General features: G+C 37.6%; 4 protein-coding genes and 1 long non-coding RNA gene across 5 annotated transcripts; 1 reads left to right on the top strand and 4 right to left on the bottom strand.

The window, feature by feature from the left end:
- Positions 1 to 57,964: 57,964 nt before the first annotated feature.
- Positions 57,965 to 88,079, top strand: tmem121aa (transmembrane protein 121Aa). Its single transcript, XM_067454568.1, has 2 exons — positions 57,965 to 58,211; positions 85,785 to 88,079. The coding sequence occupies exon 2, from the start codon at positions 86,230 to 86,232 to the stop codon at positions 87,178 to 87,180; it is 951 nt and encodes a 316-aa protein (XP_067310669.1). The 5' UTR covers positions 57,965 to 58,211; positions 85,785 to 86,229; the 3' UTR covers positions 87,181 to 88,079.
- Positions 88,080 to 92,737: 4,658 nt separating this feature from the next.
- On the bottom strand, positions 92,738 to 95,019 carry pth2 (parathyroid hormone 2). The gene is made up of 3 exons (XM_067454567.1): positions 94,705 to 95,019; positions 94,034 to 94,143; positions 92,738 to 93,497 (listed from the first exon to the last, which is right to left on the bottom strand). The coding sequence occupies exons 1-3, from the start codon at positions 94,825 to 94,827 to the stop codon at positions 93,131 to 93,133; spliced, it is 600 nt and encodes a 199-aa protein (XP_067310668.1). The 5' UTR covers positions 94,828 to 95,019; the 3' UTR covers positions 92,738 to 93,130.
- Positions 95,020 to 102,180: 7,161 nt separating this feature from the next.
- On the bottom strand, positions 102,181 to 104,929 carry LOC137090612 (uncharacterized). The gene is made up of 2 exons (XR_010907918.1): positions 104,135 to 104,929; positions 102,181 to 102,318 (listed from the first exon to the last, which is right to left on the bottom strand). It is a non-coding gene; the product is annotated as an uncharacterized lncRNA (long non-coding RNA).
- A 1,085-nt stretch (positions 104,930 to 106,014) lies between these two features.
- Positions 106,015 to 125,479, bottom strand: rin3 (Ras and Rab interactor 3). Its single transcript, XM_067455322.1, has 10 exons — positions 125,098 to 125,479; positions 123,226 to 123,886; positions 119,745 to 119,859; positions 119,003 to 119,075; positions 118,805 to 118,896; positions 116,406 to 117,839; positions 115,207 to 115,515; positions 109,379 to 109,510; positions 107,308 to 107,471; positions 106,015 to 107,217 (listed from the first exon to the last, which is right to left on the bottom strand). The coding sequence occupies exons 2-10, from the start codon at positions 123,823 to 123,825 to the stop codon at positions 106,891 to 106,893; spliced, it is 3,246 nt and encodes a 1,081-aa protein (XP_067311423.1). The 5' UTR covers positions 123,826 to 123,886; positions 125,098 to 125,479; the 3' UTR covers positions 106,015 to 106,890.
- A 2,808-nt stretch (positions 125,480 to 128,287) lies between these two features.
- On the bottom strand, positions 128,288 to 139,243 carry LOC137090610 (synaptosomal-associated protein 23-like). Its single transcript, XM_067454566.1, has 7 exons — positions 139,124 to 139,243; positions 138,742 to 138,783; positions 135,663 to 135,711; positions 133,330 to 133,441; positions 132,433 to 132,585; positions 132,155 to 132,296; positions 128,288 to 129,236 (listed from the first exon to the last, which is right to left on the bottom strand). The coding sequence occupies exons 1-7, from the start codon at positions 139,178 to 139,180 to the stop codon at positions 129,165 to 129,167; spliced, it is 627 nt and encodes a 208-aa protein (XP_067310667.1). The 5' UTR covers positions 139,181 to 139,243; the 3' UTR covers positions 128,288 to 129,164.
- Between the last annotated feature and the right edge of the window lie 4,936 nt (positions 139,244 to 144,179).

Here is a 144,179-nt window from a genome sequence, read left to right as displayed (position 1 = left end):
TATTTCGGTTTTTCACCCGCAGTTCGTTCAATTTAATTACTCTGCTTCACATGAATTGTAATTAATAAGTAATCATGTAATTAATATGACTGCTTTTTAAAATCGATTGACACTTGAATTGAATGTAAAGGTCACAAGTTGCATGGTTAAAGGCAAGAAATATTATCCCAAATGTTTCCAACAATGTTTAAATCTAGAGAAATCAGCTGTTTTAAACATTGAAATGGCTAGACATCTTATCCGTGCTACCCTTGCTACCCTCATTTTACTTTTGTAGGAAGCATAGAAACACCAAATATGCTTTAATGTGTGTTTAATAGACCTAATTTGTCTTTGCAAACAGCGATAACTTGTTTTTTTGTGTGGGCGGGGCCTACTTGGTGGCAGAAAATTACAGTTTTGCTGTAGCAATCTAATAATAGATTAAAATAAAATAATTTTTAAAAGGTTAATTTCGAGTTTATATCTCACAATTATGCAAATACAAGTTTAAATCTCACAAGTCTTAGTACTCAGCTTATATCCCGCAATTCTGACTTTTCCCCCTCAGAATTTTGATATATAATTTAAAAAAAATGTATTTGATTTATATAGTGCTTTTCGAGGCACTCAAAGTGCTTTACATTCGCTCACATGCTCACAATCGCGAGTTAGAAAGCCTGAACTGGGAGATCAGTTCACAAAACTTTCACAGAAATTGTGGCCCAAAAAAAGAAATGCTTCATAGAATGTCATGAAATTGTACCGTGTTTTTATTTTTTCCTTAATGCATTTGTATGCAACATCCAAACATGTAATCTGCATTCTATTACTTCTTAGCCTGCAAGAACATATCTGACATTGCATGCTTACCTCACTCTAAAAAGTGCTGGGTTAAAAACAACCCATCTTCGGTTGTTTTTAACCCAGCAGTTTAAGAGTGCTTGACATTGATATGAAAGAGAGATATTAAGGGAGTTTTTGCTTAAAATAAGCAAAATAATCTGCCATTGGGGTAAGCAAAATAATCTTGTTTTAAGATTATTTTGCTTACCCTACTGGCAAATTATTTAGCTTATTTTAAGCAAAAACTCTTAATTTTTAGTTATTTTTTCCCAAAACAAGACAATTAGATTTTCTTGTCTAGTAAATACTTCTTGTTTAAGAATGTTTAGATGTTTGGACTAGTAACAAGGCATGATGGATCCATGTTCTCATTCTGTTTACGCCAAATTCTGACTCTACCATCTGAATGTCTCAACAGAAATCGAGACTCACCAGACCAGGCAACATTTCTGGTCTTCAACTATCCAATTTTAGTGAGCTTGTGCAAATTGTAGCCCCTTTTTCCTATTTGTAGTGGAGATGAGTGTTACCCGATGGGGTCTTCTGCTGTTGTAGCCCATCCGCCTCAAGGTTGTGCGTGTTCTGTCTTTACAAAGGCTTTGCTGTATACCTCGGTTGTAACGAGTGGTTATTTCAGTCAAAGTTGCTCTTCTATCAGCTTGAATCAGTCGGCCCATTCTCCTCTGACCTCTAGCATAAAAAGGCATTTTCGCCCACAGGACTGCCACATACTGGATGTTTTTCCCTTTTCACACCATTCTTTGTAAACCCTAGAAATGGTTGTGCGTGAAAATCCCAGTAACTGAGCAGATACGAAATACTCAGACCGGCCCGTCTGCCACCAACAACCATGCCACGCTCAAAATTGCTTAAATCACTTTTCTTTCCCATTCTGATATTCAGTTTGGAGTTCAGGAGATTGTCTTGACCAGAACCACACCCCTAAATGCATTGAAGCAACTGTCATGTGATTGGTTGATTAGATAATTGCATTAATGAGAAATTGAACAGGTGTTCCTAATAATCCTTAAGGTGAGCGTAATAATTCATTTTAATATCCATAGAAAATTCAAGCATTATCCTGGTATAATCTAAAACTTTTCATATTCTTCTTAGAATATAATATATCAGCAACTGACTATAACCCTTATTTTGTTCTAGGAAAAAAGATCTGAATTTGCCCTCCACCGCATATTTGCTTCAGAAACAAATACAACTCCAAAGCCCGCCAATCTGCCAAAAAGAGGACATGTTGAGACCCCGGGGGAAAGAAGAGTATTTTTTACTCAGAAATGGGGTAAATATTTACAGTTTAATAGGCTATCCACACTTCCCTCCCATTAGCCTAACACTCTCATAAGTGCTGACGTCCTGCATATTTATCAGAGCAGCAATCTGACATGCAACTCGCTGGGAACTCTGCTGATATTCAGCACTTTTTTGCTTCCTCTCAACCAGAGTGGAGGTTCCAGAGCTATTCATTTTCTTTCTTTTAAATACTTGTTATGATGAATGTTCAGTTACATGGTGCTTTCCACCTGAAAATGCAACGTAATGGTGGTCGGACACTAACCACTGATGTCAAACAGTATGGGACCTTTTCTGTAGGTCATCTTTTGTATTCCTATAATGCTGAAAGAGAGGGGCTCAGCTCTTGGGATTTATTTAACTTCTGGTACTGCTTGCGTTAAATCAAAGCTGTGTTCCAAAATTTGAGGTTGATATCTCAAAAGACGAGCATACTGGGAGATTTTGTTTAGGATTAAAATCGAATGCAGTAATTTTTGATTGTGAAAAGTTACACCTCGGCTATACTCCAGTTCGGATGCATACACAGACAGCTGTGGATGTGAACTACTTGTATTTATACTAGTAAATACGGGGCGTAGGCTACACTTTCACACTTCCTATTTCACTCCACGAATTATTGCATATTTGGTCTATAACGTCTTTATATTGTTTTAACAATGCATTGTAGAGGTGCGGGTAGCGACAGACTTCTTCACACAACCTCTCTTCGAAGTCCATGTTGGTTTTCCAACGCATGCGCAGATTGTGCTTTTGTAGCCCAGTGACCAAAATGTGAGGCACACGGATGTCCACAAAGCCTCCGCATACACCCTCCAATTATTATATTTATGTCACATAGACCCTTGCGCACTCACTCACACGGAAAGTTTAACAGATTAAGTGTGAAAACATATTTTGTTTCAGGATTTAAACTTTTCAAATCTATTTGTCCAAAAAATGTTGTCAAAAATGACCGAACAACACCAGACGGGTTAAATGAGCTCACAAACAGCCGATTTGAACCTTTCATTTCTATCCTTTCAAGTCACTAAGAGCAACCTATACAACCAGCTATGAAAATCCCCCCATACAGAATAATGTGGAAATATTGCATTACTGAAAAAGTAATCAGGGCTTGTGTTTACTGTGCCAGGTTCCTTCAACTAAAAACATCACCAGGGAAGTCTTCTTAAAGATATACATCAGTAGCCTGACAAGCCAGACCCACATCAAGATGTTTGGTCTGGAAACTCACCATTGACAGCTCAATCTGAGGGGCGGGATAAACGGTTGTCTTTCAAACTCCCTCTGCACGCGATAGGATAGCGCTACCACCAACCAGAGCAACGAAGGTGAAACAGAGCTTGTTGATAGATTAAACATTCACCGTATCCGGTCGGCTAAACTCCGAACACATCTTCCCTTTTTTAAGAATGACTTCAGTGCCGTTCTTTGTTCTTTTCTCAGAGAAAAGCTTAACTCCAAGTCTTCCAGAGTCGCGGTCAAAGCTGATTCGAAAGACCGCCGTTCGCCAGTTTCTGTGTTTACTAGAAGCATGCAAGCGCAACTCGGCCGTCGTCATTATGGCCCCGCCCACCGACTCTATACACGATGTGATTGGCCCGGCAAGAGTTAGACGAATACAGCTCAGAAGGGTATTGAGAGTTGCTAGACGACACTCGCAGGCAGATTAAATTTGCTGCCGCTAGGGTGCGTCTAGATTTCTAGGCTAATACATCAGCTCAGAGGCTCTGAATGATGTGTTAAATTAAACTGGTAAACCAAGTGGAATGGACCAATCTGTCTGGTTTTCAGTTAATCACACTTGGAGAATAGTTTAAATGCAGCTTTGTTTTTTGTTCAGCTTTGTTTCAGCTGAAAAAGAAAGGTATAGGAAAGGTAGCTCTGTGCTTCTTTTTTTTGTTGCTTTCCTTCACTTATAAACATATGCGGCGTGTCAGACGACGTCAGGAAATAAAGCATTGTGGAATCAAAGAGCTTGATTCAATTGATTTCACTGCAGGAAGCTCTAAAGAAAACACAACACCTTATCCATGAAATATGTCACCAGTTGCTGTGCCTGATTGAAATGAGGAATGCAAATTGAAACTTCATGCATGCAAGATGTGTAATTAGCATAACTAAATACCCAGAAACTGCCGTAAGAAGCCTGATTTTGAACAGAAATAAGTTCTCTTTAAATCTTCAAAAACCCTTCAGAAAAACAGGATTTTTTTTCTCAGAATCCTGTGTTCAGCCCTGTTTAGCCCATAGCATCAGTTGAATAAATGTGTATTCTAGATGAAGTTTAAAGCTGTAGCCTACTCCCACTATGAACAAACCCTTCATACCAGTAGCCTAAAGGAGGTCACACACTGAACTAAAAGTGCAGCACCGCTCCACACCGCATCTTTAAAATTCAACTCATTGTTTTCTATAAGTGTACGCACACCTGCGGCACCAATCCACATCTGTCCGTGGCTCCCAACTACTGTTCAAAATCCTCCCACGCCACAGAGTGCCACTCACATAGTTTTCCATTAACAATGGATTTGGGACAAATATAATGTACATAATGAATGCTCCCTAGGCTAGATTGTGTAATGTGCAATTTTCAGCAAAACTTCCTTGGGTTTGCTTTATAGAGAACTATAATAATGGAGATCACCTTTTCTCTTTCTGCTTGCACTGTCTTTTTTTTTTTTTTACTTCAGAGTCATTGATGCCTCTTTGTTCATTCATGAAATGAACTTTTTCCTGTTTGGTGATTAGATTCACTGTTTTAGACTGCCACCTTGAACTGAACATGACACATCTGGTCTCCGATACCTGAAGTCCTTCTCATCCAACTCACATTCATTTATAGTAGGGCTGTGCGATATTGAAGAAAAATGCGATATACAATATCTTGTTAAATAATGCGATACGATATTGCAATTACTGTTTAAAATCTATTTAAATGATATTACAAAAATTATACAAAAACTGAGAATGAAACCATTTGTGTTTCACATTCTTTCTGGGAAAAGAAAGCATCGCTACAACTTCTGAAAGTGACCAGCAGTGTTTTAAAGAAAGAAAATATATATGTCACAAATCGTACTCATTTCAGTGTGTGTGTGTGTGTTTCGCGAAACTGCAAGTAGTTTTCGCAAAATATTGCGTTTAATAACTATTTTTAACATCAAGCAAGTCCCATATGTAACAGTCATGAGCTCAGTCTATTCTCTGCTATGCGTTGACCTAAAATGTACACTTTTCACACTGCTGAAGTAGCCTATTAAAATCATTCAGATACTGCGTGGCATTGTGATATGCATATCGCAATATGTACATTTGCGATATTTCGATAATTTTGAGATATTGCACAGCCCTAATATCTCAATTAAATGTACTGAAAATAATGTATGTGTGACAAAAAAAGACAAGTAAAAAGACGGTAAAAAATATGCTTTGCTGGGGGATTTTTTCATCTACGAGTCCCTCTGGCAGTCGAGACCAAAAGTTAATTTTGGACCCTGCCAAATCATGTTGCCAATTGACCTAATAAGTTGCAAATTGGTCCTCCAGCTGTTCCTTAGTCTGCTATATGCCAACCTTAAACGGACATTTTTCACACGGCTGAAGTAGCCTATTAAAATCATTCAGATATTCCGTGCTGTTGCAATATGCATATTGCGATATGTACATTTGCGATACTTCGATATATTGCACAGCCCTAATTTATAGCACAATAAATATCGTTTTAAAGCAGCTTTACAGAAAAAGTATGCATCTACATAACAATTTAGAGTGGTGATGTGTGAAGAAATGCATTTCAGAAATGTACATATACAAATCACTCCTTTAGCTAACAATGTATTAAAGGTCCCATTCTTTGCGTGTTTTTGAAGCTTTGATTATGTTTACAGTGTGCAATATAACATGAGTTCATGTTTCGCGTGTAAAAAAACAATATTTTTCACACAATTTACTTATCTGTACAGCGCTGTTTTCTCTGTCCTAAAAACGGCCTGATGATTTCCTTGTTCTATGAAGTCCCTCCTTCAGAAACACGTGACGAGTTCTTATTGGGCCAGCGCTTCCCGTGTTGTGATTGGACAGCAGCTTAGCGCACTTTGCCCGGAAAGGTCCCGCCTCTTACCATAACGGGGAGATGCAAGCGCTGAATGCGCGCTCTTCTCCACGTGGGAGAGCAACAAGACCACAACCCCTATTTTGCGTGTAATTGTGGGCAGAGGGTTCGTCAACAAACGGTTCTAGTGACGTCATTCCTGCAGGAAGTGCAGGGGTGTAGTCCAAACCGGGGGTTTGCTGTAGGCTTTGAAAGGGAACTTCTGTTAAATAAAATATCTTGCTTGGCATTGAACTTTGAGCTTTATAATTTTACAGGTATTATTTATGCTCCAACAGCAACATTTCACACTAACTAAAGTTTGAAAGATGGAATCAAAGTCAAATATTAGTTGTGTTTGTATTTTTTGCAACATAATATTCAACGGAAAAAAAAATGAAGGAAGGGACTTTTTACATTGAATTGGATTTGATTGGATCATGTGGCATATCAAAATTGAGCCATACGATTAATAAAACTGTCTGTTATTTGGCTATGTGCAGAATAACATGCACCAATGAATCATTCACAGTAAGACCAGGAACGTGCTTTAGGAAAGTAAATAGGATCAATTGTGATTTCATGCTGACTTTGACGTCAAAGGTCTATAAGAGCGAGCCGCTAAAAAGAGTTTATTATAAATTAACTACAAAAGGTTTGTAATCCCCCCTTCCTCCTTCCACTTTATATAATATTTAAATCGGTATCATGAGGTCTGCTGGCCAGTGGATGTGTGGTGGTTGGGGGTGACAGAAATGTTAAGCACACACTTAAGATGCAGAGTCATGTTGCGAGAGCTTTTCGGAGTTCAGGTGTGAAGTGCATGTAAAAAAAAAAAAAAATGTAGGGCTTTCTGACTGACGGGTCCCTGGTGATCCCAGCTCTGTCGCAGCGTAGGTGAAATCGCCGCGAGTGTGACAGAAAGATCAAGGGTGATGGTGAAGGGGATTAAAAACAAATGATTCTCTCTACTCCTCTCTGTTTTAATGCGATTCAGCTGCGGCACTGCACATCACTAAACCAATGAAATGAGTCACCAAAGCAATGTCAATGTAATTTCACCTCCACGACTGCAATTGAACCGAGGAACTTTGAGTCTTGTTTGAAAAAAGTTCTCATTCTGGATTTAACAACATAGTTACAGAACAGACAGCCACGCATTATAAAGCATTTCTAGATCAACGTATTAATGACAAGTGTGGCTAATTGGAAAGTTGCCCTTTTAAATATCTTCTTTTGTGTTCAACAGAAGAAAGAAACTCGTACAGGTTTGGTTACAATTGATGACAGATTTCGTGTTGGGCGAACTATCCTTTTCAAAATGAATTGAAATTCAGAGAAATTGATATGTGCACCTTTTTTAAACGAAAGCAAAGTTTGTCAACACAGACTCTGAATGTTGGCTTGGCAAAGCTTTGTTTTGGAGATTTGAAGATTTTTTTAGATTTTTTTATTGCATTTCAATTACATCATTCCTACCCAATTGGTAATGTCATTCCAATTTGAATTCTAATACAACTTTCTGTGGTTCATTGTCAAGTTAATTTATGTTCAACTCATGAATAAAAAATCTTCGATTTGAATTTTTCACTAAATTAACATCTAAAATTGGCATCTCCATTTAAAACACTACCAAAATTACAGAAGATCGAAAAGGACACTCTTTTAAGACACCAAGACTGACTGACATATCAGAGAATAGTGACATTGGGCAGCACTGTCAAGATCTAAGCACTTCTCTGTCAGCCCAAAGGTCGCTTTTGTAGGTCTCTTGAACGGGGCCTGGCACCAAACCCAAAAGCCGCCTAGCCTCGGGCAGCCCCTGAACAGTGCGATGGGACATGTGCTGAATACATCATGAAGGTCCTAATGACTGTAGAGAAGGCTCCATTACCTGGGAGTCTGTGGGAGGTTGATAATTACCAGACACACTGGCTCCCATCATTACCCTTACTGCTTTAATATTTCACGCGTCTGTTATTTCCCATATTAGCATTCTCTTTGACTCCGATAGCCCTGACCATATGCATTAACCCTCTAAGGCAATGTCCGAGCCATTGGCGGTGCTCATTTAGAATGTTAGATTATGCTTCAAGCTCCTAATATGAGAATAGTTTTTAATGATTCGGGTGGAGGAAGTTGTTCTGCCTGTGCGTTGCTCCCTCTTTTACCAAACAAAAGCCCCACCCTCATTCTTAGCCTGCAGTTCTGCCCCCCTGGATAGTGGACTAATTGATGTTTGTTTTTTCCGTCTTTGGAACTGTGACAGAAGGACAAATGATCTTATTATTATGTAAATTGCCCTGCTATCTCATCCCAGTAAAAGCAATGGCCTGAGCTTAAAGCAAAGAGAGTGCCTGCAGTCACTGCTAGATCAAGCTGCTCCAACTCGGCCAAGTCACGCATGCAGAGAAACCCTCGCCGAGAGCTCACCGCGGGAGTCCGCCAGGCTCAGCAAACATGGTATGCACACACACACACACACACACACACACACAGTCTCGCAATCCATCTAATTCAGGAGCAACAGAGTAGAGTGAGTCAGAAAGAGTATGTGAAGTAAACAGGGGCATCTACTGCATATGTACCGTGACGGAAATGAACGAGCTACTTTGACACTCCAATTAGGCACGGGATGGTGCATGGGTGAGTCTGACTAGATGAGTAACAGGAGAAGTGTGACCGTAATCAATTCCCTTATTGAAGATAATGTGAATAATTCTCTGCTTAGAAAGCATCCAGAGCTCCCAGAGGATCCAAACATTGGAGCCTGACTACAACTGAGATGAAAACGAACATGCTTCTGGAAAAGCCACGCTAACAAAACTAATTACAGGCAGATTTCAAAGCCTAGTAACTAGCTAGCCGCTCTGCCACACTTAAAAAGTTCCCTCTGAAGCTTCTTTTGTCTTGCTGTGTTCTCAACAAGTGGTTCATAAGACTTAAAATGACCCCATCAGTGCATTCATTGGTTGGTTAAACGTGTCCAATTAGAGCTTGCTGACCCGGCTCCCTGTTTGATTGTGGCACTCAGGAAATTGCTAAATCATATGGCAAAATATCTAAGCAACTAAGGAATGTTTGGCTGCAATGTTTCTTCTTTTTCTTTTTTTTTTGAATGTCAGCTTTTTCTCCAAAATTCATTTACATTACTTTCACATTTCACGACACTTGGAAGTGGAACATTTTCAGTGTGTGGTGCTAAAAGCATTCAGTTTATCAGATACAAATCAACATTATCCTGGCAATGTTTTATCACGTTGGATGTTGTTCGTATTGTGGCATTCTGGGAATTAATGTCCGGTGAGTGGCTCTAAAAGGTTGGCGCTCTATTGTGTTTGAAAATAACATGCCACCTACAATAAACCTTCATCTAAACCTATCCAATAGTCAGGTACAAGCAAACGTGAGATAAAAAGACATTTGTGACTCGTAGCCGAGCAACAATGCAGTACCAAGTGAGCTATACAAAGCAAGTGTGATAAACATCAAAATGTATTAGTTTACAAATCACACACTCTATAAAAGTGAGAGTGTAGGCATGTCAGTGAGCCTGGGTTGCATATTGCCAAAAGTATTAGGAAATCCCTCCAAATCACTGAATTCATTTGTTTAGGTGTATAAAATCAAGCACCTAGGCATGCAGACTGCTGCTACAAACATTTGTGAAAGCATGAGTCGCTCTCAGGAGCTCAGTGAATTTAAGTGTGGTACCGTGATAGTTTGCCACCTGTACAAGTCCATTCATGAAATTTCCTCACTACTAAATATTCCACGCTCAACTGTTAGTGGTATTATAACAAAGTGGAAGGAATTTGGAACAACAGCAACTTAGCCACGAAATGGTAGGCCACGTAATACACAGATTTGGAAGGGGTGTTATGATGTGGGTTTGTTTTTCAGGGTTTGGGCTTGCCCCTTAGTTCCAGTGAAAGGAACATCAGCATACCAAGACATTTTAGACAATTTCATGCTCCCAATTTTGTGGAAACAGTTTGCAGATGGCCTCTCCTGTTCCAACATGACTGTGGATCAGTGCACAAAACAAAATAAAAGACATGGAGGAGTAAGTTTGGTGTGGAGTAACTTGACTGGCCTGCACAGAGTCCTGTCCTCAACCTGATAGAAAACCTTTGGGATGAATTAGAGCAGAGACTAAAAGCCAGGCCATCAGTCCCTGACCTAACAAATGAGCTTCTAGAAGAATGGTCAAAAATTCCCATAAACACACTCATATACCTTGTCAGACTGATCTCATGAAATTGCATATATGACACGCCAATTCGTATGCATAATAGTTTTTTAGCGTGTTTATCAACACTGTTTCATTCTATCCCCCCACACTGCCCCTACTCCTAAACCTACCCATTACGCACGCACGCACGCACACACACACACAAACATTCTGCATTTTGACATTTTCAAAAAAAACATAATTTTGTATGTTTAAAAATCCTTATTAAATTTAAACAAACACACATAGTTTCGGCATAGACATTCACGCGTAATCGCCATAGACTGTAAAAAAAATATGGACATAGTGTCCGTGACGTCACCCATAGGATTCCGAAAAGCCGTTCTGAAGCTTAAAGTAGGGTCGAGCTGGGCGTTGCCATCTTGTGAGCAAGTCATCGCGTGTCACTCCTGGATAACAGAAAATGGGCAAAAAGGCGGGATGTGCGCGGAGCTTAGGTGACGCAATAACTATGGACGGCAGATAAATGGCTATCCACTTGTAACCACGCCCTTAATTATGCAGAACCTTAAGGCTTTATATAACGTAAACGAATTAGTTATAAAAAAAAATTCACCCCCCTCACAGTTGTCATGAAGATCAAAATTGGCCTTATAAGCCAAAACCACAATTTGTTTTTGCTGTAAAGTTTAGAATTTTAACATGGGGCTCAATTAGATTCTGCTCCCTTCTGGAGCCTGCCTCTAGTGGCCAGTTAAGGAATTACAGTTTACATTCCTTCAGTATTGGCTTCAAGAGAGATCGCGGGAGGTTGCCGCTTGGTAATCACACAGCGTAGACATACACGCGGATAGCTCAAAATGCCACTTGGCTTTAGAAATTGCCGTGTATGTTTACGCAAAGTCATGATGTCATGTTCACCTTGGAAAGTCTTCCCAGAAGAGTTGAAGCCGTTATACTGTAGCTGCAAAGGGTGGGCCAACTCCATATTAAACCCTACGGATTAAGAATTGGATGTCATTACATTTGTGTGCATGTAAGGCAGGAGTCCCAAAACTTTTGGCAATATAGTGTATATAGCCATTATTTTATAGTAATAATAATAATAATAATAATAATAATAATAATAATAATAATAATAATAATAATAATAATAATAATAATACAAATCCGTTTATCCAAATTTTTACAGTACTTGCAGTTGCATTTCTGATTCTTGCCACACTGCTTTGCTAATGATGGTGTGAATTTTTTTTAGGTTAAGACATGTATGTTTTGTGTATGTGTACTGTGAAATAGGCCATAGATAAGTAGTCTTAACCCACTTTCAAAATGAACTCAAAATAAAGTAATTAAAGAGGCTAACTAGTACACAGTGCTCCAGGACACTTCAGACTGCTTCATTAGATTCCTTACAAATTATTATGCTTTCGCTGGGTTTAGAAAAAGCAGTGGAACTAGTCCTGAATAATATATTATTTAGCATACAAAACATACTTTTTTATACATATTTTTATGTATGTTTATTTATTACTTTATTTACCCTTTGTGAAAAACCAAAACTATTATAAAACTGCTATACTAAACACACTATATTCATTAGCTCTGAAGTAAGGACCAGATCAGACTATAGCTGTCCTAGACACATTCACAAGAGAAATAGTCTGTTTCATGAATGAATTGTATTTTTGAGTCAAATATTTTCAATGAATCATTTGATCCGGTTCATTAAACTGGTCTGAGTGATTGTAGTTCTCGAGTTCAACTCTCTGACTCAGTGATCTGGCAGCAATGGCTGAAAGCCCACTGGAGGAGAAGATTTTCAGTGAATGATGACTTAAATTAGACTATTTCTTACGCAAAGCTATTGTATGACTTCAGAAGACTGGAAATAAAGCACACACGTTTTATGGATTATGTTTGTAATACCTTCATGGTATTTTTGTATGACTTTCTTTTTTATGCTTAAATTGTATGAAAAGTTTGACCAACTACATCTCTTTTTTTTGGCGAAGAAAGTCTTTGAAATGAAATGAGGCTGAGTAAATGATGACAGAATTTTTCTCTTTAAATTGGGACTTTTTTTTCTTTTTTTACATTTGAGGCAGAACAAGTGCCTACAATTGCATGCAGTTACTCATGGGATGGTGGGCCTGGAAGCCATAATTACTTATTTATAAGCAAATGTAAACCACCAAGGAGTTTGTCAGTCATTACTGTGGTTTTCATCATTGTGTCTAAGGGTAATCTCATATTACAATTCCTCAGAAGGACACAATCTTTCTATGAGTTAAATTGCTAATTAAAAACTACCATCTGAAGTGAATTGCTCCATTACCAAGAAATCGTGTTGTTTTCAATAAAAGAGCCAGTAAGACTGTGGACAAGAAAAAAGGCTGGATCATTGTAGATTTTAAATGTGTCTTAAAACCAATTTTAATGTCGTACTGCAGGACATGTATCACCCTAAGGAAGAAGATTCATGTAATTTATTAAAATCTATATAAATATATAAAAACATGGGTTAAAAGAAGACTTTATTGGTCAATTTCCACATCAAAAAACTATAAAATTAGTTATGCATCCCAAATCCAGCACGTTGAGAGCGTCTCACAATCAGACTAATGTTTATGTAAGGAAAAGAAATCAACACCACCTCTTTTCATCTTCTTGGGAGATAATAACTCATTCATCTGGATGAATAAGGTATTGTATCTCCAGAGCTCTGAGCAAACTTTCATGAGAATACTGGTCCTTGCCTCCATTAATGAAGGGCTAACTTTGCATATATTCCTCTGTTGCAAGATGAAACATCACATGAATATTCAGTTGCTCTATTTTGCAGCGTACGGTAAATTTTTTTAGTGAGTCCATTCTGGCCTATTCGAATGTAGACGTATAGACTATCATGACTCAGTGATGTGTTGTTTAGGTTTTATTGTTATTCTGTTCTGTAAACCTGTTCTGTCTGATTGAAACTAGCTGTCTTGGCGAGGGCACTCATGTGAAAGTAACTCCTGGTGTGTGTGTGTGTGTGTGTGTGTGTGTGTGTGTGTGTGTGTGTGTGTGTGTGTGTGTGTGTGTGTGTGTGTGAGCCTGTTTATGTGGTTTATGAGGGCACAAATTTGTATAACTACATGGGTATTACACTGGTATTACACTATAAATGTGGTTTATGAGGACATATCAAATGTCCTCATAATTCAAATGGCCTTAAAAACATACTAAATTATGTTTTTTTGAGAAAGTAAAAATGCAGAATGTTTCCTTTGATGGGTAGGTTTAGGGGCAGGGGCAGTGTAGGGGGATAGAAAATACGGTTTGTACAGTATAAAAACCATTACGCCTATGGAGAGTCCCTGTAAACCACATAGACCAACGTGTGTGTGTGTGTGTGTGTGTGTGTGTGTGTGTGTGTGTGTGTGTGTGTGTGTGTGTGTGTGTTCTCATAACATAATATAATAGTTTCTTGAGCCCTATGTTAATCTGAAACATTTTCTTATTTTTAACATTTGCTTCTATTTTGCGCTATCTTCATTCTCCTTTAACAAGATGCTGATGAAAAGCATCTCTTTAGCATGATGCTACCGCCATCATGCATCACTGATAAATATCACTAATTTAATTTTAACTCATTTCAGCAAAACTTCGATGTGAGATGTATATTTCAGTAAAATGAGTTTGGTTCAGGGTCTGAATCCTCTTGCAAAGTACTGTATAAATCAGAGGCATTCCAAGAGCTCATTTAGAACAGGCACACTTATAACGAGAAGTCACAAATACAAATATTTATTTCACTATAACATACAAGTCGTTTCTTTAGTGCAATTACATGACATGTTTGTGCTCAGGGGTTGGACAGAGCTATCAGACTCCAGTAAATGAGGCTCATTTAATACCCGTTGGCATCTCCTCTGCATCCATATTAAATGGAATGTAAGTAGGCAGGCGAACAGCATGCATTCTGTGTGGCAGGACGGCAATACGGAAATCAATAGAGCTCATCTAGCATTAGCGGGGCTATAAAGGTCAGTTTTAAAGAGCATGGACGAAAGTGGGTTAATAGCATACGCAGCACTCAGGTACTGGGCGTGGCTAGCATAAAGGGGAGGAGCCATTTGAGTGAATAAATTATGATTGAATTAAGGAGGTATGAGATTTAGTGCAGAAAGCAGGGAACAGCATACACTTTTTATGTATAGTATGTACACTTTGTACAGTATGCAAATGTATGTGTAGAATATGTAAGCCGTTTGCAGTTACACTACTGCAAAAGTGTAAATTATATAAGGATTACATAGGATTTTCATTTTAGGGGGGCTCAGCCCCCAGTGAAGGTAGCCTAGGGAAAAAAAAATGTTTATAGTTAATAAATTGCCTTATTAACTAGTAGCTTACTAACATTCATACCCATAGGATATTGGCTGTTATTAATTACGTATAAAGCTAATATTAATACCTTATTGCATGGCCATATTGTAGCCTACATGCATTAATCTTACCCAATAATGTTGACTGGTTTAGAATCTATAATCCCAAATTTTAGGGGGGTTTGGGGAGCATGCTCCCCAAAAAAATTGTATTTCTATGATCTACATATGTGCATTTTAAGATGTTCTGAAAAAAATTAGATAACAGCTTGAAAACCACAACACTGGGCAGAAGATTATTTGTTTCTCTTATCTCCACATCTCTCTTTTTCTCTGTTTTATCTTGCCCTGTCTCTTCCTCTCATAACGCTAAGCTTAGACTGATATAGTTTTTCCATTTTCGTCAGTGAAGAAAACATATGGTTTACATATTGATATTTATATATCTTATGAATAATGTTCTTAGACACGTTAATTTACTGTTTATTAAAGTTTAAGTTTATTAAATTAATTCACTAGGCTATATAAACACATTCATAATCTTATGCCCAATAATAGCCTACATTAGTTTTCTTTTCTTTTTTTTTTTTATTTACTGAAGGTTACAAATTAAATTAAATTAATTTACAATATTTAAACATTCATTATCAATATGCCTAATATGATGAAAATGACTTGATTGTTAATTAGGCCTACAACTAAATGAATCACATATATTATCAACTCGAAATGATGAAATTAGACAAAAGTTTATTCATTTGCCTGAATATTTTTGTCTTTTGTTTAACTTTTTGTTTTCTGACTTAATGCAGCAGCAGCCAAACATGAATGTTTTGTTTAGTCACTTACATTTCTCTCACTTGACTCCTAAAATTTGCTCTCAGCCTCTGCAGTTTCTGTGTGAACATAAAGCCCGCCTACTCTGATTTGATTGGTTTTCTCAAATATTTTGATATTGAGGAGCGGTGACAGGGCAATGAGGCTCAGATTTACGCACACCCACACACCTCTGCTTCTGACGTGAGCTCTGTTCGGCGCCGCTGCGGATTGAAGAACTCAACACACAGACAGACTAAAAGACAGGACGAAGCCAAAGCCTCCAGCCACTTTCATATGTTTTAAAGGTTAATCACATATTTTTTAGGGGGGCTAAGGCATAAGTTGAAGCAGAAGCCCCCCTAAAAAGGGCCTTGCGACGGCCCAAGGTTCATATTGTGTTATTTATTAGAATTTTGTTTTTTTTTTGCCGACGGCCGGGCAACAGCCCTCGGTCGGACGGCCGTTCTGGACTTTTCCACAACGCACAGATTGCCAATCCATCCCTGCTCAGGATGGGGGAGGAGAATCAGAAACAGGGAGATTTGAATAAAGACTGTAGAAAGAGAGATGGCTGAGAGACATTACAAATTCATTACAGTCATTTTTGCTTTGTATAAAGACAGAAATTATTACTTTTATTATATGCATTACATTGATCATGTTACACTGCAGACTGGAGTAATGATGCTAAAAATACTGCTTTGCCATCACAGGAATAAAACATTTTAAAAGATACTAAAATAAAAAAAACTATTTTAGTTATTTTAAAGTATAATTTTATTCACACAACTCACACAATCACAATTTTGTGTATGTGTGTGAGTGCCCTTGTTTATTTTACATTGTGGGGACCAAATGTCAACATACAGATAAAACCTGAGATTACCTACATTGTGGGGTCCCCATTTTTCAAAAGGCTTATAAATCATACAGGAAGAGTTTTTTTGAGAAAGTAAAAATGCAGAATGTTTCCTGTGATGGGTAGGTTTAGGGTCAGGGGCAGTGTAAGGGGATATAAAATACGGTTTGTACAGTATAAAAACCATTACGTCTATGGATGTCCCCACAAAGAAAGTGAACCAGACGTGTGTGTGTGTGTGTGTGTGTTCCTTGTTTGGCAATACTTGTGAGGACACAAATGTCCTCACTTATATAGTAAAACATGAAAATGTCCCACTAGTGAGGACATTGGACTGGTCCTCACTAGTTATAAAGGCTTGTAAATCAGCCAAAACATGTTTTTATTTAAATCTGTTGTTCTGCACATGTTTCTGTGATGGGTAGGTTTAGGGATAGGGGTTGGGTTAGGGGATAGAAAGTATCATTGACCTGATATAAAATCAATGGAAGTCTATGTAATGTCCTCACTAATATAGTGAAACAAACCTGTGTGTGTGTGTGTGTGCGTGCGTGCGTGCGTGCGTGTGTGTTCAAATAAATGCAGTATTGGTGAGCATAAGAAACTTTGTACCGACTCCATACTTTTTCAATGGTAGTGTACACATAGAATTGAATGAAAAATAAAATGTGTATTGTAATGTGTATATCTTTAAAAAGATTATAACTATTGTGATGAGATCATGTGATGACAATGTAGCTGTTGTTTGAAATGTTTATTGTTGCAAATCCTTTTTCTATTTTTTTTTTTAAATACTAGTACCATTTAATAATCTGTATACAGTGTACTACGGTACATATTCTGTAAAGTTAAGATATAATTCCATCCCAAGCCTTTGATAGGAACAGTCTAACTTTATTTCATACCTAAAGAATCCCACGAGGACCTGCAATTAACCCACATTATATTTAAATTTACATATTTCTCATTATTTCAACACATTGATAAATAATCCATGCGAAAATGGTAACATCGCTAATATACACTGACCTAAAGGATTGTTAGGGACAACTGTTCAATTTCTCATTAATGCAATTATCTAATCAACCAATCACATGGCAGTTGCTTCAATGCATTTAGGGGTGTGGTCCTGATCAAGACAATCTCCTGAACTCCAAACTGAATATCAGAATGGGAAAGAAAGGTTATTTAAGGTCACCAGATCTCAACCCAATAGAGCATCTTTGGGATGCTGTGGAACGGGAGCTTTTTGCCCTGGATGTGCATCCCACAAATCTCCATCAACTGCAAGATGGTATCCTATCAATATGGGCCAACATTTCTAAAGAATGCTTTCAGCATCTTGTTGAATCAATGCCACGTATAATTAAGGCAGTTCTGAAGGTGAAAGGGTCAAACACAGTATTAGTATGGTGTTCCTAATAATCCTTTAGGTGAGTGTACATCAATTAAAGTAGGACTGAATAAATTGAATGCAAGTTGGAGCCAAAGCCATCTGCTATATATACAGTCATACTGTATCCCAGAATGCCAAGAAAAACCCCAAGGGACCTGTTCAGTGGCAATGACTTACATTAACATGATCCATTTCTGTGCTTTCCTGTGCTTAGGGGTCCTCCAGTACAATCCTGACCACCAGCAGACGCAATCTTGTGTGCATAATGCATTGGTCTAATATTTTATTTGAGCCTCCAAGAACTACGGATTCTCAAAAGAATTTACAACCATTAGATCCAGCCTTCTAATTTCACTGTAATATTTACTCTTGCTCAGGTGATTTTGCTTAAAGTTTAAATAAAATAGCAAACTCACAATTTACAGTAGATTTATTCGATCACAATATAATAGTTTAATATAATAGGGTCACAATTTTGCCCAAAGGCAGTTTTGGATTGAAATATTTGGTGCATTCAAATCACCTTGGTCATGGAAGTCTTTCTACTGTCTACTCTACTCTACTGAGTCTACAAAATGTTGAATAAAGAATATGTTCTATCATAATTGTACAGTACTATCTTACATGCAACTTAGCAGTTTTATTGTAAATTTTTAAAAAAAATAGTCATTTCATACCTTTCAACAAATTTAATGTCATTAAAAGTGGTTTACGACAAGTGTGCTCAACTCGAAAATGCAATCTTTCCATCAAGACAACAAAAGCATAATCCTGAATATTTTTTAACCACAAAAACATCACAGAAATGAATAAAATCCATTATTAATACTTAATGTTTGTGCTGTGAGGATGTCATTTAGGCGATGTTTTTGTGGTAATAGTTTCTTTGTCTGACTCTAAAATGTTCTATTCTGTTTGGTAAAATTATAGACAAAATAGTTAAAGGCTGACGCTGTCATATAAGCCTAACTCTCAATTGAGCAAGTTATCTATTTTATTTCCATTTCCTGTCAGGCATTCTTGAATTTCCTCTCTACTGTGTAAATAATCAATTTATAATTAACAAAGTACCTGAACTCAACCAGAGCATTTCTGGATGTCTCCCATTTCAAACTTTCAAACACTTTCACTTTTAAAAGTTACAGAGCTGCTATCACTGACTGCAACCCACAAGTCAATCACTGGAGCAAGAAAGCAGGATGGAGAGAACCGCCTTTTGCATTTAAACCACGGCAGCTTCAAGCGCTGATTAAAAAATGCTCAAACCTCGCATAATGAGTGTCTGGAGAAGACAAAGGCAAAGACGGCTAAAACAGTGCGGGCGACAGACAGAGATAGAGAGAGACAGAGAGAACGCGACAAAACGGCAACACATGCAACACTTCACAAGAACCCTAAGCATCAGTCATGTTTCATGATGTCACAGTACAGAGTACATAATGTGTATAATTATAATCAGGTCTGACAGGCCCACACACGAGCGAGTTTCAGGGGAGTTTTATTTAGCAGCCTCCGGTTCTTCTGCTGCTCTCTGATCTATCATTATTCATCTCCCAGGATTTACTGAACTGATAGAAATCTCGTCAGCTTTTATGAGTACGTTCACAATATCCCAACAAAGTGCTTACTTAAACTGCGTGGTTTATCTCAAATTAGCTGTGGTGAGCAGATTGAATCGACTGAGAATGTGCTTGAATTAGAGCAATTTGAAGACTGCATAATTCATTTATAATTGATTGCAGATTGATGGAAACTCCACAATACAGAAGAAATTTAATCAGCTCTTCTTTCTGTTTGGAGTAGATGGGGTGAGTATTGGCTATAGTCATATGTATTTGCTAATATTAATAATCCAACTTTTCTGTAGCTACTTTTTAAGGTAAATTGTGTCACCTATGGTTTGGTTCCCTCAGGATAGTTCCCAAAAATGACATTATTCACTTCCCCTTATGCCACTCCAAACCTGTATGACTTGCATACTTCTGTGGAAGTGGAACACAAAAAAAATGTATTTTTCTTCAGTGAAAGCCACTTGAGTCCACTGTTTTGGATCACATTGACAATCATTGTATGGGCAAAAACAATAAATCTTTATTTTTGAGTAAACTACATCTTTAAATACCGGTTCCTCAAAATCATGCTCCTCTTTACTTCAATGACATGACATGCATTATACGACATTCATTTCAGATAAGTCAAATAAGTCATATATGTTGTACGTTGTCTGCCCATGAACAACTTGACATTCCATAGGCGCAATAGTTTTTAGATTGTATAAACCATATTTTCTATACCCCACACTGCTCTTGCCCCTAAACCTACCCATCACAGGAAACATTCTGCATTTTTTTTTCTCTTTAAAAACCTCCTCCTGTATGATGTATAAGCATTTGGAAAAATGGGGATATGGCCAATGTCCTCATATTTCACCCTCTCCTTGTAATACCCATGTTATACCCATGTCATTATACACATTTGTGTCCTCATATTTCACAAAAACATTTCAACAATCTTGTTGGAACAGGAGTTCTTATAGCAATTTGACAGGTACTGTATGTTGGGCATTAAATACATTAAGAACAAATATAATAGAATTAACTCAAACAGAATGTATCTTAGCTAGTGCACTAGGTAATGTCTAACGGTGCCAATATGCCATTAATGAGTGGAAATGAAAACTTAATTTGTCCATGGTATGTCAGAAATCAATGTGTGAATGAATGAATGTGTCTAACAAACTTCTCATTGTATGTGGCTTCTGCACTGTCAATCACAGCACAATGACTGCCTCACTTATCTGTGCAGGCCATTCACATATTTAAGGTCTAATTTATTAGAATATGTAAACGTGTTTATACTGCCTGTGTCTGATAGGCAAGCATTAACCACAGCTGTGCTAAATGTTCTGCACTGTGGTTTCTTTTTGTATTATCTCCTGCAGGAGAGAAATGACAGCAAGCCCAACTTTGACTCTAGATAATCTAGCATGAATGCAGATTTGCAAAACACGAATGAAGTGATTTTTTTTAAAAATAGTTTACTATTACAAATAGAATGCAAAATGCTGTGAATCAACTCAATATATGTATACTTTCATGTAAATTTAGAACTTGTAGAATATTCCGCTATGTAAATTTCTTCAAAGTTTTTTTTTTGCCTGGCTTTTTAGTCTAACAAAAAGTGATTTTATTCATGGTTCATTTTATTAATGGAACAAATCATCTAAATAAAGCAATTTACAAAAAATTACTCTTTCTGTCGAGAGTGTGATTAGATGCTAAGTGTGCTTCAGATTGTCTCTCAAATGAATTACATTTTCCTGATGAAAAAGAAGTATAGCCTATAAGTTTATTTTTAAGCAATGTTCATGTATATTTTTATATATACTTATAGTAAGTATACTAATATCAATGTGTACTAGTAGTGAAGTGTACTATTTCAATACTGCTTGGGACTAAACTGGCCCACTTTTATAAAAGTATACGTTTAAGTGTACTATAAGGGTAAGAGTATTCAACTTTAATTGCACTATGGAAGTAAAATAATGTCAAATATAGCATATATAAATATATATAAGCAAAACGCATAAATATATATAAGCAAAACGATCTATAACAAAGCTATACTATTACATATAAAAACACATTTTACTCACATAAGTGTGTTGCACCATTCCTGTCGTATCCAAATTCAGCATCGACCTAAGATTGGTTTGCAAACAATTCCACAGTGAAATGAAGTGAGCATGTCTTCCCCACGTGAGCTGGAACGTCATTAAAAATAAAGTTCAACCACACATTCCTAATATGAGGATCCGAAGGACGCTTATGCAGCGACTGTGTTCTTCCACAACCAGGAATAGTGCAATATCTTAATCTTCCTCGGCATGTTTATTGTTGTTGGCTAGCTCGAGCCGATCAGCTCCATGACTGGGTGGGCGGGGCTACTGGATTAGACATGCTGTAGAGGTGTTTCGATGCGCACACGATCGTTTTCTGGGCCTGATGAATATAAAAGCTTTTCTTTGACTAACAAGGACGTTTTCAGCTCTGAAACATACAGGATATTCTTATATTACCATGACCTTTTATATATCAAAAGCTCAAGAGGAAGTTGATTTCTCAATTCATCACCCCTTTAAGATGTGATTTAAATTCAAAACATTTCAATCACATTTTCATTATTTCAAATTCAATAATCCATATTAACTGCTTAGATTTCACAATATTAATTCTGCTTAAAAATCAACCTATAATATTCGACAGGCAATTTCCAGGCCATTTTATTTCGCTTTACAAATTAGCTTCCACAAATTCAGTGGTTCAAATTCGACAGAAAATTCAACAGTTCACATCCAGGAACTGCAGGAATAGCAGTGGATTACCAAGCATAACTTCCATTTGCTTTTAGTCGACCTCACCATCAGATGGTGCAAACAGCTGTTGACAAAGACCAGAGCAACGGGTCATTCTTAAAAAAGGGAGATGTGTTCAGAGGTTTGCTGACCGGATGCAGCAAAAGTTTAATATATCATCTAGCTCATGAACAGAAAACTCATGAGACTTGTGATTGTTGTCTCACCCCTGATAGCACTCTGGTTGGTTGTAGTGATATCCTATTGCGTGCAGAGGGACTCTGAAAGACAATCGTTTATCCCGCTCCTCGGATAGAGCCCTGCCAATGGTGTGTTCCCAGACCCAACATCTTGATGTGTCTGGTTTGTCATACTACTGTTTATTTCTTTCAATGCCTACATTTGATCAGTTCATGCACTCCTCAGTAATCCCATGGATTTAGTGCCGCTTGCGCCATACATAGCGGAACAACCAGTGATCCACCAAATGCATGCATGTTAATGTATAATATTTAAGATGATTTTGCTAAATAATTTAGAGCTAATTCTATTTGTATACGTATTTAATCTCATATCTGAAATCACTTGCAAATACTTGATTTTCTGGTCAGGGTCAGTAATTAAGAAGATCACATTAGCTGAATGTTAAGTGTTAAATAAGTGCAGCCAAGACATGCTATTCCTAATCCACATCACTACAGCCAAATAAGTATATTTACTTTTTATTTAAAAAGAATTGTGCATACTTAAATCAACCCATAAGTTTTCACATTGAATGTTCAGTAAAGCCAACAGAGCATCATGACCAGAGCATAAAAATTACTGAGGAAGTATAGTGAGGGTAAAGGCTCGTCTAGTGTGTTTGTGTGTGTGTGTGTGTGTGTGTGTGTATCTACGTGTCATACACACTCTACCCCTCAGGATATATGACTGCTGCAGAGTCATGTGATGAGAATTATACACCAGCACAAAAGGCTGCAAACGCTCACCTGGGAGCACACAATAAATAACCTCTAACGGATATGGACAACATGCCAGAGAATTTACTGCGTTTATAGTCTCATTTGTCGAGACCGGACTCTCGGCAGGCGACATTAACAAGATTTTGGTAACAGTTAGGGCCTGGACCTCTGCACTTCCCTTGGGGGAGAGAGTTTAGTGTCCCGTTTATTTAACAGCTCATGAGTCTGACTTCTTTCTGCACTACTCTACTAGGATATATATAGTATACTGTAGCCTATGTGTGCTTGTGTAGATGTGATCTCATAAACACAAGCCTGTGCAATGTGTAGATACTGTCTTGTTCTGTTGGCAGAATTAAGATGATTTAGATGAAGTCTGGATCGGTTGCAAGCTGTGAAACAATGTCACCGCGGCAACTTGCACAGTGAGTGCAAGGACCTTCACGCTGTTCTTTTGAAATTACACAGATGTTTTCCCAGTCAAAAAAAACAAAACATAAAAACAAGATTATGATTCATTGCATGAAAGCTGATTAACTAACCAGTGCTGCCCATGCTATTTTAATCTCCCCTATTTCACATTGGTAGGCTGGAGAGAATTACCATTATTGACAATCAGAGTGTTGTAGAACCGTCACTGATAAGGGACAGTAACATACGGTTATGTTTACACTGACAGTTGTTCATTAAACCCACATCAGACTTATTTAAAAAAACGTTTCACTCCAAAGTCCTAACATAGAACATAAAGAAGCCAAATAATGGTTTTCTTCAACCAAAAATCATGTAGAATCATTTAATATGGTTGTTCAGAAGTGGTTTAATTTATGTGATGTAATTGTAGTGGTCCTATCTACATTTGTGCTATAGAAATGTCATTCTGTTGTGTAAGAATATTTCTGCTTGTTTGAAAAAGAAAAAGGTAAATATATTGCGATTATGTTTTACACACAAAGTTGACCTTACAACTGCACTTATATTACAACTTGAATGTTACTCTAAGTTCAACGATATCTAGTTCTGAAGATGATTCAGTAAAGGAGTCAGTTATGAGTGATGAATCCTTGACTGAGAGAGTCTGATACAAATGGCTAACTCAAGAATTAATTTAAGTCTGTTTTATGAATCCTTTTGCCTTGCACGTTAAATAAGGCCAGTTCATATGAGTCATATTCAGTAATTGGAAATCACGTGCATACATTTTCATATCTGATGAAGCAGCAAACTGACTTACCCAAGGTTCTTATCCACACTCCAGTCCAGTAGGGGGCAGTAATGCACCTATAGACTGATTTGCTAACCACCAATAAACCCAAGGAGACCTACTCAATATTAGCCCAGTTACTGCAACAGGTTCAACTCGGCGCTCTGGTGGAGTTAAATAGTCTGTAATCGGTGCTCTTTGGAAAGGGAAAAGTCCAATGACAATAAAGGCAGGTCCAAGGCACTCAGTATGATGTAAAGGATAAGGAAATAATTAAATAGCCTTTATTGGGTATGGCTTAATTTGTTTTAAAATACAACAGCCAACATGTTTCGACCCACATGGTCTTCATCAGGGCAAAGCAACACAATGAATGAGAATGATAACAACTTATATGTTAAACCCCACCCATAACCAAACAACATTCAATTAGCCTAATAAGGCCTAATACAATCAACTAACCCAATGAGGCAATCGGGTCTACAGGATTGGGGATACCAACATAATGGAGAAAAACAAAAACAAAAAGCAAAAAAAAAAAAAACTCCCCTTTATCGTAGGCTACCGAGAGAGAAAAACAGCAAGTATCACAAATTAGAAAGAACCTAAACCCAAAGACGGAAAAAGCAAAAGCAAGAAATACAAAGCAAGACAATCATAAAGCCCATGTTAGCCCAGCGACATTTTAAATTATTGTCCAATGCTTTATATGTACCTTATGCATGTTGCTTGTATGGGCCCTTGTTTCCTTAAAGGTGCACTATGTATGATTTTTTGCAGTAAAATATCAAAAACCCACTGGGCCAGTGTTATATTTTGTTCAGGTGAGTTATTACAATAACCCAAATGTTTCCAACTATTTGTTAATTGTGAGAAAATTGCTATTTTAACCAGCCGGGACGTCTGAGGAAGTCGCCTGTCAACTGCGTCATATCTGCGTTACCCTCGGTTTCCACTTTTATGTGGAAGAAACACTTTACTCTTAGCAGTATGAACAAATGTCACAGCAGACGCCGAGCGAAATGCACAGAGTAACATCATAACATCATCTTCAACACACTTAAATGTATCTAATATGATAAACAGAGCTGCGTAACATCATACTCATGACCAGAAAAGCAAAAATGGCACCGGTGCCGGTGTCCCGTCATAATAAAAGTCCTGTTGCTCGCGAACCGTGTATTGCATAACAATCACTCCAGTGGCCTTGCTCAGCTCCTCAACACTCTGTCCTGCTCTGCTTCATACTACAGTAACATTAATAACCGCATCCATGAAAATAATTTCTGCCAGTCCTATCACATGTCCACATGTCCCAATTCTGAGTTCAAACTTGGCGCCATCAAGCTACGCCCTTGTTTTGAATAGGCGCCCTCTAGCTGCCGGAAAAGTTTCATAGTGCAGCTTTTCCTGAAAAAAAAAAGGATCTTGCAATTATGACTTTACAACACCCAATTGCGAGTTTATATCACAATTCTGAGAAAAGATGTCAGAATTGTAAAATATAAACTCCCAAATGCTAGAAACGCTCAGAATTCAGAGTTTATGTATTTTTTCCCCACAATTCTGAATTTTCTTTCTCAGAACTGCGTGATATAAACTCCCAATTGTGTGTTATAGTTAAAATTCAGAGATATAATCTCACAGTTCTGTGAAAAAAATCTCTGGCAAATTTGACTTTGTAACATTGTGAGTTTATATCAAGCATTTCTGAGAAAAAAGTCAGAGTTGCGAAACGTAAACTTTCAACTGCGATACATTTTTTTAGATAAAAAGTTGCAATTACCTTTGTAATTTTTTTGTTTTGTTTGTAATTTTATTTTACCAAAGAAAATTGGTAAGTAACAGGCAAAATATATATTTATTTGTGAAAAGTACGGCGTGGATTGACATCTGTCTTTTGTGGTATAAATCCAGAATTTAAATGTATGTGACCTACTACATTTCTTTGCTCAATAACTGTGGTGTCTCCCAGCTGCTCCCCTCTGATAAAGGCTTTTGAATGATGAATGGTGGGCCATTTGTGTATATGGGCTGGGTTTGCTTCTTTCATTGTTGATGGTAGGTGACAGAATGATTGAATAATAAATATGCTTTCTTCACCACCCATCAATGTGGGCATGACAACCGTGTTTTATGTTGCTAAGACGTCTTAAAGAAAAAGAACATTTGAAAGAAAATTTCACGTCTTCCATATATTTCACGTGTGACTTTAACATGTTTTCGGACTTTCAATTTCACATGTATACGTGGTCAAATGTGTATGTAGTATATGTTTTTTGTAAGGGACCACACCAGTGGTTCTGAATCTCTTTAAGAACTTTATATTGGTATAATAAACCTATAATATTTAAAAAATAATGTATAAATGTTTTTAAAAAAGTCAGATTTTCTTCACTGCATTGCTCGACTGTTTATGTTCCTCAGAGATATGATGAGGAGAGCAAGCCGCCCTGATTCAGATGAAAAACTAGGACAGGTGTCTGGGCCCTGTCCCAAATGGCACACTTGATGTGGACTTTATTTGCATATGTCTGTGAAGTCTACAAATCGGTACAGTGTCCTATTTTACCAGCATCCGTCAATAATTACAGATGAGAGTAAAAAGAGTAAAAAACAATGTTATCGCTGAAATATAGATAGACCTCAGCCAGCAGTGCCAGATGATTCTAATAGAGTTTGAGAGCTGAGAGGATGTTGTTTTGTTTTGCTTTGTTTTCCAGACCTTTGGGGTTGACAGATCAGCATTGAGGTGATAAGTGAGGTTGAAGGAGTGTTTTGTTTGAATCAAGTTGTGGTGTACCAGGAAAAAAGCTATTTCACCCAACCACTGTAGCCAAAGTAAGTTAATTGGGTCTGATGGGGCAAGGGAATCGGATGAAAATGTAAAATCAGGTTTTGTTTCTCTATAGAATCTCAATGACTGGAGTAAAACTGAAATGATGTAAATGGTGCTGTAGTCGAATGCCACGGTGCTCCTCCTATCAGTTTATGATATTTTCATCTCAAGCTCTTTACTGACTAAATAAGTACACTTCCTTTTTAAATTGTTGTATTAGAAAAACATTACACCACCATTGGTGTTGGACTGTCATTTGTTGAAAAAAAGTATTTGTAAAAATAGCCAGGGCCGGCCCTGACCAATTTGCTGCCCTAGGCAAGATTTTACTTGCCCCTTGTATCAAGGTTTTTATATGTTGGTTGTGTTTTTATAATAATAAAAACAAATTAAAAAATGCACACACACACACACACACACACACACACACACACACACACACACACACACGCGTCTGGTTCACTATCTTTGTGGGGACTCTCCATAGGCGTAATGGTTTCATACTGTACAAACCGTATTTTCTATCCCCTTACACTGCCCCTACCCCTAAACCCACCCATCACAAGAAACATTCTGCATTTTTACTTTCTAAAAAAGAATTCATCCTGTATGATTTATAAGCCTTTTGAAAAGTGGGGACAGCTGGATGGTTCCCACAATGTAGGGTTTTACTATCCTTTTGGGTCCCCACAATGTAATATAAACAAGGACACACACACACACACACACACACACACACACACACACACACACACACACACACACACACACACACATATATATATATATATATATATAAATTTGTATATTTAGTGTGCATTTTATTTTATTTTTTAGCTATTTTAGATAAACCTGTATATAAATATCATTACTAATTTCAGAAAATAAATTTTAAAAACGCCATAATATCCCCTTACAATTGCACAACTGAGTAAAAACATTAGGCTATTAATATATATATATATATATATATGTTTATAAACAATTGACATGATTTTTTACAGATTCTAATCACCCAGAACAGTTGCTTACATAAAGTTTAAGATAAAAATAACTGGAATTAATTAGCAAACATTCATATTTAGATAATGCATTTAGACCACTTTACCTCTGTCTTTATCCCCTTATTCCTTATCTTTCCTGTATCAGAGGACTTCGGTCTTTTTGACCGAAGTCCTCTGATACAGATGGACTCATGGATACCTCATTGGCCATCCGTCATAAATAATTAGGCATCTTTCACTGAGCGAGCGAACATAATTAGGCGAATAATTAGGCATCTTTCACTGCGCGAGCGAACAAGCTGATTAAAAACGAAAGCATTCCTTTCTGTTAAATGCGCGAGAGGCGACTCGACAACAAATTCCCAACGTTAAACTGATCGCGCGTTCAATATCGGACACACTAAAGCACTCGCTGGGAAGGGGGAGATTGATGCAGCGGTCTGGGAAGAGTCTGGGGATTTGTTTAAGGGTTTTTTGGTAATATTTCGAATTAATATTAATTAAAAATAGCAGTAATAAAACCGGAAAAATCACTCATTTTGGCGCCCCTATGGACGAGTGGCACCCCTAGCATTTGCCTATTTCGCCTATGCCACGGGCCGGCCCTGAAAATAGCTGCAAATTAAATATCCTTTTTTCTCATGCTTTTTTTCCTCTACACTGTAAAAAAATATTGTTGGTTTAACTTAAAAAAAGTAAGTAAGCTGGCTGCCTTAAAATTTTGAGTTTATTGAAATTAAAAGTTTGAGTTGATACAATGAAGCAAATTGGATTAATAAATAGAAACTCAAAATATTATGTGAACCACATAAAAAATTTGATAAATCATTAAAATAGCACAATTTGGCATGTTTCACTGCGTCATCACAAATATAACACACACATTTACCCAATATGCTTCTTTTAAAAATTAAAATCGTTTAATAATATTTGAATAAAGGTTGTCAATTCTCAAAAATGTTCATTGTATTAACTCAAATTTTTAATTAAAAATTTTTTTTTTTAAGACAACCAGGTAACTTTTAAAAGATATATTTTTTACAGTGTTTGTATTTAGATTATCACATTTTCATGATGAATTTAAATATTTTAAGATTAAAGTCTAGGTCAGGGACCAGGGTAAACCCATAAAAATGTTCAAATGCATTTGAAAAGTTTCCAAGACAATTTCAACATGACCTTAGACAAGGGCCTTTAAGCCAATAGTGTATGTATGAATGTCCTCTTAAATTAAGAGCTCACCTCCATCCATAATGGAATTTTAATAGAAATATCCAGCAAGGTTGTCTGATTCACAGCTCAGTTAATAGTATAGGAGGGCTGCCATGCATCACATTCAGTGTCCCCCAGCACAGCTGCTGATCATGTGACCACAGTGTGGCAAGTGATGGGCAGCGCAGCACGGTATATTTGTTTGTTTGCTGTGAATTCCAATTTCCTGCATGAAATCACACCCAGGTTGCCCTTTAGTAAAACAGCAGCTAATCGATCACATGAAATGCAGACAAGGGCCCACCCTTAGAACACATTTCACTTACACTGGCACACACACGCGCACGCGCGCACTCATACCGGTACACTCGCATTATGACCACTACAACATTCACCTTTTGTGGTGCTGAGGCAAGCCAGACACACTAGAGGCTCATTACATTAATTACCCGGCATGCCTCATTAATCCACTGCACCAGATCAAGGGAATTCCCGTACCATACGCTTGCACTAAAAGAGAGGGCACAAGACATACAGACAGATGCTGGTCATGATTAGTCTAACTACATATTTTGTCAACAAGTGTCTTTTAATCAAAGGTATCTTATAAATGATTAAATCCTTGGTAGAGCTCATATTTGCACCTATATTAGCAACACATTTCAAATAATAATTCGCTATTGCTACATGGATTCTGAAGATTTGTATAGAATGGACTAAATGTTGCACGGATCATATCCATATAATTGTGTTAATAAGATGTTTTCAGTCTGGGATGTAGAAATCATTATAACTGGGAAGCATGCGTTTTGCAGAAGAACATAGTTATGGTTGTGCTTCGGCTCCGTGTGACCGTGCGGATGAATATAGTTTTTTTCTCATTTAAGTAGAAACAGGAACAAAACATGCACATCACCGGCAAAAGTATGTTCAACTTAAATTTAATAGTGGACACACACGGGTTTTGTTTTGAGTCTGACGAAGAGCTCAAAACGTAACTCCTGTGTGAGCTTACTGTAAAAAACATTTATTTGCATACTTTGATGCTTTGGTGTGATTCGTTTTTTCTCTTTCTCATAACTAAAAATAGAAAGAGTATATCCTTCTGCTCGGAAAAACACTCACTACTAGGCTTAAGAGATATACCTGGTTTAGATTAAAAAAATCTTAGGCTGGCTAGCTGAAGACATTTCTGTAGCTACATCCATTAATAGACATGATAATTCATTGTAAATACATTCCAGCACAGCGCTAAAACAACCATAATGAAATGACCTTTCGCAATAGATAATGCTTTAACTCTGTTAGAAAGCTACAATTGATCTATTCAGTAAAATACATTCCACACTTGTGGGGCAACTGCCATCTTTGCATCCTTTTTACAACATTTCAAATCCCCCAGATCTCACCATCACCAAAAGCTAAGGCAATGTTGATTCTCATCTTGTCGCATTCTCTTTTTGCCAGCAGACTCGACGCTTCTCCTGTTCCTGTTTTTTTTTTTTAAACGGGTGATTTCTCATAGGTTCCAGATGTAGCTGCTCCATATCAAAATTTCTCGCTCATTGTGACAACTAACCAATGCTACTCCCACACCATGCATGCGCCAAAGTATCCGGATAAACTTTTCTCTATTTACGGATATGACGAGTTCGGCGAATGACGTTGGCGTATGCAATGTACCAATGACATATAGTTAGGTTTAAAATATAAACTCTTATAATAGGCTTACCATATAGAGTAAGAACACAAACACATTTTGAATGAATGATTGATTGTATAATGACTCATTTGATTTTTGTTCATTTTGAACAAAAACAAAGTTCCATAGTACCTTTAAGAATAAACTGAAGCTTCTGCCATGCTATGTGCACTCCTGAGATAGTATTTTTGAGCGTTCCTATTCAAGCCAAAAAAAAGGGGAAAAAAAGAAGAAAATCATGTAAACTGCCCTGAAAATAACCAAGCGTCACCCAGAGGCTGACAGGAACTATAAGCGAGTGGTACATATTTGATGCAAACAGCACCCACATCATTTTAGCTGCACTCATACACTCTCCGTTCACACACCACTGGATTTGACAGAAACAGCAAAGACTGCTGATGCTGCATGGCGTTTTGTCATTTACATAAAGTTAACACTGACCTGCTGACTAGTATGCAACTTTTCTGGATGACAAAATGACTAGTAAAAAAATTTGTGGTTGTGCATTCTCTGGTGGATTTTTTTTTATTATGCTTTTTGCACAGTGAAAATCATTTTCTTAAAGGGTTAGTCCACCCAAAAACGAAATTTATGTCATTAATGACTCACCTTAGGTCGTTCCACACCCGTAAGACCTTCGTTCATCTTTGGAACACAGTTTGTTTAAGATATTTTATATTAAGTCTTGAGAGTGTATACACACTTTACTGTCCATGTCCAGAAAGGTAATAAAAACATCATCAAATAGTCCATATGTGAAACCAGTTGGTTAATTAGAATCTCTTGAAGCATCAAAAATACATTTTGGTCCAAAAATCACAAAATACTACACTCTAAAAAGTGCTGGGTTAAAAACAACCCAAGTTGGGTTGAAAATGCACCGACCCAACAATTGAGTTGTTTTAACCCAATGGTTGAGTTGTTTTAACCCAGTGGTTGAGTTGTTTTAACCCAGTGGTTGGGTTAAATGTTGCTTAAGACAACCCAATTGCTGGGTAAGAACAACTCAACCATTGGGTTAAAACAACCCAATTGTTGGGTCGGTGCATTTTCAACCCAACTTGGGTTGTTTTTAAGGTTTAGAGTGTACGACTTTATTCAGCCTTGTCTTCTCTTCCGGGTTTTTTTTTCAATCCTCAAATAAAGATTCAAACGGCGTATTGATTTATGATTCGGAAATCAAACTGCTGAAATCGTGTGACATTGGCGATCCGAATCATGAATCAATCCGCTGATTCATAACTGTTTGAATCTTTATTTGAGGATTGAAAACAAACCTGGAAGAGAAGACAAGGCTGAATAAAGTTGTAGTATTTTGTGATTTTTGGACCAAAATGTATTTTTGATGCTTCAAGTAATTTTAATTAACCAACTGATGTCACATATGGACTATTTGATGATGTTTTTATTACCTTTCTGGACATGGACAGTATAGTGTGCATACACTTGCATATGCTCTCAGACTAAATATAAAATAGCTTAAACTGTGTTCGAAGATGAACGGTATTACGGGTGTGGAATGACATTAGGGTGAGTCATTAATGACATAAATTTCATTTTTGGGTGAACTAACCCTTTAAGTATATATAAATAAATAAAAAGTTCTAAAAATATATATATAAAGTCAATTTATTTTGAGGATTTTTTAAACATTTTTCATAGAAAACATTATATATATATATATATAATTTATTTAACCTATTTATTTATAGTTATTTACTTTTACCATTTACTTTACTTATTTGGAAAAGATCAGCCAAGACAATCTGCTAATTCAATTCAAATAATTCAGGGTGAAAATCGATTATGGACTGACATCAGTCTGAGTGAATTATGACAAATTTCCATATATTGTGTACTATTATCCCTTGTGCACTATATTCTTATAGTTATGATAAGTAATAAAAAAACAATGTTTGTATTAAATAAACGTGGAAGAGTAAAATTGCTTCACAAAATTATCATTAATACGCTTAAATATGTTGTGCACCTCTTTCTTACAGAGGCAAATCACTGAATTGTGCCATGAAAAATGCTGTTTTGTAAGTGTTTTGGCAGCTGGTCCCTTCACGGCTGTAGTGATCAGCCTGAGCAAATGACCTAACCTCAATGGGCCGGGGCGATGACAGAGCAGTTTGTAGGGCAACCAGTGACAGCTGGATGCGCCCCAGCAAGGCAAACACACCTCTGAGCTCGTACGTCTTTCTCAGGGCCAGAGCGCTGACGGAAACAGCATTGCAGTACAAGCTCAACTGTTTCACCTGCCATTTCCAGCTCACAGCGAGACACGACAGGAGGATGTCACAGACAGTGCTGCTGGAGAAAGGAACTGAGTTTAGACAGGAAATTAATGAAAGCACTGTTTAAAGTCGGCATTAAATGAAAATTTACCAAATGTATTTTTTAAATGGGATCTTATTATGCTGCTTTTTACAAGATGTAATATACACTACATTGCCAAAAGTATTGGGACACTCCTCCAAATCATTGAATTCAGGAGTTCCAATCACTTCCATGGCCACAGATGTATAAAATCAAGCACTTAGACATGCAGACTGCTTCTCCAAACATTTGTGAAAGATTGGATCTCTCTCAGGAGCTTACTGAATTAAGCCATTTCTTCAATTCTAAATATTCCACGGGCAACTGTTAGTGGTATTATAACAAAGTGGAAGCAATTGGAAACAACAGCAACTCAGCCACAAAGTGGTAGGCCATGTAAAATTGTAAATGTACAAAGTGGGGGCAGCACATGCTGAGGCACACAGTGCACAGAAGTCGGCAAGTCAATAGCTACAGACTTTCAAACTTTGTGTGGACTTCAGATTAGCTCAAGAACAGTGCATAGAGAGCTCCATGAAAAGGGCTTCCAAGTGCAGAGCAAAGCCTGGGATGCAGTGGTATAAAGCACGCCGTCACTGGACTCACTGGACTCGTCACTGGACTCAAGAGCAGAGACATGTTCTCTGGAGTGACAAGTCATGCTTCTCTGTCTGGCAATCCGATGGACAGGTCTGGGTTTGGCAGTTGCCAGGAGAACGGTACTTGCCTGACTGCATGGTGCCAAGTGTAATGTTTGGTGGAGAGGGGATTAAGGTGCAGGGTTTTTTTTCTGGGGTTGGGTTTGGCCCCATAAATCCAGTAAAAGGAACTTAATACTTCAGCATGTCAAGACATTTTGGACAGTTTCATGATCCCAATTTTGTGGGAACAGTTTTGAGATGGCTCCTTCCTGGCTTAGGGAAGTTTGCAAGTGAGTGATTAAAAGTGGAATGCAGCACAGAGTCAAATACCACCTTGCTTTTGTAGAAACCTCTTAGCAAACTTTTAGTCATAATGATGTCAACATGTATTGTTCCCGGGTGTAAGAATTCATTCAAAGAGTTAACATTCAGCATTAAGTAAGTTACTTGCAGTAAAGGTGTTGATGCAAAACATATATTTGTAAATATGGAGAGAACACCACAACGAAAAATGTTATAGTTTGTAGTCAACATTTTTAAACTGGATGACCATGAACACTGCTTTAAACAGAGAGAATACAACTGAAAGAAACTGGCGATCTGTCAGCAAAACACATCGTCCATTTTTACCGTAATGCTGTTAAAGAGTAGACATCGGCCGATACAATTTTCAGCGATAAACCTAAAAACTTACTCTGGTAACACTTTAGAATAATGGTCCGTTATTAATAGATAACTATGCAGGAAGTAATGCAGGACTAATAAAGCCCCTTTCACACTGCACATCAGACCCGCAATATTCCCGGAACATTCAATAATACAACCCTGCAGTGCCAGAAGAGCTAGTCTGTGTTTTAAACGCAGAGAGTGTTCGTATACAAAAGAAACTAAAATTAAACAAGCAGAAATGTGCGCAATCTGGACACAAGTCGAAAATAATTAAATGCGTCTGTTTATGACGCCAAAGGTTTATCATTGTAATGAATGGAGCACCCAGCGCGTCGCAAAATGACGCCCAGGGGCACCTTTAGCGTCTTAATTGTGACGCGGAAGGCACTTGACTATGCTTCGGGTTGGAGCTCCTTACTCTCCGGGCTGAAGCTGAGATCACTCGCCATTATACATCACATCAGGATGTCACGTGTCAACTCGATCCGGGACCGTTACGGGTTGTGTGTGAAAGCGCACATATTACGGTATTTCGCTGGCAGTGAGAATGGACCAAATCTAGCGGCCTGGGAACAAATGCCGGGTCGCATTATCCGTGTATTTGCTGGAAACGCAGTGTGAAAGGGGCTTAAGTAGCACTTCATTAACACTTCAGCCACTACTACTAACTTACTACACCTAGCTGAACTACATCCAATTTAAGAGATAGTTCCTTGTTAAGTAATCAGTATTTAATGACTGAGATTAGCCTCATTAATAACTATTGACAATTATTACATTATTGTGTGTCTGAGATATAATTTATCATATTCTTTACTCTGAATAAAGTCATAAAATGCATCACTAATTACTTAAGTGTTACCTAGTCATTATGCAGGAGCCACTAGTGATCTGGACCATTATTTTAAAGTGGAAAATATGTTTGTTTGTTTTTTCACTATATAATAATGGTCCAAATCACCAGTAGTCCTGAATAGTTATTGGGTACTTGAGTAATTAGTGATGCATTTTATTACTTTATTCAGAGTAACAAATGACAATTTTTAAGAACTACTAGTGATCTAACAATGTTTTCCACTTTAAAATAATAGTTCAGATCACTAGAAGTTCCTGCATAATGACTAGGTAACACTTAAGTAATTAGTGATGCATTTTATTACTTTATTCAGAGTAACAAATGACAATTTTTAAGAACTACTAGTGATCTAACAATGTTTTCCACTTTAAAATAATAGTTCAGATCACTAGAAGTTCCTGCATAATGACTAGGTAACACTTAAGTAATTAGTGATGCATTTTATGACCACATTGAGATTAAAAAAAAGATAATTTCTCACAATTCTCACAATTAGTAATTATTTATAATATTTCCTTGTTACCTATTAGTTATTTAGTGACGCCAGTCTCATTCAGTAATTATTAATTCCCTAATAAGGAACTATCTTAGTCCTGAATTCAATATTACTTACCGATTAGTTCAGCTTGTTTCTATATTAGTTAGTGGCTGAAGTGTTAATGTAGTGCTACTTATTAGTCCTGCATTACTTCCTGCATAGTTATCTATTAATAACGGACCATTATTCTAAAGTGTTTACCGTTACGCTTTAAGCTTTGCAGTTTTTAATGGAGATTTGATGAATGGTTTGTGGTTCAATCTGAAGATTATAAAATAAAAATAAAACATAATTTTTATAAAGATATATTCTATAAACCTTTCAAATAAATATAAATTTGTCTTAATTAGTTTTATTGAGAAACAACCAAAAATATTGACTTTTTTGGAAAAATCGCATTTGTGTCATTTTTATATATAAATAGCACTGTCTCCATTTACTTTTATTAAATACTGGCTTAGAATGATCAGGGTAGGTAAGTGTACCTACACCTGCATCTGCATTATTACCTGATTTGCATAATTAATTTATTGAACTAGAGGAAAAACTTTGCAGAAAGCATGTGCAAATAGCCAGCACTATCAGTTCTTGGTGAATTACCATTTTTAGCATATCCATTTAATAGCTCGGGAATATAGAGTATCACAAACAAAAATGCAGCAAGGGAGAATTAAGACTACCAATAAAAAAATAAAAAAATCATAATTAAGCAAATTTAGGAAATCAAATGTTGAATTTCTAAAATGATGCTACATAGTGAAACTAATTTTGTTTGCCTCTCATAATATCCAATGAGCACCGGTGGTTATGTGTTTATACCCCTGTAGCATTGGAATACATGCATAGTGCTTCAAATGTATTTATCCCACCCACCTTTAAAAAATAACAAAAAAAGCATCACAATCAGGAAAGGTTTCCATGGAGAAGCAGTGTTCTCTTTGTTAACTATAGCTTTTGCTCTCATGATGAATAAGACATGACCCTGCTTACTTGCAGCCTTGCTGTAATTGGATATCAGCTGTCTAATTGGTGAATGCTTAGGCTTCAGTCTCACTAATTACAAATACTAATAGGCTCTCCAGCACTGCCCAATCCTTTTGTCCATGTCACTGACAAACCGCACACCGAACAGAAAATATGTTTGCATCATCTCACCTAGTCTTTTCTTTACCACAGCTGCCTCTTTCAGGCTCATGATGAACTCGGTTTTCCACAAGAAATGGCACTGAAATACATTTTGTTGCAGAGGAAGAAACAGGGTAGCAGTTTAGAAAAAATATACAGCAGGTTTTATTCAGCGCTCAAAGATTCTAGCAAAGATACACCTTTAGAAATTGTTCTGGGTGGTTTTTAGGTTGTTACTTTATTATATTTTGGTTCCTAGATATGTCTCAGGTCACTAGTGTAAGTCTGCATGATGAAAATTGATCACTTAAAAAAAAGGTTCTAGTTAAGAAAAGTCTCCTCAACAAGTTACACAATTTGAGTTATTAAACACACAAGTTTAATGAGGGCAGGCATTTATTTTAAGTATGAGCAATATGTGCCTTAGCAAATACTGCACAAAATGATGTAGCTGAATGCTGATATCCATATATACCCTTAGATATGAATATCAAAAAGGACTGCAATTTCAGTCTGAGCTGAGCTGAAGCCTTTCAGAGAAAAATACAGACGCAAGTATTCACCAATTCAGTCCATTCGGTAAGTATCCATATGATGCTGCAACTCTTCAAGGGCATGCTCATGATTTCTGCACTTAAATCGGCTCACACACAGACTTGTCCAGGGGTTTGGCGACAGAGTCTTATGAGTAAGAAAATGGAAACGTAATTGGAGCTGCAGAGATCCCTGTTAAATGTGGCTTAGATGATGCAATTAATAAGCTGCATAGGTTCCACTTCAGCCCCAGGAAGAAGAAAAAAGCAGATAATAACAACCCATCTGTTTTCTAATAGCCAGCACATTGTGAAGATTTCAGATCAGTGCCACACTTTAAGAGACTTTCTTTCTGCGCACACGCGCTCTATCCAGAGGGAAGACTATAGATGCTGGCCACATCTGCATCCAGTGGCTCCATATTATAAGGAGTTGCCATGGTAACTTATGATCTTTTCCCTTAGACTCATATATGAGAGGGCCATTTGTGACTCCAAACCACATGTGTTTGTGCTGACTCTCCGGGACAAGTAAAACAAACCACATAACATCAGCCCCCAATACCTTTATGAATGAGTAAGAGGTGTAAACCACGGAAGGCAAAATGCCATCAGCTCAAACTCCTCTCGCGCACAATCCATCACCTCTCAGAAAAGCCAGGGAGCAACCTTTTCCTCCCAAATGAAAATGTCAGAAAGGCTATGTGCAGAATGGAATAATAGCTCCGTATTTCCCAGTACTGCACAGTATGCATGCACTATAAACTGCCTTTTTAAAAATAGTAACAGTAGGCATTATTTCATTGCTAAACATTTCAGATGGTAATACTTAATGATTTACTTAAAGGGGTACTTCAGCACTGGGAATATTAATCTGTATTAATTCTAGACTGAGAAAAGACAGAAAATTGTCTCATGGGGATGAAAGACTACAATTCCCAAAATGCTTTCTCATTCCCATTCCCAAAGCCACTTACTGGATTACTGTGACTGAGTTGGAGAAGACACTACAATTAAAAACTGAAAGTGTCTGTTCAATATAACATGAGTCACCGCGCGAGTATGACAGCACTGAGAACTAACTGTAGGAATCAGATAAATGAGCTGAGCTCTCGTGATGACAACTGAGGTAATCACGACTACACTCGCGCATACATTCACAACGCGAGTTCAGTCTGGCTCGTTTCAGTTCATGCCTTTGCAAGCTTAACTTTCATAGAAATTAATTTAAGAAGTTAAAAGACTTACATTGCTCACCATAGCTCCGTTTAAATGAGTGCCTGACTGTAGCTGCCAGCTGAGCTCTGAGTGTAATCTCCCATCCCCCATGCGCGGGTTCAGAACAGGGGGACACGGCTCCCTCTGCTGGCTGTAGTCTTTAGCCTTTGTAGCACGATGACGTAGCAGGATAAGATCCAATACGTACTGGATGGTGAATCGTTATGGCGACGTCATTCATACCGATCTCTGGGTTAACTTACAATGCGTATGCGTTAGTCTTAAGTGACACGTATTATCAATATTGTATATAGATGATGTATTCTAAACTGTGTAGTTCTGATAAACAGTAATAAGTAATTATTGATGAATAAATCATCTTTTCATAAATGTGATGCCTAAATTACCTAGTTTCGCTGTACATGCATGCAAAACAGTTACAATTTTATATTCTGATCATACTTGCTGTTGAGGGGAAGGAAAAATGAGTGAAGTAATTGTCTCTGTAATTTTAATCCTCAAGGTACAATGCAACACGATCTGTAAAGAACTTAAAATACCAGTAGCCTATATTCAAGGGAAAATGCAAAACGTGTCCTGATGGCGTGAGCATGTTATTAATCATTATTTTTGCGCGAGCGGTTTGAGTATTTATCTATCCAGCAAAACTCTCCTGTGCATTCAATGATGTCCCCAAAACTCTACTGCGTATATGACGTCATCGAATTGTAAATGAAACCACTGCACATGCGCGTCCTCTATCCAGTACGTCATCGTGCTACAGGCTGCAGCGAGGACTTCTTGGAGAATTCCTCCCTAAGATGCAAATATCGTCAATTTGCATCATAGGAGGATTTTTTTCCAGAAATAAAATGCATAAATCTCTCGTCTCAGGGGGATATGAGGGGGGAAGCACAATCATGTGAATATACTCCAGGGTTTCTACTGATACAAAGCCACATGCTAATCGCTGAAGTAACCCTTTAAAATGTTTTAGAAGAAATACATATTTAACAAAAAAACAATGCTGTAATTCCAGGCCATCCATCCATCCATCCATCCATCCATCCATCCATCCATCCATCCATCCATCCATCCATCCATCCATCCAACACTATGTTTATGCATTAAAACAAATGTAAACTGTTTGTGTTTCTTGAAAATCAATGCTTCAATTCATGTTTTCCAAGATAGAACCTCATAATTCCGTAAAGTGTTTTTTTGTTTTGTTTTTTAATTAGAAGGTTATTTGGCCTGTTCCAAAATTGCCCATTTACAAATTTGATAGGATTTTCATATTGTCATTTGCATGTAGGCTATGAAAGATACTTGTTCCCAATATCATTTTTTGCAATATGGAATGCAAAAACTTTGAAGCTCAACATTTCAAAACTGCTCAGAACCTTATAATTCAAAGGTGATGAATTATGGACAACATACAGCAGATCTTGTTCTTTCATCTTGGCATGTGGCTGTTTGTCACAAGAAGAAGACGCTTTAATATGAGCCAAGAAAGATAGAAGAAAAAAACATGCACAAGTGACAATTCTCGGTCAACCAATCTACGGTCTGCATTAAGTCTAGCTCCACCCTTTAGTAATGGACTACTGTGCTAGTACCCCAATGGAAGGGTGCCAAAAAAGTGGTACGGTACAGTTCCGAATTAGGGTACCAATCAGAACTTCTGACATTGGAAAAATGCAAAAAATGTGTACTGAACTGAACTGAACCGTACCGCTCAGTGCAAGCCATTTTTCCCCGTTGCTTTGGTACATTTGTTGAATCATCCTCGACATTTGCAAAACGGTAAGTGTATTTCTCAAAACAATTCATGCAAATAGCAAAATACCATGGATTTCAACAAAAGCCAGTCTCTTGCTCAAAATATCTCAAAAGTAAATATCTGTGTCAATGAACATGCCAGTGCCATCAGAATGATACGTCCTTGTGTCATTGTGTACGGATAACACAGTCAAATTGCTTAGTCATGTTGTCAACATAACAGTATACTCTGGAGAGATGTTCTGATAAACAATGGCTGAAGTTTTTATGACAATTATTGTAAGTTGTAGGTTGTAGAGAGTTCTATTGCAAGAGACTGGACAAGATTTACATTTACGCTTTTACTGTTTGTACTGTAATTTGTTGACAGACAATGTCATTGCAATACAGAAAGGAAAACACAGCACTGCATAGCACAAAGAAAAAAAAACAGTAGAAATGTGAACGTCTAATGGAAAGTATAAAAAAACGCCTGACATATGACAATTTGTTCAACCATTTTGCATGTAAAGACTTATGCTATTAACTAATGCTTAAATACTGTGTGTGGGGGGGGGGTGAGACTATTCAACAGAGACACATTATAATACATTTTAAACAACATGACATAAGCAACTGATAATAGGAAACAGCAGAGAACTGTACATAATCATTTGCATGGATGTACAAAAGCATTTGCAACTTGTTCAAAGAAATGAGAAACTGCTTTTTTGATGTGCACTAGTGACACGATGTGAAGATTGAACTGGTAGTTTTAAGAATTTCAATTCTGATCTGAGAAATGTACCAAAGCGACTGAGAAAAACTGTCAGAAGCTATTTGCACCTCAGTGTGTTGTAATAAACAGTATGCAATACTCTTGGAGAGTTGTTGGAGAGTAACTATTTACATGTAATTAAAAAATAAATGTAAATCTAATCGTTTACAGTTACAGAGAACATTTTTACATAGCTAATTAAATTACGAGTATGATAAAATTATTATAAGGGGGTTGCATCTGAATATTTCTGTAAAGAGCTAGGTTTAATAATATTAATTTGTTGCTTTGCCTGATGGGCAAAATGCCTCCTGCTATTTAAAGGCTATTCAGTAAAACAATGCTATTCTGATGCTTTGTGTAACGCAACAGAGTGGGGATCCAAATGCAATTTTATTAAGACAGCATTTCAAAATCAAGGTCCAGAGTTCAGGCAAGATCGCAATCCATGTAGGCAGTCCAAACAAACACAACAAGGCAGGGAACGTAGGCAAAAGAACAATCCAGAAACAGGCGGTGATCGAAAACCAAGAGACATTAAAACCATGACAAAACGCTCAGAATTGTAGGGATTACCACTTTACAAGACTTCGCGGTGACTGGCAGAGTGAACATGGTTTATATAGACTGAGGCTAATGGCACACAGGTGTAAACAATGATTGCTGATGAGTCAGGGCAAAGGATTATGGGGAATGAAGTCCGGAATGGGGATAACTATTGAGGTAAGGGAGCCCTCTGGTGGCGACCAGAGGGAGCCCCAGAGGCCTGATTTGTGACACTTTGGCTTTGATTGGCTCTTCTTGTTTAAATTTGCAGTGCACCACATCTGCCAATGACATAAATCCACATTGTCGCTGAAAGCTTGCTACAACCCGAGAGCAGCCATGAGTAATAAAAATGCATTCCAGTGCTGTAAATAAAAAAATATATATTTTTACCTAAAACGCAAAGTAAAAATAGGCGCTAAAGATGGATTTTCTGATGGCTGTGCTTTAAAATTTAATTCCTATAATGTTAAATCAAGTGATGAGTACAACTGTTTTGTGAGTAAATGAGTAAAGAAAATGAAAAATGTTTGATATACTTGGATAAAGTAATTGCAATAGTACACTAGTTATTACATTTTAACAACACGATCAAATGGTAATGCGTATACATACGAGTGTGCAATCTCGTGAAATGTATAAAATAAAAAATAATAATTTTGGCGTGTCTATGGCATGCAGTTTTTCACATATGATACGCAATTTTAAGGCGTATTTGCCACACTCTTGGGTTGGTTGTGGGTGGTGGGGTGGGTGGTTTGTGTGTATAATATGCCATAAAGTGCGTATCACACGAAAAACTGCGTACCATATAACTCATTTTGGCGTATACATTCCACGAGATTGTACACTCATACTATTTATACTCATTTCCGTGAGATCGGGCTCCATTTTAAATAGGGTAACTTGTAATCTGTAACCCATTACATTTCCAAAGTAACCTTCCCAACACTGGAAGAATAATAACATATTTATTGTATTTGTTAAAATTATAAATGTATTTTGCTTTACTGGGACATTACTTGTACTTGACATTAACTTCTAACCCTGTTAAACACTTCATTCTCACTATTAAATACCTATTAGGCAGTTTTCAAATATTCTCTTAATTTTTAGTTAAAATAAATGCTGCTCCTAGCTGATATGGGTTGCTGGAAAAGGGAGAAGAATGAGTTTGGTAAAAGGCGGAATAGAACCCAGGTCGGTCACATCAAAAACTATCACCATCCGCTTTACTCTCCATACCACTGATTCTGTTGTCAACAGTAGTTATTTTGTAATCTTGTATGACTCAAATCAGATAATGGTGGGCGTAGTTCGTGTAAATAGACACTCCAGTATGGGGCAATGTTTATGGTTGATGTGAGGAAAACTCAGTTGGAAGGCATTCAAACCACACTGTTCTGCTATTGTAGTCGTTTTTTGCAGATTCTGTGCCAAGAAGCCATTGTCTCTTGCCAGGTCATTAGCACATTTAATTAACAGAGAGAGTAGAAGAGAAAAAGAGCTGGTACTGTGGACAAAGATAATTCTTCAACAGCTATTTGCTTTATTCCATATGCTGCACATGGTAATAAGATTAAAAGGGGCTGGGTTCCAAAAATATGGCCTAATTTAATGAGCCTATAGCTAGCACAGCGGCGGATTGAATCTCTTCGTTTCCCTCATTTAACCGACTTTACCAGGAGCATAGTGACTATTATAACTTACATAAATTTCACCTCCCTTTTCTGGGTGATAATCCTTATATTTGAAGTTTTGTTTTACATGTCTCCGGCAGGAAGAAAAGATAATGTTGACAGTAAAGCACAAAGTGTTTTTTTTTAAGATACCATGTTAATTTCATGCATTCTGGCTTATTTAGCCTACACCGTTAATGAATTGGATTCTCATGCTAAACATGGCCAAAATGTAAAACTTGGATGTATGACGGAGTAGCCTAGAAATCTAGACGCACCCTAGCAGTAGCCAATCTAATAGCAGCGAGTGTTGTTTAGCAACTCTCCATAGACTTGCGAGCTGGAAAAACAAACTCTGGTCAGGCCAATCACATCGTGTATAGAGTCGGTGGGCGGGCTTAACATAATGACGGCAGAGTTGCGGAGGTTATGCGTGCTACTTGTAAACAAAGAAGCTGGTGAACGGCGGTCTTTCGCCTCGAAGCTGCTTTGGCTGCGACTCTGAAAGACTTGGAGTTAAAGGAACTGTATGTAAGAAAAGTATTTCAATTAATCATAAAATGGCCCTAATATGTCACTAGACATTAAGAAATCATGTTCATTTCAAATACTACGGACAACAGTAGTCCGTCCAGGATTTTGTCATGTAAAAGTTGTTGCAGCCCTCAACTGATGTTGATGTTGACATGTTGTGTTTTGGCCTGAAGCTCCGCCCTTGAGTCAGGGGGAGGGGGAGATGGGATAGTGATTGCAGTACCAGTTTTAGCCACAATCTTACATACACTTCCTTTAAGCTTTTCTCTGAGAAAAGAACAAAGAACGGCACTGAAATCATTCTTAAGAAGAAAGGTTGTGTTCTGAGTTTTGCCGACTGGATACGCAGGAAGTTTAATCTTTCAACTAGCTCAGCTTAACATTGCTCTGGTTGATTGTAACACTGTCCAATTGCGCGCAGAGGGAATTTGAAAGACAACCGTTTATCTCACCCCTCAGATTGAGCCCTGTCTATGGTCAGGGAGTTCCCAGACCAAACATCTTAATTGTGGGTCTGGCTTGTCAGGCTAATGTAGAAATACGCCAAAAACACTCCTTCAGAATTCAAACAAGTTTCTGAGAGTTTTTTTTTTTTGTACAGTATGGACCTGTATGAAGTAACAAAGGGCAGAATAGGGCTTGGGCGTCATGACGTCATTACTTGGCGTGGCGGCCATGTTGATGGCATCCTTTACTACTACTCGGACTACTGTGCACTGTTTATAGACGTACTCCCCTCTCAGTCGTGTGTCTTAATTTGATTATTTTGGCGTTATTTCAACTATGGTAAACCGTTGCTGCATTTTGGGGTGTAACAGCGCAACACATAATCACCATGGGAAATGTCGAAAATGGATTAACTTTCCACCGCTTTCATGCTTGGAGGCGCAACCACGGACAAGAAGTAATAACAGTACGATGTGCAAAAAGCAAGAATTGTCTCACAATCAGATGTTTTTTTAGTGTTTATTTGCAAGTAGTGCAACCTGAGAACACAGAAATGTGGAATGCTTCAAGGTAAAAGGTTACAAATAAAAAATGAACACAGAAAACGGAGTGCAAGTTGTTGCACTTTATATAACGGAGTGCAATTTATATAACAATTATAAATACACTTTTAAAAAAAAAAATTATTTCAATAATATATAAGCAAATCAGTATCTATAAAATAACAACAAAAGATACAGAAATGGAGGAAGTGCAAATTATAAATATAGTAAACAATAACATTGCAATAACAAATAAAAACGGAGGCAGAGCAATTTCTTATATAATAAAAATAATAATAATAATATATACGTTTCGGTTAGACTTTATTTCGATTGTCCACTTTAAACATTCTACTACCTATGTACGTTTTCAACAGCATGTCAACTAACACTAATTAGAGTATTAGTAGACTGTAGGTTATGGTTATGTGTTGGGGTTCGGGTTAGTAGAATAAGTTGAATTGTAGTTGCAAAGTTACTTATAGTCAGTAGAATGTCTGTTGGGGACCAACAAAATAAAGTTTTCGTCGTCGTCGGTGCTCCGCTCTTTCTTTGGAAATTCATGTGGATCCAAAACTTTAATAGTTCCGATTTTGTCTCTATAGCGGTCCCTGCCTTCCCTATTTAACGTATCCCGGTAAATTCCACATCCCTTTCAGGATTTTAACATGTTTTTCACTTCTCCCAACTCTGCTTCTCCTCATTCGACTTGCTGCATGTTTACATTCGCGAGGCCATCAACATGGCCGCGACGTCCCAGAATGCAACGCTTTCGCTTTAGGTCCGCCCACTGCATGCCTCCACTGTTTTCGGAAAGAATCGGTACAGCGTATCTGTCTTTTATAAATATGATAAAACTAAAGACTCTTCTGAGATATGAAGGATGCAATATTACTCAAGGGTTATCATGAGATTGGCAGAAACAGTGTATGTGTTAAATGAAAAATTTTTTTAATATGACTTCAAGACACCCTTTTTTTCTATTGCACTGTATCATGCACGGGTATGAACCACTCTTATTATGGCTAGCACCTACTTACATGCTTTTCAGCAAATCATTTTGGACTATTTAGTGCGTTACATAACCAAATTATTATTCATAAGCAGATCAAGCTTATGATGTGTCACCACCCCCATAACCCGCACACTTTTCCCATGAATTTTAGGACTGCATTCGAGAATCTGCCATTCAATCTCCTCATCATTTTGATTGGTTAGATCTAAAATCATTTCATTGCTTTGTTCTGTTTGATTTTGGGATGTTCACCCAAAAATGAACATTCTGTCATCCTTATGTCTCCAAACCTGTATGACTTATTTTATTCTGTGGAACCTAAAAGGAGAAATACTGTGGGGAAATATGGTGGTCTTCCCCATGCGATTATAATGCATTATAATAACTGTCTTTCAACCGCTTAAGATCAGGTACCATTTTGGAGATTTCTGCCTGGATTTGGCCTATACCAAAATAAAAAGCTTCCCATACACAGTGGTCTATGTTCAAAATGTTGGTGTCATTTTACAGGAAGCCCTTTGAAGTTACATAAAACACTGCTAAAAGTGATAAACATGTCTTTATCATGTTTATCACACACACACACACACACACACACACACACACACACACACACACACACACACACACACACACACACACACACACACACACACACACACACACACACACACAAAATTAGGCCCTTTTTGATATATTTTGAACCCTTTTTGAACCTTCAGACAGTCCAGAAAATAGTGGAAAAAAGAAGTTTGTCTGCATCATGTTGTATGCAAGATTTACTCAAATGGATCTGAAAGGAGGACCCCCCCTTTTAATCCCTCCTCTTACCCTTCTACCCACCTCCACCTCCACCTCCACCCCACCATATACAGTGGTATTAATGCAATATCCCAGTGTCATTAAATTAATTTAATATGCTGGAAACAGCCCAAACTGTCTGCAGGGTTCTAGAGCACACAGGGCCTGAGTTACACACTTTCAAAAAATGAATTTATAACCCCCAAAAATCTATAAACGTCTATTTTTGGGGGTTATTACAGCTTAGAAAACCTATACTTACATATTGATCACTTTTAGCAGTGTTTTATGTAACTTAAAAGGGTTTCCTTTAAATTGACAGCCACATTTTGAACTTAGACCACTGCATGTATGGGAAGCTTTTCAATTTGGGTAGGCCAAATCCAGGCAGAAATGGTACCAGAGTAATTTAGTGCAATACATAACTTTGTCTAAAACAAATGCCAAAGTGATGCATAACTCCAGAAAGTAGAGACTCTAAGCTTTCAAATGGTACAACGTATGAGGTCAGAGCTCCTCCACAGACATTTAAAACTGAAAGTATGATGTCATTCTGGACCCTGTTCAGGGTCCGTGGATTTAAAAAGGGCACAAATACACCACAAGGGGCTAGAATATGTTTTTGTCTTAAAAAATGAGAGACGCAGGGCAGTGGAATGAAAGCATGCAAGGTCTTGTGACACAGTTAACAGAAGTTGAACTGTGTTCTGGGTGAGTTAAACTAGATCAGCCCAACCTTTCGTGTTCCACGGAATAAAGAAAGCCATACAGGTCTGAAACAACATAAGGTTGAGTAAATGATGACAGAATTTAATTTCATGGGTGAGCTGTTCCTTTAAGACCAAATGTCTGATCCTAAATGAGCACCAATGGAAATATTTATCTTGGGCTAATGATCGTGGCCCCTCCAATGTTCTTACAATATACATTCACATTAATTTATACTGCACACATCTGTCAACTCGAGAAGCTTGGTTACATTGAAAGAGGGAGGAAGCTTGCAGAGATGCTGAGTGTTGAATGCAGATGACTACTGCAGCCGGACAAACCCACCAAAGAGGCATTAGCCCCTGCAACGCTCCCTCATTACAGCTGGGAGTGACAGGTCCTCAAGAGTAAGCATGCTCAGCATTTCTGTCCAATTAGATCAGCCTCCATTTAATATGACCCATTCACCATTACATCCATCAGATTCTCATTTATCAATTAGCTCTCTTTAGGGGCACATCCTTGACTATGACTGCAGGGGTAATCAGCCTGACTGATTCTCAGTGAAGGAGCCTGTGCAGATCGGACAGATAGTGTTTTGCAGTGTGTGCATATCGCTTCAGAAACATCTGTCTGGTCTGTCAGGGACTCGCCGGAGCTCTCTTCTCTCCCTTTCTGCATCTCCATCGTGCTGCCTTTGCTTTAATCTCCCTCATCTCAAATTATATCTGTGTGTTTCAGGCAAAGGCGGTGAGAGCGTAACGAGCGACAGCACAAAGGCATCGCTCTCGCCGCTTCTGCAAGCCAGGCGCCCTGGCAAACTGATCCCCAAACCTCACATTTTGTGCCTACAGCGGAGAACACACACAGCTGAATAACAACGAGGATCAGTGATGGAGTGATGACCTCAAGCCAGCAGGAGAGACAAACAAACAAACTCTTAGCAGATGCTGAAAACTCCCACCACCCACCTCCTGCATACTGCCAAATAACTGTGTGGCATGTCCTTTCAAAATACATTCATATGTACATTTTGATGCATGGTACAATAACGACTTGACCTGATCGTGCTACGGAGGTCACGATGGTGCGGCGCGGCCGTGATGGCGGTGACTCTGTGCGGCCGGCCGTGCCGAACTGTAAGGTCAGCACTTTTGCAGGTCCATAAATCCGTCATGCTCTCCCCTTCCTCAGGGCTGTGGAAGCTCTTCCAGCGAGAGGTGTTCTCCAGAGCAGACAGCATCTCGGTAGTGACGAAATCCCATTTATCACCCGAAGCCCTCGTCCCATCCCCCCACTAGTGAGGAAGAGGACAGAGGGAAGGATTGTGATGTATTTTATTATGTGCACCATCTTTGTATGTGGTATGCTAGAGTGTTTTTGTGTATGACAGCATTTGACTGTTCACAAACTGAGACATTAGTGCTTCTGTGATAGCTTTTTTCTTCACCAGCCTTAGTTTGACCTTTATACCACCCACTTACTCGCACCTACACACAGAAGTAAAGCAGAGGCATCACTCTGATTGCATTGTAGAACACTGATATTTGTGTACCTTAAATTTGTTATTTCAAAAACAAATGACTCAATTGACCAAAGCTATTGGTGCCCTTTAAAGGGCTAGTGGATGTTGGAAGTAGTTCAATGGAACACACCAAAAAAAGTTATAATGTCCACGTTGCGCCACAGAATAAAACTAAGATAATTGCAACTTTTTATCTCACAATTGTGAGTTTACACCTTGGAAGATATAAAGACAAAAAAGCCAATCTGACTTCATAATTAGCATTTCTGACTTTTTTCTCACAATTTTTTGTGAGTTTATATCTGTTAAGTCAGAATTGTAAGTTATAGTCAGAATTGTGAAATATATAAAAAAAACTCACAGTTGTGAGGAAAAAAAAGTCAGAATTGCATGTTTATATCTCGCAATTCTGACTTTATAGCACACAAATTGGAAATTTATACCATGCAATTCTGTCATTACATCTCACAATTCTGTCTCAATTGCGAGTTTATATATATTTATTATTTTTTGGCGGAAACAAACTTCCATACTTCTGCATACAACAAATTATATTGAGGTGAAAAAAAATGAAAAAAGTAACATAAAAGTGATGTTAAATGACAAATTCCATTGGTTCTTCATTCTGTGTTATTTGAACGCATCACTTTTATGGTACTTTTATAGTGCTTTTTTGTTACTCTTTGGAGCTTGAATGGCCCAGTTATGATCCACCTTCACTGTATAAAACATGCTAGACATTTTCATAGACATATTGTGTGTTCAATGAAAGAAAGCCAAAATTTGCAGGTTTGGAATGACATAAAGGTGATTAAAAAAATAATCTTTCAGTTAACTATCCCTTTAAGTCCTGCCTTTAAACGACAACTTAAATAATTGTTTTAATAAATGATTAATCAAAAAGTTTTTTTAAATTATTATTATAATTCCCTCTCACCCTCTATGTCCATTGTTAGTTCTGCATGAAATATAAATTAACATATTTTGAAATATAAATTAACATAAATGAAATATAATGAAATATAAATTAACATAAATTAACAAATGCAACCATTTAGATAACTTGTATCAAAAACATCCCACATTACTTTCTGCCAGTATCACTATTGTCAAAGATGATTGACGATTTGCATAAAGTTTGGATTGCTGGTATGATTCTGTTCTGGGCAAGAACTCCCTGCATATCCATGCAGCCTAGCATGGATATGAGCAGGGAGAGCAGTGATAACAGAACAGAAACAACATAATGTAGCCTATTGCAGATATCATTAATGTTCTTAATGTTTCATGTAACAGCATAATTCAAGAAAAATGTGTCTGATTCGAAAAGAATATCAGGGGGCCAAGTCCTGATTGGACAACAGGAGGAGCTGGGGAAGGAGGAAGTTAATTAGCTTCTGAGAAATGTGATAAATCTGCTCATATGGACCTTATATGTAGGGATGCTGTGATCGGCATCATATCCCTATACTGCATGTATATGTGGATCAGCTGACAGTCTGCCTACCAGGACTTTAATCTATGCTTGTTAGTCCTGGTTATGGTTGTTAGTCCACTATCTCTTCTCACGGTCTCTCTAAAGTTTTATTTACAGCTGCTGTCCGTTAGCCTGGAATTAGACGCACCCTAGCGGCAGCAAATCTAATCTGCCGCGAGAATCGTCTAGCAACTCTCAATACAGTTCTGAGCTGTAAAAAACAAACTCTGGTCAGGCCAATCACATAGTGTATATAGTCGGTAGGTGGGGTTTAATGGCAGAGTTGCGCTTGCGTGCTACTAGACTAGTAAACACAGAAGCTGTCGAACGGCGGTCTTTCGAATCATCTTTGACCACGACTCTGCTGGAAGACTCTGAGAAAAGAACAACACTGAAGTCATTCTTAAAAAGGGAAGATGTGTTCGTAGTTTTGCCGACCGGATACGGCGAATGTTTAATCTATCAACGAGCTCCGCTTCACGCTGCTCTGGTTGGTTGTAGCACTATCCTCGCATGCAGAGGGAGTTTGAAAGACAACCATTTATCCCGCCCCTCGGATTGAGCCCTGTCAATGGTGAGTTCCCAGACCAAACATCTTGATGTGGGTCTGGCTTGTCAGGCTAGCTGTCCGTAACTTTTTTTGTGTTCAAGATTTACAAAAATTATATGAGAATGTACAACATGAATACATTTTAGAAACCGTGTTTTTGTCTTACCCTGAATCATTATGGTACACTTACAATAAGTGTTTATACTGGGACTATTTCAGACCGGTCTGGGAACCGCTGTGGAGGAACACAGTCCCTTTGTGACTCACCGTAGACATAAACAGAGAGAAGTAGCTCCGGCTGCTATGCTCCGCAGGACGCATGGAGTTCTGTTTATTAACCGATAGAGCACAAAAAGTTATGGACTGCTGCTTTAAAGGACGTCCTTTCCAAAAAAAGAACTGCCTCAGCCTTGTGTTTACAGCTTGAGCTGATGAATCACTATGATAGCTGCTGTCAATACCAGTAAAATCTGCATCAGTCTTAAGTAGGCTGCTATCAACAGTGCATCTTGATTTTTCTGAAACTGTGTCCTTATCTGGGGACTACAGTCCTATAATACAGACTATAGTGATTAAAAGGGATGTGTGTAATTTGTCAATGTTAAAGTACTCTCTCTTATCCCAGTTTAACATGCAAAAGCAACTTAAAGGGATAGTTCACCCAAAAATGAAAATGCAGCATTAATTACTCGCCCTCATGTCGTTCCAAACCCGTAAGACCTTTGTTCATCTTTGGAACACAAATGAAGATATTTTTGATGACATCCGAGAGCTCTCTGTCCCCTCCATAGACAGTGATTTTACCACTGTTAAGGGCAAGAAAGACATTGATAAAAATAGTCCATGTTACAATCTAGTAAGGTAAATAAAATGTAACATTTAAAAAAAAAAAAAAATGCATTAAACATAGAACATTTTTGGTCCTTTCTGGACCAAAAAAGGTACCATTTTTGGGCCTCGGGTCATTCTGACCTGCGGGGGAAGGATTTGTTACAAAGTGCGAGGGAGGGAAGAGGGCTAACTTGACTTAAGCTACTCTGTTTAGCAGAACAATGGCGATAATGTTTTTCTGCAGTCTATTTTTTTAGGTGACTCCAGCACTGGACTGTATCTGCAGTCTCTTTGCAAACAGGCTTGATCCTTAACCATCAAGCTACCTCAACATCAGGCTGTGTGAGGGGATGTTTTTATCCTCCCTTTCATCACTAACAAGCCAGTCACTTCCACATTAAATGTGTGTGTTTGTTTTTGCTTCTGCCTGTGTAAGAGTGAGACAGTGAGAGAGATGGGATTTGAACACTCATAGATTGTTTATTTTTTTCCGTTAAGTAATAATGACAGTTCTTTGAGGGAGTGAAATTTGCATTATATGAACTATCTGTATTCATTCTGGTTAATACATACAGTTTGTGTTGATCTGAAAACCAAAAGCATTATACTGTATCTACTGACTCTAATGGACTCTTTTTCGAAGAAGGATACTGCTGAGTGGCCTCTTCAAATCAGCATTGCAAAACAGCCCTCTGTACACAGAATACAGGCCGATGAGAGACAATTACTGCATTCCAGCAGAGTGGCTGAGTGAAACCAGAACTTATCACACGATGATAGCAGAGCCAATATCAGGAGTGATGAGCGCATCCATGAGAAAAGAGAAAGGCAATTAGATCATTTAATTTTTTTTTTCTGCTACTGTTTTTCCTTTGTGCACAGTCCAAGAATAAGGGTCCCTAATGCGATATACCACATTGGTCTGGACATCAGTTTTGAGAGAATGATTACTTGCACAGTGAAAATATTTGGAGAACCATGTGTGAGCCATGAGGGTCAATCAGTGCACATAAAATGCTCTACGCAATTGTAAATTCCATTATTCAGGCAGGGAAGTCTCATATAACGCAAAAGTCACTTTTGCAACATTTAGAGCATTCAAACCCCTGTTGATATGTGATTGAATGATGCAAAACATTCAAGTTTAACCATAATGTCATTTGCTAACTTATGTTTAGGTTAATCTACCAGCAACACAGTATACTAGTGTTTTTTCTTCTTTCTTATAGAATCTGTTGAGTGAATGATCCAATGACTCACTAATAATAACCACATAATAACATTGGCTGCTTTTCCATGTCGGTCTGAACAGTTCTCATTTCGTAACCTTTCTATTCCGTGCCGATACAGGCCAGCTGGTACGGTTCTGGTTTCATTTTCCACTGCAGGGCTGATAACGGCCACTCTTTGGAATGTCATACAAAAGTATCAGTCGTTTCCTTGGCAACAAAACGGTTTACTGATGATATGAGACAAATAACGACCGCATTATAGAGGATGATCAGATATTTATTTACATTTTATCTAAAATTTGTTTTTCTGTCACTCAAATTTTGTGCTTAGCCAGCTACAGAGAAACTGGTAGCCAGGCAACAGACAAATAAGCAATTCTAGCGAGGTCATTTCATGGAAACAAACAGCACAGTTCAGAACGATTAGACAACCGTGCCAAAAATAACAAATTAGACAACCGTGCCAACCGTGCCATTGTGGGGCCAAGAACGGTTTATAATCGTAGTGGAAACAGAACTTGAAACGTTCCTTACCATTCTAAGACCTTTTCGGCCCCACAATGGAAACGGCTATACTGTAATTCCTGGGATAAGAAAAAAAATTAAAATACAATTTAACAGTAAAAGACTGTAAAAATGCTACGGTTCAAAACAATTAACTGGTTAACAGAAAGTTTTCGTACTGTGTGGTGAATAACTGTAATAGATCTAACCTTACATTTAATGTATTTTACAGTAAAATACAGTTAAATTTACAGTTTTTGAAAGTGAAAAAGAACAAGTCATTTTGTAATTTACAGTGAAAAACTACAGTGAAAAACTATAAATTGACATTCCCAGAATTCCCAGCATAACACTTCACATTTGATGTATTTTCATATAAATGTTTCTTCTTATTTTTTTCTAATCAGTTATGTACATTATGTACATTATGTTTAATGTTTAATTTAATGTTGATGAACTTAATGTTTAATGTTAAAATAATTGTGTGTGTGTGTGTGTGTGTGTGTGTGTGTGTGTGTGTGTGTGTGTGTGTGTGTGTGTGTGTGTGTGTGCATTTTATATATATGTTAGTATTATCCACCTAAAAGCTTTGAGTCATCATGTGACTCATCTCCACTGTGATTGGTGATTGTCAGTATATGTAGTAAAGGTACACAAGAACACAACAGATATTATTAGTATTTCAATAGTTTGGTAATTGAACATTATTTCAGTTAACAAAATACAGTTATTCATTGTAAATTTTTATGGAATAATTCAGTCAATTGTATCAATATACCCCCCCCCCCCCCCCATTTGACAGACTTTAAAAAAAATAAAAACAGAACAAAAAATCAAAAGTAACCGATGACAGAGTTAATCATTTCATTCTAGCACTTATAGAAAGCAAACAAATAAACATTTTACAGCGAAGCCAAAAGAATAGGCTAAGATTATACAATACTTTTGTCTATTTGTGAACCTAGTCAGAGATGCAGAGAGGGCCTGAGCTAGTCTTTGATATGGTAAAGAGTGTTGCTTGTCCCTCAGCAGCTCAATGCATGAAAGCGAGCAAGAGGAGAGGCATCAGAAGGGACCTGAAGGGTGGAGAAATCATTAACTTTTATGTTTTTTTAATTTGCTGGACATACGCACACAGCCCAGCACTAGCATACCAACTCGCCCTTCCTTCACTAACAATCTCCTTGTCATATTTTGATTCACACACACACAGACAGAACAGAAAAGGCAGAACAACATCAAAAGCTATCAGAGATGTGATCTATCTGAGAATTCACAGGCTTCCTACAAAGCCTTTTTGCAGTCTGTGAGCGAGGGCGAAAGAATCGCTCTCAGAACAACATCTTAAGCGTTGTAACTTGTTCAACAGACAAAGAATAAACAAGAAGTCCGCTATCTATATATTAAAAAAGAAAGATGTTCTAGGAAGTAAATCTGCATTTGGAAGTAAATCTCTATTGGATCTCCTAGCAGGTTTTCTGAAAGAACTGTTTTCCTTCATTGCTTTTCAAATGCCTTTCGGCCTTGAGTTTCCCGCAAGGTATAAGAATATATCACTCTTCACAGCAAGAATGCACGAGAGGGCATACAAGTTTACACACCTCTGAAATGAATCATTCAGATTCATTCCCCTGAGCCGGGGAAAAAAAACTGATTAAGAATGCGACAGAGTGAATCCAAATGATTTACTCTAACTTAAGTGCGATATACACACGTTCATATACGAAGAATTTGATCAATAAGCAACAGTGGGCCATTTAAATTCCTATATTAATAGAGCCATTGTTTCACCCTGCAGCAACCCGAACTAACAAGGCCACCGATTTTAGTAGCAAATGAAGATGTTAACGCCCACGTGAACTTCTCAACACACTGCTAATTAGTTTGGCCGAGCTGTAGAGGACTAATGAGAGGTGTTGCGCGAACCACACGGTGTCAGACTGCTACAGGGATAGCAAGCGAAGGGGAAGCCGAGCGTGTGAAATTGGAGTGATGTTTAATTAAAACTACATGTCCTAAATGCTGCCAGCCCAACAACAGTCCAACAGTCTCCCAATAAACGGCTCTCCATCTGAAGACCGCCTAATGAGGGAGTATGTCGTTAGATGGTTCGATATTGAATTGAACTTGGGTTAGAAAGACAACACTTTCTTTTGTTCTTGATTTTTCTTTCTCTTCTCTCTTTTTCTTGGTTGTTAAGCCTTTTGGACTCTCAGAAGAAAAGGTACAAAAGCTGTCACTGGGGTGGTCCCTTTTCAAAAAGGTACAACTTTGAACCTAAATAGTGCATATTAGTCTCTCAAAGGTAAATATTGGTACCATAAATGTAGATATTAGTACCTAAATGGTACATATTAGAACCTTTTTGAAGGGTACCATCCCAGTGACCACTTTTGCACCTTTTTTCTGAGGGTGTGCGCTCTTCTCTTCAGCAGAATCTCAAAACAAATGAATTTTTTTCTATTATATGAGGAAGCCTTCAAGTCACAGTGTTGAGTGCTATTATGGATTTATGGATGCTTGTATGAGCTACCCTGGATGCATCGCGTTAACATTCATTTTGTTGGAGAGAAGGTTCATTATCATGGGCTTTGTTGCAAATGTGCTAGTGTCATGATTCTTCACTATGTGGAGATTCTAGGAAAACCTTGGAGTGGAATTTCTTTGTCTCTTGGGTTACTTCATTTCCAAGTCTTTCTTTCTGTCCATGCATGCCAAAACATGATACATTATTCATTTATTTCTTAACACAGATCCAATTAGTTGTGTTTGAAAAATTCATAAGGCAAAGAGATTTTGTGTGCAATGATACTCTAAGAAAGGAACTTTCCGAGTATTTTATCTTTAGCGAATGTCTTGGGGGAAATGCTATATTGAAGAGGCAGGCAGAATCTGAAAGTTGCCAGGTATCTGTATTGTCATGGCTGACTCACAAATGCTGTATATAAAACAATAATCTCACAAGATGTTTAAACGCATAAAATCGTATTTTGGTTTTATGATTATGATGTCCTGCAGCTGTGCCTAAATTCCAGAGAAACTCAGCCAAAATACTAGAACTAATAATCATGAAATAGTTTTGTTTAAGGCACACACTGTAAAACAAAAATGCTTCTGAAAATCTCTTAAAAATTACATTTAGCAGTTAAATTTAATTATTTTGACCATAATTTTAAAAGGTTTAGATTCAAATCTTGTGAAGAGTATAATCATTCAATTGAATTATTGAGTAAATCCACTAACACGAATGAGCTGATATTAATTAAAGCATTTCTGTTATGTCTTAACACGCATTTCGCTTCCAATCAAGGTTATTAATCCCATTTCCCTTCTTCCCAGCATGCTCTGGGCCATTTATAATTGCAGTTGCATTGTTTGACCTTTTGCCAGTTTACTTTATGCCGTTGGTGTTGCTGATTGTGTCACATTTAGTAGTTTGTTGTTTTTTAATGTTAGAATGCATTTGTTCTTCTTAAAATGATCAGTTATTTATATTGTTTGTTGTGTATTGTATCTATTCTTGTGGCATGCTATTTCATGAGTGTTTATAGCCTCATATGATGACTATCCATGTGACATAACACAACACTGTCATCCATGCATACCAAACAAGTTGGCAGTCTCTCCTTGTGTCGTATTAAAACCATGTATATTAAAGGAATGGTTTCAATATAACAAATTGAGGCATCTTTTTGGAGTTAATCCAAATGTATTTTAGTATTTACGTTTTATTTATTACTTTTGAGTATGTATGCTGTATGATTTTCAAAGGGCATGTTGCGCGCGCACACAATATTGGTGGGGGTTTCATTTAGCTGTTGCACTGTCCACTAAAGGGGGGGGGGGGCAGTAGGCTGACGGTCTCCCAACATAAGCAAATTGCCAATAAATTATGTTCTCTGCTGGGAGGGTGAGGGAAGAGACGGAATCACTGATTCGAGAGAGAGAGAGAGAGAGAGAGAGAGAGAGAGAGAGAGAGAGAGAGAGAGAGAGAGAGAGAGAGAGAGTAACGTGGATCGGACTGAGGAGCACCGGCCCGCACGCGCGTGTCTATTTCCTCTCACAGTGGTGTGGTGCACACGCGTTTCACTAGTTTTGACAAGGGATTGCTTTCTTTTGGAGGCGACATCTCTTGTTTTCCATCAACGCGAGCTTGATGCGGATTAAATCACTCTAGAAACATCAATCTCGCCTCAGAGTGGATCAGCACCTTGGACAGCGGATGCCAGAGGTACAGTCTGCTGAACGGTCTGTTCGGATGAGGGAGGGTTTCCTGTCAAAATCATGAATTACCCGTTGTGCAATGAGCTGTGGCGAGCACATAAGGCGCGTTGTGCTTCCTAAATTAATATCAACTTAATTGAACTGACTGCATGAAGGACAATTAGTTAATGGCTGGCTGAGTACATGTGTGGATAAAAAGTATTGTGATTTATGTCGGCGCTTCTAATGGGTTCGAGTTTTAGAGCAGTTTCTATGGCTAAAGTACCCGTTCACGAATTCACGAGACAGCTAGCACTTTTAGCTAACTAATGGGATTGTGAGATTGCAAAACTATCGGCTAACGATTGTTAAATGAAAGAAGAAAGCAGATACCGGGCTTTGACTGATTCGTCATTGTCTAATAACGAAAAAGGTGTTGTTGTTTTTAATCTAGTGTAGATTATTTGAGTAGTTTTGGGTGTGAATATCGTTAAAACGCGGTGTAAGCGTTTAAAAAGTAGCCTAACGATTCGAACTGTTTCTCATCTATGATGGTGTTTGTGATTCATCTAAGTGACACGAAGCTTTTGAATCCAATTCACCAAAAGGATTTGTTCATTCATTGACTCTTTTTGGAGGTTAAGTCGTTACACACATTATAGGCTTCTGTGAAATGAGCGAAGAATTGAATCGTTCACTCGAATCGTTTAAAAACAGAATTACTTTTTATTAGGTTTTATTTCCTGCATGTTATTCAAATTTGCGTGTCTACAAAGCTACACCGTAGTTGAATGAGATCTAGACTACCTGATCTTATGTAGTTTTGTTGGAGTAACTAATATCTGTGTTGATAATGTTAAATAAAAATTGTATTTCATGTTAAACATTAAGTACATTTTTAGGTTACCATTTTTAGCCTACAGTGAAACTTGAGAAAGAATTTATAAGCACCATACACTCTATGATGATGAGTGTCTCAACCCATGGGTCAAAAATGGACAAACCCAACTGTTGGGTTTAAAAGGTAGTGTCCATAGTTGTTTGTTTGTCCATATTGACCCACACATGAAACAACCCAGTATTTTTAAGATTGTGGCCTTTGCTATAAGCCACAAATTATAACACAATATTTTATAATTAGTCCTTTTAAACCTGCTGGGCAGATAATCAATCTAGCTATAAGTCTAACAAAAATAAGTAGCCTACTTCTATCATGGCATTTTTAAATATGTTTATCCGTCATTTTTAGACTAACACATTATCCTTATAGTAACTAAACAATTTAGGACGAACTGAATGACATGTTCACAAATGCAATGGCTCGAACGAGTCCCAACTGTCAATGCCGTTGCGAGTCAGTTTTTGGATGGAAAAAAAAAACGTCCACAAGAAATATTCGTTCACTTAAAAGATTTGTTCGTAAACGTTCCATGAGAGAAACCCATTCACTGGCTCCAAATACCAGTCACACTATTTCAATAAAAAGTCTCTCAAACAATGATCTTGACGTTTTCTTCGGATTTCATTGACTGAATATCATTCTAGCACCTCGAATGGTTTAAAGGGGGTTTACAAACGACTCATCCATCCGTTTCCACTTACAGTGCTGGCAGTGGCACGCTACAGTGTGTTCTGTGGTAAGCCAAGAGCCTCACGTGACAGATAAACAACCTGAGAGATCCTCAAACCCTTTCACCTCTTGACCATGCATGCACTTTTATCGACAGCCTTGCTTACAAGGTTTTTTTATGTTTTTTTTTTTTTTTTAAGTCAGTTTATTTATAGGCACATAGCCTACCTTATACATTAGTATATGCTATAGGCTATAAAACGTTATTCGAATACAGCCTACTGGTCAGTAAACACACAGGTAACATACAATCACACTGTTGGTTTGGTCAACAAATATGCCTATTTTTAAATGTTTTGAACAATAAAACAGCATTAACACATTTGTGTAATTGGAATTTTAATTCAAAATCTTATAGTTACTGCAATATTATGACAGTTTCCCTGTCCAATAACTATTCTCATATGAATGTTTGAATTTTAAGGGCTCCTTTCTCTTCACGTCTGGTTGGTTGATGTTTGTTGATTATACTACTTTGTCACTTAATAATTTTCTTTTTAATTTAATTATTCAGTGTTGAAATCTTTGAGAGTAAGAATAGAAATATGTCATCTTAGTAATATTTTATTGTGCTTGAGTATCTGTGCCTGCACAGCGGACAGTTTATGTCAGGAAGCCCATACAAATTAGTCAACTGCTTAAGGGCTTCCGAGACATTTATATGGGACAGAAACCAAAACAGTTACATTATTTCCAGCACAGTCAATGTAAAATTGCATTCACAACAAATTTTATTTCTGTAATATTTTGGAGATTAAGCTGAAAATTCAGCAAGAAAAAAAGTATCGTGGGATGGGATGTTTTTTCCCCTCCACATCAAAAATTGATTGGATTTTGAAAATTGGTCATTATATACTGGAACAGAGCCAGGTGATTGGACGGACAAGGCATGGGGATTAAAATGTGCAAAGATGAATTGTTCGCAAATAGACCAGAAAAGAAAGGCTCAGTTTTTATGATGACTTTAAGGGACCTCTCCCATTGATCTGATTATGGCACACAAAATTGCCAAGGCTTTGCTGCAGGCAAATCAGTACTTTATCTCACTTCCTGTGCATAAAAACGGAATTGGTTCTTTAGAGTGTGACACCCCCTCCACTACACTTGTCCATTATCAGGACATCAGTATGACCGGTACATTCTTACCCCGGCCACGGAAGTTCAACCTGCATGTTTCCGATCTCCCTCGGGGGTTTCATAAGTGTGACATGACCGCCTCCATTTGCAGGCAGACAGGCTTAACTGCCTCCCTGCCAGTCCAAACCCCCCGCTGGCTAATTACTGACACAATGTCAGCATGGACAGCTGGCAATGCCATTTTGTGAAGTGAAGCATTTGACTGGGGTTAGCTGGATGGAGGCCTTTGCACTGAGTTTTGCATCAGTAGGAGGCCTGGATGCCTACATCAAACAATGCAGCAGTGCCCATGAGGCAACATGCTGAATGCACATGCACAGCCTTTCAGAACTGTGGATGGTGGTTAAAATGGACTGGTTGTGCTTATTAGAGAAAGTTGGTTTACTCTATACTAGAGTGTGTGTTGTGTTATCCTGGAAGGATTTCAAGGTGTAGCTGTCATCCTAGATTGTTAGTCATCACCATACATGATCACACATAGCTCCAGTGCACTGTTAACTATAATCAGAAATCAGAATTGAGTTAATCTGCCACGTAATCAACTTCTTAGAAGGAAGGTGACTTGGTGAGTTGCTCCCAAGGTAACAGTAAACCTACACAATTCCAATAAACAGTTTATGCAGTGCTGAAGTACAAGAGGGGAATGTATAATATTCAGCAGTTATGTTCAAAATTTATAACGTATAAGCACATAAACGGTTTAAGCAACATAAATTGGCAAATAGATAATGTGAAAGTATGTGGAACTTTATATATCATCACCTTTGATATGACTGGTGGATATCTGTTTAAACCTTTTGTTACTTACAGACATTAGGGATGTTGCAATGGCATTATTAAGCAGTAGTTGAAATGATGTGGTGTATTGGTCTGACCATTTTTCAAATCAAAAATCATTTTAATTGTTACAAAGTGGGATACAATAAAATGTGCATTTCCTTCTCCTTTTTTCTTTTAATTAAAATACAATTTTCATCACCTAATTCTATTAAACACAATACATGACTTTGCATATTTAGGATACACAGGCCCAGTTTCACAGACAAAGCATAGACTAAGCCAGGATTAGGCATTAGTTCAATATTTAAGTAGCTTTTATAAATGTGCCTTAGAAAAGTGTGCATCTTTAGACAAATGAATGGCATTGACATATTTTAAGATATGTCATGGTAAGTGTTTTTCAGTTAAACCAGCTCAAACATGTATATTAGTCTGGACTAGCTTCGGTCTAGTCTGTGAAATTGGCGGTAAGAATGCTAGTAATAAAATAAACCTTAAAGGAATAGTTAACCCAAAAATTTAATTCCAAGCCCCTATGATTTGGATAACCTTCGAAACACAAATTAAAATATTTTCACTTCTGTCCCTCCATTGAAAGTACTTAAAATATCCTAAAAGGCCAAAAGGCATTATAAAATTTTATATGTAAATAAAAGCCTAAATTAAATCTGTTTATCATATGAAGTGACCGACAAGTCTTAAAGGGGTGGTTGCATGTGATTTCACTTTTTTAACTTTAGTTAGTGTGTAATGTTGCTGCTTGAGCATAAACAGTATCTGCTAAGTTACAGCGCTGAAAATTCAATGCAAACTGAGATATTGTCTTTTAAAGTTACTGCAGTTTATTGCCTACAAAAACGTCCGGTTTGGACTACAACAAGCTTCTTCCCGGGTTGGTGACATCATAAACCTTTGCTAGTCACCGCAGATGTGACTTCTGCCCGTAATGGTAACGGGCGTGGTGTTTCCGGACAACCTATGCTTGGCACTTCAGCCAATAAAAATACATGAAACTACATTTGGCCATCTAACCAATCTAAGACCATTGCGTTTGTCGGAGGGATGGGCTTCATTGAAGCAGGAAGCAAACGAACCGTTCAAAGGACAGTGGAGACAGCGGTGTGGAATAAAGGTCAAATATAAAAAAAATATGGCGTTAAAAAAGAAAGGAAAAAAAGGAAGTATTAAGACATGTTATACTGAACCCCATAAACACAACCAAGCCTAAAAAAAAAAAAAACACAGAACCACCCCTTTAAGAGTGCTCAAAAATAAATGTTCCCCTAAGTACACTGTAAAAAATTAGTTAAAAAATAAGTTTCCTGGTTGCCTAATAATTTTGAGTTCATTGAAATAATTTTTTTAGTTAATACAATGAACATTTTTGAGAATTGACAAGCATTATTCAAATATTATTAAAAGATTTTGTAAGCATATTTGGTAATTGTATGTGTTTTATTTGTGATGTTGCAGTGAAACATGCCAAATTGTGCGATTTTCATGATTTATCACATTTTTGTATGGTTCAGATACAATAATATTTTGAGTTTCTATGTAATAAACCAATTTCCTTCATTGTTTAAACTCAATTTTTTTTATTTAAATAAACTCAAAATTACGGCAACCAGGTTAATTACTTTTTTAAGTTAAACCAACAATAATTTTTTACAGTGTGTATTCACCAAACACATCCATCCGCACTCAATGGCAATAGAGTATACTTTGAAGGGCTTGTGCACTAGACGTAGTAGAATGCAGACAATAATGTATACTGGTGCAAAGATGAAATTAGATGTTTCTAAACTATAGAAAGACAAAGATTTTATTCCAAACATTTTTAAAATGTCATTTCAATCACAGAATGATTTTGAATGCAATGCATAATTTGAGATGTGGGGAAATAACGGTTGCCCATTATTTTACAGTACTGTTTATAGCTACACTGTGTGATATTTCCCCCCATCTAGCGGTGTAAAGGTACATGACCATCCAGTGAATATTAGTTTCTATTCCTCTCAATACTGATTGCGTTTTAACTCCTACGGTGACCAATTAGGTCCAAGATTAATATGGCAATCCCCCTCTTCACATTCAACACGGTGCCATCGAGTGTTAAAACGCGAAAGGCGAAGCTTGAATTTACGGGTATGTCCCTCTTTGGCTAATGTACTTTCAAGATGGAGGGGCAACATGGCGACCAGCATTCGAACCCCTCACCCGTATGTATTTTCAATGGCATATTATAAACTTACGAGAATACTTTATTACTTGAAAAAAGTAAATATACATGAATGAGCACATATATCTTTGAACGAACTAAGTGTTTTTAGCTAAGAATAAACTAAAAAAGTTACACAGTGTAGCTTTAATATAACTCTAAAAATAACATAGTATGTACATAAGGAAAAGGACAGCAAAATAAAGTGCTAGCGAAATAATTTTCATAAAAACAGACAAAATGTGTGAGAATGTGAAAAAGGCCACAGAGCCAAAAGCAGCCATGCATGGGGGGGGGGGGGGGGGTCTATATGTAAAGTGGTTTAGGCTGAATTAATTGCAGAAGTGTAATACTCAGGCTTAGGGGTTTAGAAAAATCCCAAAACAAAATGTATAAGAATATCAATACAGTGCTGCTTTGCAAACACCGTAATCAATAGCATTAGTCTAACCGGAAAAAATGTACTGTGCCCAATTTTAGCAGAGTAATTCATTGTCCCAACTGAACATTAGTTCCCATGACAACCTAGTCATCTATTAGTTCTCTGGCATCATGACAATGGTACAGTAGCCAACATACTTTCACATGACAAATGTTCTAAAGCAAATGGAGTTCTTTTCAGTGTGTGAGATGTCATTTTAGAGCTGAGAAGCTCATAGCGCACTTGCCTTTGTGTGTCGTGTGCTGTGTGAATGAACGTATTCTGCTGTGACGGATATATTAGCGAGGTTTGGTCCTCTTCCCTGATGCTGGATGACAGCTCATAACACGTTCTTCCTTAGAAATATCTCACAATGATATCAACTTGGGAATCAACATGGCCTCAAAGACTTTTTTTTAACTATAAAAATTCACCATGACATCATATCATGCCTTACTGCGCAATATGGTTCTGCCTTTACGAGACACCTTAAATATAGCTATTATAGTGTTACACTTGAATGGAGCGTGACTGTGTGGTGTTTCTGTTGATCTACCTGGACAGGAGAGTGCAGACTTTCTATAACAGCAGCATAAGGGTAGAGACTGCGGAGCCTCAGAGCAGCAAACGCTTAAGAGCGCGTGGGGCCTGAATTGAATCACCTTTCAAAGAGGGAGAGGGAAAGATAAAGTGAGTCAGAGACAGAGACAGAGGCTGCAAAGATAACATCTATGTGCCACAATGTGTGATTGCGCTGGTTACTGCCTCTTTTTGTGGCTAAGTCGTTCCATTTGTTGCTTTACAGTGGAGCAAGAATGAAAATGGCGAGGCTTGTTTAGTTATGAGCTTGTTTCTAAGCTTACTGAGATGCATTTAATTAATTGCAAATAGCTTGTTAAAATTATGGTTCTAATATATTTATTTACTCTACATATTTTTTTGTGTGAAACTAACAAGTGTATCGGAGACCAACCTAATGAACATTGGAGGAGAACAAATGCAAGACTGTATGATTTTATGTTGAATTTTATGTTATGTTATGATCAATTATCCGCTAATCAGAATATGAAGGAATATTGTGGATATGTTCCTGTATCCAGGTCCAAATGATGATGCTTAAAGGGGCAGGTTACCCAATGATAAATTATTTATTTACTAACTTTGTAAGTTTTACTTTCTTTTTTTTCTGTGGACCACACTCAGAGTGTTTACATAAGGATATCCAATACAGTGAATATAAATTATAAAGAGCTTGACATCCCCTGGTCCTCTTACACTTTCATTGTGTGGAAACGAGCAGCATGAACAGTCTCCTAAATATCTCATTTTGTGTTCTACTTAAAAAAAAAAAGGAAAGAAAGTCCTGTCTCTTGAAAGTCAAAAAAAAAATAATAGAATGTCTTGAGGTTGAGAAAATGTTATATTATATTTTTGGGTGAACTATCACTTTAAATATTTGGTTATATTCATCAGGCTTCTGATAATTAATCTGTATTGCGGTGTCATTCCATACACATAACTTCCCCCAATGTGGTTTAATAAAATATGATGCTCCTAAAGCATTCATTCTGTATCCTTAGCCATCTGCTTAGGTAAATATCATGAACATAATTAAAACACTTTTTATTAGACCCTTTGGCAAGAAATGTAAATGTGAACCATAATGCAGTCGAAACCTAAGTTGTGCTTGAGGTGAAGTAAATTGCAGGATAATTCTGGATTTTAAAGTTACTGTGTAACTTTCGGCCCTCTCGCGGTTAAAAAACAAAACTGCATGCATTTTACTAAAGCACATTATTTTGGTTGGGTTTCGGCTCTGGATGAATATGGTTTTCCTACGGCTTATAAAACGTTCACTACTACGATTAAGAGATATAATCAGTATAGATGGAAATGATCTTAGGCTGAATGAACAGGTTACTGTATCTAAACCCATTAATAAACACAATACTTCCTTGAAAATAAATTCTAGCACAGCACTACAACAACCCATAATGAAATGACCCTTCACAATAGATAATGCTTTACAATTAGGAGCTATATATGGCCATTTATATGTTCAAAAAACCTTAATCAAACCTGTTGAGTAATAAAAAACGCCATCGCCACGTCACTTTTACAACAGGTCAAATCCCTCAATTCTCACCATCTCCAAAAAGCAGAGCGAATTTCGTTGTATTACGAGCTGTCGCTGTCACGTCGGGTACAAGTGAAAAAGAGGATTGCTGGATGAGGATGTTGAATTTATTAACAAAACAACTAAAAACACACACACACACAAACATGAGGGGGGAAATCAAATACAACATACCAGCACATAACTGAAAACGGAAGGAGATTAAATAGGAGACAAACAAGCAGACCGAGAGATAACAGTTGGGAGTTCTCGCAGCTTGTTCTCGACACATCGTCTGAGCAGAACTTTTTTCTTGCTTTTTATTCATTGTATAGTATTAGTTTCTATTTGTTTCTCTATTTGTTTCTTTCATTTTCTTTTGCTTTGATATAATTCTGCAACTGTCAGTTGTTGTTATTTGACAAACATTTGTGTCTTGTACATGTAAACATAATAATAATGATGAATGAACTTTGGCACGATATGATGGGGGTTGGAGAATTAATGCTTGCGTCACGTTTAGTCGTTAAAACACTTCCGCAAAGGATCCACGTGTATATCCTCGCTCACGACTCCTCAGGAAGCCTCCTCACGCCTCAATCCTCGTGGTGCAATTAGAGAATTGAGATCTCCTACAAGATGGCTGAGCTCCATCCGTTTCCGGGTCATCGGATGGGATAACGAGGAGGGATATTGAGAAGCACCCAATTCCTCCGTCCTCGCGTCTTTTACTCGCGTCCTTCCCTCCCATCCTAAAGGGACGGAGCTAATGCGCGAGGAGATGAAGCTAGGAAAGGAAACGAGGATGCATGAATTGGGAAGCACCCAGAGACAGCCCAACCCAAAACACCACATGTGCTAAACAGGACAAGACAGACATATGACAGTCTCTCTCTTTGGCCGCATTTACACTTCAGGTCTTGATTCACAATTCTGATTTGGTGACTAATATAATTTTTTGACTACCCGCTTAAATCATCTTTTAAAATCGACCCGTATCCGATATTTGCATTTACACTGGCGAAACAGCCCTGGACGTTCTGACCCGGAAAAGGAAGCAAACCAGTGCGATATGTAATGGACGCAATGGATGCAGACAAGATGCCTATTAAATGTTTTGCTTTCCGCACTATATGCTGATGATACACAGGGCAACTTTTTGAGCAATGTTGCCGGGCAATGTTGCTGAAAGTTGTTGCTTAGGCACTTTCCCATTGAGAATGGGCATTAAATTTCTATCTGGATATCCAAAAAGAAATGTTACACATTCTCAATAGGAAAATGCCTTCATCAGCTAAAAGGTCATTGCTCTCGTCTGAGAAAAAAGAAAGCCCTTGATCGCAATTCATGTTCACCTAAATTTACATAATTCATCCGACCCTTTTTCAATGACATACAACTCGCATTAACTGGGGAATATCCGATTTGACCGCTTACATGGCAGAAACAAATGCACAAATCTGAATCAGTCGGATTTATTACCACATAGCCTAAATCCGATCTGAGGATATCGGAATTCATGCGTTTTTTTCTTGCTTACATGTTCACGTCATATCCGATCTGTGACACATGAGTAGGAAAAATCAGAATTGTGTAACTTGAAACCATGTGGCGTAAAAGGGGCCTTTTTGCAAGCAGAAGCTCCTTTGTTCGCAGTGTTTTTTTTGTTTGTGTTTTTTTTTATGGGTGCTTAAAGATTCAACCTTTCTCACTCATTGTGACAACTAACCTGTCTCTTACACATATGCGTCAAAGTATAAACTTTTCTCTAGTTACAGATATGTATTTTTCAAATAGTTTTCAATGGAAGCGCCACAACGGCAGGAGTAAAGAGGCGCTGAGCGTCTATTTCACACTCAAGCGCTGAGAATTTAGCATTTTTTACCGGTTGCCGAGAGTTAAAGAATGTTCAACGTTGAATAAAACACAGCACTCATCACTGTCACTTTTTACCCAGGCGACCAATCACAGTGGAGGACAACGACCAACCGCAACATTCTTCTTGTATACAAACAGAGGACAAGAAGAAGCAAAATAACGGAAGAAAATTATTTAAAACAAGAGCCAGAGCAAATACTTTATATTGTATCAACATGTTTATATAGAAACAATACAGAAACAATCTGTGAAATGAGATGCTATTAACACTTTGTATCATAACAAGCGAGGCGTCTCAACTAAAAAAAAAACACTGCTCTGTCAGCGCCCAGCGTTTTTCAGCTGACTTAAAACACTATGGTAGACAAGTACTCAATTTTGCATGAAAAGCATCCTGCTCAGCCTAAAATATAAACAGGCTTACTGTAGTGAATCATGATAAGACTAAACACATTTGGAAGCAGGACTGATGGTATACTGATATTTATATTTAGAACAAAAAAGTTACATAGTGCACCTTTAACTAGACACTGTGGGCCGTATCGGTTTCTAGTCTTTCAGCTTTACACAATCCTAGTCCTCCGTCTCTCTTTAACGCGTCTAAGCTGTTGTGCTGCAAACACCTTGACTTGCTCAAAGCTCCAGCTCTTATGTGAACAGAGTAGAGGAGGCACAAGAGTGGAGGAGAAGAGATACTCTCTTCTCCTTCTTAGCACAGCACTGGGGACAGTTGTGTCACGCTGAGATAAAGAATCTCGTGGACGTGAGAAGACTCCCAATGCCCGGATGCCAAAGTTCTGCAGTTTAAAGCCTCCCTGTCATCTCCAACCAGAAAGACATAAATAGTAAGCGCTAGAGCTTTCTGGGTCTCGCCTCGTGCCTTTGCCTGATTCTGTGGCTGAGATTCCCACGGGAATGACTGAGACAGTGGAACAATGCAGCTGAGAAATTAAAAGATAAATCCTGCCAGTGAGGCCGGGTCTGCATTCTAATATCTAATATCTATTCTAATATCTCAGAATGAAGTTGTAAGGAAGATTCTCCTATCACTATTCTAGACAAGATAAAGATATTAAAAGAATAGGTCATGCTAATATGAAAATCCTGTTGTTTGTATGACTTTCTTCCTTTTGAGAAAGATGTGTAGAATGTCCACACATCCAGGCTTGTTTTTTTTTGTTTTTTAATTTTGAAATGAATGTCAAGCTCCAACATATGACAAAACGCTGTATATTTCAAGTCTTCTGAAGTGTAATATATTGTCTTAGCTTTTGTACATGCAAATGTAAAGCTCTCTTTTCATTTGATCATATTTGGTGGTTGTTGGCATCAAAAGGTTTGAAACCCCTGGTTTAGGAGACTGTAAAAAGAGAGAGATACAGATTAGATAAGGACTGACCTGAGAATACTTTGTAACAAGGAAGTGATGTTAGGATTAATTGACTGGAGTGTCGAGAAGAACAATTTGCAAAGGAAAGATGTTAAAGGAAATATATCAGCGAGAGGAGTGAGATAAGAACAAAGTAGCACAGCTGTAGTTCTTAAAAAGGGAGTGCTCTGAAAATCTGAGTATTAAATAAAGTTTTACATCTTTCACTGTGAAAGTGGTCTGATCTTTATGTGTCATCAGAACACCTTAGAATAAGAATCTGAACCAAAGTCTTAACACCAAAGAGAGCCCGGCACCTATATGTTATATGCTTTCTTTGAAATCTCGTTTTCTTTTTTCACAGAGTAGCGCACAGCTTATTAGGAGAGGTGCTTGTGATTGGTGTTTCCACTTCCAGTGAAATGAAATGGCAGCATTTGAAAAGACAAATCAATAGGTTAAGGGGTAAATGCTGAAAAACAGCAGTTTTTGACAAAAGCTTTCCATGGACTCGAAAACTCCCACTGGAAGCCGTTATTTTGCAGGGCTGCATTCAGACTTGAAAGATTTCCATGTAGAAAGTGTCAAGTACAAGTGTCAAGGGACATTTTTGAATTTTCAGTTTTGTCTAAAAACATTACTGTCAAAGTCTTTGTTTTGGTTAAATGGTGTAAAATGTATTCGTCTGAAATTGCTTTTATAAAGTGCCATTGGGATTTAGTTAATTAACCCTGTCTTGTGATTTTAATGCTCTGATTGTACAGCTTCAGTGCAATTTAAAATGTAGTGCTGCACCATCATGATGCTAAATGCATTTTGTGCTAAATGTGGCTGCTAAAGTCAAAAAAGCCCACCCTTAAATCTCTATTATATTCTGCTTCCTAGATATGACTCAAGTATAGGGCCGGGTGTTGCTATTTAGGCTTAAAATTAGCATTATTGTTGAAAAAAAAACACAATGTAAATTGGACGGAGTTTGTGAGATTTCGTTAACTTGTAGAGCTTTTTCTGCATTGTATCCACAAAGAATAAAATGCATTTTATTAACAAAAAGATAAATACTACTAAAAATACTACAAGTGATTAAGATGTTTTTCTGAAATGAATAAGCTGAAGAACCTTATAATGTTTCAAACAGATAACAGAAAGATTATTAATTATTAACTAGCATCAGCTATATTACCTCTAATGTAGATTAGAAAACCCTTTATTGGGTTTTTGTAGAGCTTTTTCTGCATTGTATCCACAAGGAATAAAATGCATTTTATTAACAAAAAGATAAATACTACTAAAAATACTACAAGTGATTAAGTTGTTTTTCTGAAATGAATAAGCTGAAGAACCTTATAATGCATCAAACAGATAACAGAAAGATTATTAATTATTAACTAGCATCAGCTATATTACCTCTAATGTAAATTAGAAAACCCTTTATTGATCATACACAACAATGCCATGGTCTCTGAAAAGAGGTTTGACTAAGTGGAATCTGAAAAGGGTCCCGAAATCTGAGGCCCTGAAGTAGGTACAGAAGGTTCTTTACGATCTAAAACACGCAGACGTAGGGACTTTGGAGTGAAGGTTTGCTCTCCTGAGCGTAACCTTGTTGCAATGTGTCTTTATGTCTGGGCCAGACACTCAGAACTTTGTTGATCCACTTTTGTCTTTCTGGCATGGAGACTCGGGACATGCTGTAATTGTCACTGTCTCACCTTTGCAGGTTGGAGAGCCAGGACGGTGTATCTGCTACAGTCTCTCTAGATGGGAGACTCAGAACAGTGTATCTTTTGTCTCCCCAGATGAATAGCTGTCACTGAGAATACTTATTTCCCTGAATAATTATGAAATGGATGTGTAGTTTAAAGTTTCCAAACATAGTCATGAATGGATTGGATGGATCATTGTTTCAGCCGCTGCTCTTGCATCCAAAAAGTCTTGAATTTTTATGGTGGTTGGCTTATAGGGATTAAGCTTGAAACATACTCCCCAAGAACAAAGAAATGTGTTTGTTTTCTCAAGGTGTCAAGAACAAGAACAAAGTTAGGACATTTACTTCACGAGAAAAGCAGGTGCCGAGCTTCTGGGAGCCCTGCATTAACCCCGCCCAACTTTAAATTTCTGACCAATCACACAATAGCTCTTAGACATCCACAAGAAAAAAGCTCTGCTCAGATGATGTGTCGAGAACAAGCTGCGAGAACTCCCAAATCAGGGCTGCGAGAACAAAAGGAGAAGAAATGGAACGCCATTTGGTTCTCGCAGCCCTGAGAGCGAGAACTTTTTTCTCTCTTCTTGTGGAGTGTAATGGCCTTTAGTCTCATGATGGGTGCAGGGCAGAAACTGCCTGTGGACCAATGAGAGGTCCTGTCCTTCCCGAGCTTGAGGAGTCTGTAAGTTGTCCTGGCATCCTTCTCTGATGATGTTTTTTGTGCTAGTCCACCAGGCTCCAATCGAAACTAGCAAACCTTTCTCCAATGTTGCAGTAGGAGAGGGGCCCAGCCAAAAAACTGTGCCCTGGAAAGTGCCTCTCCCTACATGGGTATCGATTAAATACAATTCATTTCAATTTGATTATGATTCATTATAGCTGCTTACAAATTATGACACATTAAAAATCTCCACTAAATTACGCTGTTAATTACATAGGCCAGTGTATTCTGATTCAAACGGATAACTTGTCTTTTTGGAGAGTTTGGAGAGAAATAAAAATTTTAATTCAGCAAGGATGTGTTAAACTAATCCACAGTAACAGTATAGATGTTTATAATGTAACAAAAGATTTCTGTTTCAAATAAATCCTGTTCATCTGAACTTTCCGACTTCTGAGAATTACGGAATCTACAAAACAAATTGTACAATGCAACTATTTTTATCTGTTCTTGAGCACCAAATCAGCATTAGAGTCATTTCTGAACGATCATGTGACAATGAATCTTTACTATCACAGGAATAATTTAGGTAACATTTTATTTGAAAGTGACATAGTTACACACTTCTACACTTTACTCCCTATAACAGTAAATTATACACAATTACAAGCAACTAACCCTAAAGCAAACCCTAACCGTACCTCTACACTCTAAAAAATCTTGGGTTGTTTTTTTCTACCCAAATCCTGGGAGCTGTTTACTTTTGTTTATGGACAGGTTATGGAGTTAGTCACAGTTTTCCCGCTGAACATGATACAAGCTCTGGCACAGGATCCAGAGCCGTTTAGGGTTGTTTTAACCCAATGTTTTTTAGAGTGTATAATATTAAATGTAGTTAATTAATATTACTCCATACTTATTTAAGTAGGTACAATGTAACAATGTAACCTTAAAATAAAGCGCAAGCATATATTACATTTTAAAATGTATTTTGGTCAAATATATGCAGCCCTGGTACACTCCAATTGAAAAAAAAATTAGTGACTGATCACATCTAAATTTTCAGTTGGCCAAAATGTAATTTCTGTGAATTAAATTGCATCAATTCACAGAAATTACATTTGGCCAACTGAAAAATTTAGATGTGATCAGTCACTAGAAAATGTTCAATTGGAAACCTGATTTTTTTTTAACAGTGTAAGCAAAAGACACTTCTTTTACAAACCCAAAAAGAACCCAAAATTTAAAACAGTAGCCTACTGTAAGTGTGAAGTATTTTTGATCACTTTGAAATATAATTTAGTAACAAAAATATTAAGGGGGGGGGGGTGAAACACTCAGTCAATCTCATGTCAATCTTGAGTACCTATAGAGTAGTATTGCATCCTTCATATCTCCGAAAAGTCTTTAGTTTTATTATATTTATAAAAGAAATATAGGCTGTACCGAGTCTTTCCGGAAAAAACCGAGCGCCTGGAGGCGTATCGTGTGGGCGGAGCTAAAGAATGACGATCGCGAACAAAGCGGTGACGTCCTCAAGCGTGGAGAAACCCATTGCTATCTCAGCTAATACAGATAATGATCCAGAATCAAATCTGAGGCAGAAATAAATTGAACAGGAGAAACAGCAAGACAGGACGTCCGTCTCTGTGGTATGTACTGTATTTAGTGGCCTGTCAACAATTGTGTGTCTTTACTCGCAGTTTATGAGGACATGAATCGGTTTATGGACTATTGTATGTGACTAAAACTTAGCAGTAGCAAGCAAAACGGTTTTGCACGTCAGACTAGTGTAACGTTATACATAGAACAACAATAGAGTCCGTTAGAGCATTTGAATGACGAAGCACGCGATCGTGTCGTTTACTGATGTTTACTCATGCGACGAGCCAACAGCATAGACATTTGAAGCAGTTTTACTCACCGGCTGCTTCCAAAGCAGGACCGAACCTTTATCGCTGGGACCGCTCCGTCAAAAACACTCTTCTTTGGTATGATTTGGTAAAGTCCTGACAGCAGTGAACGGTGGAGATCCACTTTTGCGACACGACTGAAACGATGTTGTGAAGCTTCCCGTCATTTCTGCGTTCAAATCGGTTCAAATGCAGCGCTGCCTTCCCGGAATGCTGTGCTGAAGCGTTGAAGTCACCCATAGGAATAAAGTGGAGCGCGGCGCCTGGATCGACTGGATCTGCATCTGGGCTAGTGTTTACGGGCGTGCATTTCCTCTCTCGCTCTAGTCACGCACGCGCGCACCCTACCGGGAGAAGAGCCCGTACGGCCCATACAAGGACCTTCCGATCTATAAACGTCAAGCCGACCCATACTCGAAAAAAACTCTCCGAAACTTGTGAGAAACTGTAAGGAGTATTTTTGACACAGAAATACTCCATCAAACGTCCAACATTCGTTTTTGAAACTTTGTCTATGTTTAGGATGGGAATCCAAGTCTTTAACAGTGTAAAAAGCTCAGTAAACAGCATTTCACCCCCCCTTTAATGTTTGCATGCGAGTATAGTGTCATCAAGTATCTATGTGCTGGTTGTTGCCGCTACACAAGGTTGTAGAGTCAGGTTTCTTTGCGCACTGCACAATCGCTCCGGCCCTGCTGAGAGTGTATGCTGATGCAGACTTTATATATGTCTTTTCATATCTCCATGGTATACCATCCCATTCTTCCTCGCTCCAGCAGATGCCGCAAGGTCAACCATCTTCAGGAGCCCAAGAGACTTTCAGACAGTTTTGGTTGGCACCCGGGGAGGTCTTACTTTGATTATTTAGGCAGATGACAAGCAGCATTTGGTGTTTAAACCGTGGAAAGGGATTCAACATGGCATCAAGTCTGCTGTTTCTAGGCTGTTGAGAGAGCTTTGAACATGCAACAGTAGTAAGCAGCACCCCTAAGGGTCCCCCACGCAGAACCAGTCATCACAGATCCTGTTATTGCACACTTCATAGGGATAAAGCTGCTTTGAGTGCAGCCACATAGACAAGAGGAAGTGAGACAAGTGGAAGTGAGGCAATTAAAGGACAGAATGAACGAGGTCACGGCAGAAAGAGGGAGGCAGAAGTAGTGCTTGGGGCACATTCCCGACAGACATAAAGCACTCTCTTTAACACTCTTCTGTGTTCCAATGTGCAAAATATTGAAAGCTCAAGGCACGCTGTGCCAAGTCGGAAACTCGTGCCACAGTTCTAAGAACAGCTGCGTTCTTTTTTAAAATATTGTATGTCGCAGGCTTTCGTGGCAGTTGGCTTTCCTTTGCTTTCATTCTCTCATAGAAGTCGTTCTTTTGATTTTTCTCTGGCCATGTGCACTGATACTGTACATGTATGCTTGATTTTGTTCTTTACATGCACAGTAATTTAGCTGATTCATTTAAACTTTGCGGTTTCTACATGCCAGAGGTGTTTTATCTGATAATGCAGAATGCCTTCTCAAACGATATGAGAAAATAATCACCAGTATATTACATGATGAGGTCTTTTGAGCTCTGTTAAACTAAAGTTGCAATTTTCTGCCATTATCTGCCTGTGGTGTTGGCTGAGGATTGTTGACTAATGGTCCAAAAAGAAGGTGACTATAAATGATGACAGCCCAGTTTTAAGAATAAAAGGTTACACTTTACAGTAGGGTTTCATTAGTTAGTATTAGTTTACTAAAAATGAACAATACTTCTTGTTAATTTCAAAATTTACTGCATTATTGAAATCAAAAGTTGTATTTGTTAACATTATTAATGCACTGTGAACTAACATGAACAAACAATCAACAAATGCATTTGTATTAACTAACATTAACAAAGATGAATAAATGCTGTAACAAATGTATTGCTCATTGTTAGTTCGTGTTAGTGCATTAGCTTATGTTACCAAATAAGACCTTATTACTGAATAAAAACTTAATATGTTTTTGTATTTTTGAGGCAAAGTATAAAATGTTTAGGTATATTGCACTTTAAAACAACATGACCAGTGCTGCACATAAAATGTAGATATTGTGAGGGAAAAGGGTAAAGCATTACAAAGCCTTAGTGCCGGTACTAAAAAGGCTTTATGGTTTTTAATTGTGGCTGTGGAACAGTTAATAACATCTGAGAGGAGGATCTAAAAGTTCTTAATTTAAAAAAGGGCAGGTACATACGAGCTTTAAATAAAATCTTACAATTATTCCTGTATTTTACTGGTAACCAATGAAGCAAGGCTAAGACAGCAAACTGCAGTTTTTGTACCAGTTGTAAGAGCAAGACTGATTTATAAATATACATATAAAGACATAAAAGCCCTGTTTTTGTCGGATCATTGTACCCCTGTCTGCGTTGGAGCTTAGTTTTGTAGATTCAACATGGAATGATTGGAATGTCTTAGAAGTGATGTACTGGAATCTGGTGATTGTCTGTGTTGTGTGAAATGGCCTTGAAGTAGCCTGACGTGGTCATACTCAATTCTAGTCAGAATATGAGTCTGAAACCGCTCCATTGGGCTGTGATTATGGGGCGTGTTTCAACCGAACCAGGAAAGACCTCAATTGGATAGACCTACAACCAATCAGAGCAACGAAGGGACGCATTGTCAAATGTCAACAGAGCTCAACTGCACTGTGTTGCCAAGTCCGTGTTTTTTCCACGGGTTGAAGCGACTATTATGTGATATATAGACCCATGAGTGCGAATTTTAGGAGGCAACCTTGCCAAAATAACACACATTTTACCCCCATACGCCATTTTTTCCCCGAAGAAACCCCCGAGAAGCTATTGTTTAGGGCTAGTAGTTGGCGCGTTTTGTTGTAAAAACTTGGCAACCCTGTCTGCACGCGCGCTGAAATCAGGCTGGAATACACGATCTTTGCCAGTGTTGTAAAATAATTTAATGATACACAGAGTACTTACCCAACATGATCATCATTTCTGAGAGAAATTGTGATGGTGAATGCATATACAAACAAGCTCTCCGTTTAGGATTCAAACAAATATAATCCAAGCCCCTTTGATGATGTGCATGATTCATTACTGTTTATCATCTGTCCGTCATCGTCTAAAGCCCGCCCTGATGATTTCAACAGTTTCTGTTCGGGGATAATTACTCCTCTATGGAGCAATGCCAGACCGAATTGCCCGACCTAAAAAAATTGTGGGCGGGGCTACGTTCGGCTGGCATCCAGGCGAGCCTTGAAGTGTTTAAAAAAAAAAAAAAAAAAAAAAAATATCAAGCCTATAACTAAATGTAAGTATAACAAGTGATGTTGTGGCCTGGTCATTTTGATCTGAAGAGGTATCCTGAAATTGATAACTAATTGTTATTGCTTTGGACTTAAGGTACGTTTATAGGTCAACGATGTAGTGAAAATTGAAAACAAATTTCCACATTTTTGCATTTTTTGTGTACAGACATAGCCTGTAGTACGGAACACCAAAAGCTGCGTTTCCACTGCAGGAACTTTCCCCATGAACAAGGGACTTTGGTGTGGTACTGTATTTCCACCACAGGGACCAGGGTCCAAATGTCCCCTTCAGAAAGTCGTGCTTAAATGACGATTAAATGTTAACAAAATTTGTAGACATGGTTTGTAATTTCACTACTGCAATTTCACTACTGTATAAAATTACTGTCGAAACCACCACGGCTCTTCCCCGAATGTGCAAAACCTGAAGATGTAATTACAATAATTCGGGAAAACTGTGCTAAGGCGGGCCTGAGTGGAAATAGAGGGGGAAGCAGAATCCATAGCAAAAAACGTTTGCCTCTATTGGTAACACACAAAAAAAAGAGCTAATCACCATTGAGTACTGGATTTTCAGCAGTTAGTGCATTCCTTGCAGAGGAGGCTTGCCCCCTTTGGTATATCAACCAATCATCAAATGTTAATCCCGTGATATTAGTTTGAACTGCTACTGTTGATAATGTACCAGCTACCTTAATTATGGAGAGTAGAGCAACCATTCAACAAGTGAGGAACAACCATTCAAACAGCAGCTGCACATTAAAAATGAAGGAAGACCCTACACGGAAATTGGACATACAGCAATCAGCTTCAATAAACAGCCAAAATGTTCTTTTAACATGGATATTTAAAAGGACAGAAGTGCTGTTCCATTTGGCTTCAACCAAGAAACCGAAACATCAAATGGGAGATGAACTGACGTTTCACTAAAATATCCCAAAACCACAGAGGGACTCCTCCTCTTTGTCTTAAAGCATGGGTCTTGGCCTGTCTCTGAGCAGAGACAAGATAGCGTTATGAGTCTGTGTTGCTGAGCTCAGACTGCTCTTGCTGATATAGCTCCACGGGGAGTTCTTGCTCATCGCGGCTGCCAGGCTGGATGAACATGTTGATATGATTACTGGAGAGGCCTTCGGGCTGTCAAGCTCTCTATCTGATTCTGCTGAGCTCTGTTTCCTCCCCTCTGGTCCTGTCTGTTCTTGACTGACCTACTCACAAAGTCCATTCACAGTCCCAATGATACATACACAGTCACATGGGAAAAAATTACAGAGGAAACCAATGTCAAGAATGTGCCTGGGACATATTTCATCTTCAAAATCAGAAGAAAGAAAAGAAGAAATGTTATTTTACTTGGGGGGAAAAAAGTTTTTTATTTTTCATAACATTAAAGGATGGGTTTCTATTGGAAGTTTGTTTCCAGCATGGAATAAAGAATAAAACATAAAAAAGGTAATGACTGCGAGTTTTTACCTCACAATTCTGACTTTTTTTCTCAGAATTGCATGAAATAAACTTCCAATTCTGACTTTATAACATCAACTGTGAGTTAATATCAAGAAATTCTGACTTTAGCATTCAATCCTGAGAGAAAAGTTAGATTTGCAAGATATAAACGTGAGAATGTAATTCTGACTTTATAACCGTTAAAACAAGTGTGAGTTTGTATCTTGCAATTCTGGAAACAAAGTCAGAATTGTGAGATAAAAAAAACATTTTTATCTTTTTAATTGTCATTGAAAATGTTGTATTCTGTGGCGGAAACAAGCTTCCATAACCTAGTTTTCCTTCAAATTGCAATAATAATAATAATAATAATAATAATAATAACAGTAATATTTTTTTCTTTTTTAAATAATGGGCCAGGGACCATCTAGGAGGTGCTATTATTATTATTATTATTATTATTATTATTATTATTATTATTATTATTAATGTTGAGTTCAATATACAGTTATATAAAGTTCAACGACTAAACAAAATTAAAATAAAATACAAAAACAGAAATATATACAAATACACAATAGGGAGGAGATAAATTGGGGAGGGAAATTCTCATAATTGTCTCAACAAAACAATGTTAGACCATTTAAATAAAAGGCCAACATAATAAAAGCCCCTTTTTCAAGTGCAAAAATAATATCTGTTTTGATGTGAAATCTGACCTGGATTCATTTTTTGTAAGATTTTCCCAACTAGAGCAGAATGCATGTTCATTCATTACCTTACAAAGGCCCTCTCAGATTTTCAGACACTCGCCGTTTTAATTAAGTGAATGAGGGGGAGGAATGCAGTGGAAAGAGGGAGAGAGGTCAATCAATGAGTAGGAGAGTTGAAAGAGAGTATGAAGCAGCCCGGGAGAGGACTCCAAAGAGATGGAGGAGGATGAGAGACCTGGCTCATGAGGGTTGAGGGATGACAGGCCAGATGAAGGTGGGCAGAGAGGCGAGGAGATACAAGGACAACCTCAGTTTGGGTATGACAGAAGTCACATTCTCATGAAATCTATAATAATTAACGGTTGATTCACTTTCTGTAAGAGTGTTAAATCAATTTCTATAAGAATAACTGACTGTTGAATTGATTCATATAATGATTAGTTGAATCTCGTTTTATACTTGCAGTGAAGATGAGCCGTATTCACAGAATACACAGATGCGCTGAGAATGTTCAAACAGCAGTCTGTGTTTATGTTTCGCAATACCAGGCCATATATCTATTCTGTGTTTTCACAGAAAGGGCTTTAAAACTGGGGTCTGTGTGATCTCAGGGTATTTTGCTGTAATAACATCAAGATGAAAAGAGGGAAAGAGCATGAAATCCTCCACTTCAAGTTGAAGCACAGAGGGTCTTTTTTATTTTTCATTACTGAGCAGAAATAAGAGTCACACTCATTATTGTTTTCTTTTATTGGGGGTCTGGTGTATCGGTCTGATTGATCCCTGTTAACACAGCAACCTATAAACTTGACTTTTTATATATATATAAATTCGTACATACATTACTGTATATTCAGCCCTTAACTAATTGCTGAGCTGTCAGCGAATGTGCGACAGAGCCACAGGATTATGGCTTTTAAATCAACTACTTTGTTTTTCTATTTGTTAAGTATGCGTGAGAAATTAAACATTAAATATCCTTTATAAACTTTCTCTCGAAGATATCTTTCGGGAAAGTTTGCTGTGCTCATTGAAAATTAATAAAGTGTCTCCGGCACCATGCAGAATGCAAATGACTCTGTAGAGTGGGTGGGCGGGGCCATATTGACGACTACCGAGTTGCGTTTGCGTGCTTCTTGTAAAGACAGAAACTGGCGAACGGCGGCGGTCTTTCGAATCAGCTTTGACCGCGACTCTGAAAGACTTGGAGTTAAGCTTTTCTCTGAGAAAAGAACAAAGAACGGCATTGAAGTCATTCTTAAGAAGGGAAGAAGTGTTCGGAGTTTTGCTGACCATATACGGCGAATGTTTAATCTATCAACAAGCTCCGTTTTACCTTCGTTGCTCTGGTTGGTTGTAGCGCTATCCTATCGCGTGCAGAGGGAGTTTGAAAGACAACCGTTTATCCCGCCCCTCAGATTAAGCCCTGTCTATGGTGAGTTTCCAGACCAAACATCTTGATGTGGGTCTGGCTTGTCAGGCTAGAGAACTACCGTATTTGAATTCATATTGACATTTCTGCAGACGTATTTCGATGTATTTTGTAAAGGTGGTGAAACTAATGGAGATGGGTGCGGGGTCATCACTGGGGTCTTTTTCTCAGAAGAAACATCTGAGAAGGAGGATTGTTGTGCATCCTTTATTCCCATTGCTGTCTGGGAGAAACGACAGATATTATAGAGGTCTCATTTGTTATTTATATGGGTTGCAGCTTTAATGCAGCAGCCATTGCTAAGCCATTAGCAAGCATAGAGCACTGCCTGTAATGCTTTGCCTTATTGGCTCCTGTGAGTGTCTAGGGTTTGTCTGCTTCACAGGAGGGGAATATTCCTCATGTGCGTATTGATTGGCTTGATGAGCTCGCTCTCTACTACTCCAGACACTTATTTGCTCCCCTGTGTTTTGCCACTTTAATTAAACTCTTGATTTAATGCTCTCACTCCATTGCTCTCTTCACTTACAGTACAGTACATTGGGAGAGGAAATGTGTGTGTGCGCTTGTGTGTCTGTAGAACTATTCCAGAACCAGCTATGGAAAAGCCAGATCTTCTACCAAAAGTCCTGACCATAAGACGACTTTAAGTAGTTGTTGTTATATGTGACCCTGGAACACAAAACCAGTCATTAGGGTCAATTTTAGATGTATACATTATATTTTATTTATTTATCTAAATAATTAAGAATTTCGTTGATGTATGGTTTGTTAGGATAGGGCAATATTTGGCAAATATACAACTATTTAAAAATCTGGAATTTGAGGGTGCAAAAAATCTAAATATTGAGAAAATTAGCTTTAGCCCATAGCATTGCATATTACTACTAATAAGATTTTTTTATATATGAATTTTTAACAAAAAGCTGAAAAAAATCATGTTTTTGTCAAATATTACATCCAGATCAGATTCAGAACAATGATCAAACACAGATAGAGTAGACCAATTCCTCAACACCCCTAATGCTTACACAGTCCTGTAGCTCATCCTGGGTCGACATTTAATTCAATAACATTAGGCAGTTTTTGTTTATATGCTGTTTAATGTTGATGATCAGGTTATTTTATACATCTGCTTACATACGATGATTTGTTGATTTGTTTTTTTTGCATCTTTTTCGCCTGTGTTTTGATTAGGAGAGTCTGTACTCATTCAGAAGATGTGTAACAGCGCCCTCTAGCATGAAAACACGGAAACAAAAAATATTGTGTTTGGCGGGGAACGAGTTAATTTATGACTCATGAAGTACTAAACCATTAATTAATGATTACTGCATCAGCAACTAATAAAGAGCCTATATTAATAATAGATTTAGTAATACATGAATGGCTATTAATTAAATATATCATCATGTATTCATTCCATAATAATAATTAATTGCTTAATAAATTAATGCTTTAATTACAACAACTTGTTCAAGATGTGTACTTGAATTTTCAGTTGTCTGTTTTAAGTAATCATTTGCTAATGATTTGCAAATGTATAATTATACTATGACTTTACATGTTGAGGCACATGACTATTTTCTAATTGAAAAGTAAGATGTCTTCATGGTTATGGGTTTTGACATCCCCACTAAAGGTCTGTGGGGAGTTGCACATGCAGTGAATATAATGTCAGAGAATGTGTTTGAAGGTTGGATAAGTTTAATATCAGCACACCAGAATCTGAACTACTGACCTGTTACACTGTGTTTAAAACGGACACTACCATAATCATGCCATACAGCTGTCTACACTAGACATGACAGACCGTTGCAAGTTCATGTGTCCTTTGTAACAGAAGTAGCAGAGCTTGGCGTGTGTCAGAAACAGAATGTGGCATCAGTACACTCTTCAATGGCAGGGTTTTGTTGTGTTGTGTAGCGCCACGCAGCATCAAGTGTAGTATCACTGATTATAATGGCTTCTGTTGTCTTTGTCAGGTCTACACACCGATTTAACAAAACAGCAGTGCCCACTCGCATGTCCTCAGTGTTCCGCCTCTGAATTTCTGAATTTCATCTGGCACAGTGAAATTTTGGTTCTAGGGCTGGAAATTGAAATCCATGGCTTGTGTGGACGGCAAAACCAAAAAGGAAATATTACTTAACAATTAGTTAAAAGTCATGTGCCTCAACAAGTCATTATATAATGATACTTTTGCAAATCATTAGCTAATGATTAACTAAAGCTGACGATTAGAAGTTGAAATACATGGTTTCGAGCTCTTGTGGTTTTTAATGAATTAATACATTATAACAAATTTAATTAATAACAAACCATATATTACTTAATTAATTACATTGAATCTTTATTTGTTGCTGATGCAGTGATCATTAATTAATGGCTTAGTTCTTCATGAGTCATACATTAACTCACATTATTATTATTAAGCATGATTTAACGCATATTAGTGCACCCATATTGTAAAGTGTTAGTAAAAAAACGTTATATCCAAAACTTCACTTAATTATTGCGATTTTTCTTTTTTCCTCTTGTAACTGCAAATGTATAGTTCCCAATTTGACTTATATTTCCACAGCTTTACTTATCTCAAAATGACATTTTTTACTCTTAGGCAGGCAAAAACAGACTTTAGTATAAACCAAATCTTATGGAGCTCTAGGATAGAAACTTAATTAAATGAAACCAAATAAAAAAGTATTTAAAACATTGGCTCATATGACAGCAAAATGGAGCAAATTGGAATATTATCTGACCCTAAATTTACAATTAAAGTCACACGATACTTAACACTAATGGGGGGGGGGGGGCTATTCTTTTCATATGTATATGTGTTAGTACATATTGTTTAAGCTATCCATCTTTATTATTTACGATTCATTTGAGGCAAGGCTGTAAATAATTGGGTGGCCAGGGTGGAATTATTCTCACCAGTCCAGGATGGTCGCAACAATTATACCATAGTGGGATTGATGTAGCATCTGGCAATTAATTAAATGTATTTCATGTCAAACATCCTTTACACATTAATCCACAAATCATGCTTTGTGGGACGTATTCAAAGTCTCAATCTGTGGTTCTCTCCACGCTCTCCAAAATAAATAGTTCAATCTTCTGCTCAGCTGCACATTCTGAAACTGAACAGATGAGAGAAGTTCACGAGGTCAAGGAGTCATGTTGTCAGAAACAAAACTCTGTGCACTAGAATAGAAAAGACAGGAAAGGGAAGGAGGCCGGAAGCAGAGTGGAGGCATAATGCATAACCAATTTCTCTTCTGAGGATTTTAAAAGAGCAATCACATTAAAAGAACAGACCCATTAAGTTACTGCACGTCAGGAACAAAATTATTCTATTTTGTAATATTTTAATATTGGTGGGATCAGAAAATAAAATAAAACTCGGATTTAACTCGATTATGTGTAACAAGGCAATTTATCTGTCCGGATCAAGTCGCATCTCTGCTTTACATAATGTTGCAGAAGAGGTTATTGATCCATAGCACGATTTACACTCCGTGGATCCAGAATACCTAAAGCTAAATGCTTTCAAGATGCAAAATTACGATTGCGGAAACAGCAGAATACACAATACAAGATATACTGCCACTCTATATATTTCTTTGACGTCCATTAGTTTCCTATAGATCCATGTATTTCTGTCAGTGTACTGATGTATTGTGTATGATTTCTATCGCATTGAGATCTCTTTGAGATAGAAATCAATCACTTGAGAAGACGTGTGAGCAAATAGTCTCAGTGTTTGCTTCCATATATATATCAAACGCGAGCGGCATTGACGTGAACTAACTAGCAACAGAAGATTGTGAAGGACCGGCTGTGCGAGTGGTGTGCAATATAATGTTGCTGTGATTGGAATTTCATACAAAAGACACTAGATCAAAGCTAATCTCTTGAACAAATCTGTGTGTTGTTCCTTAATATTCCATCTGAAGAAGAAATATTGTCCCGGTAACATCCGGATTGTGACCGTGACTTGAGTCCTATAATAGAGAAGGAGTTGCTTTATCTTAAAACAGTTGCTTCCAGGAAGTTGCCGGCATTTAAATGTGATGCAGTTTATTTTTAACACTTTGTGTCTATACCGTGCATACTGAAACTTGCAAAGAATCAGTTGAAAATCCGTTTTTGATTATTGTCATTCACATCAGATCACCTCACGCCTAGATATCAGAGTGAGTGCACACCCTCTGCTTGTCGCACATCCAATAATATCTTGCTTTCCAGAAATCTGAGGGTTCCCCGCTGTGTTAGACTCATCATCACTTATTATCACTCTCTCAATAGAAACCGTTGCTATGGAAGCTGGTGACTCAGAGCTCATAGGAATATTAGGGAATGATATTCTAGTAGCTGACACTGTCATACCTATATATGAAGCAATAATTCAGCATAGCAAGCAAGCTTTTAGAACTCACGAGGAAAGGAGGAATTATCATTTTAAAGTATTCAATCAGTAAAAACTGTATAACAGAAGAATATATATAACAATAATAACTGTAAAAAAAGTAATGAGGTCAGATGTTAGGGGGAAAAAAGACCTTGAAATCATTCAGGCTATATTGTGTCCCCTACTATAAGTGACTGAATGCTTACTGTTACACACAGAAACATATTCCTTTTTGGATATTTAAACATGAAAAATTCAGAACAGCTAAATCCTATTCAATGTAAAAGGCTTTAGAGAAACGTGAAACAAACCCAAGGACTTGTGGGATGGTTAGTTACACCTGATTGTGCTAAGTAACCACAGTGACCCCTAGTGTTTTGTTTTAAAGTTTCATCAGTTGGAACAAGGTCAAAAACATTCTCTGAGCAGAACAACTTTTTCTTTCTTTACTTAACAGATGCTCCAAGGCGGCAGAGCAGAAAGAGAGCCGTGACCTCCCCTTCCGTCTTCACGACTGACGATACTCCTGTGCACGCTTGGCTCCGATGCAGGAGTAAGTGACGACAAGAGACCGGCCATGCTGTTTATATGGGTCAGCTGACACAGAAAAGCAGGCCCATGTCGGTAGGAAATCGACACAATCTGCCTCAGCAGTGGATACACATACAGAGATATCACGGTCACAGTGAATCAAAGAGATATTGACATACTAAATTAGTGTGGAGGCCATGTAAGGCTCAAAATGCGGTAAAGAGTGGTACTTGGACTGTGTGGGGCTTTGCAAAACGGGCTCCTCAGTCACCAGCCTCGATGGACAGCAGTTTGCACACCATGAACTAACCTTGCTACTTTTTGAAGGATACGTTTTGTCCGTTTTTTTACTTAGATAAACAGACAGCACCATGGTTCTGCCACCACCCGACAAGCGGCATGTGTGTTTAACCACCATTGTGATCATGACCAGCATGGCCTTCATGGATGCCTACCTTGTGGAGCAGAACCAAGGCCCACGCAAAATCGGCGTCTGCATCATCGTCCTGGTCGGAGATATTTGCTTTCTTATAGTGCTGCGTTATGTGGCAGTGTGGGTGGGTGCTGAGGTAAGGACTGCGAAGCGCGGCTATGCTATGATCCTCTGGTTCCTCTACATCTTCGTTCTGGAGATCAAGCTTTACTTCGTCTTCCAGAACTACAAAGCCGACCGTAAAAGTCTGGAGACGGTAGCTCGGAAAGCATTGACTTTGTTGCTATCGGTTTGTGTACCCGGGCTCTACCTCGTCCTGGTCGCACTCGACAGCATGGAGTACGTAAGAACCTTCCGGAAGAAGGAGGACATGCGGGGTCGACTATTCTGGGTGGCTCTTGACCTTCTGGATGTTCTAGACATCCAGGCGAACCTTTGGGAGCCACAGCGGACAGGTCTGCCCATCTGGGCCGAGGGTCTGATGTTCTTCTACTGCTACATCCTGTTGCTCATCCTACCTTGCGTGTCTCTGAGCGAGATCAGCGTGCAGGGCGAGCACGTGTCCCCTCAGAAGATGATGCTCTACCCGGTCCTCAGCTTGGTGACCATCAACATTGTCACCATCCTCATCCGAGGTGTCAACATGGTGTTGTTCCAAGACAGCCGAGTCTCAACCATCTTCATCGGGAAGAACGTCGTTGCCATCGCCACTAAGGCCTGCACCTTCCTGGAGTACCGACGTCAAGTTAAGGAGTTTCCCCCGCAAGATCCTGCTGGGATTGCAATGGAGATACAGCAGAACTCTGTGCCACACAATCAAACTCTACCGAACGCCACGACCACCCTCCCAGAAGAGCCCTCACCGGCCCGTGATGTCATTGACACGTGACCAGAGCTGACAAAAATGTCAAGACTTTAGTGTTAGGAGGAAAGAAGAAAACCTTAATTAGTTCAGACCAGGAAAAGATGAAGTATCTTTCTTCTGGTCCCTTTACTACTGAACAAGAAGTTCAACTCTAAGTTTACTATTTTGAAGAATATTTATAATGTGCTACTACTCATCTAGGCTGAGTGTTCAAAGGCCATTGATGCTCAGATGCACAAATGGCAGCTCACAAGATCTTGATTTTAAACAGATTTTGTAATTTCAAGCAGCTGTTTTGTGATGTTAGATATATGGGGTGTTTTTAAAGAGATTTATGTGATGGTGGCTCACCTCGATCCCCATATGGAATCTGCACAGATGTCTGTAGAATCGGAATGCTTGTCGTTTTCAAAGTTCTTGTCCTGCGCCTTGTGTGTTCATTTATAAACTATGTTTTGGCTAGTTTGAATAAGTTTTCAACTATCAATCAAAATCCAACACTCTCGGCTCACCATGTTCAAATACATTTTTCCTTCGAAATCTGTGCATAAATTGAGCTGATGATGAGTGAAAAATGAGAAACGAAGCAAAGAGTTCAGTAGTTAAGTCCACTCCTCCTTTCCACAATCGGTAAGCAGATCTGAAGCAAGAAGTGAACATTAAGTGAACTTCAAATTATGTTTTCAAGATTTGTGTGATTTGAAAGTGAACGTTATTTTTTGTGTGTTAAGATGCGAGCATGTTTTAAAGCAAGAGAACTCTCACAGGATTCTTTTCCTGGGGATTCTTTTGCATAATTTGCCAAAACTATTTTCAGTCTTAAGCTTTTTTTATGCGTGTATGTGTGGGTGGATAGAGAGGACAGAAGAGTTCATTAGAAAAAAACAGATAATAACGGATGATAATACATGAGTTTATATACAATCCAGTCATGTTTTAAAGAGGATTATTGTATTATTATTATTATTATTATTATTATTATTATTATTATTTGGTTTCTCTTTTCTTTTACATGTGACATTTTAAATGTTGCAAAATGTAATAAAACCTCCATAATCTTGAAACTGTGATGTGTTTGACATTGACAGCTGAAATATGGAAACAGAAAAGCAGATCTATCTCACATTGAACTTAAAGGGTTAGTTCACCCAATAATGAAAAATTAGCCCATGATTTACTCACCCTCAAGTCATCGGGTGTATATAACATTCTTCTTTCAGAGGAATAAAATTAGTTACATTAAAAAGTCCTGGCTAATCCAAGCTTTATATTTTTTGTAAATGCCTTATGAAGTGAATTGATGCGTTTGTGTTAGAAAAATGTCCATATTTAAAACTTTTTTGGCCGATCGTCTTCCATATTCAGTTTATAGAGAAAGTGTTGAAAGTGCCTCTGCAATTCAAAGGTTTACGCGAGCAGTTAAGCTCGTCGGACGTCGCGTACGCATCTTGAACTCCGAGAAGGCACTTTTCCACGTAAGGCTTTCGTCCAGAACTTTAATTAAAAAGTTTTAAATATGGATATTTTTCTTATTATAAAGCTTGGATTAGCCAGGACTTTTTTAATATAACTCTGACTGTATTTGTCTAAAAGAAGAATGTCATATAGACCTAGGATGACTTGAGGGGGAGTAAACATAGGCTAATTTTAATTTTTGGGTGAACTATTCCTTTAAGCACAAACATAAAGTAAAAACACAGTATTTTCTGCACGCCCAGCCAACACTTTTGCCAGAACCGCAGAGAAACAGCAAGACTAGGTGATTCTACATGAGCTTTGAGACGCAGTTCCACTTGGTGAGAAAGGGGTGCAGAAAGCAATTTGGCTACTGCTGATTGGCTTTGGCTGCCATGTAGGCCAGCTGTAAGGAGTGATAAATTACAGTTCCTGTGATCCTCAGCCCTCTCATCCATCTCACCGCTATAGTGTCTATAGGCTTCCTCACCATGAGGCCTTAGCAGCAGGAAGACTATACCACAATTCTCGGTCCTAATAGAGATGCCACTTCTAGGTGCTTTCCAAAAGAGCAATAAATTGTTTCTCTGCACTTCTGAACTGACACCTAGATATTTTTGACAACAACAACCCCTCCTACTTGCGAGGCTTGACCTTTGTAAAGCCATTTTGAAAGGTAAAGGAAATAAACATTATGAAATTCGAACAAATAACCTGAAGCAGCGATTCAGCTGTCGCAGTCTGCCGTCAGAGATTTCCTCATACTTAAAGCCTCTCCAATCAGTTGATTAATCGTCTGCTAGCTTGAGGCTAATGAGGTCATGAGGGTGTATTTAACCATGGCCCTATTTAATTTTCTGCTGTCAGAACATTAAAAATTCCATTTTAAGCACATCATAATTCGGCTTGGCGATAAATTACTAATATCATCATGGGAGGTCCTATCTCCTCTGACACACAGCTCAATTTACCAGCTTGGTTCACTTCATGGTACCAAGAAACCATTTCTATTTATCAAGAAAATGTAATTTTCTGTCAAACACATAGGCAACCTGTTATCAGTGTGTTTTCTAATACACTTTTCCTATTTCAACTTTAAAATTTGGTCAATACATTGATATTGCTCTGTAACTGTAGCAGGACTCTAGACAGGGACTAAAATGGTCAAGAAATATGATGTGTGACAATAATTTAAAATCTAGTCTTAATTGGAAAGCTTTATGTTTAAGCATGTGGCATTAGAGTGACCAAACGTCCTGTTTTCAGGACATAGACATTTTGATTATAGATTTTGTAATATAACAATTGTCTATCCATACAGAGGGGGCATACTTTCAATGTATTGAAATGAATAAGGCATCTTTGAGTAAACTTTGAGTATCATCTCATTGCCAGGCCGAGCATCCTGGTTTTTGGTAATCAAAATATGGTCACCCCAAGCAAGTGTCTTTCATCACATAACATTTCATTCATAAAAACAACTAACATATACTCAAAAAAAAAAAAATTATATATATATATATATTTGTTGAATTTACTTAAGGGGGGGGGGGTGAAACACTCAGTTTCAGTCAATCTCACGTCAATCTTGAGTACCTATACAGTAGTATTGCATCCATTATATCTCCGAAAAGTCTTTAGTTTTATAATATTTATAAAAGAAAGATAGGCTGTACAGAGTCTTTCCGGAAAAAAACGAGAGCCTGGAGGCGTATCGTGTGGGCGGAGCTAAAGAATGACGAGCGCGCAGCTACTGCACGAGAGCTTCTGAAAGCTGTCATCCTCAAGTGTGGAAAAGAAAACGTTATTCTAATAAACCATGGCTATCAATCAGATTCAACTAATACAGATATGATCCAGAATCAGATCCGGAGGATGAAATAAATTGAACAGGAGAAGCAACAACAGCAGGACGTCCGTCTCTGTGGTATGTACTGTATTTAGTGGCCTGTCAACATTTGTGTGTGTTTACTCGCAGTTTATGAGGACATGATTTGGTTTATGGACTATTGTCTGCGACTAAACCTTAGCAATAGCAAGCAAAATGGTTTTGCACGTCAGATAGTGTATAAAAAACAATGGAGTAACGTTAGTGCATTTGAATGAAGAAGCACACTTTGTGAGAACGTCCCCTAGCCTAGCTTTATGTTTGGGTGGTTTTACAATAAACAAACTGACATATTAGTGAGCTAAACAAATGTACTTAAACACACACCATACAGTGGAGCGCAGCGCGACAGAAGTGTTGCACGGACGAGTGGATCTGCACCTGAGAGAGTGTTTATGGGCGTGCATTTGCTCTTTCGCCTCAGGCTCGCGCGCGCACCCTACCGGGAGAAGAGCCCGTACGGTCCATACAAGGACCTTCCGCTCTGTCGACGTCAAGCCGACCCATACTCGAAAAAAACTCTCCGAAACTTGTGAGAAACCGGAAGGAGTATTTTTTACATAGAAATACTCCATCAAACGTCCAACTTAGTGTTTGAAACTTTGTCTATGTTTAGGATGGGAATCCAAGTCTTTAACAGTGTAAAAAGCTCAATATGCATGAAACAGCATTTCACCACCCCCCCCCCCCTTAAAAAAGCAGTGTCAAGTGGTTTCACAAACCTATATTGAGTAAGTTTTACAAATAATTTAGTTATATGAACAAATTGGGAATGTCAAGTAAAGCTGACAAAATTTCTCTAAGTAATACAAACCATTTGAATTTGTCACTGTTACATAATATTTATATGTGTAGTTTACACTGTGTAACTTTTTTAGTTTATTCTTAGCTAAAAACACTTAGTTCTTTCAAAAAAATATGTGCTCATTAATGTATATTTACTTCTTTCAAGTAGTAAAGTATTCTCGTAAGTTTATAATATGCCATTGAAAATACATACGGGTGAGGGGTTCGAATGCTGGTCGCCATGTTGCCCCTCCATCTTGAAAGTACATTAGCCAAAGAGGGACATACCCGTAAATTCAAGCTTCGCCTTTCGCATTTTAACACTCGATGGCACCGTGTCGAATGTGAAGAGTGGGATTTCCATGTCAATCTTGGACTAAATCGGCCACCGTAGGAGCTAAAACGAATTTAGAATTGAGAGGAATAGAAACTAATATTCACTGGATGGTCATGTACCTTTACACCGCTAGATGGGGGAAAATATCACACAGTGTAGCTTTAATAATGTTATGTAGCATTTATAAAAGTTATATTATGTTAGGTGAACACATTTACCGATTTACCTTATTAAATGAATTACTTCTTCTAAAAGAGAATGTTTAAAAACAAAATTCAAACATAACTTAATTGAGGGCAGGACGTCTATCCAATAAATGTGTTTATATGAGTGCCCACTGCCTAAACACAGGCACCACTCTTCTGCATAATGGTAACCGTAATTATAGAAACTCCACTAAATGTCCTACAGAACTGAACATTAAACACTCACATACACTAAAAAACATATTTACTTTTACTGAAAAACACATAAAATAACATTTTAATCCCTAAATGTACTCTCATAATGCAGACCCACTGCCCAGTTTGTTTGTTTCACTCAGCAATGTTAAGTTGACCGAACAAACACTTATTAAGTAATACTGACAATACTCATTTTTTAGTAGAAACAACTCAGTAAATGTAAGTTAGTTACATGAGTTTTTTAAGTAATGTTAACAAGTATGATTTGTGCCACTAACAACAGTGCAAGTTCATTTTTTTGAGTGTAGTGTGAGCCATGTTATTGGATTCATAAAGCAATAACTGTTATGAAGCAATTCTTTTTACTGAAAAACTAAAATGTTTAACAGAACAGCTTTGATTTTTCATGTGAGTGATTTGAATCAGACTCTCACTCAGTCTGAGAACATGTTATTTTACAGTTATGTCCGATTTGAAATGAACCAGTAACCATAACACTGGTTTATAGACTACCTATATTTTATTTTTGAGACTTTCATCAATCTATTCACCCATTATTTGGCAGCTTATAAATAAATTATATTCGCTTATAATAAATGGAAAAACAAATAAACTGAAGAACCATTTTTCACCATTTAAGGGTAAAGCAAATATGAAATCTATTATGGCAGCTCCAATCATGTGCATCCATTAAGTCAAATTGCTGAAAAATATTGTTTTCAGGTGTTTATTACAATCATGATCAGACCAACAAACACGTCATGCATTTTCCTTATTCAAAGATCATCTAAAAAGAAATAGAAATGAAACCACCTTTATCTTACATAGGGATAACTCACCCCAAAATATTTACTTACCATCATGTCATTCCAACCCTGTATGCACTAAATATCTCCTTTTGTGTTCCATGCAGCAAAATAAAACCTTATGGGATTAAAATGACATGAGTATATGACAACAGCATTTTCCTTTTTAGTTGAACCAACCCTTTAACTCGGTTACATTATCTCATGTTGTGATGATCAAATGTTTTTTTCCCCTCCCACATAAAATGCAATGTTTTTCTAAATATTTTATAAATGTACAATTCCATTAACATTAGAACTACTTTGAATTAACTACTAAGAGTTTCTGCATATAGGAGTTGAGCCATTTCTGTCTTTCCATTGCTGTCAAAAGCTTACTCTTTTCTCTAAATGCAGCGTCATCTGCCACCACTATGTTTCTCTTCTGCTGGTGAGCCACCCGTGAAGGCCAGTAGCCCGGCCAGCCCTTCACCAGCTCCTCCTCCATCTGTGACTGGCTGAGCGGAAGCCAATCATCCCCCACCAGCTGTTCTGTCCCAGCTTTAGCTGCTCCAAAATCGGGGGCACTCAGCATCTGAATGCTCCAATCACGGAGCGAGATGGAGGGGAACAGCAATTCCCACTGTTCACCTTTGGAATCCTCTTGACCAATAGCAGGCAAGTTACTGATTAGAAGAGAGAGAAGTGTCAGAAATGATATGAAATTATAACTCTGAATGGACAATGAAACATGATTTATAATGTATTACACAGCAGCCATTGGGGCATTTACACCCATAATTGAGGCTGCAATTTCTAGAACTCTATAATCTATGAAATTGTTGCTATATCTAAAAATGACATATTAAGTTTATATTTTTAAGGTTTCCCTGCGGCAGAACTGCCAGAATATTTTTCTATGCAAGGAGAAAAACTTCCATGTGCAATTTCCAGTCTCTAGCTCAAATAGACTTGTGGGTTTGATGTTTTGAATATTGCACATATAATCACTAGTTCATAAATAACCACAGATTTAATCCATCCCATAATTACACAAAATGCAATTCACGGCAGACTCTTCATGCATGCAAAATTTTGTGGGTTTTCACCAAAGGCATACAAGGCTATAGCTGTTCAAACTGAGGTTTAACAAGGACAATTAAAATAAACAGAAATCAACAACAATAATAATTTTATTCATATTTTTGAGGAGCAGTCATACCTTTGCAGAGGTCGAAGTTGAGCCTGGGGAAATGCAGATGTCATCAGAGTCACGCTCATGACGACTAAAAACAACAGGGCAGGACGAGGAGGCAAGGATACAGCCACCATCTACAGATAAATATATTGACCAAGACATAAAATTAGAAAAATATTAACAGATGAGAGAGGCAGAGAATATATATGCGCAACATTCAAAATGTACATATTAATGTATTTTACTCAAAAATACGAGGGATGCAGAATATTGCTAGAAGATAGTTCTGCCTGCAGGCAACTTTGAAATTAAACTCATATATCAGCCGATCAGAAGCATGTTTCAAACGTCTATACATTATTTACACACTTATATTATACAGCAGTACTTTAGAACAGACCAAAAAAAGTATATTAATAGCTGCATTTGTATATTTTTTTTAAATACAAGGCAAAGTTTTATCCTAAAATGTTGTATTTTGCAATTTTTAAAATTGATAACATTTAAATAAAGGAAAAAAGTTCCCATGTAAAGTTAATAAATTTAGTAAATATCAATATATAGACGCAATTTTTTTTGTACATTATATATATATATATATATATATATATAAATAAATGTACAAAAAATGATATATATATATACACACACACGTTATATTTATAATTTGCAATTAATATTTATGTTTATGGTACCTTTGTGCAGTAGTTCTTCCTCTTGGCTGTGTGTTGCTGTGGTGAAGTTTTTTGTCTCCAGTGTGTGGAGTCAAAAATCCAATCAGTCTTGTGTGACTCCGAGCTGGTTTGCAAATCTTCCATGCAATGTCTCAAAGAGGTTTGTGATTGTCCAATATTTCTGTCTAAAGCTCTAGGTAAGTAATTAATTGTTAAGAAATTGCCTATGGTTCCTCTTTATATGTATTGCTTCATCAACTTCTCTGGTTGTAGCTCTACCTCCCAAACTCTATTGTGCATTGTCAAGTGCCAGTGTGAATATATACAGGGTTTGGTTGTGTGGGATTATATATACCTCTCTTTTTGTCAGAAGTTGTAGGGGGAAACAGAAAAGATAAAAAGGCATGTGTCATTCTCCTTGTTGAAAAGGAAACCGAGTTTGAAACAGAAGGCCACACCTCTGAATGTCCTGTTTGGATGAAGCCTTAAAATAGAGGAAAGAATCAGAAGAGAAAAGGCAACTGTTTGGACGTCAGAGCACCTAATGATGTCTCAAAAAAGGAAAGAGATAAATCTGGAAAGTGCCACATGATCACAAAATCATGATCAAAACTAGTTGTTCCATCATTTCCAAACTATGGCGTACAATGCCCTCGACTCAAACGCGTGACCTACCTGTCGCTGGGCGTAACCTATAGGATAGAGCTAAAAAAAATGAGGGTCGATAATGAGGATCCGGAACCGAATTTGAAGTGACGTGCTTGCCGTCCTCGTTCAGCCCACGCACGCGTTTGGATTCTAGGCCAAGCAAGACGTCACTCATTAAATTTGAAATGTCTTCTCAAACACTCATTCCCCCACCAGACAATTGTCACATTTTGCAACCACAGGTAGGTTTTTGCTTCACAAACACTCAACACAAGCTGATAACTGCTCAAATCAGCCATGTGCAGACAATATATTTTTTTATACGCAAGGAACATCTATAATGAAAATGTGTGTATCTGTTGTATATTTTATTTTTATTCAGTGTAAATTGAACGGAAGAACACACATTCAATTTATAGGCGGCATCCGGCGAAAGAAACATTCATTTTCATTCAGCACAGGGAGGCTTGTTACGGAAGTGGACTTTAGCTAGGTCTCATTTAAAATAATGGGCAGCGGTTGTGAGTGCAAGGTTCAGACGATCAGGTCCTGACAGTCATTATAGAGCACGGCAGCTGCGACTTTGGCCGGTCGCGTTGGATTTGAGTTGGGGGACGAGAATGAAAGCGTGGAAGGAAAGAATCAGGGCGTGAGGCGGATGAGGTCAGGGGGATTCAGCGGCGAGAGGCTGAAGACATGATCTGAAGCGTTTGGTAAACTCTGGCCTCAATGTCGGTTGTAATCCAAAGATTTGCAAGTTTTAACATCCACCGTCAACCGCGGGTGTGAGTCATGAGCTCTTTTTACACAAGCAAGCACTCTCTCTTCTCTCTTATTCCTCACCTCCTCGTCTTTCATATCCTCATACAAACCTCAGGATTGTTTGTGCTCACAAACTGTGAAAAAAAGGTCATTTGTTCTGAAGAGAGGGTTTATTGTTCAAGTAAACGTTAAACATAATTGGCACTTTAATTAGCACTGTAGCTAGCTATCAGAACATTCTGAACTTCTATAAGGGGAAAGTGAAGGGTGGAACGTTTAAAAAGTGGCTCCTGTTGTTCCTATTATCAAGGTTATGATATAACCATTCCAATCATTAGCATTCAACAGCCAACACAGAAAGATCCTTTTTTGCTGCCAGATTGTGTGGTTTACAAGCAGGTGCTAACAACAGCCATGTTAACCAGCTAAACCAATCTAAAAGCCATTCAGCCAGGACATGTTATGGTCTCTTCGGGGAAGTAATTTGCCATTTATGATCATGTGATCATGTGTGGCGCATTTGTAGGATTCACACAAGAAAGCTGATGTAATTCTTCAACAGGAAATGTTTATTATATTGTAAACTTGAGTTGAAGACAAAAAGAGGCTTTAATGCGATCACTTTATTTGCCACAGTAATCTTAACTTATATTAAATTAGCTGTTATGTTGTCAAGGCAACGTTCAGAATCATGTGGCAGTTATTTAGGCTGTGCAGGGTGTTCAAACCCATAGATATACATAGATGTCTCATTAGCAGCTGTTTCTATGAACCGTGATTCAAAAGCCATCTGCCATATTCGACCAGTCATAACCGGTTAGTTTACACATTTGACAGAAAGTTTACTGCGAGTCTGCACCCATAGTTAGACGCATATATCTCTAATAGACTTCAGCAGAACATTTTGCTAACACAAGACAAGACAAGACGAAGGCATCAGATAACATCAAAAAGTGACCATAGTTTAAAACCCATAACATTGAGGTAATACAAAACACAAACCAGCACATTAGCTGTGTCTCATTTCAGAAGGCTGCGTCCTCCGGAGGTCGCATTCCAAGGGTGCATACGTCATAAGGCTGTCTCATTTCAAAAAAGTGAGTAGGACACTCCAAACGTGACCTTCGAATGCGTCCTTCTTTCACAGGATTTCGGAGTGTGCATGAGGTGTAGCCTTCACGGCTGGAGATAACCCACAATTCTTTGCGTCTCCGTTAACAACCGTCAATTTTTTTAAAATATATTATATGAAAAAACGGCACCACCGCCAGATATACATGCGAGCTTAGGTGTGGTGTTTAAAATAAGTAGTTCAAGCTTTTTTTTGTAAGCTCTATTACCTCAAACAGATAGTTTTGGTAAACAGGATTACAACAGTTTAGTGCATTTTAAACCTTTAGAACAGTACATTGCTGTAAAGACAAGAAACATTTCATTGTCATTTTCAAGTTATAAATAATTTTCATTCATATAACTGCCTTGAGAGCGCAACGAGGCTGAACTTGTTGGCATAGCAAGGCGATACTTCCTGCCTGTGTGTCCTACGAAGGACGTCTCGTTTAATTCTGATTGAGGACACTCCGTATACTGCATCCTACACAGGACGTGTCCTCCGGAGGACGCAGCCTTCGAAATTTAACGGAATGAGACATAGCTATTGTCACCTGTGAAAGGTTATCTTCTTCTTTTTGGTTTTTGAATGGCGGCTGGCAACCAGCTTAATTAGGTGCATTACCGCCACCTTCTGCTCCGGAGTGTGGAACAGCGCATTATATTCTACTTATTAAACCCGTCCTTTTAAAGCTACACTGTGTAACTTTTTTAGTTTATTCTTAGCTAAAAACACTTAGTTCTTTCAAAAATATTTGTGCTCATTAATGTATATTTACTTCTTTCAAGTAGTAAAGTATTCTCGCAAGTTTATAATATGCCATTGAAAATACATACGGGTGAGGGGTTCGAATGCTGGTCGCCATGTTGCCCCTCCATCTTGAAAGTACATTAGCCAAAGAGGGACATCCCCGTAAATTCAAGCTTCGCCTTTCGCATTTTAACACTCGATGGCACCGTGTCGAATGTGAAGAGGGGGATTGCCATGTCAATCTGGGGCTAAATCGGCCACCGTAGGAGCTAAAACGAATTTAGAATTGAGAGGAACAGAAACTAATATTCACTGGATGGTCATGTACCTTTTCACCGCTAGATGGGGGAAAATATCACACAGTGTAGCTTTAAGAAATTCTAAGAACACTTGACTTTACTATTCATTTTACTTGTCCATTCTAATACAGATTTAAAATGCACCTCCTGAATTCCATTCTTCTTGATTTCATATTGTCATCTTTCTTCCTCATATCGCTTACATTCAAGAATTGCATGAGTTACTGTTTCTTCTACTTTGCATTCTTCACATAGACCATTTGGATGCTTCCCTAATATTCTGAGTGTACTATTTTGAATGGAATGTCCCTGCAATATTCTATATTATAGAGAAATCATCCCTTTCCATTGTTGTCATTTGCCATTCTGCAATAACCTTTTTCCATATTAAAACCTTAATTTTAGACTTGCTTGGAGGAATTTGTAATTCTATTTCTTTCTCTGCAAAGCTTGTTTTGCTAACTTATCGGCATTCTCATTTCCCTTTATACCTACGTGTGATGGAACCCAAATAAAATGAATTAAATGATCACTCTGAACCAATCTTGAATATATCTAAAATACTATAAAGAATATCTTGATAACTGGATTTAAAAGACCTTAGACTCTTTAAAACAGAGTGAATCAGAACAAATTAAAACTTTTCCAGGTATATAAGCTTCTACCCACTGCAAGGACAAAAGTAATGCTATCATTTGATGTGCACAAGATGTGCAGAGAAAGCTGTCTACTTCTATTTCTGTTTTTTTATTTTTTATTTCCAACAAATGTAAATCTACATGGGGAGTTGAATAACTCCACGGTTCATTTTCAGGAATCAACACTGTTGGACTCATCTTAAAGGAGTACTTCAGTGCTGGGAAGATGAATCTGTATTTAAACTGGGTCATTAATGTAGTAGAAATGTGAAATATTTTTTTAATTTGGTGCTTTCTAGACTGAGAAAACGCAGAAAAATATTTTTGTCACATGGGATGAAAGACAACAATTCCCAGAATGCTTTGCTGCCCTAGGAGGCCACTCCATAGACTGTAAAAAAATATGGACGTAGTGTCCGTGACGTCACCCATAGTATTCCGATAAGCCGTTCTGAAGCTTAAAGTATGGTTAAGCTGGGCGTTGCCATCTTGTGAGCGAGTTAACACATGTCACTCCCGGATAACAGAAAATGGGCAAAAAGGCGGGATGTGCGCGGAGCTTAGGTGACGCAATAACTATAGACGGCGGATAAATGGCTATCCACTTGTAACCACGCCCTTAATTATGCAGAACTTTAAGGCTTTATATAATGTAAACGAATGAGTTATAAAAAAAATCACCCCCCTCACAGATGTCATGAAGATCAAAGTTAGCCTTATAAGCCAAAACCACAATTTGTACCAGGCTGTAAACATGTTTTTTTCTGCTTTGAAGTTGAGAATTTTAACATGGGGCTCAATGAGATTCTGCTCCCTTCTGGAGCCTGTCCCTAGTGGCTAGTTGAGGAATTGCAGTTTACATTACTTCCGTATAAGGATGGCTCGATACCACAATTTTGGCTTCGGTACGGTACCACAATCTAATACCGAAGTACCGATATTAAATCGATACCACAAGGTCTGATATTAGCGCGGGTATATTGCACGCGAATGAGAAATATTATGCAAGTTTTGAGTTTATAAAGTGGGAAATTACCAAAAAAGTTTATTAGTAAATTAATCAGCAAAGCTTATCACATCAAATCAGTCATTTGAAAACTTTCTTGTGAGAAATAATTTTAGCAAAAATCTCTCAAAATTAGCAAATTGCTTCTGGGTTCAAAAGACATCGCACTACACTAAAGCAATCTGCATAATCCGATTCAACATTTCACGCTCGTCTCGGGATGGAGAACGGAAATCATTTGAACACGCAAGAGATTTTATAGCATTTCGTAATAACAGTTAAGTTACAGGAGATATGAGCTCATACGACACACACACACACACACACACACACACACACACACACACACACACACACACACGCCTGTCACTTAGTCATGCTCGCACATTACACATTGTTTCCTTAAACAGTCAAATACACAGAATGATGTACAAATGTCCGTCTTTAGTGAGTATTCACATAAACACAGGCGGTTGTGTCTAACGCGAATGTAAATAGTGCAATAGTACACGTGCAAATATTATGAGATCTAAATGTCATTGGTTGAAACGGACGCTGGAGATGTTGTGATATTCGATCTTATGTTAGGCTATGTGTGTGCGTTGATCAGTGTTAAAAGAAAATAAATGTCTAAATGAGATGGTTGGAATGATTCACTGACCTGTCGATCTCTTAAGAAGTCTTAAAGTCAGGATAGTGACAGATGCTTGGCTAGGTTTGATGGTTCTTCATCAGTTTTATAAGCAAAGTCATTACAAATGTCACTTCTACTCCTCTCTTTATTAATTAGTTTTGGGCATCTTGAGTGAGATTCAACTGCTTTATCCATTTTGTCCGTCTATGTTGTTGTCACATTTGCCGGTTGTTTCGGGTCAGTTTGGGTGGCGCGCTGCCATCTAGCGGTGAACTTCGGAACAGCAGCATATACCGAAATGTGCCAAATCATGATATCGTACCGTTTTAAATAAAATATATACCGGTATTTTTCCAGTACCGGTATACCGCGCATCCCTACTTCCGTATTGGCTTCAAGAGAGATCGCGGGAGGTTGCCGCTTGGGCCACTCTCACAGCCACCGCTACTAGATTACTGAATCACTGATCACTTTCCCACCACGACCGCATTCATTTTCATAAAATCAGTTCAATTAGAGAACAGACACTACAATTAAAAACTGAACGCGTCTGTTCAATCACACCCAACTCGTCACATATGGATGCTTCACCCGGACCTCTTGTCGTCACTTTTCAACGAACTGGCCGTACCTTTATCGTCAATTTTCGACGCGCTGGGTGCTCCATTCATTACAATGATAAACCTTTGGCGTCATAAACAGACGCATTTAATTATTTGCGTTTATAAAAGCAGACATGATTTTATTAATATTTAAAGGCTACTTTTATATTTTGAATTGGAGCAACTAACCCAACTCCTACCCTAAACCTACCCACATCTTATATAAAACACATAACAGGCAAATAAATGTACAGTCACAAGTATTTATTGCAAAAATGGACCAAAACAGTATAAAAGTATTAACTCATGTTGCATTCCAAGTCTTCTGAAGCCCTACGATGTCTTCATGTCAAGAACAGAGTTGATCTTAATGTTTTAATCGCTGAAATGATGATCCCGCTGCCCCGTGAACGAACTCATAACTCATTCAAATAATTCAAAAGACTCCTGAGTGAGCATGACGCAATCGGTCACAAGACACAGGAGAGCCAATGACATTTTACAATCAATACTGACATAGTGACGCAATTGGTCACAAGACATACGAGAGCCAATGCAATTTCACTATGAAATCTCACGTAACGGGCGGCAATAGGCTTGTTTGAGATGCGCCTTGCCTCGCCTGAAATAAAGGCGAGACTAGGCGGCCGCAGTGAGGGGAGGAGTGAAAAAAGAGCAGGCAATCCGGACAGTTTTCTCTTCTCGTAGTGGATCAGACACCTGCGAGATCAGTTGCAGATATCGCGGGATTCACACTCGTGCGCTCTGTTACTGATAAACTGGATGTAATTTAAGTTCTGTTACTTTTATATGAAAATAAATATTATGAACAAGACACCCAAAGTTTTTGTTATTTATTTCCATTCGAAAGGCCTGTTTATCAAGCATTTTTACTTTCATTACACACGTTTTATATATATTTTTATTAATATGACAACAATCACATAACCAACAGAGAGATCGCACTCTCCGAGAGTTTGAGAATATTCACACATAATTTATACACATAAAAACATGATATCAGAGTTTTAAAATCAAATATTTAAAAAAATCCACCATACATCACGGTTGTTTAAACCAATAAGCATTAAGCTGTGTCGTCAGCAAGTCGTTTCCCATCATGCTTTTGCTCCGCGCAGTCGGTGGAGAGCAACTGCGCTCGACTGCAGAATCCGACACGTCCGCCTATCGCAAGCCATTTTAGCATTTAAACCTTTGTCTGACTATCTATAAATATATTTAAAGATAGTAACAATTGTATTTTGACTAGTGATAATTATAATTCGACTAGTCAAAATGAAAATTAGAGATATCTGCAATTATAATTGCACTAGTAAGAAATCTGATTCGAGATATCTCTAAATACATTTTGACTAGTCAAAACTCTATTAAAGATATCTGTAATGAGGTTAGAGATATCTTCAATAGACGCGTCACACATACGCAAAGGTAATTAGAGATATTTCTAATTCAATTTCGACTAGTCACAACTCTATTTTAAGATATCTGAATTGTACCTGCTCCTAGTCAAATCTGCGCTGTTGTGTAGGGTTGTGACGTGAGGACATTTTCCACCAATTATCGACGAGTGACAACATTTGGATGCATATGATTAAATGTCTCCAGCAGACCCAGTCAAAAACATTTAAGAATGATTTAAAAAAGATTACAGGTTAATAAATGTTTAAATAACATTGACATGATGTAGCTACTGATTACATTGATTAGTACATTGCGTTGTGTTTACGCGTGTCATAAAGGTAATAATCCACAAGGTGGGAGTGGTGTGTTGTATTATAGCAAAAGATCTGCGATGTGATATTCTGCTGTGTTGAGTGATGAGCACCAGTGTGTTGAAAAGTTATTTTAAAATTATAACATATGTAATGTTGCACCAGAAATAAGGCCAAATGCTTAGCTTTAAATGTGTTCGTTTGGGAATGAAAACTAACACAACTTAATCCACAGCATGCACATCTCAACATTGTTTATTACTTTAATATATAGCCTAGAATTAGACAACAACCTTCTTGATCTTCTCAGCATATTATATGTCACTTTTACACATGTCCCAGGTACATTTTTTATTTTCATACGTTTGATTTCCTTCTGTTTAAAGAAGCTTAAAATGACCAAAGACGCAGGACTTTTATTATACAATTCTTAAACAAAATGGCAGATGACAACGGTTTCCGCGGTAGGATTGGTTAATAAAATGTTTAAGGTGTGGCTTAGCTAAGGCATATTTGCATGCATGTTTAAGATATCTATAAAGGAGTTTTGACTAGTCAAAATGTTAATTCCAGATATCTACATTTATATTCTTCCTAGTCACAAAGCTAATTGCAGATATCTCCAAAGAAAGATCTGTCTAGTCAAAAATCAGACAGAGATATCTATAATTAAATTGCAGATATCTTTAAATGAGTTTCGACTAGGAAGAATTCCAATTCAAGATATCTAGTATTAAGTTTTGCCTAGACAAAAATCCAATTCAAGATATCTTCAATTATAATTTGACTAGTAATAAATTATTTGCAGATATCTACAAATGTATTTTAGATATCTTTAAATTTGATGAATTAAAGATATCTTAAATGTGATTATGACTAGTCAAAAACCAGTTAGAGATATCTCTAATTATAATTTTGACTAGTGCAATTGTAATTTGAGATATCTCTAATTAGAATTCTGCCTAGTATTAAATCAATTAAAGATATCTTTAATTACAATTTCTACTAGTCAAAACTCATTTGAAGATATCTGGAAATATTTTCCAATGGAAGTCAATGGAAGAATGTGACTAGTCAAAATAGCATTATAGATATCTTGAATGTATATTATGACTAGTCGAATTAACATTGTAGATATCTTCAATCCATATTATGACTAGTCACAATCACATTGTAGATATCTGGAACTGGAATTATGACTAGTCAAAACTGATTTATGACTAGTATGCGAAGGTGTATTTAATGCTAAAACGGCTTGCCATATCCGCCTTGCCATCGCGAGAGATTTTTGACATACGTCGGCATGACATCAGAGCAAGGCGGACCGCCCTCGGACACATTTCTAACCGGCATGCATCTCGCGCTGATCACCGGTGATCGATTCTGCGCAGATTTTGCTCATCTCAAACAAGCCTATTATTTGAAATTTGATGTGTTGTTCATGATCTTCGGCGGATGGAGATGCTGATCGCTTTTGGGGATTTTCTTCATACAAATCACTCGTTTGGCCTCGGAAAACTTGGATTATTTAATGCAGACATATGTTATATCCTGTGTTTTATATCATGTTCACACAAATGGGTAGGTTTAGGGATGGGATGGGATGGGGTTGGGTTACATGTTAAGCATGTCTAAATAGCGTAAATAAAATAAATGTAAATGAAATTATGCTTGCTGGTTAAATTGAAAAACACACTCCAACATGTCATAATGGCAAAATCATAAACTAATACAATTTCACCATGACGATAACATTCCCAATACCCAGTGCGTCTGTGTATGACGCCAAAGGTTTCTCACTGAAATGAATGGAACACCCAGCGTGTCGAAACATGACGCCTCGGGGTACCTTTTGCGTCTTAATTGTGACGCGGAAGGCGCTTTACCATGCTTCAGAGTTCTATAGAAGTCTATCGGACTACCCTGCACGTCAAAAATTGACGATAAAGTTACGCCCAGTTCCTTTCATAGGAGTTAGTTTGAGAAGTCGAAAGACTTACTTTATCCTGCTGGCTGCACCGTTTTCATGAATGCCTGAGACTGCAGCTGCTAGCTGAGCTGTTTGATAATTCAGATGATGTCATTTCCTGTTCATGTCTTTTAAAAATGACACTTCACTATTGGTGATTGATCTAGTGTGGCTGCCAAACTTTGGCGTAATTTTTTTTTTCTTTAATTTTAAGAATTTCCATATGATATAAGAAATTCATATATATTTTTAAAAACACAGTTAACACAATAAATAATATTTTAACATACCTGGTTTATAATAGTTTAAATCTAATTAATATCACACTTTTAAAAGGATTTTTCTAATTTGTTGCTAAACACAGATTGTTGGAGGATTTTACAAGAAAATAAATTTTCAGTTTTTCTACTTCAGAATCCCATGTTTAATTCAATGTCGCGTAATGTTTCTTTGTAACATTTTGTGAAATTTACTAGCAATTTCTGAGTGAATTTATTTACACAATTTGTCAGTGTAGATTTAGTACAGCAAATGTTGTGGACACAAATCGTTTCAATTTTCATGTAATTACGCTGTAATCAGGTAAAGATTTCAGGGATGTGTTAATGAAACTGTCACATCTGGAAGAGAAGAACAGCATGACATCACACATTTGCATCATACACCTCTCCAATCATCTCGTGTGTATTACAGTCAGCATCGATGTCTCATTTCCACCCCGCCGCATTGCTCTATCATTGATATGCCATAAACATAGCTGAGCTCGTCAGCCTCCAGAGAGGCTCCACCACACAGAATTCCAATGTTTGATAAAACTGCAAATATCCTTCCCACACGTGTCAGTAGAGCTAAAGCTATAGTGCTGTCTTAAATATGACAGGTATTCATACACCCCCTCCTATTTTTTTTCATGCACAAACAAGAACGGTGCTATTGTTATTGTTATTTCATACTAATAATGTGAGGGTTTCTTTAAAAAAAAAAAAAAAAAAAAAACTGTCTGTGGGCAGTATTGTTCTGGATCACATGTAAATTTGAGCTACTATAGTTGTAAAGTCTCTTAAATTCACTCTTACACAACAGATGCAGCTCTAATCTGATTTGACCTGTACCCATTACCACAAAATGGCGCACTTAACACCAAAGTTGCTCTTTCCAGATGTAAACACACACTGTAAATAATGTAAAAAGTATTTATCAGTATACATTTTTAATATAACAAACACCAATCTTTGGTTGGACAAGTGTTGTGCTCATTGAAACTCACATACTGTATTGTGTGATACATAGGCTTTCATGCTGCTTAAAATTATTTGGCACAATGTCAGAGCTTATGTCTAAACTATTGTATATTTTGTGAGATATAAAATGCAGCAACAATGAACCAAATATGAAGACAATATAACACAGAAAGCATATCTGTGTGGCAAATGACTTGAGTATATAATATGAAAGCAATGCAGGTGCATAACCAGTTGAAGGTCTGTAAAGACGCATTGCTTTAAGAAACATAAATGAAGAAACCAGCACCGAAACAGGGTATGAGTCACAATCTGCTGAGCCCTGAGATGTGAAAGGATATGTATTGTAGGAAAGTTAAAAGTTTCATTTATAAATCATAAAACTTTCAAGGACTGTATAATGCTTGTATATAAGATCTGCTTAAGTAAAGGCTAAACTAAGGTGAAGGATGCGTCTGCTGTGTGTGTGTGCTGATATTCTTGAGTCTCAAAAAATGCATGTTTTTATGGCTCACTATGCTCCTTTGAGAGAAAAAATTAGATCTTTTCAAAACAGTTTTCCGATTCCCGGACATTTCCAGCAGCAAGCTTTTTAAAGCAAATGCCACTCACCTGTAAGCCAGTCTTTGAATTCATGTAATTTCCCTCAGCAAATAACACATTCTGCTATGTGGTTAGGCATTGTAATTTCAGCTTACATTCCTGTGCATCACTTACATTCTTTTGTATATTAAAGTTGTCCATTCAAGCAGCTCAAACCCTCTACTCAGACCCACCTCTCACTGACACATCTTATGCTCACACACACATTAGTTCATATCAAATTCTCTTCGGGTGCTGGTGAAGTTGCCGTCTGGTCCACAGACTCTTGTTCTGGCCAGCGACCATGGCGGTAGACGAAATAATACTCAATGCGTGGCTCACTGTGGTGCAAGGTGGATTTGACCGTGAGAGGAAACTCTTCAGGAACCAAATGCTTGTAATGGCCCTCCACCAGCACACTTAGGCAATAGGACTCAGGATCCAATACCTCAAACTTCTCCGCACACTGATTGCACAGGTCCTGAGCGTTAGTGTTGGGACGGACTCCCAGGGTCTTGGTATTGGAGCCAGCCTCCAGAAAGGACACGTTAATGAAGTCCTGACAGGGAAGTGGAACAACGTTTAGAAAAATGAATAGGCCTACACACATTGACTGACCTATGGTTTTCCTTTGCCATTGTCATAATACCTGTACAGAGGTGCGTGACGCTCTGGCTTTGTTTAGGGTGCGGCGGCGCTCCCAGCGATGGATGGAGTCCTGGATCTCCAAACTTAGCTGTCTGGTCACAGCTTGTTTATCAAAATTTTTGATGTGCTCCAGAGCTCCATAAGTGGTGGTTAGGTAATATGAACCTAGAAGAATATAGATATATAATGGTTATGTAGCACTAACTTTGCCATGCTAGCTAATGTTCAGTGTTCAGCAAATTAAATATGTTATTTATTGTTCTTCAACTATGGCACTCTTCTTTCCCAGAGGTTTATTTTTATTGAAGCTAACAAATTTGCTATATTTCAAATGCATTGTATTTGTAGGTTTTATTGTTTTACTCTCATCCTAGATTCAAATTGTAATCTAAATATGAAAATGAATCATAAAATGATTACGCTTTTGACAATCTAAACAAGAGTGAACAAATATAAACAATAATGCCATATGTAAAGAAAGAAAATTCAAGATAAATATCACCCGAGGACAAAATATTTTTTTACTTCATTATTTCTAATCAAGCTGAAAGTTAAGTCACAGAAAAAAAGGTGTGAAAATATTGTTTTATTGTTATATTATGTGTTCATAATCAGCAAATGCAAAATCATGCTTCGATATTTGACCACTGTTTATAATAAAACTAGGTTGCAGTGACATTCATTAATTTCTTAATTTGTCAGGAAAAAAATAAAAATAATCAATCTGTAATTTTTTATATATTTATTAGATTATCAACACAAATTCAAATTCTGTCACATCTGCTCCAGTTTATTTGTGTTCACATAGATGCACTAGATAGCATCCGTTTGGGCTCTTAGTCCAAAAGTGCGCATATTTGGAGAAATATTGATTCTCAAATGTTTGCTACATATTTAGTTATACAGAATATAATTTCTATTACTTTCCCAATGAATAATGAAACCTAAAGAGTTGAAAGAGCATCTCTCCTGTTCCGGGATTTGTGTGTGTTATGACTCAGAGCACTCATTTGATCTGGAGCTGTCAATCATATTACATGACCATCATTTCTGTCTTTCCTTGATGACACTGTCTTGTACAATTCCTCATTCTAAACTCCTTGAAAAACAAACCTGAAGAAACATTTCTATGCATAAAACATGAAGCTAATAAACACACGATTGCAATAGTATATGGTTTGTGTGTAATTTTCATGTGATTGTATTTTCTTATCAATAATGGATGCTTACATTATAAATGCTAAGCGGGTGTAGCTATTAGCTGCATATAAAAGGCTAACAACATATTTTGACATCATTATATCACGCCAGGAGCTATTCTATTCCATAAAATAATTTGTTAAAATAATTTACATTAGGTCCCGAGTATATGCTTTTTTGGTTTTCTAAAAAGACCTCATATAATAGATGGATTAATGTGGGATCAAACTGGCATAGATGGGCAAGTCATGTAATGCCACAATAAAAGCTAATGATGGCTAAATGCAAACAAAAGAATAATAATAAAAGAATAATAAAGATTCGCTCTCATTCACAGCAGAAGGGTGAAAGGTTTGTTGAGTGAGAACTATAGGAACATGAATGGGACAGTTCTCCTCGCCAGAAATTAGAGTGCAAATGTGTGTTTACAGGGCAATCAAATCTTTTATTAGCATCTTATCAGCCTTCTCTGAAAACTCACATGGCATGGTCTTATAAAATGTTTCATAAAAATAAATAGTTTTAGATTTGAAATGAAGCATGAGTCTTAAGCTTCATTGTTTCTAAGTTTCTACAACACGCACATTTTACATACATTTAAAAAAATATTATTAATTGTTTGATTTTTATGTTTGAGGTTGTATATCTCCATATAATGTCAATGTCAATGTCAATGACATTGACATTGACATTGACAATTAATAATAAGTCTTGAACTGTAAACTCTGTTGTTGGCATTCTAAAATACACTGAACAAAATTATTAATGCAACACTTTTGTTTTTGTCCCCATTTTTCATGAGCTGTGTGTGTGTGTGTGTGTGTGCGTGCGTGCGTGCGTGCGTGTGTGCGTGCGTGCGTGTGTGTCCTCACCCTCTCCGAGCTGCAAAGCCGGATCCATTAGCTCCATCATATACTCTACATCCAGCAGCAGAGCACCGATGTTACAGCGAGCCAAGACGTACATCAACACAGGCAGGAAATCATCAGCCCCGTGAGTCTTTCCTGTTACATAACAATCAGGAAATAATCAAAATGCATTCATCAATAAACTATAAAACCGTTTCAATCATTCATATCACATTAGTAATTAGAAATTCACATTAGAAATAACTTGCTTTAAGAACAAGTTATTTCTAAACATGTCTTATGTGTCAGTAGAATTCATTCTCACAGTATGTGGCAAACCGTTGCTTTTAGAATAAAATCTGCATTGTGGATAATGCTGCCACATTGTTTAGGGCCAGATCGATGTGCTGGCCACTAACAGGGAATTCCTAAATGCATTCATTGCTACACTACACAGATTCCAGTTTAGTTATTTGCTCTCCCTGCATTTTATTTGTATATAGAACAAGAAATATATGCAGGAAAGAAATGCACTCAGACTGCATCTGGAGTGCTGCCAATACACTACAATTTAGAATATGCTGAGAGAGCTGTGCTGTACACTACAAGCATCATAAGACTGACTTTATTCTGGATGAGCAATAGGGCAAAAAACTTCAGGCTTTTAATGCTTAAAGCTGGACATTTGACAATGAATATTTCAAACAAATTCAGAAGTTCATATGTTGGATGTAAAAACTGGTTCTGTAAATGCATACCCATGAGCTGGCTATGTCTATTACTAATCAAATATAATCAACAGTAAACTGACATATGTCTCATTGAAAGACTGAAAAACAAGTCTGTAGCAAATTTACCCTCTTGTATTCTGTCACTGTGTGTCTATGTTTTTGCTCTAGCTTTATCACCGGTGCAGTGAAGTAGACTGTAAATGAAATAGCTGTCAATTTGTTGGCCAAATTGGAAGGCTCATTCACCCTGGGTTCCCTCTGGAGTTTTTTTTCATATGTTTTTAGTGTAGTGATTGTCGGTTTTTGAGTAAAATAAGTGTACGGTTTACATTAGATGTCTTGGGCACAGAACCTGATTTCACCAAGTAAAACATGATATCTAAGCATAACATTTCAATCAACCAATCAGATTTAAGGGACAATTTTACAGTTTATGTACACATCAATGGTTTGGTGCTTCTACATCAGTGCTATTCACTTATTGCTTCCCTCTGATTTTAGAGATAACTTATGGGTAGGGTTAGGTTTAGGAGTAGAGATTTTGTTAGGATTCAATTTTTAGACAGGAATGTTGTTCAACAAAAATCAACAAAATATGTTGACCTAACTCGGCAAAATCAGGACAAGCTTATTAGTAGGGCTGAACGATTAATTGCATTTGCGATAATATCGCGCTATAATAAAATAAACAAAATAATTTTTTGAGGCTGCGATTACACTGCGGTCACGTGACACGTGAGAATAAATTAGTTTAGAAGCATCAACTGTGGCACGTTATGTCTACAGGCCTGGCCTACATGAAAGAACAGTTTGTGTTTAATCAATCTAATAATGTGTTGGTCATACTATTACGATAGGAGTGGAAGAAAATATTCTCTCTTTAACGATTCTGGATCAATTCTGATCTTAGATTGGAACTGCAGGTGAGCAATAGCACTTAGAAACACTGCTTGCTTCCATTTCCTTTACACACACACACACACACACACACACACACACACACACACACACACACACACACACACACACACACACACACACACACGAACCATAAAATAACATTTCATAATATTCTGAAAGGTTGAATCGAATCACAATGACATTCAGTGGCTTCATACGATATGCGCTTTGAGAAACTGTGCATGATGTTGCGCTTACAGTGTGTGTTCTCGCCCGCCTGTATTTTCCTTACAAATGCTCTATGAAGTCTTCATTTATTTAGTTTGGAATGCAGTGTGCTTATATATTAAAAATATGAAACTCACTGACAAAAGGCTTTCAGTTCCAAATGCTTGTGCCACGCTTTTTGAAGAGTCCTCGCACATGCGCCTGTGCACATCTCAAAATGCTTTTATGACGCAAAATTAATGTAAACACAGTCAGTAATGTCTTAAAGATGCACTATGTAACTTTTCCATACGCTAGAGGGCGCCTATTCAAAACAAAGGCATAGTTTAAGGACGCCAAGTTTGAGCACAGAATCTTGGGACATGTGGTCTTCACCTCACTGCTGGTGGGAAAGGATCAGGATAGGACTGAGGAGCTGAGCAAGACGGCTGGAGCGATTGTTACACAACACATGGCTAGTGAGCAGCAGACTTTTATTATGATGGGACACAGTCGTCGGCGCCATTTCCACTTTTCCGGTCATCAGTATAAGGTTACACAGATCTGTTTATCTACCAGATATATTTAAGTGCGTTTATAATTATGTTATGACGTTACTCTGTGCGTTCGCTCAGCGGCTGCTGTGACACTTGTTCACACTACTACGAGTAAAGTGTTTTTCCCAAATAAAACCAAAAACCGAGGGTAACACAGATATGACACAATTGACAGGCAACTCCCTTAGGCATCTCGGTTCCTTGGTTAAAATAGCAATTGTTTCAAAATGTACAAATATTTGGGATATTGGAAGAACTCAACTGAATAAAATATTTAACACTGGCTTAGTGGTTTTTGGATATTTTACTGCAAAAATACTACATAGTGCACCCTCTAGGAATTACACAGAGAGCACCAACCACATCTTATATTTTAATAGAGATATGCATTAGGCATTAGTGTGAGTGATGATCTCCCGCTGTCTATAATGTCATAATTAATAATCAAACAACAGTAAAGATGAGAATATCACTCACAGTTCAGATACTCTTAAATACTGAAAGCACTCTTTGTTCAGTGCTTGTAATGTTTTTTGTTCCTCTTTATTATTTACTAGGTTTTGTTTTTGAAGCTATATTAGTTTATACATTTATAATTCTTAACATGCAATTGTTTTAATAACATTTTTTGCGTAATTATTTTAAACAGTACTTTTATTTACATATAGGTTTTTTATAGTTTATAAAAACATTTAAGTTTTATTAATAAGATTAATTAATATGAAAAAAAGTTCAAGTATTATTTTGGAATCGGATCGTGACTACAAAAATCGTAATCGGACCTTGAGCTGCCTAAAGATTCCCACTATACAATAATGTATTGCTCATCTTTGTTGAATAACACAGAAGATAAAGAGCTTAAAAAATAATTGCATGTTAAATCAATAATGGTAAAAAATGCTATATTGGTAAAAAATAAATTTAAAAAAATACAAATAATTAGCATTTAGATTATTTTCCGAAACGTTCAGACCTATCCGTAAGGTTGTCGTTCATATTTAGCAATTAGTCAGCAGCTCATGTTTTTCAATCACTCAAGAGTTTCAAAATGCACTCTGAGGTTTGTGTGTGCAATTGATGTTGTAAAACAAAACAGGTCTCATCAAGTAATATTAACTACATTATTATGCTCAGAAATTAAAACCTTAATCATCAGAAATTGTCAAAAGCTGATCGGCTATATTATCAGAGTGCATTACCTGTTCACTTTGAAATAATTCACTGTTTTTATGATGATACAAAGGTTAGCACACAACCAATATAACTTGACTGCAGTATATTCAGTTTTAAAGAATGATTCATTGGGAGTTCATCTGTTCCTATCTTCATTTTCAAAGAGTGCTATGCATTTAAATGAAGCAGCAATGCAATTTCAAAACAAAATTGCATTGCAATGGGTTGCATTTTAATCTTTAGAGGCGACATAGTGATTTCTGTGCAAGTAAATTGTCTCATTAGATGTAAATTTCATTACTTCGGTATTGCAGTCCCACAGGAAACCCAGTCCTTTTATTATGGATCTAAAAAAAGCACCTGCATGATATAGTGAGGTTAATTTAAGATAATAGAATCTAAATGAGAACTAAATGAGAGTATTAACAACTACAGAACCAACATTTCTGTCTTTTCTAACTTATACAGTTACACAGTTAAGACAATAAGCCCATCCTGTAGTTCAATTAACTGTCAATCTTCATTACTGACCGTTTCGTTTTTTAGGGCGTTTGCCTGAGGAAACAGTTTTGGACTTCAGAAAAGTGTTGTTGATGCCCATAAGGCTAGGATGTGTTGCCAAACCATTGCTTAAGATTGTGGTTTGGAAGTTGTAATAGAGGAAATGGATCTCATTTGTGACTTTGAGCTGGATGATTCTTTGAATAACACTTGAATAATAGCTCGGGATCTGCAAGCAAAACTCATCTGGGCTAATCTCAGTGCTCATGAATGCCTACTAAAGAATGCACTGAAACAAGAATGGTGCATATGAAAGGATAAAAAATATGTGTTCAGTGGTTCTCAACTGGTGTGTTGCAACTCAAAGATGGGTCGGTGACTCTGTTCTGATTTCAAGGAGAAAAATATAAATAATAAAATGCAACTGCATAATTGTGAGCTGTTTTAGGATACTAAAATAAATAGGCATATCTATTTTAAAAATAAAGAAAATGTTAACTCTGAGCTCCAGTGGTGATGTCTGTTGTTTTGGCATAGAAGTAGCCAGTTTAGACAGATGCCAATATGGACGGGTTGCATGTAAAGTCTTCTGGTTTGAAAACCATAAACAAAACTGCAAGCTAAAATATGACAAAGACTACATTTAATAATGGCTTTATTGTAGCCTGGATGCCAGCCGAATTAGCCCCGCCCACAACATTTTTAGTTCGGGCGGTTCGGTCTGGACTCGATCCATAGAGGAGTAATTATCCCCGAACCGAAACTGTTCGGACCAATGAAATCATAAGGGCGGGTTTTTGATGATGACGGACAGATGTTGATCAACAGTAACATAAGCATGCACGAAATCAAAGGGGCTTGGAGTATATTTGTTTGAATCCTAAACGGAGAGCTTGTTTCTTTCAGAAATGATGATCATGTTGGGTAAGTACTCTGTGTATCATTAAATTATTTCATTTTTTTACAACAACAGCAAAGATCGTTTATTCCAGCGCGCGTGCAGACAGGGTTGCCAAGTTTTTACAACAAAACCCGCCAACTACTAGCCCTAAACAATAGCTTCTCGGGGGGTTCTCTGGAAAAAAAAGGTGTTTGGGGGGTAAAATGTGTGTTATTTTGGCATGGTTGCCTGCTAAAATTCGCACTCATGTCTATATATCACATAATAGTCGCTTCAACCCACGGACATGGAAAACAACCCGCGGAAAAAAACGCAGACTTGGCAACACATGCGTTGCTTCGTTGCTCTGATTTCCTGGTTCGGTTGAAACACGCCCCATAATCACAGCCCAATGGAGCAGTTTAAGACTCGAATTGAGTATGACCACGTCAGGCTAGCTTTATTGGAAACAAGGTTATGATAAATGCATGACTATGCAGGTCCAAACACTGTCTTTTGCAGCTGTTGCACTTACTTAATCGGAGGCATTTATGACAGCTTTGATGTAATCTGGACTAAATTTGGGGCGAGGAGGAAAAGGAGGAGTTTGAGCTGTAGAGAAACATCACTTATGTGTTTTCCGTCCCTCTCTGTTCAGAGGTTGTGCTCTTTCTTCCACATTATCAGGAACTGATGAGTAATGATGCATTTACCAAAAAGGGCTTACATAATAATAATATAATATAATAATAATATAAAAGTAGAATAGAATATGAATTAGAACTAAAAGGGCTCTACTAAGGGTGTATCTGTATGTACTGTATTGTATTATAATGCATGGTATCTGTTTATAAACATGAAAGCCAGGCATCATATAAGAATATGATTGGAAATCAAACCCACCTGGAGAGCCCACAGACATAGATTCATAGATCATTTTGCAGGTCTTGAGGAGCAGGTCGATCTTCTTCTGAGGTGAATATTCTTGGTGTAGGTTACTGAGCCTTGTTTGAATTTTCTCCATGATGGGTGTTTCAGGAACACTTGTAGTGACCCCCAGGTCTGTGGTTGTGGTCCCCTGAACCACTTGCTGGTTCTCTTTTAATTTCTTCAGATTTCCTGCACGGGAGTGGATATCCTTCAGTCCATTATACACAGCCTCCCGCAAGGGTTTCAGGACACTTTTGCATAGTGCCGCTTCAATAATGATCTCTGAAGAGGTGGAAAACAGATACAGCATAAGTAACTGAATATAAATGCATAAACATAAGGAAAATGACTTACCATTGCCAAGATAAGTTTTATTTATTAATATATTCTTTATACATTATTTATTTGTGTCTGACTTTTAATCATAGTAATCTATGAGGATATGGCTTCAAATATGATATGCCTATATCACTGTGAAAGGCTCCATGAGACATTTTTAATACTCTGGTGCTACAGAGAAGGAAAAGCAGCAAACATATTTTGTGTCTAAGTGCGAGAGCGTTCATTGCAAAGGGTAAATATGAAACTTTCTTCATAAGGTACCCACAATCGCTAGTTAGACTTGATGATTTAAAGCTGCCTTAAATATGCAAGAAGATTTCTGGGCTTCTCTATGAACTGATAATAAAAGGTTATTGTGATCTAGTGTGGTATTGTTACTTCATTTGTTTTGTTGTCGTTGTTTTTTATGAACTGAGAAGCACAATAGAGAAAGCTCAGTGTTTATAGACGGTCTATTAAGCTCAACGTAAGATTGGTGGCAACAATGGTGCTTGGATAAGGTGCTTTGCTCGGATGATTCTAGCCTTGCAAAGTAATTACATCAACTTTCTATTCGCACATTGCATTCAAGCTAATTTTAGGATGATAGATAAGATACAGCAAGGTGTGAATAAAACTTCCAAAATGCTTGCTTGAGTTTTCATCTGTTATTTTTGCTTTTGAATAACTGTTAATCACAGAACTGTTATTTCTGTGAAATATAACTTAAATTAAATTTGCTTGGATGGAAACATACTGACATCTTAACATGAAGCTGAACATTTTCACAAATAATTGTTTAGAGACTGAAAAGCAGCAGCTCTGACAGTAAATATGCAAAGGTCAATTACCCAGTTTCTCCTCAGAGTATGCGACTGCTTCCTGTATATTTTGCAGCTCTGCACTCTGGATCAAGTAGCTTTTCAATTGGGTTATCATCTGCCTGATCTCTTGGAGCATCTCTGTGCTGGAGGCGTGTTTCCGCATGGTGTCCAAAGTGAAAGCTCGATAATCCTTAACAAGGTTGCCGAAGTACGTGTTTCCATCCCTGGACAGTTCAACGATGCGTTTCTGCAACTTGCGGTCTGCATTCATGAAGCCTGTGAGGACGTTGGAGAGGTTCGCCATGGACACCATTGATAGTCGTTGCTTGGCACGGTCTAGCATAATTGTTGGGGTCCTCTTCATCAGAGCACCCGTCGACATATTGGTATCTGCCTCCTCCTCGGTGCTACTGGTTGAGTAGGAGTCGTGGTCTGGTGGAGCACCACCTTCAGGAGAGTACAAAGAAACATCGGAGACTTTGGGATGACCGGCGTTGATGCAGAGCGAGTGGCGGACAGGACTGGGGCTGCTGGAGTTCAAAGAAACAATGGAAGTGTGCTCTTGGGGAACAGGCGTAAGTGAGTTTCCAAAGCTTTGGGAGACTTGTCCCATCAGATTCTGAGACAGTCTTTTCTTCCTCGGAGGTGCCACTGGAGCATTGGGCCGCTTCGGTTGAGGCGTAACCTCTCGAGTCACCACTGGAGCTCCATTAGTTACCTTGGACTCTTCCTCTGGCATCTCCTGAAGTTGCTGAATATCTGGGTCCATAGGCTTATCCCTTTCTTCTATACTGTCATCAAAGCAAATGAGAGATGCAACAGGAATTTGTGGAATATCGTCCTTTGCTTCTGTGGAGGTGCTGGTGTGGACTTCCTTCTGCGTTGTTTCCTCTGAAGCTTGCTTTTCAGATAACCTCCTTCGGATTGGAATTGGAGGAACTCGATGTGAAGCTGTATTAGAAAGCTGCTTTCCTTCTTTGCCCTGAGCTGGTTGTAAGACAGCTGGCTTGTCACACTCAGTGCTTGGGGTAGGAGTTCCCTGTCTCTCTTGTTCTCTGTCTACACGCTCACAGTCACTTCCTTCCCCTTTTTGGACTGAAGGGGGAGGAGAACTAAGAACTACCTTAAACTCCCCTTTTGAAGGCTTAGCTAATGCATAGTTTAGAGGGCATTCAGGTGCACTGGGAGGACGAGGGCGTAGGGGTGGTGGCCTTTTGAATTTGGGCGGAGCCTGGACTGGTGCATTGAGACTCTGGGTTCTCAGAACCGGGGTAGTGGAGGTGGGTGACAAGCTGTTGCTGCATTCCTCAATGAAAATTGGGTTGACATACCAAAGCCGGTCACTTCCAATGGAAAGCTGGATTTCACAGGAGCTGCTTTGCCCCTGTCTATCCGAGGCATCACAGCCACCAGCAACGTTTTCCGCTTCCTCGTGACTGTTCAGAGCTGAGTTCCAGAACTCTGTGTTAACATAAGAAACATGTTCATGTTAGACTTATTAAACCTTTACAAGACAATTTGCACAATGCTTAAGTATTATAGCATCAACTGCTATCTACTTTCTACACTTATTTCCTATGAACTGTCACCATTGTTTTAACATTGAGTTCATATGAAATTAAAATCATATTACTTTAGGATGTAATGACATAAGGTAAAAACGTGCAAATGAATTGTTTAGATGCACTACCAAATAAATTGTGTCCATTAGGTTATATGTTTTAGCCATTATATAAATTCTGGATCGTTGAGGACTATAAAGCTGCACTATTTCAAAGTAGTTTGAAAAATCATCTTAATAGAGAATAAGAATCATATCACTACCTTAATAAAAGTACTGATAAAATCAGAATTTTTTTTTTTTTATTTGTACATAGAGCAAGGCATCTTGTGTGGGAGGTGACAAATTTACATGAACAGCTATATATGACTTACTTTCTGTACCTCCCCTGTTATGGGACACGTTTTGGTTTTGGAATGATTATTCATGTCTGAATACTAATAAAGAAGTTTTTTTTTTTTTTTTTACAATAGCACCTGCAGTCCCACATAAAATATGTGTGCAGAAGTTCTGCAGATTTCTCCAGAATTGGAACGCATCCCACACATACTCCACCCCGCACGCATTCGTTTTGAAATATTGTCTGGGGCATGGGACATGTATACATGCACACAATGAGACACTCATTCATGGTTCATGGTAAATACAATATTTCAACATTCCAACCACTCTCTGTTCTGCCCACCTCTCTCGTCTATAGGAAAACATGAGTCGGCGGCTACGGAACAATAACTCGGTATTTAACATTTTAATAGATTTACATAGACTTACTTTGAAATCAGCACAGAAAGTACAAGTCAGTGGGCAAACAATTACTGAGTAATTATATGAAAATGAACTAAGATAAACTATTGTTCTGTCTTACCTGAACCTAGAGAAGAGATCACCTCCATGTCCTCATATTTAGCTACCTTTTGAATTACCTGAGGTAACTTCAGAGGAAAAGGCAGGATGTCCCTGCAAAAAAGATATAATGAAAACTCTGAATATTTTGCAAAAGGTTCAACAAAGTAAAATATGTGTGCTTGGAGGTTTGTGATTGTGTTTTTTGTTTTTATCTTACCGGCTAACACAGTAGAAAGCAATGAGTTTAAAAATGTTCTCAAACACCAGCACAGACCCTTCAATGTACAACACTGCAGTGAATAATAGAAACAGACATGTTAATGCTATAGGCACACATCTGGTCCCCGATGTTACCTCTTAGCTGTAATAGGCCTACTTAAATTTAGTAGTGGCAGTTCATTGTGTGATTTAATGAGGTAGAAACACTAAAATAGAACCTAACCCATTGTTGTAACCCATTGTGATTTTTATTTCACACAAAAAAAGAAAGAAAAAAAAGTATGAAACCAATAGCTTTGTAACAGCTGGACAGACAAGCCTGCTTTATACAAATTTGAAAATGACCACACGCATGCACACACACACACACGGAAATGAAGCTATAAGAGGCCAGTGCAGGACATCCTGTACTGCTGCAATGCAGGGTTGGGGACAGGAAACCTGTGGCCCACAAGGCCGCAACCCCCACCAGACTTCGATACCCTTAGGGACCTCTGTACGCACTCAAAAATCTATGCTGATTTGTTCAGGTATGTATCCACATTTGTTTGTGTGTGCCTGTCTGTATAGGGCCTGTATGCAAATGTATGTGTGTGTGTGTTGTCTGACTGACATTAAACATTTCTAAATCAACTATTTTTGACCCAAACATGGGTTGAAAGGTTTATTTTATTTTATTTTATTTTTTTAAGTGTAGTTGAAAGCAAAGGTTTTTTCTTAATGCAAAAGAAAGAACTCACGGGATTTTTCTTCCTTTATGGGCAGTTCCTTGACCTGGGGCTCCCCCATCTGGTCAGGAAGACGTACTGTCAGTACCATTGTTTTTTGACTTGCGTCCCTCCTGACTAAAAATATCTGCAAAAATCAAAACAATGACACAATCAGTTCGGCAGTAAAGTGTAAATTAATCGTATCAGTGTACGATGAGGAATAGTAACGCTAGGTTAAAAAAGTGCAGGCTTGTAGTTATACAAAACGCAGTGGCACTTTTATGAGACGTGCTCTGGTAAAACAACAACAACAAAATAGCATATAAGATGTGGCCGAAAAGCAGGACTGAACGCTATTGTTTCTAAACTAAAAACCAAATTAATTAAATAAATAAATATTTATCCTCATTATAGTTAAAGTTGTTCAAGCATGTACGCCTCATTAGTGGGTGTTTTTATAGGCCGTCTGACATAATTGGTCCGTGGCGTGAACACTCGAGAGCAAGTTCATTCTGTAACCATAGTAACGGTAGTTGTATGAATTATTTATCTGCGATGGACTTTAGCAGACGATTTAGCTAACTAACACAACATTAAAAAGTGTCATTTAAAAAACGGTAATTTTTAGTTTATACTTATAAAAACACAAACATTCTCACTGGTTAGTTTAAACCACTTCTTCTGTAATTTAAATCTTGGTGGTTTCACAACTATGTTGCACAATGCTGGGGCACAACTAATTGTGACGGCCACATTCACACAGCAGCAACAGTATGAAGCTGCAGAATACGGTTGTCAGTCCTGTATTTGAATCCTTATTCACATGTGCAGTAGCCTAGGCTACGGTTATTTATGGCAGTGACAAACCCATTCTATAAAAAACTCACACGCAAATTTTCAGAATTCACAACCACATTCTACTTTTGTTGTGTAAAAATAAGACTATTCTTTTAATGGACATCCCCAGCTTTGATATTACTTTCACTGCTATGGTTACTGGTAAGATAATACAGGCTTGACTCTAGATGCAGCGGGACGTTACAGACAGTATTTGAGACTGCTGTAAGTTGCTGTGTGAACGAGACATTTGGAGACTCCCTGTAACTCAATACAGTTGTCAATCTCAAAAATTGCAACGACACTCTGACCGTTCCAAGATGGCAGCCACGCCAACGTGTCTGGATTGGTTGAATTTACATATACAGGTACTTCTAAAAAAATTAGCATATTTGATAAAAGTTCATTATTTTCCATAATGAAATGATCCAAATTAAACTTTCATACATTTTAGATTCATTGCACACCAACTGAAATATTTCAGGTATTTTATTGTTTTAATACTGATGATTTTGGCATACAGCTCATGAAAACCCCAAATTCCTATCTCAAAAAATTAGTATATCATGAAAAGGTTCTCTAAACAAGCTATTAACCTAAGCATCTGAGTCAACTAATTAACTCTAAACATCTGCAAAAGATTCCTAAAGCTTTGGTTCATTACTCAGACCGCAATCATGGGGAAGACTGCCGACCCGACCCTGTCCAGAAGGCCATCATTGACACCCTCAAGCGAGAGGGTAAGACACAGAAAGAAATTTCTGAACGAATAGGCTGTTCCCAGAGTGCTGTATCAAGGCACCTCAGTGGGAAGTCTGTGGGAAGAAAAAAGTGTGGCAAAAAACGCTGCACAACGAGAAGAGGTGACTGGACCCTGAGGAAGATTGTGGAGAAGGACCGATTCCAGACCTTGGGGGACCTGCGGAAGCAGTGGACTGAGTCTGGACTAGAAACATCCAGAGCCACCGTGCACAGGTGTGTGCAGGAAATGGGCTACAGGTGCCGCATTCCCCAGGTCAAGCCACTTTGGGCTACAGAGAAGCAGGACTGGACTGTTTCTCAGTGGTCCAAAGTACTTTTTTCGGATGAAAGCAAATTTTGCATGTCATTCGGAAATCAAGGTGCCAGAGTCTGGAGGAAGACTGGGGAGAAGGAAATGCCTGAAGTCCAGTGTCAAGTACCCACAGTCAGTGATGGTCTGGGGTGCCATGTCAGCTGATGGTGTTGGTCCACTGTGTTTTAGCAAGGGCAGGGTCAGTGCAGCTATCTATCAGGAGATTTTGGAGCACTTCATGCTTCCATCTGCTGAAAAGCTTTATGGAGATGAAGATTTCGTTTTTCAGCACGACCTGGCACCTGCTCACAGTGCCAAAACCACTGGTAAATGGTTTACTGACCATGGTATTACTGTGCTCAATTGGCCTGCCAACTCTCCTGACCTGAACCCCATAGAGAATCTGTGGAATATTGTGAAGAGAAAGTTGAGAGACGCAAGACCCAACGCTCTGGATGAGCTTAAGGCCGCTATCGAAGCATCCTGGGCCTCCATAACACCTCAGCAGTGCCACAGGCTGATCGCCTCCATGCCACGCCGCATTGAAGCAGTCATTTCTGCAAAAGGATTCCCGACCAAGTATTGAGTGTATAGCTGAACATAATTATTTAAAGGGTGACTTTTTTTGTATTAAAAACACTTTTCTTTTATTGGTCGGATGAAATATGCTATTTTTTTGAGGGTTTTCATGAGCTGTATGCCAAAATCATCAGTATTAAAACAATAAAAGACCTGAAATATTTCAGTTGGTGTGCAATGAATCTAAAATATATGAAAGTTTAATTTTTATCATTACATTATGGGAAAAAATGAACTTTTATCACATATTCAAATTTTTTGAGAAGGACCTGTATCTATGGTCATTACTGTAATGATTTTTAACTGTAGCCTTCACATGCTTGTAGAACTTGTAATTACAACGTGTAAACTCGTAATTTTCTGAGAGGCGACCACATGGCTACTGTACCACCTGAACACTACAGATTTAAGGTGTGTTCAACTTGAAGCAGCGATATGCAAACCAATCGGTTTATGAAATCAAAGTACCACAAGAGCGTTTGGAAAGCGTATGGAGCTTTTGCTGCATTCAAACCATGTTGTAGTAGCCTATACCATAGTCTCGAGAAGACAACACACAACATTGTATTCTGTGCTGTACACATCCTCCACTGGGAATTATGCGTTTCTATGGCAATATGGCAGTGGTCAGGTGGTACAGCATTCACGTGGTACAAATATGAGCTCTCTGAAAACTCCCATCTTACAAGCTGTACTTAAGAGCTCTATGAGGATGTGAACGCTTTTTACAAGTTTAAATCTCATAATTACTGTAATTACAACATGGTGTGATCACAACTTTTATTTACGGTATTTATAACATGGTGTGAATGCAGCATTTTAATCTGATTGATCCACTTTAAGGTTGGCATGCGCTTCGTTTAAATTTGTAATTTGTTCGAATTTGATGCGACATTAAAAACAAGGTGTTCTCTTGTAAGATGCTGAAAAAGCAGCCATGTGTGAAAAGGTGGTCAAACTTTACCTTAAAATAAATACATAAGAAGCAGTACAACACAACAATGCATTCAAAGTGAATGATCCCCTGTGTTTTCCTCTCACCCCAAGAAATTCCTTGCTCAGTATATGCATGGCCCTGTCCTGCTTCATTCCCAGTTGAAGCCACACTGGACACGTCTTAATCAGTTTCTCCAGAATACTGATACCGGGAGGAAAAGGTTTATTGGACTTGCTCACTGGAGATATAGGGACAGGTGGTTTTGGGACTACTGGTGGAGGTGGTCTGGGTTGAGGTGGAGATGAGGGCCTAGTGGCAGGAGGTGGAGGTGGTCTAGGCAAGGCTGAGGAGGAGCTCTTAGGAAGAGCAGATGGAAGTTGTGCTGGGAGAGGTGGCTTTGGGGCCTGGGGAGACATGGGTTTGTGGGGAGGTAAGGATGGATTGGAGTTAAGCTGAGGTGAGGAAGGTTGTAGACATGAAATTGGGGGTGAAGTGGGGAGCGGAAGGGAGGCGGTGTCTGTGGAGGGGTTGTCAGATATATCAACCAATGGGAAGGCTGAAGTAGAAGTCAAGGAAGAAGAAAGAGGGCTAGGAGGAAGAGGGAAGGTTTGTGAATGGAAAGATGCCTGAATAGGTGAAGATATGGGTGGGGAACAGGGTTTGGAGAGGCTTGGGGGTGCTGTGGAAGGGCCAGGAGAAAGCATAGTGCATACTGCAGGACACACAGAACTTTGAGGAGAATCCGATGAATGCTTTTAGATCACCCTACAAAGACAAGAAAGATCAAACCAAAATCTCAGTATAACAAAACTGCAACGAACCCAAGAACATAAAGATAACCACTGCAACATACAAAGGGAAAAACAGAAGTCTTAGCTGATTTTTATTTTTGTCCATTATCAACATGAGTTCAATTCAGAATGTCATATGATCATAATAAATGTGCCAATATGGCTAAGTTGTGCAACCGGGAATGTGTCAGCATTTTAATGTGAGGATGAAATAAGCTTTGTGCATCATAGCAGCCGGTTTGTTCTCTGTTCTAAGCTGCTGCTGTCTCCCATTCTTCCTGTTTCTTGGCTACCAGGATGTTTCCCATCTCCAGTTCCTGCTATACTGTGACATCATATAACATATGCTTTGGGGGAAATGTATAGCTTTTGTTTTTTTTCCTCATGCTTTTTCATTGTAGACAGTAAAGCCAAACCTATCCCTATTAATTGTTTCCAAACTGAACATGAGAACTGAAATGAGAAATGAACTCCCTAAACATTGCTGTATTTTTCATGAAGAAGTTGATTTCTTTGGCCTTTGGGAACACTTTTTTTGTGTCCTTGTTACACGTTACATGTACGTTACATTACTGTAGTAATAACTTAAATGTAAAATTACACTGTAACATGGACACCTTAAAATAAAGCTTAACCTGGCCTTTTCATCAATGCCCAATAATCGCAAAAACACAATAAAAAAGATCTATATTAAATAAAACAAGAACCCAATTTCACAAGACAGAGACAATACCCACGATATAGGGGCAAGGACCATAGGTGTTGTAAAATTCCTCTGGCTGAAATGATGTTAAGGTTGTTATAGAATTTCTTAAATAATATCTTTAAAATGCAGCTGGCAATGTTTTAGTGTATTTGAAAAGATCCCTCCAACATAATCAGACATAGCGACCTATTGGAATGGGGTTTTCATTAGCTCTTACATTTGAACCCATGATATTCATAATAGATAAAGTGTTTGGAAATGCATTAATATTGATTAATCTTTTAAATAAGTATAAAAGTGAAGACTTCCAGTTGTTCCAGCTTTCCAGCGGTTTTCTTTCATCCATAAGTGTTCCCAAAAATTAAGGAATTAACAAATACCTTTTCACCTCAGTGAAAGCAAGTAGTCAAAAATGTGAAGAAAGCTGCTGTGGTGTCTGTATATACTGAGTGGATGTTTGTGTATGCAGCTATACTTACTCCCAGGATGCAGTCCCAACAGCTGTTTTCATCATACAGTTTTAAAACTCAACATTCTTCCTTTGGCGTTACAAATAATCCCTCACAGAATGACCCAATATAGAGTAAAAACTGTTCTCCATATTCTTTGGTGCGTTTTCCAAATTATGTATTCCGTTTGTGAACGAAGGTGAGCGAAGTCCTTAAAATGCAGAAAAACCAAAAAGAAGAAACAGAAAAATTCACGTCCCCTTTTCTCTTTTTCTTTCTAAACTTCCTGTCAGCGATGTAGTCAGGAAGGGGCTGTCCAGGGTGGTCAGCCAACCCTTTACCGCCCCCCTAAACTCTCTCACACACACACAGTTGAGCTAAATAAACCTCAAACATGAGCACACTACACTCTGCTTCTCCATCCTGCTTTCATTGTGAACGCAGCATAAACAATGTCCACAGATGTGTTTACCCCAGAAACAGAGCTGTGAGGAGTGAACTCCCCTCCCTCCTCCCCCCTAGAGTCTGAAAGTATCTGAAGTTAAACAACTCCAGATGCTCAGGAACCCCTAAAAGAAGTTCCATGTGGTCTGCAGTCCAACATATGGTTAGTTTTACCAATGGGAGCGAATGGCATCCCATCCACCCCACCCTCCTCAATGCTCCTAATAGTTGGATCCATAATATTTGCAAAGAGCGTCCTCAAGATCATCTACAATAAACTGCCTGTTCAAGAGCCGTAAGGAGGGGGAACATATTTGTGATGCTACCAAGCGCAATGCACTTTTAAACAATTTATTTTGTGTTTGCATTAGCAGGCAGTTGACTGTAATTTCAAAAGCTCTCAAAACTTTGAAGAGCATGAGGAATTTGCAGGTTAATGAAATAAGATAATACTATGAAAAATATAAGTTCAGACCAGCAAATTGTGCACTGTGAAAAAAGTGAATTTTAAAAGAACTGTTGAAGTCTAATGCTTTGCATGACAAATCAATTTGTATAGTTTGTTTGTAAGAGCTTCATGAGGCTACTGTGAACCTTTGAGCTTGTCAGCAGATGCTTCCTGTTAGCGAGGTGTGACTTCCACAAGTGAGTGAGCTCAAAGAAGAAAAGACACTATCATCACCTTGACCCAAATGCCTTAAGTGCCTGGTTTGTAGATCTCCATCTCTGTGAAATATTTACAACACTGGCGTATCTTGATTGTGTTGTGTGAATCTCACTTGTAACTGCTCTAGAGTAGTAATGCAAGCCCCATAATGAGTTGCGCAAACAAGAAAAAGGTGGATATTTTGGGTGGAAGTTAAAATGGCGACATTGTTCTGGGTTCAGCTCAAGTGATGACTACTGTGGAATCTTGGAAGGCGGGGGGGGGGGGGGGGGGGGGTGACTCACTCCTGACATCCAGGAGACTCAGTCACTGTTTCCACTCGGCTCGCACAGCTGTTGCCAGTTCAGCAGAAACGCTGTGTGAAACTTCCAAAATCACTGTAGATCTGCATTCAGTGGAAGAACACCGCTTCACACAGCCACAGGAATGTCTAAATTCAGCAGTCCAGGAACATTCATTTGCTCACTAAAGTATGAATACATGCAAACACTGGAAAAAGCATTAAGTCCTAAATAGTATTTTATACAAGAGTTAGTTTGTCCTTGAATTTGACTGGTTTTAACGGTAGTCCAACACTGGCTTGGTTTTTGCGTGTTGCAGACAGGCTATCAGTCTGTGCATTAGTAGTGGAGATGTATCGGTTACTTTTTCTGCGGGTTACATCGTTACACCAAAAGATGGCGACAAAAAGACTTAATGAGTGAGTCATTAAATCATTGATTCAATCAATTTGTTAAACAATGCAGATTCATTCAGGAATTACTTGCCATCAGATATTTTATAATTTGCGGCTTTACAGTGGACGACGTGTGCATCCATGTGAAGTACAGGAAACCAGGGTCATCCAATGACCATTTTAGGTTTCTGAAGTAGTGGGTTGGGGCCTCTATGCTTTGTTTTATTTCTTTTTTATATTCTTTTCATGAGGAGATACCAACATATTTGAAAGCAGTCTACTTTAAACATATGCCTTGTAAACTAATGACATTGTAGCATTTTTTATTAAACTTTACTGAACAATTTTAATTTATAAACTCAAGCCTTCTCTCTAAAAACGTTTACTATGATTGACTAAATTTTAAAGCAGTGAAATCGTTTAAATACACCATATGAGCTAAAAAAAAACAAAACAAAAAACATATGAGCTATTTACAAATAAAATTTAGATTTTTTTTTCTTTCTGGAAACAACACTTAAAAAACAACAATTATGTAACACTGAAAGCAACAGAGAAAATAAATAAATAAAAATAACAATGTCCATGTTATTACCATTTCACAAACTTAATTCCTATCGACCTGCTCATTCAGAACAGCGCTCGTGGATCAATTTGTCGAGACTGTTTCGCACATAGAGCGGAAAGGGCTTAAATGAAGCGCATTTGGCACTAGATAAAAATATATTAGAGGATGTAGCACTTAAAGATCATTACTGTAAATTACACTGAGCCCTTGTGATGTAAACCCCTCTATTGTTATGCGCTGCTGCTCACTTTAAACTGCGGAAAGCTCAAATGGGCGCAATTTTCTTTTTTTAATTCATAAACATTTAGGGAGGGTGGAAATAAGACTTTTAAAAGAAATAATAGCACACTATATCTTAAAACGGTGGTTCTCAACCTGTTTGAATCCAGGTCCATTGTCTAAGATGATATTCAAAGACCTCCAAAGATATTTCTGGTACTTCTATACTTCTTACACATTCAATTCCTTCATATCTCAATGTTTTGGTTTTACATTAAAAGTATGTTGTTGAATGTCTTAATAAAAATAAGAAATATGATGTCAGCTAAGGAGACGTTGATTTATAGTTCATTTAAAGCTTGTTTTGTCTTAAATCATAAGTCAACTTGAGGGCCCCTTGAAAGTCTGCTGAGGCCCCCTAGTGGGCACTGTCCAAGTGGTTGAAAACCACTTAAAAGGTAAGAGCCTTTAACATAACTTCATTCATATTGTTAAGAGACTGTTCACATTTTAGTTTTGATGTCCTTGAATTGCTTAACGACCATAGGAAAGAACAAGCACTGTAAACCGAATACTACCGATCGCAAAATCCAATGTGATTTATTTTTTAAGAAAACTTATTTTTGTGGTAAACTCCATATATAAGCTATATTTAATTCATATGCCTACATAATGCCTTTTTGCATACAATTGAGGTTCCCCTGAAGGAGGAGATTGAATACTAAACTCACTACTGTGAGTTGCACATTGGTTGATCCTGTTTTGGCATGTGTCAGACTGCTTGATATAGGCCTACCAAGACAGAAACAAGCTCTGCTGCACTTAGCCACAGAAAATCATGTGGTAGGCCGAATAACAACACTACAAAACATAACCCAAAAAAATGTTCTCATGTGATGAGAAAAGCACAATCAATAAAAACTGGTGTTAGAACTCATGTATGAGTCAGAGTGTAATAAACTGCAGAGAAAACAGACTAAAAATACCTCAAGTACACAATTCATCAATTCATTTAAGTATACAAAAAAGCCTGCAAGCAAAAGTTGGCATGTGAGTTTATAGGGCCCTTGACAAGATTGTTAAAATGCCCTCTACTGTTGTAAAAAATGAAATATTCTAAAAAAAACAAATTGGCAAATCAAAAGGCAATTCTTCATTTGCATTCCTTCACCTCACATTTTTGAGAAAAAAACAATTATATAAAAATGGTTGCTAGAAAGACACGATAGGTTTTTAATGGTTCTGTTCTGCTTCCATATGATATAATCAGTTCTGGGGAAATTCTCCTATATAAGTAAAGTAAATGTGCTTTTAGAGGCCTCCATTTTAGGAAGCACTTTTTGTGGTTGGATTTCAAAATAGTCCAACAGCAACCTCTGCTGGTCATTTCGACACAAAGTCCAGAGAAAATACAAAGTACATCATAAAGGGATTATGAAATAAATTCCCCTCCCTCTTGCAGTGACATCTCTTCTCCTCTCTGATGATGTGTTTACTGGAGCGAGGGTGGGACAATCTGTCACTCACAGGAGATCACAGGAATTGTGGGATAGTTGTTTGTCTGCAGCAAAAACATCATGAGAAATATCTGTAACCTGCAAAAAAACAAAACGACAGCAGTACAGGAGTCAGTTGACATATTGGTCTAAAATCCATCCATCCATCTATCCATCCATCCATACCAAGTTTTCAAAGCTTTCTGAGTTCTAAATCTTACAATTTTATAATTATATTTTTTTGTTTATATTGTATGTGTTATATCTGCAGTCCGTTATAACTTTTTTGAGGTTAAAAATGATCCAAAATACATTTTGAGGAAGCACATAACCTGCCAGTGTTCAGAACTACCTAAGCTCGATTTGCAAAGGTATGCTTGTAATAATGCTTTTAATTCCAGTGGAACTGGTGTTTTTCCCCATAGCTGGTCAGAACAAAAGTGGATGTTAGCTACTTGGTAGTTACTAAATTGGTCAGATTACATTTTCCAGTGAAAATTCTTATGTTGGTCATCCTTTCAGAAAGTAGAATTTGTGTTTCGGAATGACAGTATCCACACCGGCGCGGTGACTGACAGCCGCACATTCTCCTCAAAACATTGGATTCATCCACACTGTGCCGTGCCAAGGTAGCCTAAGAAATCTAAACGCACACTAGCGGCAGCAAATCTAATCTGCCGCGAGTATCTAACAACTCTCAATACATGTCTGAGCTGTAAAAAACAAACTCTGGTCGGCCAATCACATCGTGTATAGAGTCGGTGGGCGGGGCTTAACATAATAACGTCCGAGTTGCGCTTGCGTGCTACTAGTAAACACAGAAGCTGTCGAACGGCGGTCTTTCAAATCAGCTTTGACCGCGACTCTGGAAGACTTGGAGTTAAGCTTTTCTCTGAGAAAAGAACAAAGAACGGCACTGAAGTCATTCTTAAGAAGGGAAGATGTGTTCGGAGTTTTGCCGACCGGATACTATCATTGAGCTTCGATTCACGTTGCTCTGGTTGGTTGTAGCGCTATCCTATCGCGTGCAGAAGGAGTTTGAAAGACAACCGTTTATCCCGCCCCTCGGATTGATCCCTGTCAATAGCTGCATTTCCATTACAAGTTTGCGAAAAACTTTTGCGATATTTCTTAAATGTCGATAAAAAAATATTGCGAAATGACAACGTTTCCATAGCTGCAGTTATGCGACTAAAACGTATTATTTTCCTCTCGCGATATGTGATTCCAAAATGATGGTACTTGGTAGGTTTGTATGACCCATCCACCCCACTAGCCATTATTTTTATTGGAAGGAGACGTGCATGTTATCCAAGCATTAATGGCAAGGAAAGCCCCTTGTTACTTAAGCGGCATGGAGGTGTGTGTGTGTGTGTCAGATCTGCTTCAAGGTCTTCATGATAATGTGGCATTTCTGTGTTTAGAATCAGTATTCCTGTAATTCTATTGTCTTTTATGAGTTTAATAAAGAATTCTATCTCGTCTTCTCTCCAAACAAACTATCATCTGTAAAGAATGAAAGACTTTTACACGCGCCAGGTTGACGCATGTAGAGAAGAGCCAAATGTTTGAATTCGCATGGTAACTCAAATGTTTTTTTTTTTGTTTTTTTTTACTTTCGTTATTTTGGCTAGACATTTCATTTGTTGGACATATGAACTGAATTTAAAAATGCTTTGGAAAAGAAAAAAATGCCATTTAATAAACTTTTTTTTTTTATGAAGACAGCGTTTGGAGTGAGTGCATGCAAAATAATTAGTTCCCTGAGTCCACAAATAAAGTAGACAGTTTATAGTTTATAATTATGTCTTGAACTTATCTGTATAGCTAAAAATGGCAGAGTACTGCGAGTTGTTTCCGCTGTCCTAAAGGAAGAAGGAAAAAATGAGAAAACAGAAAACAGCCTAACTATGAAACTAAATAGGCTACGTTCAGGCCTAAACATTAGCTTGTAATATTATTATTTTAATTTATATGTTGATTATGAAAAGTGAGCAGCATGAGTAAGACATAAGATTCGCAATATGTTTGAGATGGGGAGTCGCATGATTTTGACCACTTCGAGTTTTATTTTCTAGAAAGTCTTTCTTAAAAAAATGATTTAGTTTTGTATAAATTGTATTTTTATTTTAATCAATATTTCATCAATTAATTGCCAATAAATTAATTATACAATAAATTGTATATTAAATAAGAAACAAACCAAGATCATCTGGAATGACGTGTGTAGCTGGCCTGTTTCCTCTGCCTTTGAATAAGGCTGAAACTATAGCTCTGTCTGTTTTAATACATTTCTTGAATATACGTCTTAATAGTAGGCCTATATATAGGCTAGATATATTATTTGTGGCTGCACCGGGGTCCGTCATTACTAGGTTAAAGTTACGCCCCTGTCCTTATTAAGAGAAAATATATGTAATTTTAACTACATTATATCTTGTTAAGTTTTTATTACGACACAATTGAGTGGAAAATATAATAGGCTATATAGGCCCTATGTTGCAGCAATGCTTCACCGCACCTGTAAATGCGAAAAAAACGTTTCCATTGCAGTTTTGCGAAAATGTCCTTTTTCGAATTGCGTGAAAAACCACCTCATGAGATCGTAAAAACTTTTTTGCGATATATAGGAGTTTTTACGAAATTGGCGCGTTTCCATTGGGTGTATTTTCAATTCGCAATTACAATTTTGTGCATTTTGAAGGGTAATGGAAACGCGGTTAATGGTGAGTTTCCAAGACCAAACATCCTGATGTGGGTCTGGCTTGTCAGACTAGTGCCAAGGCACAATAATTTATAATTCCACAAATAACTGCAATTGCAGATTTCAAACAGAGATGCGACAAAGAGGAAAAACTACGGACTGCAGCTTTAACTTAATTAACATAAACTTAAGTATAGAAAATAGATGTTGTCACCAGAGTTTACGTATATTGCCAGCCTCATCTAATTCTCTAGTGCCACAAATGCACTTTACCTCCATGAATCACCTCCGGATCTAATAGGAGTAACTTTACCTCATTAGTGATGTCCTCAATAGTTTGGTTCTGATCGCTGATCTTCTTGCCCATTTCCACCGCCATGATCTTTAGAATCCCAATGTTGGTGTCCACTATCTCCAGATTCTCTTCCATCTCATCTTGCTCATCATTTGTTATTCTTGCAGAAAGAAAACCATGAATGTTCCAGCTATGACCTTTACACATTTATTAGATAAACATACGTATGTCTAAATATAAACTAACAGCTTATGCCATATGGCAATGCATAACACAGATATATCTCTATATCTCACCTACTGTTGTAAAGGCCGGATGAGGCTGCTGACCTAGCAGAAACAGCCTGCCCACTGCGGATGGCAGTCTGTTGGCTGGTCACCACATTCCGCTTACTTTTCTTTAGTTCCTTACCCTGCTCATATCTCCTGTCACTCTTGATGGACTTCACTCTGAAAAACAAGTCATTCAGATCCAAAGAAATAGATCAAATATAAGCGCTGATGTGAAAACCACAAACTAAAAGTGCCAGTTTCGTTTATTTTTATCCCTGATGAAAATGTCTGATTATACCAGCTTAGTGTTGGTTTGGTGCTGATCTAGGTAGTGGATCAGTATAGCTTATTCACCAACAAAATGTGATTGATTAAACATTTGACCAGAATGGTCTTTCCTGGTTGACCAAGCAAGTCAAATAGACCAGAATCTCACTTTGGGGAATTGCATCCAAAATATAACATTTGTTGTTCTTCATACATGAAGTCAACTTTATTTCTGACTAATAAGCATGGAAAAGATGTAGCCAAGATTTTGAATAACTGTTTATAGTTGGACTATTTTAGAGTGGCCCAGTACCTGTGTGACTCATACACATACACACACACAGAGAGAGAGAGAGAGAGAGAGAGAGAGAGAGAGAGAGAGAGAGAGAGAGAGAGAGAGAGAGAGAGAGAGAGAGAGAGAGAGAGAGAGAGAGAGAGAGAGAGAGAGAGAGAGAGAGAGAGAGAGAGAGAGAGAGAGAGAGAGAGAGAGAGAAAGAGAGATTTGGTATTGGTATTTGGTATTTCCAATATTAATCCATATTATTATTCCTCAGTGTCTTACTTCTTAATTGTGTTCTATTCTGACAAGAAATGTAGTCGAAATAATTCAAATTTAAAACTCATTCATATAATAAGGTATATGCTCTAACTAACCTATTCCGTGGCCACAGGCCACAGCATTTGGACAGTTCGTTCACGTTTTTTCGAGCCCGTTTCATCTCCTGCTCAATCTGGCCCACTTCATGTTTCACATTCCTTAGTTTTTCTGAGATAAAGAGAATAAATCGCCGGTCAGTTTTCCTTTTTTAGTAGTATAGTGATGCATGAAGCACTTTCCAACCAAGCAGCTTTCTTTTACCCAGCACATAAAATTAGCATAAACAACCTGACCCCAGTGCAGGATTTTTTTTTTGTCTTCATACAAAAATTACAAGGACTGGATTTTGAATGCGAAAACTTGCCAAGCACTGGAGAATGTGATTGCACCTTAAAGGGATAGTTCATCCAAAAATGAAAACGTGATGTTTATCTGCTTACCTTACCTCCAGTGCATCTAAGATGTAGGTGTGTTTGTTTCTTCAGTAGAACACAAATGAAGATTTTTAACTTCAACCATTGCAGTCTGCCAATCATTATGCATGTGAATGGGTAACAACTCTATAAGAGTAAAAAAAAAAATGCTTAGACAACATGCACAAAAACCCTGCTGCTCGTGACGACCGAATAGTATTTATGTTATGTTTTACCTCCTATCCAGATGAATCTCATCTAGTGTTCCCATCCGCTATTACTTCCGTCGGGTAAGTTCAAACTGGCGCGATCATACCATGACCATACCAGGCGGAAGTAATGACAGATGGGAACACTAGAGGAAATTCGTCTGGTTACGAGGTAATTTTTTTTTTACATAAATACTGTTCAGTTTTTCACAGAAACCTATCGGTTCGTGTCTTAAGACATCAATGTGTTGTCACGAGCAGCAGGGTTTTTGTGCATGTTGTCTAAGCATGTTTTTTTTTTACCCATTTACATGCATTATGACTGGCAGACTGGAATTTAAAAAAATCTTAATTTGTGTTCTACTGAAGAAACAAACACAACTACATTTTGGATGCACTGGGGATAAGCAGATAAACATCACGTTTTCATTTTTGGGTGAACTATCCCTTTGGGCTGGGTAGGTGATTTTTGAAAGTCTCTTCACACCCTGACAGCAAACACTAAGTTAAAGCAGCAGCCTGTAACTTTCAGCAGTCTAAAACCAATTTTTAAGAAAGTACATAACCAGCCAGTGTTCAAAACTACCTTCCTTTTATTCGTCTGATTCACAACGTTAAGTTTGTAATAATGTGTTTGTGTGGTACTGGTAGCTTTCCACAGGAAATTTGAGCATGCTGCCATTTATCGTTGCGTCATTACGTCACATCTGTATACATGGAGTCCCAGATAGTACACTGTAAAAAATGTTTGGTGGTTTTTGTTGGTTTAACTTAAAAAAGTAAGTAACCTGGTTGCCTTAAAGTTTTGAGTTTATTGAAATTAAAAATGTGAGTTGATACAATGAAGGAAATTTGCTTAATAAATAGAAACTCAAAATATTATTGTATCTGAACCACATAAAAAATGTGATATATCATGAAAATAGCACTATTTGACATGTTTCACTGCGTCATCAGAAATAACACACTCATAATTACCCAATATGCTTACAAAATCTTTTAATAATATTTTAATAAAGGCTGTCGAATCTCAAAAAATGTTCATTGTATTAACTCAAAATTTTAATTTCAATGAACTCAAAATTTTAAGGCAACCAGGTAACTTTTATTCTAAATAATTTTTTACAGTGTAGTAGTATCGCATGTGAGGATGCTGCTGGATCATTTATTGCATTTTCTCACAGAAGCTGGAATAATTAAACTTATCGTTTGATAGTGGATTGTAGTCTAGAAAGTTCCAAAGGACAATCATAAGTAAGAACTGGAGATTCACCCGAAAGCAAAAGCAAAAGATTAGACTGTACAGCAATTGTATTTAAAATTCTACAGGTAACGCTAATACACACTAAATACACATAGGCACGCAATAATAATTTGCATGGTTTGATGTGAGCTAAGCGATTATTAGGTTTAATCACCGCTGGCAGTGCAATTTATTGTAATTTCTTAGTTGGTCTGAACAAAAATGGCAGACATATTTGTTGAGTCTAATGACATTTTCCTGTGAAAATTCTTATTTTGTTCATACTTCCAAGATGTAGAATCTGTGATTCCGAAGTACAGTATCCACACCGATGTGGTGACTGACAGCCAGTCAGCCACACATACTCCCCAAAACATTAGATTCATCCGCGCTGAGGAGCCGTGAAGATGCACAACCCATGTAAAGACGATAATTCCACAAATAACGGCAAATGCAGGTTTTAAATGGAGATGGCGACAAAGAGGCAAAACTAACGGACTGTTGTATTGAGATTACAGACTCACCTCCCTGCTCATCCAGCATAGCAGTTGTTTTGCCCCCAACGTTTATAGTCTGCAAATACACACATGCTTCAAGGTCAACGTAAAGCAATGAGCAAATTGTGATTGTTCTGAGCATTTTTACATTTCAAATACCAGTATGTTATTTGAGATATGCTTTTAAGGAGCATCCATGTCATTGGTTTAACGGTAACACTTTACAATAACAGGACATGAATAATCATGTATTAATATATGAATTAATATAGCCTAGAAATCTAGACACACCCTAGCGGCAGCAAATCTAATCTGTCTTTGAGTGTCGTCTAGCGACTCTCAATACACTTCTGAACTGTAAACCCCAAACTCAGGTCGGGCCAATCACATCGTGTATAGAGTCGGTGGGCTTAACATAATGACGACGGCCGAGTTGCGCTCGTGCTTCTAGTAAACACAGAAACTGGCGAACGGTGGTCTTTTGAATCAGCTTTGACCGCGACTCTGGAAGACTTGGAGTTAAGCTTTTCTCTGAGAATTTTAAGTCATTCTTAAAAACGGAAGATGTGTTCGGAGTTTAGCCGACCGGATACGGCGAATGTTTAATCTATCAACAAGCTCTGTTTCACCTTCGTTGCTCTGGCTGGTGGTAGCGCTATCCTATCGCGTGCAGAGGGAGTTTGAAAGACAACCGTTTATCCCGCCCCTCAGATTGAGCTGTCAATGGTGAGTTTCCAGACCAAACATCTTGATGTGGAAGTCCATACCATACATGGACTCATGATCAGTTAAGACATGAACTAATCATGAACAAATGAGGAGCTATCCTTAATTAAGACACGAGTCATAATGATTCATGCATGAATACAGTGAAAAAAACTTTTCTCAAGATAATGCTTGTTTATGAACACTTTGTCAAAACATTTGCTGGGTAGTGAGGGACATTTTAGCTCTTAGAATATATAGATATTACAATAATTATGCATTTAAAACACGTATTAATTGAGATGAGAATGTACGGTAACAGGGTGGACATTTGGCCTTTGCATGTGTGAAGAATTTGGTCAAAATTATTAAACAATAATATCCTGAGCTGGACCGATATATTTTTATTGTAGTGTAACAAGCCAATTTTCAGATAAAATTATAAAATCATGGAAATTGAAAAAATTTGAAAAATTTAATAGAATGTTACCAAGCTGAAATGGCACCGAATAGTATATGACCCAGCAGCATTAATAGTAATTAAAAGTAGTCCATATGTGACATCAGTTGGTTAATTAGAATCTCTTGAAGCATTGAAAATACATTTTGGTCCAAAAATAACAAAAACTATGACTTTATTCAGCATTGTCTTCTCTTCCGCGTTTGTGTTCAATCCTCAAAAAAAGATTCAAGTGACATTTGCGATCCGAATCATGAATCAGTACGCTGATTCATAACCGTTTGAATCTTTTTTTTGAGGATTGAAAACAAACAGGGAAGAGAAGACAATGCTGAATAAAGTCGTAGTTTTTGTTATTTTTGGACCAAAATGTATTTTCAATGCTTCGAGATTCTAATTAACTAACTGATGTCTCATATGGAATACTTTGAGGATGTTTTTATTCCCTTTCTGGACATGGACAGTATAGTGTGCATACACTTGGATACGCTCTCGGACTAAATATAAAATATATTAAACTGTGTTCCGAAGATGAACGGAGGTCTTACAGGTGTGGAACGACATTAGGGTGAGTCATTAATGACATAAATTTCATTTTTGGGTGAACTAACCCTTAAATGTCAGTTATGCCACTGTTGGCTGCTGATGTTTAGTTGAACCATACATGGTTAATTCTACAGTTATTGTAAATTACAATGAATGTACCTTAACTACTAATCAGTTGATGTGAAGATTACTGATTTAATGGTTCATTGTAAATGTTGACATAAACTGTTCAACTTTATTGTATTTGTGTGATTTGTGATAAATGTATTTGATGCAGAGAAAATTATTAAATTTATTTGGTAACACTTTAAAAAAGCAACCTTTACGTAATAATAGTGAGTAATTCATAATTAATTCAACTAAGTAATTTAAAATGTGAAATGGACAGACATTATAAAATCTACTTAATTACTTCATAACAGTAAATATTACAGATTTATAAAATATACCTGATATTTTCACAACAGTTAAGTTCCTTTTAAAATTAAATTTACTTGATTACTTTTAATAAATACAACATGCTAAGTTAAATATAATTAAGCTTTACTTAATGTCTTTGCAAATGTTACGTTCATAGTTAAGTACATTTTACTTGATACTGGCAAGTAAGTTGTACTTGATATCACAGCAGTACATTTTACTAAGAAAAACTGAGTGCAAATTACAAAGATTTTATCAAGTAAATCCTACAAGTTTTTTTAATTTTTTTTATCAGTGCAGTTAAGAGAACAGAGGTACCGTATCATCATGGCCTATGTCTGGGTGGAGAGAGAACTGTACAGATCCCAGCAGACATTCCATCCCTCCCGGACTTAACTGCTTGTTTCCTGTTTGGTTATTTTTTGGGGACTGATTCCTCAGATTATAAGCTTTATAAACGATTATAACCAGATTATAACCGTTATAAGTCACAGGTTAAGTTGGAAAGAGATCACAAAACAGACTGTGACCTTTTGAGATAAATATAGCAGATTTAGATGATCAATGAAAGTAATGAAAAATAATCTTGGCTTTCAGCAATATTTATGATGAAGCTTCTGATAAAAATTGTTTAAATTATGACAATAATCCATTTGAAAATGTATTTCAAAGTCAAAATATCTGTTATTTTTTCTTAGAGACCCTGTTTAATTTAGTTTACCCATACTTGTTAATTAATGCATTAATTACCAAACATGTACTAACATGTATTAATGCTGCTGTATTCATGCATGAATCATTATGACTCGTGTCTTAATTAAGGATAGCTTCTCATTTGTTCATGATTAGTTCATATCTTAACTGATCATGAGTTCATGTTGAATTAACTATTAATTCATGCATTAATACATGATTATTCATGTCCTGTTATTGTAAAGTGTTACCGGTTTAACTGGTTGAAATAAGACAACTTACCTCCTGTGTCATTTGTACCATTCTTCTACAGCTATTAGCTGACTGAAAAACAAATACAAAGAAACATAGTCCAACATTACTGTAGTATAATAATACATTTATTATGCTAAACTCATTTTATCAATACTTCCAATAAACTGTGATTTTCCAAAACCAGTTTCTTTCTCACTAAACCACATTTGACCTGGAAAATGACAAGTACTAAACAAATGAGAACAAAAGAGAAAGATTAGTCAAAGAAGGAGTTTTTATCTCTGATTTAGAGAAATAAAATGCTGCTTTCATATAAGCTGGGAATTTTACAGGAACAGAAACGGCACCTAATAAAAAAACAAGAGGATATAAAAGAAGATTATGATCTTTCATGGTATCGCAAACCTACCTCATCTGTTAAACGTTTGGCTTTAATTGAGATCTCATCCACTAACATGTCTGCCATCCTGCGGGATTGATTGGGATTCTGCTGGCACAAAACTTTACATACACTCTGGGAAAAGTAGAAGTCAAATTGCAAATATGTTTTTTTTTTTTTTTTTATAAAATATAAATCTGTTATGCTCTATTGCCCTTTTTTTAATGAACTTCTTTTTCTTTCCATTTTCCCAGGTTTTGTATTTCTTTTTGGAAATTATTAATCATAGGACTCACTGATCTGAGTTTATTCACCTCAGTTTAAGAATGAAAAAGTATACTCACGCTTAGGCCTACCCAGATTAAAAAAACAACATAAACTCAGATCAATAAAGGCTTTTCAACAGCACAAAGGATAAATCAAACTAAATATGCTTTCAAGCACAGCAGAATTTTAACAAAATTGCAAGTAAAAGTGAGAGTTATCTATAAACTACAGTATTTTGTGCCTCTACTATAGTTAATGTAGCTACATTTTCTGTGTAAATCTACTTACTCTCAAGATGCTCCAGAGTTCTGATGAGTGATTGTGTTGTGATTCAGTTCAGTTGTACAAAGTTAGGTTTCAAATTTGCGTCAAAAAAAAAAAAAAAGTTGTGGGTGTAACGGGAGGAAGGGGGAGGGGTAATCGTGTACTGAAATGGGGACAGTAACATTTAGCAAGTGGAATATACGCGGGAGTTTCCAGTAACAATTTCTAGCGCACCTATAACCATTACACACATTTAACCACGAAAACTCAGTTTACTAAATTGTATGCTTTCAAATTATTTAAAAATTCAATCATGCTCTCTTTTTTGAACCTGCTGAAATGACCAACTGTGCATTTGGGATAATTATTAAATCTATTTCCCCATAACCTGCAGCAGCATGGGCTCGTCTATACTCATTAGCCGACTGATCATCATAGTTCATATCTGTTTAATTTAAATTTTTTAAATATGACTGATACTCAAACAGTCCCACCTCAAAAATCGTATGAACTTGTTGATGAAATATGTGCTATTGAGTAGGATATCATTAAATGATGAAGACAATTAACCTGCCGTATTTTAAATAAGAAGTAAAATGGGGTGGAAAGAGGTAAAATTTTGACCTACATGGACAAGCACAATGAACTTTGTGATTGTACTAAAGCAATAAATGAAAAAAGGTCTGCACTCAAAAAAATAAATAAATAAATTAGTTCAAGCAAACAATGCTACAGACTATAAAGCAGCTTTATGAAATAACTGAATGTAATAAAAAGAGATAGCCTAGTTTTTTTACATGGAAAAACACAGTGAACTTTATGATTGATGAAAGCAGTTGAAAATGCATAAAAGGTCTGCCCTCAAAAAAAGTTATTTTAGTTCAAGCTAAAATATCCTTGCATCTCCTATCAGTGGCCCTCATATATCAATCTTGCGTAGAAACGGGCGTTTATGTTGGCGTAAGATTATGCTTACACTCCTCTCATCGCTTGATTTATGAAGCTGTGCGCACCTCTGCAATCCAGGTGTACGCAATACCTGCCCTTGATAAATGCCGCGGCTGAAAACGATCGTCATTAGAATAACACGCCCCTATATATTAAAGTCTGCCTCCCCCACGCCCTCATTTTACGCCATGGACACACGGAAGACGGCAAAGATCGGCGCGTCTCAATGATCTCACTAGTCCACTAGTCAGGGCACTGATTAGGACATAAGTCAATGGGCTGACTCCCTGATCGCGCCCATCAAGACCATCGGGGAAGTGGAAAAAAACGAAATTGTTTTATTTGGGAGTTTAAAGAGTGGGAATAAAGGCACCCACAAAAACAAAATGTGGACCTAAATTAAGAGTGCTGTTAATAGTGTGGGGGTTGAGAAGCGCACTCCAGCAGTTTAAATAGTAGCTGTTTGGATGAGAAATTATCACAATGCATTATTTTACAGAACATTTTTGAAACAATTAGCATTTAATTTCGTATCACGGCACATGTAGGCTATTGGGGTGTAGCTACGATAGTGATGATGATGTGATGTGGAGTAGGCTACCATTCATTCACATTAATAATTGCATGACAATTTGTAAGATTCTTATTATTATTAGCCTATTATGATTTTTATTATGACGCTTATTGTTATTCAGAAGAAGAATGTCGTTATTATTTATTATTATTATTTAAAAGAAGAAGAATGTCATTTTTATTATGTTGTCAGTCTGAATTATTTTCAGTCCCAGTCCGTGCGCAGCTGCCGGGCCTAACACTAAACGTCAGGTAAAGCGCACAGGCTCGCAACTGGAGGAATACATGCCTACAAATCAAATGCTCACACAAATTAAACATTGAAGTCCATATTGCACAAAAATAAACACTGAAGTATATAATTACTATGGTGTTGTTGTTGTTGGTTTTTATACAGTGGGTCATAATATAGCAGATCTTTGTCAGTGCGTTTTGTGGTGTTAGGAATTGTTTTTCTGTGCATTTTCACACTAACTCAAACGTGCGTACACCACCTCCGTAGGATCTGAGCGTGCCGTACGCCAACGTCCATGTTGATAAATCTCAAAGTCACCTTGGGTTTGTGTGTACGCAAGGTGTGCTCTGGAAATTTGGAGGGCCATTGTGCCTTACCCTCCATTTCCGGTTTAATTTTGTAGAAACCACTGAAACACCAAAGACGCTTTAATATATTATGTTTTATTAGACAGGTGAGCAACAGTTTGGATACATTCATCATCAGAAAATGAATCATTGCTGTATAGCTCAACACAGTTAGTCTTATTGTTTAAAGGTGCCCTAGAATGAAAAATTTAATTAACTTTGCCATAGTGAAATAATAAGAGTTCAGTACATGGACATCACATACAGTGAGTCTCAAACACCATTGCCTCCTACTTTTTACGTAAATCTCGTGAATCAAAAACACCATGTAAAAATAAGTGCTTCTCAACATAAGGCCAAACGTGAAGCAAGCATTGGGGATCATTTATATGCACGCCCCCAACATTTGCATCTGTCCAAACGTGTTCATTGTCAGGCGGAACTGACGGGGCCGAATCATCAGGACTGCAGGTAAACAAAGACACTTGAGGATAGCAAAAACGGCTCTCATGACACGTCATGTTCAGGCTGTGCAGGGGACGTGAGGACTTTTCAAATGTCATAATGAGGTTTATTATAATCGGATACCACAACCATTTATTTCAAAATCATTTGTTTGTTCAGTTCATTTCAAGCAAGCTTCGCCTTAGCGTCTTAAACTGAAGAAAAGGGCAACTGTATTCCTGCAAGCAGTAAGAAGTGATTTATCCACTTATTGACTAGCTGTTTAAACAATTTCTGATTAAAGAGACCGCATTGTCTAGATGACGCAAGATGCTAGTACAGTAACAGGAAACTCCAAGTACCATTCAAAACTAAATAGTGTGTCTGTCTAATACAAATGTAGATACGCTGCTTACCGATCGTTAACTCGATCCTTCTAGCAAACGTCACCTTTTCCACCATATAAGTTAAAAACGACAGTCATTTGACAAGGCTATTAATTTTGTAAAAATATAAGTTATATATTTATATTTTTGAAAACTGAAATAGGCCTATGATGTTTTTGCATGCTTGTATTTCAAAGTACATCACAGAGTCACTGCGTAGCCTTCATTGTGACTAACGTTATATAAACATGCAATATCGTTGACGAAAAAAGACAGGTCTAAAATGTAGACTGAATGACACTTTAAGCAGAATATCTCAAATGGAGATTGCTGAAATGCAGCTTACTTGTTTATTGTTGTTTTCAGATAATCCGCGCGGAGAGAGAGAGCTTGCGTGCATGTGGTTGCTAGATTAGGCATGTTTAAGTAAAAACATTTTTTTTTCATGTTTAGGATAGTATATGTGTTTTTTAATCTGAAGATAATCTGAAAACACCAAATAAACAAGTAGGCTGCATTTTAGCAATCTCCATTTGAGATGTTCTGCTTAAAAGTTTCATTCAGTCAGTCTGTGTTCTGTCAGGACTCACGAGCTCAGCTGCTTCGCTGAACAACTGAACTGCTGTGCTGTGAGCTGCTGAAATAAGCCAATCAGAGCAGAGCTCAACATTAATATTCATGACTCTTCCAAATAAGGCAAAAACACAGCATTACATCCTAGGGACAATTTCTAGGGTTGTAAATGGACCTGTTAAACTGTATCTGGACAATTTTTGCCCTTAAATAAGCCACATACCCTCTATGTAGATATCAGAGAACAATTTAACATTGTTTTTTTTAAATATTACATATTGTTGGATATGTTGGCTTTAAGGCATTGTTGATTGCTTAATAAAACAAATACAAGAACATGCAAGAGATTAAAAACAAATTATAAACTTCATTGAAAGCTTTAAAAAAAAAACTTAAATACTTAAAAAAAACTTTTCACTTAACTAAAACCAAAAAAGGGATCTATATGAGGTATATTCCTCTTTGTTTACATTTAAGCACAACAGGGTCTTCAGGGAGTTTACTAGCATGAAATTATCTGGCCATGAATTCTTGTTTCAATATAAGGAAATATGAAAGGCCAAATTCCGTTAATCATCCATCACAAGGGGTAAAACCAAAGAATACAGTTCTGATATGCAGCAAACGATTGTTAGAAAGTTGTTGTAAAATAGACAGTGGCTGTAAGAAAATAGCTAAAGCACAGAAAATGTCCATTTCCGCCATCACTGGAAATGTTACAAATCTGTCTGGAACAGGACACGCATCTATATCGTCTTCGAGTGGCAAAAACTCCAATGATCACAGCTGGAGAATTGCAGAAAACAGTTGAGTATTGGGTTCAAAAAGCCTCAAAATAAAAATTATATATATTATATATATATATATATATATATATTTTTTTTTTTTTTTAAATCAATCAGCACCTACTTCACCATGAGGTGTTTGGGAGGGTTTCAAAAACAAACTCTACTAAACTTTAAATGGGAACTGGGTTCTATGAAACAAACAAAAAAAAGCCCCATATGAACAATTAAATATGCTGGATCTTTCATGTTGCCTATTTTTCT

Source organism: Pseudorasbora parva, chromosome 10 (assembly GCF_024679245.1).
Source record: "Pseudorasbora parva isolate DD20220531a chromosome 10, ASM2467924v1, whole genome shotgun sequence".
NCBI classification, from domain to species: Eukaryota; Metazoa; Chordata; class Actinopteri; order Cypriniformes; family Gobionidae; genus Pseudorasbora; species Pseudorasbora parva.
This window is presented reverse-complemented; position numbering and strand designations above follow the sequence as displayed.

Excerpts from the sequence above, each read along its gene's own strand:
- LOC137090610 (XM_067454566.1), bottom strand. The coding sequence starts at position 139,180 with ATGGCAGACATGTTAGTGGATGAGATCTCAATTAAAGCCAAACGTTTA. Across the intron at positions 138,784-139,123 it reads CCAAACGTTTAACAGATGAG|TCAGCTAATAGCTGTAGAAG; the intron begins GTAGGTTTGCGA and ends TTTGTTTTTCAG. Across the intron at positions 129,237-132,154 it reads TTGAGGACATCACTAATGAG|GTTACAGATATTTCTCATGA; the intron begins GTAAAGTTACTC and ends GTTTTTTTGCAG.
- tmem121aa (XM_067454568.1), top strand. The coding sequence starts at position 86,230 with ATGGTTCTGCCACCACCCGACAAGCGGCATGTGTGTTTAACCACCATT.
- rin3 (XM_067455322.1), bottom strand. The coding sequence starts at position 123,825 with ATGCTTTCTCCTGGCCCTTCCACAGCACCCCCAAGCCTCTCCAAACCC. Across the intron at positions 119,860-123,225 it reads TGAGCAAGGAATTTCTTGGG|ATATTTTTAGTCAGGAGGGA; the intron begins GTGAGAGGAAAA and ends TGATTTTTGCAG. Across the intron at positions 118,897-119,002 it reads GCTTTCTACTGTGTTAGCCG|GGACATCCTGCCTTTTCCTC; the intron begins GTAAGATAAAAA and ends TCTTTTTTGCAG.
- pth2 (XM_067454567.1), bottom strand. The coding sequence starts at position 94,827 with ATGGAAGATTTGCAAACCAGCTCGGAGTCACACAAGACTGATTGGATT. Across the intron at positions 94,144-94,704 it reads GGAAGAACTACTGCACAAAG|ATGGTGGCTGTATCCTTGCC; the intron begins GTACCATAAACA and ends ATTTATCTGTAG. Across the intron at positions 93,498-94,033 it reads CAACTTCGACCTCTGCAAAG|TAACTTGCCTGCTATTGGTC; the intron begins GTATGACTGCTC and ends TCTTCTAATCAG.